At 35.2% G+C, this 144,179-nt stretch overlaps 4 protein-coding genes across 8 annotated transcripts in view; all 4 read right to left on the bottom strand.

Moving 5' to 3' along the window:
- Positions 1–17,296, bottom strand: part of LOC143247677 (dual specificity mitogen-activated protein kinase kinase 7-like) — a 20,243-nt gene extending 2,947 nt beyond the window's left edge. The window contains exons 1-9 of one of the 4 annotated variants that reach the window (XM_076496063.1): positions 17,020–17,296; positions 12,082–12,202; positions 10,900–10,972; positions 10,389–10,502; positions 9,614–9,841; positions 7,673–7,852; positions 6,529–6,609; positions 4,854–4,996; positions 2,227–2,272 (exon numbers count right to left, since the gene is read on the bottom strand). In XM_076496063.1, coding sequence (XP_076352178.1) covers positions 2,227–2,272; positions 4,854–4,996; positions 6,529–6,609; positions 7,673–7,852; positions 9,614–9,841; positions 10,389–10,502; positions 10,900–10,972; positions 12,082–12,202; positions 17,020–17,176 — 1,143 coding nt within the window. In that variant the 5' untranslated portion in view covers positions 17,177–17,296. Of the gene's footprint in view, positions 1–2,226; positions 2,273–4,853; positions 4,997–6,528; positions 6,610–7,672; positions 7,853–9,613; positions 9,842–10,388; positions 10,503–10,899; positions 10,982–12,081; positions 12,203–15,384; positions 15,499–17,019 lie in introns of those variants that run through there. The other 3 variants (XM_076496062.1, XM_076496065.1, XM_076496064.1) reach the window with 3 other exon arrangements.
- Positions 17,297–23,955: 6,659 nt separating this feature from the next.
- Positions 23,956–39,102, bottom strand: LOC143247676 (alpha-aspartyl dipeptidase). Its single transcript, XM_076496061.1, has 8 exons — positions 38,929–39,102; positions 37,237–37,328; positions 36,353–36,427; positions 35,054–35,133; positions 32,887–33,060; positions 30,176–30,235; positions 24,724–24,806; positions 23,956–24,492 (listed from the first exon to the last, which is right to left on the bottom strand). Exons 1-8 carry the CDS (start codon positions 39,027–39,029, stop codon positions 24,420–24,422), a joined length of 738 nt encoding a protein of 245 aa, XP_076352176.1. The 5' UTR covers positions 39,030–39,102; the 3' UTR covers positions 23,956–24,419.
- Positions 39,103–42,766: 3,664 nt separating this feature from the next.
- On the bottom strand, positions 42,767–51,660 carry Polr1H (RNA polymerase I subunit RpI12). The gene is made up of 4 exons (XM_076496060.1): positions 51,360–51,660; positions 50,404–50,507; positions 45,328–45,437; positions 42,767–43,416 (listed from the first exon to the last, which is right to left on the bottom strand). The coding sequence occupies exons 1-4, from the start codon at positions 51,493–51,495 to the stop codon at positions 43,392–43,394; spliced, it is 375 nt and encodes a 124-aa protein (XP_076352175.1). The 5' UTR covers positions 51,496–51,660; the 3' UTR covers positions 42,767–43,391.
- A 16,681-nt stretch (positions 51,661–68,341) lies between these two features.
- Positions 68,342–127,174, bottom strand: LOC143247674 (locomotion-related protein Hikaru genki-like). 2 transcript variants are annotated; one of them, XM_076496058.1, is made up of 9 exons: positions 126,902–127,174; positions 104,393–104,590; positions 94,236–94,493; positions 92,164–92,323; positions 87,499–87,647; positions 80,582–80,758; positions 74,623–74,799; positions 72,610–72,780; positions 68,342–70,345 (listed from the first exon to the last, which is right to left on the bottom strand). In XM_076496058.1, exons 1-9 carry the CDS (start codon positions 126,996–126,998, stop codon positions 70,149–70,151), a joined length of 1,584 nt encoding a protein of 527 aa, XP_076352173.1. In that variant the 5' UTR covers positions 126,999–127,174; the 3' UTR covers positions 68,342–70,148. The 2 variants fall into 2 exon arrangements, with proteins under 2 accessions (XP_076352173.1, XP_076352174.1); XM_076496059.1 differs by lacking the exon at positions 104,393–104,590.
- Positions 127,175–144,179: the final 17,005 nt, after the last annotated feature.

The raw sequence follows: 144,179 nt of genomic DNA, 5'->3' as shown, positions 1-144,179 counted from the left end.
TCAGTATAACACCTTAAAATTTTATAGCCAAGCTATCATTATAAACTGTTGGAATACTCAACACACAGATAATGCCCTGTACCCAGGTGATAACAGTACCCAAAGCAAACTTAAGAATCACTGTTTAACTCTCTCACTATGGCTCAGTCATATCAACAAGTTCATGACTCATATTAATATTTGCACTATACTTTTTAATACATTTTGTCTATCATAAAACTTGCAAACTTTTAGCAGTTAAAAGAGTTGTGTGTAGACAGAAAAAAGGAATTTTCAGTGAAGTATTTTGACTACATTTTTTCCAAGAATATGGTTGTTTGTTTCTGGTTTAAGAACAAAGCCATATAACGTATCTTGCTCTGAAAAATCTTAAATTTCATTTGCATAATCTCCAGAACCCCTTAAATAAATTTGAAACATTTTTTCCAGTAAAACTTTATTTTGTCTACCCAAACTCTATATAAGGTTGGTTAACTTGACCTCATAAGCACAGAATACATCAAAATAAATCAAATTCACCCCGTTTTCTTTCTAGAATGACTTCAAACATGTGTTTATCATATATAGCTTCAGTACAGTATCTGATCACACTTCATTATCTCACTGCTATTTAAACTGTGTCTAATCTGTGCCACATAACCAGTAAATCACATGGTAAACATGCATGTCATGTTACCCGATTGAATTAAATAATGTACAGGCTACTCCCAAGTGTACTCTCAGAACATTTGTTATCCTTTATTTTGTCTAATATAATCTAAAACGTTTATGATTTTTACACTTTAGTCACTCTTCTAATAATTAATAAAGTATACACATGAAAAAAACAAGAACTACCTAAGCCTTTTTTTGTTGTTAACTACTGATGACACTTAACCCTACTTTTCTATTTTATATTAATGGTACTACTGTATTAGTTAACTTTTTTTATTTTTATTTTTAAATTGAACTGTGCACTGAGAAAACAGAATAATAACATGAAAAAAAAGCATAACCGAGTTTTTCTGGCTTTCTAACTGTGCAAAAAGTCTTTAATTAGCCAGCTAGGCTTGGTTATTTCCTATGAGAATGAGGTTTGACCTGGAAGGGAAATTGACAATTCTCTGTACAGTTTGTTTGTTTTTTTATGAATTTCACACAAAGCTACACGAGGGCTATCTCTGCTAGCCATCCCTAGCCAATCCACTGTAAGACTAGAGGGAAGTCAGCTAGTCATCACCACCCATCACCAACTCTTGAGCTACTCTTTTACCAATCAATAGTGGGATTCACTGTTACATTATAATGTCCCCATGGCATGTTTGGTGTGACGAGGATTTGAACCCGCCACCCTTGGATTAAGAGTCGAGTGCCTTAACCATCTGGCAATGCCAGACCTCTCTGTGCAGAAACCAATATAATACTTCATATTACAGATTAAAAGTTTGGCTTTTTATTGGTTATAAATAGTATAGTATTACACATTAGGAGAAACTACGGACCTGACAAATGAACATAAGACGGGGTCTGATTTTCTATTTTATGGATCTGTAATGAAATAAGATTAAAGGCTATAAAAAGTGTGCTTCGTCTGAGTGATGACAACATCATGAGTACATGATTTTCATACTTCTTGGATGAATGGTAAATAAATTGGAGAAGAGAGGATACCTAGAAAGCAAATGTCCCAATTCTCACACTATGGACAATTTAGGATTTAAAAAAAGAAACTTATCATACTAAGAACTTAAAACTTATAGAATGTTAAAATTTTGATTATTAGTTGCATTTTTATGCCAAATTTACACCATATTAATGTAGCTCACATAAACTTTAAATATAAATCATTAACACATGTGCAGGAAAAAATATGTCCGTAACAAAAGTGTCAAACGAAACTAAATTGTGTTTTTAGTTAGTTTTATTGAAGGTTACAAATCTTAACAAGAATACTTTTTAAAATATTTATTTTGACTGATTTGCAAGTTTGTTTGTGGGACGTAATTTGATCTTTTCTATTTTCCACAAAAACAAGATGCTTATAGGTTCTCAGACGAGAGCCTCACACAAAAAGATGCGACACACATGAAAATATATGTTCATTATAAACGTAAAAATATGTTATTTATAAACATGTAAACACAGAAATCTAAGTCCTAATAATTATAGTGATATTCATATATATAATACCACTATATGAAAAAAACAAAGGTTTTGTGTGAAATATAGAATAAAATAAACACTTACTAGAAGCTTGCGATACTTTGGCCTTTTTTCAAAATCCTTGATTAGGCTACAAAAAAAAAGAACAAGTATATTCTGAATAGCACAACTTGTTTTTACCCATTAAATTGTTGTTGTTTTTTTGTTAAAAACACGAATAGCTTTACCCATTGTGGGTGTCAAAACATGACTTTTTTTAGTATCCTGAACCCTCACACTTACCAGTGAGCCACTGGGGTCTCAACTTAAATCAAGACAGTTTACTTCCTCATTAATTAAATTTAAAAAATTAAATACTAGTTTGCTATACATTACAAAAATTAAGTAATGTAGGTTTGACACGATAGAGTTAACTTTTAATTCTTTCAACAAGGAGTTGGTCAATTTGACCGACTCCGTGACCTCTTTATACTCATTTAAAGTCTTTGCAGAATTAACACTTCTTTCAATATAGTGTATATATCGTCAACAAATTTCATATTTGTAGTGAAGTATTTATAATAAAATAAAATAAAAACTTGTCCATAAATATAGATTATTTGTTTTAAAAAATCTGTATGCAAAGTAATTTTCATGTCAAAATTAAAAATATTATTTTTCCTTATCTTAAAATTCCTCTGTGTAGTCCCTAAGAATTCCTAAATACATTTCAAAGTTTTCATGTGCTATTTTTCCTACCATAACTCAAAGTGAGAATAGTAAATCTGACTGACCTTGTAACCTCCACCACCAAAAAAATAAAACCAAGAAATAAAACTTTTGTTAATATTGTAGGTCATGTAGGAATGATCTATGTACAGCAATACCATCTTTATATTATTTTTTGGCACTGCCATTCCAACATAATTTTACCTTTACAAAATATTTTTATAACTTGTTTTGTTACATTTTTACCCTGACTGAAAGTTAGTGTATTTAATGAATGTGTGTACAAGAAAGTAATGTAACATGTACGGAGTTTTTTACTCATTTACTTCAAACGTGATATAAGGTTTGACTGCCCAAAGACCCTTACTGTATGGTGTACAAAGCATTAAGTGTTCTGTGTGTTCAGTAATCTGATATTCACCTATTTTTTGGCAAGTAATTTCTGTATCACCCTGTACTTAAGCTTTTTTCAGAGGAACACCTGATTTCTGTAAGCAAGTTAACTTCAAGGGATAACTATAAAACATGATTCACACTAGAATTATGATTTTGTTTAATTACTACTAGTCATTATGATTAAGTGATGACATCATACACTGCCCACAAACACGCTGAGCAGATTTAGGTTTAAACTGATGTTACTGATTAACTATCTTTAGAGTTATTCAGAGTGAAACGAGAATAAAAAAGATGAACAATTTGGTGGGTTGGTCACTTTATGGTTTCGTTATCTTAATGTTTTTTTTCTTTTCTCACTTGGCTATGTTGGGTAGAGAAACAAATGACAGATAATTCACTACTTCAACATTATATGTGTAATAAGATTAGGTAGGCTCAGTAAACCCTCTGCAAATTAGAGAGTCAGTTTGGGTGTCAAATTTTTTTACACTTACATTCAAAATGTAGTTTGTCATTCATAGTTTTAATTTCAATACAACACACTTGTGATTCTCACCCTTCAGATTTCTGTGTCACGTAAAAAAACACAATCCTAACTGTCCATTTTAACCCTTTTGCAATGGGCTCGGTATAACGTACAAAAGTATTTGCACTATCACCTTTGATACAGCATCTGTATCTTCATAAAACTTGGTAAACTGTTAGTAAATATTACAAGTTTTTTGTACACAGAAAATCATATTTTTTAATGAAATGCTAAAGATTTTGTTACTAGTCTGAGTGCAAAGTGATTTCATGTTATGATTAAAAAACTATACTTTGTTCAAAATATCTCTATTATTAACATATTCTGTAACACCTCCTGAATACATTTCAAACATTTGTTTTCAATAAGATAAGACTTTACATCTTATGTTACTTTGAGGACCCAATCTATGTGGGGTCTGTGACTTGACCAACCTTGTAACCATCAGAAAAACTTAGGATAAAAACATATAAATTATGCTTTTTTAGTTCTAAAATAAAAAAAACATATTACAACACAAAAATACAAATGTTTTGTTTAAGTAGCTTAAGTCTCATAATGCTATACATTTATTATTACATTTGCCTTCCAGTCATGTCTGGCTAACACTAGATAACTTGTATTCACTCAGTGCATGTACACTAGTGTTACACATCCAGTAATATAAAACTCACCATTAGTCCTGTCTTGGCTGTACTTTAGTTGAATAATATTTTGTAATATACAGTCACATTTCAGTTATTGTACGTTATATACACATATATATAGATTATTACTATTTAGAAATATATTATTAAACTTATTTTTGTTAAAATGTAGAACAATAAATCAAGAAATAAACAATTATCTTTTCCCACTACAACCTTTGTACTTTGCTGCTGCTGGACATGGGTTGCTAAGCCTGTTAAACTTTAATTCATGGAGGATATCAAACAACAATTCATAAATAACTACACTGATACCATAGAATTCTAATATAATTTATTAAGCTTATTAACAAAGATTTATTTAGGTTTAAAAAAAATGTAACTCTTAGCAGACTAGTTTTAATGTAGTAAAGTAAGAGAGCTTAACTCACCAATCCCTAACGAAGCTGCAAAAATCTAAGGAGAAATCTCCACCTGGTGGAAGACGAGGTGGATCTTCTTGCAACACCTTACTAAGGACTTCAAAATCATTGTTACATCCTTGATAAGGAAACCTGTTTGTTGCTAGTTCCACCTAAAATGGTAAAGCACCACTCAGAGATTTGTACAACAAACAAATAAAATATTACATGGTATATTAATATTTCTTAGAACATGCAACAACCATATCTATTAGACCAGTTCAAGAAATATATTAAAACATTAGCTCTTACTAATGAAGAACTTTTAAGATATTATATTCATTGAAACCTTTGTCATTTGGATCATATCTTTCATCACATGCTTTGTTTTCTGGAAAAGTTAAAAATTCAACTTTAATTTTCAGAAATCTGAATAATTATGAAAATATTAAGAAACATTTCTCCCATCCCTCAGAGAAATATGTGAAAATAAAATATGAAAATAGACTCTTAATCTTTATTCACTATTTTCCCAAGCTTTACATTTCATGTTTCTCAGAATGACCTAAAATACTCTGACAGCAACAGTCAGTTAGTGTTAACTACCTTTATATATTATCCATTATTTAATGATGTTTGTTTGTTTTTTGGAATTTTATGCATAGCTATACCAAGGTTATCTGTGCTAGCCATCCTTAATTTAACAGTGATAGAGTAAAGAGAAAGCAGCTAGCTAACAACACCCACCACAAACTCTTGGGCTACTTTCTTACCAATAAACAGCGAGATTGACCATCACATTATAATGCCCCAACAGTTGAAAGGGTAAGCACATTCAGTGATGGGGATTTAAACCCACGACCCAATAGATGGAAAGTCAAGCACCCTAACCACCAGGCCATGACACGGCGAAATACACAGTACTCAATGAAATACTTCAAACAAGCACACAGAGACGTTGACTCCAGCCGAGCAAAAGGTGTGCAAGACATCACGTTTCAGAGTTCAAACTTGTGAAAATTTGCTTATTTTGGTAAACTATTTCACAAACAAAACATTCAATAAAATGTGTCATCATACTAGCTGGTGTTGATGATTTCAGAACTTTCATTTTTTAAAACACCATTATTCCCAAGTAACAGGGCCACATAATTCATTTTGGTAATTAGTTTTATATAAGAACAATTTATAGCAGCTGCAAAGTAATGTGGACTCAAACTGCAGGAGACTTATTCCTTGTACTTCATAAAACATCTGATATTACTTAAACTCATTAAGAAAGGGAGCTCAGAATCTGCTTTGAAGATGTCACTTGTTTAATATAAACAAATTTCACTTGACTCAAAACAGTCAAACTGTCACAAAAACCAAGTTTTTTGATAATTATTTTTAACAAATTAAACACAAACTGTCCAGTATTTAACATTTTCTAAAGTTTCAAAATATTACACTGTAAAAATTATTTATTACCTTATAAAAATGTCACAGTATCAGTTGTTACTCCAGTGCAAAACTTCAGAATTACAACAATTAAAAACAATTAATCTGAAATTACTCTTTAAACATTGATCCAATCAAATACAACAAAAGGAGATAAAATCTTCAGACAGAAACGGTCAGTTTGATAATTACCTATAAATACAGAAACGTCTTTAGCCAATTAAACAGTACAAGAAATGTAAAACAACAAATTATTCTAGCTTACCAATGATATACCAAGGCTCCAGACATCTGCTCTAATATCATAGTCTGGCCTGCTGGGATTAGGAGGGTCTATTCGTTCTGGCTACAGAATCAAAGGTACATACTCTGAGACATTGGTGGTTAAATCTCTCTCTCTACCCTTGTTTATTAACATGTCATCTCAGCACTAAGAGTTCATTGATTCATTTTATCATTTGATCTTAGTGTAATGATAAATATAATACGTGTTACTATGCAGGTATGCTTTCTTTTATGTCTAAATAAAATTTATATTTTCTGAAATGGTCACCTTGACCTTTCATTGTGACCCTAATATTCTTCCTTGGTGTTGGGGGAAGTAACCTGAATAGATTCAACAAAATCTGTTCAGAAGTCTTGTTATCACACAGAAAGTAACCATCTACATATTAAGACTACAGATGAATGGATGGATGGATGGATAGATAGATCGACTCAGTGTTAAATGCTTTTGAACCAATATAAACATTTTTACACATTCATAAGTTGCTATTTTTAATGTTATCTTGTAATATGAACATAACTACTACTAAATACAACAGATATTTAAAGTAAGCTTACAAAATTGAGAATATAAACATGTAAGTAATTCACAATATCTTTACTGAAGGATCTGATCTATTTCACATCAAATAATAACTTTAAAAGTCTTGAAACTGAGAGACAAATTTGCTCAGAAACCATAATTTGGCTTGACATTTCTTTAATAAAAATTGGAAAAGTTTTATTCTTATAAAATTTGATTTTTTAATTAAGCTGAGATAACAAAAGCAATTGTCAATAGTTTCCCTTTCTCATGAATAAAACTCTTTTATATTATAATAGTTAATGTTACACACGATCAAATTCACTCTATCACTTCTACCAAATACTGAATAGTGTTTCTAATTACTTAAAACAAATCATAAAGCTACGTGAAATTAACAGGTCAAATACCCGTGACATGATTATCCAAAGATAATTCATTGTTCTCCAAAAAAAAACAACACAAAACTACATTCTAACCTTTAATAAAATGTGGCATAACTGTACTCAAATATATATTAGAAACTTAAGTATAGTTTCAGAATGGAGCTATTTGTTTTTTACAGATGTAACACAACAGAACTACTGATAATTCAACTCACTGCCATGTAAGCAGCACAGCCTGCAGAACGGGTTCTGGCTTTTGAGTCTACTAACCGTCCACTAATTCCGAAATCACACAATTTGATTGCACCTCTCTGATCAAGCAGAATGTTAGAAGGTTTAACATCCCTATGAATAACTCCATGTTTTTCTTTCAGATAATGGAGTGCATTTACAGTCTAGGGAAGAGAAAATAAACACATGTGAAAGTTAGGCACAACACCATATTAAGATAATTTAATTAGTGCACAGCATATAGACCTAACATTCAAAGTAATCATACCTACACTCCTAAAACATCTCAGTTCTAAAGTACGTCCCAAATTCACAAGGTTCCCAAATTCGCATTAACACCATTAAAGAATCTACACAAAGCTTTTAAGAAATATATATCATGTTAGAACTCAGGATGCTTGTTGCTTAGTCAATGTTTATTTCCCGTTTCACAACAGGAAAATTTTCATTACTAGTAAAACATTCTAACTTTCAACAGTGATATTAATTAAATAATTCACACAAATTAATTTATATTAATAAACAACAAACTTGACTTCATTATAAAAGAGTTGATCTGATCATAATATTTCTGGTTTCTATTTTGAATGGAAAAGTTTGTATAACTTTATGATCTTTTTAAAACAAGATAATTGTTGTAAGTAATTAATATTTGATCAAACCAAGCTATTTATTTTAAATAAAGAAAACAACATAGCATAGTTACTTAGTAATGAATACAGCTAGTTAAATATATTTTTTTTACTTATATAGATGGCGCTGTTTCATCACTCTGGTTCCCTTTGCTATTAATACTTTTCAGCCAGAAGCAGTTAATCTGACATAAATTCAGAAAACAAGACAGAATATTGGTTTTCAAAGTATGGTCCATAGGCTGGTCCAAAATACATCTATCATGAGTTTTGATTCGTGATGGCAACAAAAATGGGAAAGGTAGGACCACTAGGTGGTCTGTAGAGGAAAATATGCAAGAACCAATACTGCAGAAGTGTATTTCGTTCATCAAAATACACATTATTTAGGTTAACCTGGCTAATACGTTCAGTCGCTGCAAAGGACAACAAACGCACAATTGTTTGTTATTTTATGAGAAGAATTTATACCCTGATATTGAAAGAAGGATTTTAATTTTAAGTATGGGAAATTTGATATTTTATACTAAATATAACACAACTGTGCCAGATCTAATATTTAAATAAAGACTAGCACTGCCATCTTAATAATAAAAAACATCCTTGATTTTTACATACAGTTATCTAATTTAAACTTATTTTATAAATGAGTTGAATCCAAACATTCAGATACTACAGTGTAAGGGTAATTCACATTCTAAATTCTATCAAACTCAGTGGTTCCAGAAAACATCTAATTAAGAAAGAGGAAGAAAAGAAATATTGTAATTTTTAATTTTCATAAAATTTATTATTTGTCATCAAATAAGAATAAGTGAAAACTGAAACTTCCTTTTTCAGGGATGTGAAACTGAAAAGAACTGAGGAAACCATGTACCCTGTGTCACACATTATAATGGAGAAAAGCTTTCTACCAGCTTTCACAAAACATTTTTTTGAGATTATCTACTTTATCAAATATCATTACTACATGACAAAATTTAACATGAATCATAGCTAAACATGAATTTACCCAACATTGGACTGTACTCCGAACACTTCATTTTTTGTTTTCATGTGAAATACGTGGATTTTCACAAATTTGTAGACTTTTCATATCAGTGCAAAAATAAAATATACTTATAATTTTTGCTTCAAAGCTCTTAAAAAAAGTTTGATTGGGAAACAGTTCCATAAAGACTCGGACACTCCAAATGTCTTGAAAGCCGTTTACGAAGATTCTGCAGGTCCAGGGAGTAAAAACTCTCAGGAACTACAAGAAGTTTTATAGTTAAAAACAAAGAAAGTACTTACTGCAACAGCTATTTTTCCTAGAATCATTTCTGGAATTGGCTTCTTCAGCCGTTTTATGAGCTTGTCCAGACATGTGGACATAAGCTCCATACAGATCCATACATCTGAATCAGTTATGAAATAACCAAAACACTGTACAATGTGTGGACAGTCCTGACAGCTTAACAACACATCTAAATCCATAGTGATCCGTTTATTTTCTTCAGTGTTTCCTGATCGCCTCATTTGCTGGAGGAAGGTGAAAAAAACAAGAAATACATTTTGACACACAAACTACATATTCATGTGAAAAGATTTCAAAAGAAAATATTAAAAAGATTAACAGTGTCTGAAGTTCTACAAAATCTAACACCTATAAAGTTCTATACATTTCTACAAGTCAGGTATCAAGACAGTTTTCACTCTTATTTCGACTCTAAGTCATGCAGACACACCAAAAGCCACAGTATAAAAAAATTAAGTAACAGAGCTACCAAGTTAAAGAGAATAAAATACAAATTAAGAAACTTTAAAATATCGAACTGCACGTAAGTTCAATTTATTTGTTACTGAAGAATGCTTTGGATGCATAACAATATGTTTGAAAAAAGCAACAAATGAAAATAACACTATTCTATATATTGAAGATATAGAGGAAGTCCCAAAATTATTAGTATATTTTTAAAAATATTACTTCTCTAAACAAGACCAAGTACAGAAATCAGACAAATATCTATATCAACACTAAAAGTTGGTAAATCACATAAAAATATAATAATAATAATAATCAGCTAACTTTCACAGCCATGATCTTTCTTGAGGGTTTGTGTTCCATCTTAACCACATGACCACAAGTTCCTGTTCCCAACTCTCCCAGATGAATCATGTCATCAATGGTTGATTGATATGTCTGAAGTTAACATACTTTTATAAACTTGTCTGAATTTATTAGATCATATGCAACTTAAGTTAACAATTCATTTATCATAATAGGACTAATTTCATTCTTTTAAAAACATATAATTTTATTTTTAACAACATTAAAGTAAGTTTTTTTCATTTCTTTGTTGAATCCTATAAGCTATTCAAATGGCATACCATCTAACTAATGAAAATTGTTGTACTAAATTTCAAGTAATTACTTTAGAAACATTATTATGAACAGCTTAAAAAAAACAATACATATTATACAAAATGTGGTATTTAATTTTTATAGCAATTCACTATTACAAATAAATGAATTTTTTTTGGATCAGAGAAAAACTTTATTTGTTAAATAATTACAAACTGAAAGAACCACAGCTTACCTCTCCATCAATTGTTAGTATTCCAGCATACTGATAAATTTTCTTTAACTTTGATTCCATATGACGATTTGTACTGCAAAAACTGATATATTAAAATTTTTACAATAGTATACATAAAAGGATCACCGTAAAACAAATTTAATAACAATATTCACTTAAATGTGCCAGTCCTTCAAGCTTGAGGGGTGTACATAACCCTACCAAACAAATGATCAAATTGTCAAACCTCTTCCCAGTTGGCTGAATTTTCTAGTAATTAATGCCCAATTTTGTGATTTATACTTTAAAACAATGACTTAGCTGTTCAGTTTCAAATATACATGATGTTTATATACAACAACACAGTTTAAAAATGTTTTATTACTTCTTGTGTGACATTGTTAAGTCCAGGCAATAAAGTAACAGAATCATAGCAGCTAATAGGGTCAACACTTGATTGCTTGGTGAATGTCTTGACAAACAATATTAATAACAGAAGTTGATTTTAAAATACTTCTTGGTTAAGAGCATCAGCTTAATAGTGCCCATCAAATGTGAAGGACTGAAAAACACATATCAGTTGGTAATAATTTATGAACATATTTACGATTTTGAACCACAAGAGTGCTGCACAACACAGCTGATTCTAAGCCACAAGAGTGTCGTACAACAGAGCTGATTTTGAGCTACAACAGTGTTGTACAACAGAGCTGATTTTGAGCTACAACAGTGTTGTACAACAGAGCTGATTTTGAGCTACAACAGTGTTGTACAACAGAGCTGATTTTGAGCCATGTTCACACTTTACAGTCCACCTAAATCCTTCTTCACTATTATTCTCTTTAACAAATATTTAATGCAGTAATTCAGAGAAAGAGAAGTTCAAGGTAGCTTTTTATATACTGGTGTTGTGATAAGTACCTTAGGCCAGCTAATATCAATCAATAAACCATTACTATTGTTCAATATTTGTAGCTTCTGCCAGTAAGACAAAATAACAGATATTTACATCTTTAGTGAGGAAAACAAACAAACAAACAAGCCCTTTTTTCCTTACTCACATAATTTACTGAAACAGTGATGACTGGAAAGTTTCCCAGCTAAACCATGATTATTCCTATTGTTTTTTGTCGAAAGTATTCTTTGGACAATGCATTATTTGTACTCTATAAATACATGCACATATATAAGAGAAGTTCTTACCTATCATGGGATTTGGGTGAGTAATTACAAGGAGGAAGCGACAGGGGTAAACAGGCAGACCTTTGACTTGGAGGAAACCTCCCAGATCTTCCAGGAGACCCATGTTCTTGTCCAATTGGAACTGAAAAAAACAAACAATTTTCTTTTTGTGATGAAAACATACTTTCATTCATACAAAATACATATGTATTCCTCAACACTTCAACTCAAGAGAAGTTAATCTAAACACAAAAAATAATAGGCATTTTTCAACCTGAGACTTAAATACTGAATGATCCTACAAATACGAAAGAGCTGTCACTAAGACCATCCAGATGTTTCTAATTAAGAGAAAATACTCTCCATGTTATCAGCTCTTCCTAGGTTCTTGGTATCATTAATAAACTAAGCTTTATGCATTTTACAGCTCAATAAAATATGAAATATAAACAGTTCTCAAAAGATACCTTACCTTAATTTTGCATGTCAAAGATTGATCATTTTCACCCATCTTTTAATTAATTTTTAATCAAAAATGATGGGGCAAGTACTACCACCCCAACACTATATTATACCTTAACCTTGTATTTCATGGTTAACCAAAATAAATAAATTTTGAAAAACCACGCTTTGCCAACAATAAGACAGAAAAGTGCAGTTAAGGAAATCAGTCACTAGTAAGTTCCTTTGTGAGCCAATCAAAATTGAGATCATTCATGAAATCAATTTGTAATGCATTCATACAATAATTTCTAATAAAAATCAATTAACTTCCAATACCAGTGATCCTACATTATAACTTTACTTTAGGTTTGTTATACCAACACTCATCACACTGATAAGGTTTAATGCCAACCCTCTCATGGCTGCCTTCCACCCTGTCACTAAAATCATAACAGGCAAACAGTAACTGAACTGTTATATCTGAATAAATGCATTTTGGCTTTTATATAGGTTAGGTTTTTTAGTAAAGATTTGTCTGTGAATTTATGAAGTCACAGCCTGAGTGTAAAAGTAATAGTTTTCTTTACATCTAACAGTTTTCAAATTTCATTTCCATAACTATTTAATTCTCCTAAATGAATATGAAAAGTTTTCTTTTTTTCAATAAACTTACATTTTATTGTAACACCCTTGGGTCCATTTTACCAAACTTGTGACCACCGTAAAAAAAATAAAAATTTTCCTCTTTCTTTCTAAAATGACTGCAAGTTATAATAGAAGGTTACAATTAATTATCCTAAACAACCTCACATTGAAAATTCACGTTTTTATTTGTTTGATTTCTGAACATGTGCAACAAATCTGAAAACACTTGACAAGCAAATAGCTCAAATTATGGAGACAACAAATTATTGAATTATGTAACTAATTGAGAAGTTTTTATTTGTTTTCCTTATCTAACATTGCAAGTTTCAAAGTTTTACAGTTTAATTACCTTTATGATAACAAATATAAAATTTAAAAAATTAGAATTTCCTTTCGTGTATGAACTCAATAACCTGTTTATTAAATATTCAAGTGTTCCATGTAATTAGGGTCCTGATATTCAACAATAGTTTTTAGATATTGCAATGCTTGGTAATTTATCCAAGTTCTCATGTTTTTTGGTTTGATTTTTTCAATGCCAGATGTTTGTTCTGTCACTCAAACTGAATTAATAACATTTTATTCATAAACTCTTGATGGTCATAACAAGATTTACTGACAAAAAAAAAGTGTAAGAAACCAATTACAAAGCTGACACTTGATTAATAATTCTCAGTTACAGTAGGGTGATTAGTGAGTGATACTTGCTAATCAATTAACTGATGGTCCCATTAACCAAGTTCATTTAATTAATTAATTAGTACAGTGTTCCTCAAATTACAGAAAAGCAAAACAAAAAATTTGATGAATGATACTACCAAACACTTTTCTTTTTTTAAATCGGCAGTTTAAGAAAGAAAAAGGCCCGGCATGGCCAAGCATGTTAAGGCGTTTGACTCATAATCTGAGGGTCACGGGTTCTCATCCCTGTCGTGCCAAACATGCTCGCCCGTTCGGCCGTGGGGGCATTATAATGTGACAGTCAATCCCACTATTTGTTGGTAAAAGAGTAGCCCAAGAGTTGGCGGTGGGTGGTGATGACTAGCTGCCTTCCTTCTGGTCTTACACTGCTAAATTAGGGACGGCTACCACAGATAGCCATCGAGTAGCTTTATGCAAAGTTCAAAAACAATAAAGAAAAAAAAAAAAATCACTTGTTATGGACACTATTACACCTATTACTTTTCCTCCAATAAGTAATTCAAAATTAGCGATACTGAAAAATAGTCTTAACAGCTTTGCCATAACAAAAGAGAGAAGAAAGTTTGGTAACAATAGCAGTCAAATCCAAGACCTTTAGGTCCTGAACCCTACCACTCAACTCCCTATATCACCAAAGCTAACGAAATGTAAAAAAAAGGTCCTTTTAAAGCTAAAATTGGGAAGAAAGTTTATAGCCCATTATGTAGTTTTAGGCTTAACATCAAACAAATAAAAGAGCAATGTTGATAATTGGATAATAATAATTAGAAGCCCTAAGTGTGATTAGTTAATTTTCATGACAGTTGATTCAATCATAATTTCAATTGATCTGTTTGTTGGAATAATTTAAAATAGTAATAACTGGAAACATTAAGTTTGATTATTTTATTAACTATTTTGCTGCATTGTTCAAATGTATCCAAAAAAACATTTATAACTGCTGATGTAAAAAATCTCCAAATCTGCATATGTGCTGCCATCTATGTCCTACAATGTAAAACCTAGATGTTTATGTGCCTTATTACAAAACTATCAACTTTGTAGGAACACATATACAACCTATATAAATACAACTTATATCTTGGATATTGTTACATGAATAACTTGTTTTATGTTTTGTAACAATTTGGGGCTCTTACTGCTTTTGTTCTGTTTATATTTATGTCATTTACTGGACAACACTGTTCTTCTAATTATCCTCAATTATCTGTTTAAATCATTGTTTTTTTTATTACCCAATACAGTTTAAGAACTGTTATCATCATACACAGAAAACACAGCTGCTTTAAATTCTGAAAAAATAATACAAACAGTCAAATACATAAATATATTTTCTGGTGAATAACTGACACCATTCAAGGAATTGGTCTGAAAATAAATCATGCAGTATGTTACTGACAACTCGATTAACTATAATAATATGAAATGATAATTTCTACTAGTAAATCTAATCATAATTTTGATTAATTATTATATTGCTTAGCTCTGTCTCCATTATTAAGGATGTTTTCATGACTTAAAGTTAATACTTACTTAGCTTTCTTAACCGAGTCTCCACATGACTGGATGAGGACATGTTGGATGACGTTACAAACCATAAGGCTCATAAGAAATTAGTGAAAACATTTTGTTAAACAGATAAATAAATGACTTAATGGCATAAAGCATTTACTTACCCAAGAGTTTCTCATGGGCTTATTTTAGACTAGTACTACTTAAATATGTTAACGAGTTAGATAATTTTTTGGTACGAAGCTGCTAATTCTAGATTTGCTAATCATATTAGCATGATAAAAAGACAATTCTTTTCTTAACCAAAGAAACTTTGTAAGGCTCAGTGAACAGAGGTCAGAACATAATAATGAAAAATGACTTTTAATACTGAAAAACATGCACTTACTCACATTTGAGACTATTCACAGTGATACCCGACTTAATTATTTAAACTGTGAGAAAGGCTTTAACGTTCTGCACTATTGTTTTCTAAAGTACAAAACTACAACAACTTAAGTTAATTTAGAAATGATAAAAGGCTTCAATAACCTCCCAGGTTGTCCTTTCTAGAAACGTTTATTAAATTTATATATTTTTTATTACACCAGTGTTCCTAAAATTTTGATCATTATGACCCCATTTATGCCAGTCTTCAAATTCATTCCTTCTCCACTAACATACTATATGTATTACATCAGATACTAAAAAGTAAAAATTAACGTGGAGTAACTTGATTGATGATGTAATTACTGCAATTATATGTTTACGTTAAAATCCCTTATTTTCTCTTTTCTTTTTGCCCTCGAGAAACCAAATGGTGGTACATCATTCTACATCATAACAGAATAATATCTAATTAAAAAATAAAATACCAATGTTGTTTTTATTTCTTTATTAAGAAATATGCTATTGTCATAGAAGTTGGAAATTCTATGCTAAGTGTTAAAGAATATGCTTTATGACATATTACCAACAATTAAATTTTAAACCATCTGTAAAATCACAACGTATGGCTATGCATGTAAAATACGTGTCAAATACATCACTACCAAACGTTTTTTATGCTTACTATTTGGTGTGAACTTTACAAGGCAAAGATAAACTATCTTATAATGCAGATTACCAAAATAAATAATAAATGAACGTCAATGGTTTTTACAAGTTACAATTACACAAAACATCTTAAAACTTCATAACGTTACACAGAATTTACAATTAATTACCTATAGCTGTTTATTTCATCTATCATAATTCAGATGTGGTTTAAAAATACTCATGCAAAGTTATAAATTTAAATTAATAATTACTTAATTTTCAGAATTCATTCAAAAACGGTCCAACGGTTACATCAGTATTGTAATAAATTTAAACTGCTTTTCACTATCAGCGACAGTGAAAAGCAATTTGAATTAGGTGACACAACTTTAGCACTGTCCTAGGCTACAGTCTGCACTATTTAAAACATGATACATACTTTGAGTCTAACGTAGAATTGTAATTTAATTATCATAAATTTACCAAAAATAAATTACACCGTTAAGCCTTTCGTTAGGCTTAAGAGCAAAATACCAATACCAGTTTAGGTCCGTGTTTTAGTATTTACTTTAGGCCTATGCTGCTACCAACAGAAACGAACCTGTAACTACTAAGGCTAACAAAAGATTATACACTTACGTCCTCGTATAGTTGGTCTTGAACTAACCATATCTGTTCTTAAAGCTCTCGATGTTGGTTTTCTGGATTCACTTTCCTGATCATTTTCTGCTTTCAATCTTGCTTCTAACTGAGTTAACCTATTGCGGAAAGAAGTCATGGTAGCCATTTTGTTCATTCTCAAACGAATTCCTGACGATTCTAACCTCTCTCTCTCATTTTTTTCGTCTTACCTACACCTATATATTTTATAAAACAATAAATACTGGCACAACATAAACAAATTTTCGTTTGTTAGTTTATTCCACAAAAATTTGTATTTTTAGAAACTATTAAAGTTTTACTAGATTGATACTATAAAATATTATGGTGCGAAGAGAAATCACACTTATACAAAGAACTTTGACTGGTTTTAAAACTCTTAGAATACGATAAAGATTATTCTCCCAAATAGCATATCTCTCCTTCTAGCTGTCCTCTTTGCGATATAAATACAAGTATATATTGATCAAAATATCCGATTGTCTTTTCCATATATACGATTTCATCGAATGCTTGCTGGAAGTAATAAGTTGTAATCCAAACTAATACGTGAATTCAATGTTAAATATTTATTTTATAGACTAGTTAGATAAATTTGTTTTTAACCAATCTCAGCACCCAAAAGTTGATCCATTTGTTATCCACTTTCTTGATTTATAACATCATTAACGTTTAAAGCTATATATAACACTTTCAAATATCATCTACGAATTTTCTCAAAACACTTTGCAGTTTTCAAGTTAGACTGTTTCCAGGTCTGGCATAATATTCAGTGCACTAAACTCATGGGATCGAAACTTTACTCCGGTATGTTCATGTTTTCAGCTCTGAAGGTATGATACTGTTATGGTCAATCTTACTGTTTTTAAGTCAAAGAGAAGTCCAAAGGTTGTCAGTGGGTGCTGCCAACCGGTTGTATTCCTGTTGGTCGGCACTTTAAAATTAGGAATAACCACAGATAGTGTTACAGTAAATTTGCCATAAACAGTAAACAATTATTTCCATTCAGGTATTTTTGTTGTTGTCGTTGAACTACCTGCTCTCTATTCAAGGATAATATTAAACCTTTTATTTTAGCGTCGTACGTCTATCGGGAGCATATTTATACGAATTAAAGCAAAATGACGTGATCAAATACTCACATTTGCTATGCCACAACTTTGATTTTAGTTTGCATGGTGGTGGATTAAAGAGGGGGAAAACTGGGCTAGTTCCCAGGAGCCTAAAAAAATGTAAGGCTAGGATACTGAATATAAAGATTACTGTTGAAAAAGGAAACATTGTTGGAAAAGAAATTGATTCTTTTATAAATATTTCTTTTTAATTGATAGTAACATTTGAAATTGTGTTACAGTTATAAATAAATATTTTTCGAGCAAGATTTATGTTACTAAAATATAAGTAAGAATTAAAATGATACGTATCTCAGTACGGCTGGTATGGTTATTGACGCTTACTAATAAAGCAGAGAACAACGTTTCGACAGGTCATCGTTAACCTAAAGATGACCTAAGTAAATATTGGCTTCTGTAGTAATCTCCAGCTGTTGCAGAATGGTGTGTTGAGCCATCACCTGTAATCCTTCTGGGGGTTCTGCGTGGTAGTTCAATAGGCATCAGATCTAGGGAAGTTACCTTTTTCTCAGCTTCATCAAATATCTTGTTGTAATTTTCCTCTGTTCGCAATACCCGCAGTTGCTTAACTGTCATTGCAGATGCTTCAATCATGCCAGATACTGTCGCTGATTTTGCTTGGAATGCACGGTTTAGTTCCTCTAATGCAGCTAATGGATGCTGAGCCATCAACAATCCTAAAACTGTCTTTCCTTTGTCAAATCTGTCCAGCAGACCTCGTGCTTTCACTGCTACATCTGATTTTTCATTTGCTAATTCAGACAAAGAATCAACAATGCCCCTGTAGTGATCATTAGCACATATAATTGCAGATAGGCGGCACAACCAGCGTGTTAGACACAGTGGGCGGATGTATTTAACTGGACCATTGTGGCTGTCTGACGATACAATATTTTCAAAGATTGTCTTGTATTTGCCTGACCCCTGAAGCAAGACACCAAGTTAATGTACCTACTGAAAAGAATCTCGAACACATTCGCAAGTTTCAACTGCATGTTGCATTGTTAAATTAGCCTTGTGTGTTCCGCAGTGAAAAAATAAAGCTGACAGTTGCTTCTCTTTTATTTTTGCCTGGCATCCACTGTACGCACCACTCATGTTAGCGGCTCCATCATAAGTTTGTGCTCTTAATCCTGACAGTGGTAAATTGAGTCTAGTCAGTACATCAAGTATAGCCGAGAAAATTGTTTCACTAGTTATATTGGAAACACTGTACAAACCAAGAAATGTCTCATGGACGTCAAAGATCTCATCTACATATCGTACACATATTGCTTCCTGTTCGGCACCTGTAACATCTTGAGTGCCATCAACCATTAATGCAAAGATTTTACTTTGCTATACTTTGTGTGCTATGTTCCTCAGTATTTGATGGCTGAACATCTCCATTATTTCATTCTGAGCGTGGGGTGATGTGAATGTGGTTTTCTTTGACAAGTAGGCCGTCAACTCAGAATCTTCCTCTTCCAGAAGCTTCATTAACTGCAGGAAGTTCCCCTCCGTATCAATATGTCCACGTAATGCTAAACCTTGACGCAGTAAGAAACATAAACTTCTGAATATTTTGGCTAGACTTCTTTTGCATTCTTCCTGCTGCTTCTTGTTTTCCATCATGTAGCTGGACAGTTACTGGAGTTACATCAAGTGAACCTTCCGGAGATAGAGCGAATCTGTGCAGAGGAGGATTGGTGTTCGTTGAATTTCTGTTTTCCCTTTTTCCAGTTTCAAAAACCGGTGGATATGAAGGTATACTCCACTGGCCTCTCCAACTTCCCTGTAAAAAGGCCTCTATTTTCCGCCTTGGCACAATGAAAACATATTACTTTTTGAGTCTGATTGTCGAAGTGCAGCCATGGAAACTCATCAAACCACTTGCCCTGGAAGTTGATATTTTGAGATTTTGCTTTCTGTCGTGATATTAGTTGTGCGTCTGGATGATATGGCTTTCCACATTGTATCTGTGGAGTGTCAGGTTTTTTATTACTGCACAAACTTGTTTCACAACTATCTGGTGATTAATGATGTGCAATAGTTGCACAAGCATTTTCAGACTCGTCCTCTGATGAACAAGGTATTTCCTCTGTATGCATTGTCACTTGTAGTACTAGTAACTGGCTTGCAGAACTGTCTAAAGTTTCAGATGCTTGCTTGTCATAATTGGAATTTGTTTCCCAGATGACTCAACAGGCTAAAATACAGTCTTTATTGAAAAACTCTAACGTACAACGAACGAAGATAGAACAGAGTGGAAGTAGGACTGAACTGTACAATGTATTTAAGTCGAACGCGCGAAACTCACAGTGACTACCGAGCCGACTGACAATAATGTGAACCTTACAGTGACTACCGAGCCGACTGACCGCCTGTTGTGATATAATGTCTGTAAGCACGTCTATTAAATAAAAACACCTAAACAAAAACTAGCAATATAATTCGACTAAAGGCTTCAGGCTGTTGAAATCGATCCTTTTGTGTTCTAATTATACAAGAAAATACATTATTTTTACTATCTATGATAAGAGAACATATTGTTCTTTTACCATAAAGCACCAGCACTTTATTAGAGGGCGGTGATAATCTAAAATTTCATGGATTAATGAGGACCACAAACACAGGTCTAATGAGTCCTGTTGTAAAATCAAGGCTCATACTAAAGGAAGCGGAGGGGGGTGCGTAACGTAGGGCGCGTCTGGATCCGAGCGGCCCGAACCTGTCGTTAACTGTACACTAAACGTACACTATGGTCATCGGATTCGGCAGCTAAGAAGAGTAAGGCGTTCGACAATAAAACCGGCTAGACTTGCATAAGAACAAATGGCGTAGGAAAACCACACAATATACAAATAAGACTGATGCAGCTATAAGCTACAAATGGCCTGCCAGATCTAGATCACAGGAGTTTACACTTGGGAGTAATATTTTCGAATTTCATGCTCTATTCAATCCGTTGTGATGAAAATTTTACTTAATCTTACACTATGTACAAGACGTAGGTAGATTCTGTGATAGTGCTTGCATGTATATTTAGGCCTACTGACTGATATTTACGAACTATCGCTTAGATCGAAAAGCTTAGAAACACGCCTATATTAAAGATGCACATTTCGGCTACTGAAAAAGCCTACATCTAGGCCTAATTATGTAATTCGATTGGTAAGAACACGAGAATCACAAGAACAAACACACAATTTGTAGGCCTGTGATGCAATAAAACAATTCAACAGACAAACTGTAGAGGGGGATGATTGTATGCACCATATCCCCCACCTAAAATGAAAGGGGGATGCATCCCCCATCCCTCCAGGATCTACGCCCCTGCTATGCTGGCCAAAATGACGTCATGTAGGTGTATTAGACAACCAATGCTATGTGAACGAAAGTTACGAGATAACATTGCCAACAAAACAATGAACCGAACTTACCTGTTGAATCAAGGCATGCTTTCTCAGTTAAGTTTTATTTATAATTTTTTAAAAGTTAAACTCATTTTAACTCAATTTAAGATCATCACGTTTAACCAACAGACGTCTGTCTTTAGAGAAAGATTGTTACGTAGCAAGGCACACTTAAGTGGAATTGGCCGAGATTCTGTGTGCACTGTATGGGGTATTTTATCATTTTTTTAATAATATATTGCTTTCACTTTTACCAACTTTATGTCATATCAAATAAAACTTAGTCAAATTTATAAACACAGATAACTCTCCTTGCTTCTTGATCAAATATGTTGTTATTAGATCTGTTTATCTGATACTTGTTGGTAGATCATTGTTTCCTTGAAAATACCAAACATTAACATCCTACGTAAATTTTAAAGAGTTTCATTTAGGAAAACTTGTAGGACAAAGTACTTTTACGAGTCGTATTAAGTGAATCGAAGAGCTTGGCATGGCCAAGCGCGTTAAGGCGTGCGACTCGTAATCTGATAAGCATCCCCGTCGCGCTAAACATGCTCGCCCTTTCAGCCGTGGGGGCGTTATAATGTGACGGTCAATCCCACTATTCTTTGGTAAAAGAGTAGCCCAAGAGTTGGCGATGACTAGCTGCCTTCCCTCTAGTCTTACACTGCTAAATTAGGGAAGGCTAGCACAGATAGCCCTCGAGTAGCTTTGTGCGAAATTCAACAAACAAACAAGTGAGTAGAAGATCGCAGGAATTGTTAAATGCACATTAATAAAATTTTAGATTTCTATATTTGGATAAAAAAATATAGTTTTTTGTGTGGGAAGATTTAATTATAAAAGGAGTGTACAGATGTCAAAGTTAATTAACACGTAAACAATTTTGATGTTAATGAACAGACACGTTTTGAAGGTACATGATAATAAATAAGCCTACCATAATTTTATTTATCATTAAATACAGAAAAATCCTGAACTAAAGTAATTAATAGTTTCTGGTGCATCAAAGTAGTGAAGCACAGTATTGTGAAGAGGATGCTGCTGATTCACCAAAAGATATAAATCATCTAGTGAGTTGGAATAAATGACAGATTGGTTTCAATTATAATAAATGCAAGATAATGCATGTGGTTAATCACAATTGGGATGGAAATAACCTTAACAGCGTTACGGAATAATTGGATCTTGGTGTAATTGTTGGTCAGTCTCTGAAGCCATCCAAGCAGTGTGGTGTTGCTAATGGTAAAGCAAATAGAATTTTATGTTGTATCAAAAGAAATATTGAATTCATGTCTAAAGAGGTTATAATTTCCTTACCTAAGGATTGGTTTGGTTTGTTTTGAATTTCACTCAAAGCTACCCGAGGGTTAACTGTGCTAGCTATCCCTAATTTGGAAGTATAAGACTAGAGGGAAGACACCTAGTCATCACCACCCACTGCCAACTCTTGGGCTACTCTTTTTACCAATGAATAGTGGGATTGACCATCACATTATAATGCCCCCACTGCTAAAAGGGCGAGCATGTTTGGTGTGATGGGGATTCGAACCTGCAACCATAAGATTACAAGTTGAGTGCCTTAACCACCTGGCCATGCTGGACCTTACTTAAAGAAAGACATCAAATTGCTGGAAATAATTCAGAGAAGGGTGCCTAGAATGGAGGCATTGTCATAGTAGGAGAGGTTGAAATCTCTCAAACTGTTTTCTCTTGAAAAAAGTAGAATTAAGGGGGATCTGGTTTAAATACTTGAAATTGTAAAAGGAATCAATACTGTTCATGTGTCATTTTTTTCATATTTAACAGTCAGATAGTAGGACTATGGAACACAAGTATAAAATGTTCACAGGGTAGAAGCAATCTTCAGTTGTTGGCAGGGTAGAAGTCATCTTCAGCTGTTGGCAGGGTAGAAGTCATCTTCAGTTGTTGGCAGGGTAGAAGTCATCTTCAGCTGTTGGCAGGATAGAAGCCATCTTCAGCTGTTGGCAGGATAGAAGTCATCTTCAGCTGTTGGCAGGGTAGAAGCCATCTTCAGCTGTTGGCAGGATAGAAGCCATCTTCAGCTGTTGGCAGGGTAGAAGTCATCTTCAGCTGTTGGCAGGGTAGAAGCCATCTTCATCTGTTGGCAGGATAGAAGTCATCTTCAGCTTCGTTTAATTGTTCTAACAGCAACTGGCTTCTGGATGTTGTAGAGTGCATTTAAGAAATAGCTTGATAAGAGTACGAATGATGAGGGCTAGCTTTAAGATTTTTTGTTTTTAACTATTTTAATTTAGTTTAAAGGATGGAACAGTCGAGATGGACCAACAAGTCCCATGTTGTTCCAAACCAATAGCATCATGTTGGTGAAAAATATTACAAATCCAAAAAATAACCACATATACTTCAACAACAATTTATTTTTCATTCCTGTGATAAACAAATAACCACTTTTTGACTGTCATCTGTAAGATAACCAATAGAAGTAACTACACTGTAAATGTTAAAGTGTATTGAACATGAAATTTTAGAATATTCACAATACTATTTTTCATAGAATCTAGCGATGCATATTTAATATTTTAAAATATATCTTGAATATCAAAACGTCAAAGAATATCATACTTTGAAAATGTTTGTAAGTTAAATTTAACATAAAACAGATTGAGAATTTACTTTGATGACAACAATACAAATTAATGACTATATATACATACACCACTGAATTATAATTAATTCACAAAATGAAAACCCAATTTTTGCATTATTTCTTTTACATTTTTTCATATTAACTTTGTATCACATCATTTCTATATTCCCTAGCTGCAAACTCCTGCAGTCGATATAAGCCTTGTTGCCTCAGGTATTAAACTTCCAAGTCTGACTTCAGAAGGTAGCTAACGTCAGTCCCTATTTCCAGTACCTGCGGTTCCTGACCCCTAAAATAAGAAGTGATTTTTTTGTTAATATTAAAACTGCAATTTTTAAAGATGGCTACCGTCAGTCTTACTTCTGGTACTTAGCACACAAGATGGATAAGCTAATAAAAAAAAAGAAGTCAAAATGTAACAGATAAAAACTGGTTACAAAAACAGGTCGATTCTCTTTACCTTAAGACAAGCACGTGTGCACCTTATTAATAATATTCTTATAGATATGTTTCATCTTACCTAATGAACAACTTTGCCCCTGTACTTCCTTGTAAAATAGCTTTGTCTCCTTCCACTTCCAACATACTGCCTTCTTTTAAACCCTGTTAAGATAATGAATCAAATGTTGGTTTTTGTTAGCCACGGCACAGCACAGCAGCTTATAGCAGGCTCCGAGTTTTTTTTGTTTTTTTTAAGGTACAAACTTTTAGCTTATAGTGCCATCTCTTGACAAATTTGGGAGTTAATTACAACTACAGTTACTGAGGATCCCACCATTTTTTATATCAACATGTTATTGTTTTCAGGTAGTTTGTTTAATTATAGCTGAGCACAAAGGGTTATTTGTGTTCTGCCCACTATATGAATCAAGCTGTATATTTTGAACTTGTATGTTTACATCAGAATGAAGCACACACATTAAAAAGTTCCCACTTCTCAGACATGCACTAAAAATGAAAATGTAATCTACATTTTCACAGATCTAGTTAAGTTTTTGAGTACAGACAAAACATGTGACTACTTTTGGCTGTGGTGAAGAAGAGATTTAAATATTTATAAATTATAAGTCGAAATGAAATAACACTTAATTTATTAATCAAATTACAGACAAGTTTCTTAAAATAAAATTCCTATTATCAGTAATTTGCTACAAACATTAAACAATAGTTTAACATCATAATGAAAAATTAACAAATGTTCTCCAAGTTTAACAAAGAATGTGAGCAAGCAAAATAATCTAAGTGTAACACAAGGATGTACGGTGTTGTTTGATATACGTCAATACTTTGAAAGGATGTACAGTGTTATTGATATATGCCACTTTTAGAAGGATGTATAGTGTTGTTGATATATGTCAGTTTTAGAAGGATGTATGGTGTTATTGATATATGTCAGTTTTAGAAGGATGTATAGTGTTGTTGATATATGTCAGTTTTAGAAGGATGTATAGAGTTGTTGATATATGTCAGTTTTAGAAGGATGTACAGTGTTATTGATATATGCCACTTTTAGAAGGATGTATGGTGTTGTTGATATATGTCAGTTTTAGAAGGATGTATAGTGTTGTTGATTATGCCAGTTTTAGAAGGATGTATAGTGTTGTTGATATATGTTAGTTTTAGAAGGATGTATAGTGTTGTTGATATATGTCAGTTTTATAAGGATGTATAGTGTTGTTGATATATGTCAGTTTTACAAGGACGTATAGTGTTGTTGATATATGTCAGTTTTAGAAGGATGTGTAGTGTTGTTGATATATGCCAGTTTTAGAAGGATGTATAGTGTTGTTGATATATGCCAGTTTTAGAAGGATGTATAGTGTTGTTGATATATGTCAGTTTTAGAAGGATGTATAGTGTTGTTGATATATGTCAGTTTTAGAAGGATGTATAGTGTTGTTGATATATGTTAGTTTTAGAAGAATGTATAGTGTTGTTGATATATGTCAGTTTTAGAAGGATGTATAGAGTTGTTGATATATGTCAGTTTTAGAAGGATGTATAGTGTTGTTGATATATGTCAGTTTTAGAAGGATGTATAGTGTTGTTGATATATGTCAGTTTTAGAAGAATGTATAGTGTTGTTGATATATGCCAGTTTTAGAAGGATGTATAGTGTTGTTGATATATGTCAGTTTTAGAAGGATGTATAATGTTGTTGATTATGTCAGTTTTAGAAGGATGTATAGTGTTGTTGATATATGTCAGTTTTAGAAAGATGTATAGTGTTGTTGATATATGTCAGTTTTAGAAGGATGTACAGTGTTGTTGATATATGTCAGTTTTAGAAGGATGTATAGAGTTGTTGATTATGTCAGTTTTAGAAGGATGTGTAGTGTTGTTGATTATGTCAGTTTTAGGAGGATGTGTAGTGTTGTTGATATATGTCAGTTTTAGAAGGATGTATAGAGTTGTTGATATATGTCAGTTTTAGAAGGATGTATAGTGTTGTTGATATATGTCAGTTTTAGAAGGATGTATAATGTTGTTGATTATGTCAGTTTTAGAAGGATGTATAGAGTTGTTGATATATGCCAGTTTTAGAAGGATGTATAGTGTTGTTGATATATGTCAGTTTTAGAAGGATGTAGTGTTGTTGATATATGTCAGTTTTAGAAGGATGTATAGAGTTGTTGATATATGTCAGTTTTAGAAGGATGTATAGTGTTGTTGATATATGTCAGTTTTAGAAGGATGTATGGTGTTGTTGATATATGTCAGTTTTAGAAGAATGTATAGTGTTGTTGATATATGCCAGTTTTAGAAGGATGTATAGAGTTGTTGATATATGTCAGTTTTAGAAGGATGTATAGTGTTGTTGATATATGTCAGTTTTAGAAGAATGTATAGTGTTGTTGATATATGTCAGTTTTAGAAGGATGTATAGTGTTGTTGATATATGTCAGTTTTAGAAGGATGTACAGTGTTGTTGATATATGTCAGTTTTAGAAGAATGTATAGTGTTGTTGATATATGCCAGTTTTAGAAGGATGTATAGTGTTGTTGATATATGTCAGTTTTAGAAGGATGTATAGTGTTGTTGATATATGTCAGTTTTAGAAGAATGTATAGTGTTGTTGATATATGCCAGTTTTAGAAGGATGTATAGTGTTGTTGATATATGTCAGTTTTAGAAGGATGTATAGAGTTGTTGATATATGTCAGTTTTAGAAGAATGTATAGTGTTGTTGATATATGTCAGTTTTAGAAGGATGTATAGAGTTGTTGATATATGTCAGTTTTAGAAGGATGTACAGTGTTGTTGATATATGTCAGTTTTAGAAGGATGTACAGTGTTGTTGATATATGTCAGTTTTAGAAGGATGTATAGTGTTGTTGATATATGTCAGTTTTAGAAGGATGTATAGAGTTGTTGATATATGTCAGTTTTAGAAGGATGTGTAGTGTTGTTGATATATGTCAGTTTTAGAAGGATGTATAGTGTTGTTGATATATGTCAGTTTTAGAAGGATGTATAGTGTTGTTGATATATGTCAGTTTTAGAAGAATGTATAGTGTTGTTGATATATGTCAGTTTTAGAAGGATGTATAGTGTTGTTGATATATGTCAGTTTTAGAAGGATGTATAGTGTTGTTGATATATGTCAGTTTTAGAAGGATGTACAGTGTTGTTGATATATGTCAGTTTTAGAAGGATGTATAGTGTTGTTGATATATGTCAGTTTTAGAAGGATGTATAGTGTTGTTGATATATGTCAGTTTTAGAAGGATGTATAGTGTTGTTGATATATGTCAGTTTTAGAAGGATGTATAGAGTTGTTGATATATGTCAGTTTTAGAAGGATGTATAGTGTTGTTGATATATGTCAGTTGTAGAAGGATGTATAGTGTTGTTGATATATGTCAGTTTTAGAAGGATGTATAGTGTTGTTGATATATGTCAGTTTTAGAAGGATGTACAGTGTTGTTGATATATGTCAGTTTTAGAAGGATGTATAGTGTTGTTGATATATGTCAGTTTTAGAAGGATGTATAGTGTTGTTGATATATGTCAGTTTTAGAAGAATGTATAGTGTTGTTGATATATGTCAGTTTTAGAAGGATGTGTAGTGTTGTTGATATATGCCAGTTTTAGAAGGATGTATAGTGTTGTTGATATATGTCAGTTTTAGAAGGATGTATAGTGTTGTTGATATATGTCAGTTTTAGAAGGATGTATAGTGTTGTTGATATATGTCAGTTTTAGAAGGATGTGTAGTGTTGTTGATATATGTCAGTTTTAGAAGGATGTACAGTGTTGTTGATATATGTCAGTTTTAGAAGGATGTATAGAGTTGTTGATATATGTCAGTTTTAGAAGGATGTATAGTGTTGTTGATATATGTCAGTTTTAGAAGGATGTATAGTGTTGTTGATATATGTCAGTTTTAGAAGGATGTACAGTGTTGTTGATATATGTCAGTTTTAGAAGGATGTATAGAGTTGTTGATATATGTCAGTTTTAGAAGGATGTATAGTGTTGTTGATATATGTCAGTTTTAGAAGGATGTATAGTGTTGTTGATATATGTCAGTTTTAGAAGAATGTATAGTGTTGTTGATATATGCCAGTTTTAGAAGGATGTATAGTGTTGTTGATATATGTCAGTTTTAGAAGGATGTATAGAGTTGTTGATATATGTCAGTTTTAGAAGGATGTATAGTGTTGTTGATATATGTCAGTTTTAGAAGGATGTATGGTGTTGTTGATATATGTCAGTTTTAGAAGAATGTATAGTGTTGTTGATATATGCCAGTTTTAGAAGGATGTATAGAGTTGTTGATATATGCCAGTTTTAGAAGGATGTATAGAGTTGTTGATATATGTCAGTTTTAGAAGGATGTATAGTGTTGTTGATATATGTCAGTTTTAGAAGGATTTATAGAGTTGTTGATATATGTCAGTTTTAGAAGAATGTATAGTGTTGTTGATATATGTCAGTTTTAGAAGGATGTATAGTGTTGTTGATATATGTCAGTTTTAGAAGGATGTATAGTGTTGTTGATATATGTCAGTTTTAGAAGGATGTATAGTGTTGTTGATATATGTCAGTTTTAGAAGGATGTATAGAGTTGTTGATATATGTCAGTTTTAGAAGGATGTATAGAGTTGTTGATATATGTCAGTTTTAGAAGGATGTACAGTGTTGTTGATATACGTCAGTTTTAGATAGGACGTATAGTGTTGTTGATATATGTCAGTTTTAGAAGGATGTACAGTGTTGTTGATATATGTCAGTTTTAGAAGGATGTATAGTGTTGTTGATATATGTCAGTTTTAGAAGGATGTACAGTGTTATTGATATATGCCAGTTTTAGAAGGATGTATAGTGTTGTTGATATATGTCAGTTTTAGAAGGATGTATAGTGTTGTTGATATATGTCAGTTTTAGAAGGATGTATAGTGTTGTTGATATATGCCAGTTTTAGAAGGATGTATAGAGTTGTTGATATATGTCAGTTTTAGAAGGATGTACAGTGTTGTTGATATATGTCAGTTTTAGAAGGATGTATAGAGTTGTTGATATATGTCAGTTTTAGAAGGATGTACAGTGTTGTTGATATATGTCAGTTTTAGAAGGATGTATAGTGTTGTTGATATATGTCAGTTTTAGAAGGATGTACAGTGTTGTTGATATATGCCAGTTTTAGAAGGATGTATAGTGTTGTTGATATATGTCAGTTTTAGAAGGATGTATGGTGTTATTGATATATGTCAGTTTTAGAAGGATGTATAGTGTTGTTGATATATGTCAGTTTTAGAAGGATGTACAGTGTTGTTGATATATGTCAATTTTTGCCCGCAATATATCGTGACACAGTCCTTTATAATGCAATATACTTCAACACTCAACTCTAGTGTAGCAAGAGGCAATGATTGAACAATGGTTTAATTAACAACGTTGTTTCTAAGAAAATGCACATAAAAATTGGTTATGAGATTCCTCACTCCAAAGTGCTGCTTGTACTCACCAGCACTGGAGGGGTTTTCTCTTCCTCGTGATATTGTTTTATTCGTTCTTCTCTGGTTTCCTTCAGAAACAAAATAATATCTAATTCAAGTAACTAAATGCAGAAAAAAATACTTAAACCCTAAGTTATTAAAAGCAAATAAATGGTAGTATACAACAATCATTACAATAACCAACACTTGATATCCCTGCTAAGTTTCATTGATTCTATACCAAACATTGCGTGTTTGTACGTATATGTAAACACACAAAGTCCTATGCTCAAATTTGAACGTATTTAATTTTCGTTTTTACTTAAATATTTATGGATGATAATGTTACATTTTCTGTTAAATTCCTAAAAAAGATAAAAATCTACATTAAGTATTAGATAACTATAACAGATAAAACTTGTTAGTTGTTACACAGAAAATCATAAATATACTACTAAAATGTGTCAAAATTCAACAAAATATTTTTACAGTTGTGCCATTTCAAGCAATGGTCTTCAACTAAGGGCTGCCAAATTCGAACCGAAAAAAGTTACATATAAATTTTTTTCTGTTAACACTATTTGTATCTTCCAAGATATAAATATTTTTCTGTTAACACTATTTGTATCATCCAAGATATAAATTATTTTCTGTTAACACTATTTGTATCTTCCAAGATATAAATATTTTTCTGTTAACACTATTTGTATCTTCCAAGATATAAATATTTTTCTGTTAACACTATTTGTATCTTCCAAGATATAAATATTTTTCTGTTAACACTATTTGTGTCATTCAAGATATAAATTATTTTCTGTTAAGACTATTTGTATCTTCCAAGATATAAATTATTTTCTGTTAAGACTATTTGTATCTTCCAAGATATAAATATTTTTCTGTTAACACTATTTGTATCTTCCAAGATATAAATATTTTTCTGTTAACACTATTTGTATCTTCCAAGATATAAATATTTTTCTGTTAACACTATTTGTGTCATTCAAGATATAAATTTTTTTCTGTTAACACTATTTGTATCTTCCAAGATATAAATTTTTTTCTGTTAACACTATTTGTATCTTTCAAGATATAAATTTTTTTCTGTTAACACTATTTGTATCTTCCAAGATATAAATTTTTTTCTGTTAACACTATTTGTATCTTCCAAGATATAAATATTTTTCTGTTAACACTATTTGTGTCATTCAAGATATAAATTTTTTTCTGTTAACACTATTTGTATCTTCCAAGATATAAATTTTTTTCTGTTAACACTATTTGTATCTTTCAAGATATAAATTTTTTTCTGTTAACACTATTTGTATCTTCCAAGATATAAATTTTTTTCTGTTAACACTATTTGTATCTTCCAAGATATAAATTTTTTTCTGTTAACACTATTGGTATCTCCAAGATATAAATTTTTTTCTGTTAACACTATTTGTATCTTCCAAGATATAAATTTTTTTCTGTTAACACTATTTGTATCTTCCAAGATATAAATTTTTTTCTGTTAACACTATTTGTATCTTCCAAGATATAAATTTTTTTCTGTTAAGACTATTTGTATCTTCCAAGATATAAATATTTTTCTGTTAACACTATTTGTATCATCCAAGATATAAATTATTTTCTGTTAAGACTATTTGTATCTTCCAAGATATAAATATTTTCTGTTAACACTATTTGTATCTTCCAAGATATAAATATTTTTTCTGTTAACACTATTTGTATCTTCCAAGATATAAATATTTTTCTGTTAACACTATTTGTGTCATTCAAGATATAAATTTTTTTCTGTTAACACTATTTGTATCTTCCAAGATATAAATTTTTTTCTGTTAACACTATTTGTATCTTCCAAGATATAAATATTTTTCTGTTAACACTATTTGTGTCATTCAAGATATAAATTTTTTTCTGTTAACACTATTTTTATCTCCAAGATATAAATTTTTTTCTGTTAACACTATTTGTATCTTCCAAGATATAAATTTTTTTCTGTTAACACTATTTGTATCTTCCAAGATATAAATTTTTTTCTGTTAACACTATTTGTATCTTCCAAGATATAAATTTTTTCTGTTAACACTATTTGTATCTCCAAGATATAAATTTTTTCTGTTAACACTATTTGTATCTTCCAAGATATAAATTTTTTCTGTTAACACTATTTGTATCTTCCAAGATATAAATTTTTTTCTGTTAACACTATTTGTATCTTCCAAGATATAAATTTTTTTCTGTTAACACTATTTGTATCTTCCAAGATATAAATTTTTTTCTGTTAACACTATTGGTATCTCCAAGATATAAATTTTTTTCTGTTAACACTATTTGTATCTTCCAAGATATAAATTTTTTTCTGTTAACACTATTTGTATCTTCCAAGATATAAATTTTTTTCTGTTAACACTATTTGTATCTTCCAAGATATAAATTTTTTTCTGTTAACACTATTTTTATCTTCCAAGATATAAATTTTTAACTTACCAAGTATCTCCACACTACACAGAACAGTGTGGAAGCAAACATTACAAAGAAATTGGCTCACCTAAGTGCAATCCCAATAGGAAAACACGTTTTTTCCAAATTTATTACTCTAACAACCCATTGAAAACTATGACAATTGTAAGCTACTTAACTGGCACATAAGTATTAAAATTCTAATTACTGGGCACAGTCTTCGATCTTAAAAAACCTGTAGTGTATACTACATAAGTAATAATTACAATCTTACCCCCATATGAGTGCTACTTGGGTCTGGTTCAATATAATGTGGGTTAATATTAAATGGCACAAGACCTAAGGCTTTGAATGATGGTGGGAAAACAATAGGCATGTCGTTAGTTGTACAGATGCTGACGGTGGCAACATTGGTTCCAGCACTTGATCCCATATATGGCAAACCACTCTGTGAATAAACAACAGACAAGTTCTCAATATTCGTAATTTATTTTTACAGCAATCATGCTGTACAAAAATATACAAATGAGTGTACATTATTAAAGTGAAAAGTAAAAAACACTGTGAATGTATTAATATAAAATACCTTGATGTACGTCTACCCTGACATACGTCTACCTTGATACACATCAATAATTTTCCACAATAAAATTATTTTTTTTTTATGAAACTTTGTAGAATGGAGGGAAATGCCTGTTGTGAAGACACAAGTGTATGGGGACGATGTTTTAAAAGACTTCCACCTTTTGTCTTCAGGTTAGTGTGTGTCTAGGTGTTGTTGATCTTTTATAGTGTTCTGGTGGATTGTGGAGAGCATGTTATAATTGGTTGGATTATCACTGTTTCTGATTGGAGAGAGACTTCCTGTAGATTCAACCAATGGCAGCCACAGGTTACTCACGTCTAATCTGGAAACTCTGTTTAGTGAAGACCGACAACACCTACACACACACTGACTTGAAGGCGAAAGGTGGGGGACTTCCGAAATGTCATCCTGTCCACTTGTGTCTCCACAAGAAGCAGTTGTCGTCCACTCTACAAAAGTTCATCATGAATATTCTGCTTAAACAATCTATCAAAGAATTTTTTTATGTTACCTCTGAAATGATTTACCTAGTTATATTCACACAGTAAACTGAATTAACTTTTCATAATTCAACTGAAACCAAACTTAAGTATTCAGAAACTATTATGAAAATAAACTAATATTCTTTGTTAGCTGCAGTATATTAACATCCCACAGAATGGTGCAAAGTTATTATTTCAAGTACAAACTTAACTTACAGCTTCATTTCTTGACTGATCTGAGATCTAATTACAGCCATGGCTACTGAGGATTCCCTCTTGTTTTAGGTTGAAGTAATATGAATTAAAATATTCAAAGACGTTTTGAGCATATTTCTACTTTCTACACAGAGTGAATAAATATGGCTTACCATACAAAATATCACCACTAAATCTTCAAGCCTATTCAGTTTAGCATTGGCTAATCACTTTTGGTGAATTCTAAACTATAAAGTATGCATGTTAATCTTTCTACACACACTTAGTGAGAACTGCTTATTTCATTGAAACCTAAGTTGCTGTTTAACTTACTATTCACATTTTTAGTCTAAATATTTTGTGAACAGCACTGACTAGAAAATTTTTTTAGATTAATAACTATTAATTTCAGTAAAATTATACATTTTGACAGAAAAAAATCTAATAGATATGAATTGTAATTCTAGAGAAATGACAAGGGTAATAGGCTGCAGGTGGCTGAGTGACCAACTGAATATTATAGATTCTGAAGGTTCCATTATCTTCCAATTTTTTTAAATAAACATTTAATTTCATGTAAATCATTTAAACATTTTGTGTAGAAGAAAAGCTCCACTTTTTAGGAGTAAGTTAAAAAGTATTTGAAGAGTTTAGATCTGTTTAATATCTATATCTCTGAATGATCAGAGGCCTAATCTAAGCTTTTATTCACTCTTCCCACTGTAGCACTCTAGGTTTGCCAAATGCATGGCTCATTTGGGAAAGTACACTAAAGTACAGTAAAGCCCCTGTATGGAATACAAACAATTTTTTAAGAGTTTGGTATATACTGTTTTACTGGTCTGTATTACTTTGGGTATTTGAACAACATAAGACTACACTGTCACAATAAATTATTCAGCAACCTAAACTGTAAACTGAGTTTTCCTTTCATCACAAAATATATAATTTAAGTAAATAATAAAAAAAAATCAATTAATGAGATAGACAGAAGTCTGATATGTTTTCTGATTTATAACTACTCCCTCAACAGTATGGCAGTTTTATTAAATGCAAGGCTAATTTTCAGCTTAACATCTGGAAAAGATAATTATTCGTTATCCATCATACACCAGAAAATGATAAATCTGATACAAAATCTTTAAATAAAAACATAACACTATAAAAATGACACTTACTCGAAGCACTCTTTCAGTAATTAGTTCGATAACACTGTTGTCGTACAAACTCTTTAGTAACCGAAACGTGTTTCCACCTCCTAAAAAAAGATTACAACTGTTAATTCTCATAAAGTAATTAAAACAAAATAATTTTCTTGAAAGTTCTGAAAAAAGCTAAAATTAGTTTTAAATTTTGTTGTTTACAACAGTCTTAATAGCACCAATAACAACTTCTAATCAACTCCAGTTGAACAGAAGACTACAAACATTTATGACTTACACAATACTATTTCAACAGTCATACTAGTATCATAAGTTCGTTAAACATCTTCATGAACATTATTACTGATTAAATAGCAACAGCAGCTAAACCACTAGCAACTGGATGGTTTAAGTTTTCTTTACAACTAAATCTAAGACAAAGTTATGCCCTTAAAAGGTGTACAGCTTAAAAACTTTCATTTGAAATTTCAAGTTGCTCAACTACAACTGAAAATCAAAGAACACAAAAACTAAATCTTATTTAACATAATAAATAGAAAATTAAAATGTTGAATTAGACTTTCTAAAAAATGTCATTCATCACTGAACCATTATTATTATTGCTTAATTAAATTTCCCTAATTTTTAATATCTAATCTCACCTATGATTTATTTAAATATAAACTAATAAATAAAACATTTATATACAAACAGAATTAATTTTACCTCTATTCATCCTTCCTTGAAAGATATGAATGCAATATGTGAAAAACAACTTAAAAATCTAAAGTTATACCACCCCTATAAGCATATTACTTCACTAAAAATTGGATTATATTTACATAAGTACTGGAAATCAAAATTTGTTTCCGTTGTAATTTGCAAAGACATTTTGGCTAACAGGTGTAGTGCAGGTGTGTAACTACACAAGTTATATTACATAGAACATTTCAAGAATGTTTTTCAATCTGTGGTGCAATGCTACCATTTAACATAGATGTTATGTTTGTAATTTCTTTTACATTTCAAGATGTTTAACCAAAAAACCACTAGTTTTGTAAACCCAGTGATAGCCAAATATTTAAAATCAACTTGTGAAAGCAACAAGTTACAAGCAAAGAAAAAATACAAACAGATAAGACATGAATTTTTAAATCTTTTATTTAATTATTATTTTAACAGATAAACATTTCAGACAATAACAAAATTAATTTTTACTTTCATATAGTGTTACGTACATTTACCTTCCTAAACACAAACATATCTAACACTTGTTTATTAAACCTTTTTTCCATAGGTTCAGTAACAAACAAACTTCAGGAAAGGTGATAATACCTATAAAAATTCCTTGTGCTTCTTTAACTGCTTGTACTGGATCTTCCTTTTCATGAATACTTTCCAGTTCTAATCCTAAAACACAAGAGAGCATATAAAACATTTCAGTGTATACAATATGTTTACGTACGCCACACATTCCGAACCTGCCAGCTGTGTATTTAAAGTTAATTACAACTGGTGAAACATGTACATGCTCAACAAGGTTTTAGAAACTTGGGTTGATTAGGAAACAACTACAAAAATAAAAGATGAGTTAATTTAGTAACTTCCACAAATATTATTTCAGAATAATAATAACACGTGATGATAACATTTTGTATTATTACTCATTATTTATTCTTCAGAATCAGAATTGTAACTACAAAAAACATAAATATAAATAAAAGTTAATTAATAAATACAATTGGAGTAAAGAGATTAATTAACAGAAAGAAATTAATATTGTTTCTAATTGTACCTATAAATATACAGAGGGCGCTTTATACACAGAGGGAGCTTTACACAGGCAACAAACTGCTTGGAAATTATATCCAAAACATCCATGGCTTGAGAGGATACAATTACATAAAAAAAACTTAGTAAAACATAAACTGAATGTTATACTTACAAAGCTATCTTGAGGTAAACAAAATATGTACAAATTACAAGGTCACCCTACTAATATGTATGCTAATGTGACTGTTTTTTTTTGTTTTTTTTTAAAAGGTGGTTCATCCCTAACAATATTTTCTAAAGGAAGGAATAAAGAAACAAACTCAAAAATACTGGTATCGGGATTAGACTTTTATTAAAATAAAGTTTTAATACCCATACCAGCCATCAAGATACATTTTTACTTCAAGTAGGTTTATCGTCCTCACGAAAGAAACAAACTGACAAACCCATATTCTGAAAGGCATTTCTTGCTTTTCTTGTGTAATCATCATAGTCAGAGAGAGCATATGGAACAAACAGGACTTTTGACACTCCATATCTAACAAAAATATAAATATCTAGCTTCACTCACTATAAGGAAAATACAATGTTTCCCAACTGATATAATTATCTTTATCATCTTTTAAAACATAAAATATAACTCATCTCATAAAATCTCATGAAAATCACTCCGAGAAAAGCAAACAAACTTGTATTACAGTTAAAATTAGTAAATAAAGTATATATACAAGGCAGTTTCTCACTTTCTATTTAATCTTCAGTGTTTCATTTGTGAAAGTCTACAGTTAGACTCTTAGTCAAAACACTTACTGAGCTTGGAATAAACAGTAACACTATGGTAAATATATATATTAAAATGACAAAATAACGATATTGAAGTTATTAAACATAATGAAATACATAACTATAAAAAGAAGCAAACCAAGTTAATAACACTAAAAGTGTTAAATGTTTTTAAATAATCTTTCATAATATATCTGGAAGGGTGAAAGTTTGACTCAATCAAATCATGCATTGATTTTGTTTAGTTTAGAAGATAGGACAGCTTGGATGGACCAATAGGTCCCTTGTCCTTAAACATATTTACTTCAAAAAGTGATACACTTTAAACTGTTATCTGTGTAGGGGTGAGCAATATGTACCAATAGGTTCACTCAAGCTTATTGCAGTGAATTACAATGGAACCCTTCATTTTCAGATATTTGGATCATGATCTATAATACCAAAATGATTACTGAATGTTTAGTAGTAGTTATATATTTAATGAATAATTATTTCACACTTTCAACCATCAATTATAAATACCATAACTAGAATTTAAAAATAATAGTTATAACCACATTAAATCTACTTCTGAAATTGTGATCAAGCCTTAACCAATTATAACAATGAAAATCAAAGAATTTTCTTCCATAATTCAGCCACAATATACACTTGCTAATACAGTAACTTTAATTGTATACATGTACCATTTACATAATAATTTGCTACTTCTAGTACGGCCTGTAGCATATCTCCCCAGAAAATTTAATGTTATGGCTATCATATTGTGTCTTTAGTAATATTAACCTATAAAAAAATGGTCAGGGAATAGCCTGACTGCTTCCTATCCACCATCTATATAATCTCCAACTTGGCACCATAACGCATTTCCCATTTCTCCTTAAATTACCTTTAACGACAACAGAGTAAACATAAGCTAATCTGATTTGTATAAACTCATTCAATCTACTTACACAAAATATAGGATGGTTTTGTATAATTCACAAGAACTGTTGTATTTTGTTGTTTGTTTTCGTATTTCGAATTAGTTTCATTCATGTATTGTACAATATTAAACTCACGTAGATATGATTTGGTAGTACACTAGTTGACTTAAAATAATATGATGCAAGCTTTTATTTTTTCATATCAAAAGAATTGAGATTTATCGTTTCTCAATATTTTCAAAGTAGAAGTGTTCTGGAATGTTCTGGATTCAGCCAGTATTTTTAATTTATATCAATTTGCATGGAACTTGGACTTTTTTTCAGACTTTCTAAAACCTAGTTCTTAGTGTAGGAACACTTATAAGACATCATATAATGTACATTACAACTTCAGTTTATATACATATAAATGTAACTTTGTAATCTTACTTTGTAAAGAAAGTCTTGACTTGTTCACTACAGTATTCTAAGAACCCACTACCACACTGTGTAGAATTCGAAATAAGTAAAAGTCGCCTCACACACGACATTTTCAATAGAAAACTGATTCTTACTAACACCCATTTATCTACTACACGTGGCAAAGTTATACGCTCTGTCGGAGAATTGGAAAACAATAATTCAGCCTAGCGGTATAATCCAGGGATTGGAAAAAAATAAAAAAATTGGTCGTTTATTTCTTGTTAACGTAAAACTGCATATTGGACAACCGGTGTTCCACAGGATGACACTTTTGGATTTCTTTAGTGGTTAAAGGGCGACCAATTTTATAGTGCTGCTTTGAAACACGTTTCATGGATCTTATTTTGTAGTACACATGTCGATTGAGAGATGGGTCCCCAGTAGCTCAGCGGTATGTCTGCGGACTTACAATGCCAAAATTCGGGTTTCGATAAACGTGGTGGGCAAAGCACGGATAGCCCATTGTGTAGCTTTGTGCTTAATTCAAAACAACAAGACTAAAAAATGGAATAGCTTCCAGTGATAAAGAAAAGGAGAATTTACGACATATGTGTCGTGTATAAATTTACTTAATTTTACGTTACTTTTTACACAGCTACAGTTTTAAGGACTTATATAAGAGGTCCTAATTTTGTCAGATCAACCGTCTTTTCGACAGATCTGATAGTTTATTAGATCGGCTCTCCATTCATCGTCATGTTATCCATCTTGTTTATATTAAACTTTTGAATTTCATGGACAATCTTTTCCCCCAATAAAATTATTTCACAGAAGTAGCACTAGGCGTAGTAAAAGCTACCACAGGCGAAGTTGTTAAAAACATAACAAAGATAGCTGTAACCAAGTTAACAATTGTTTGTTTCAGAGCTAGGTTTTAGAAATTAGTATGTATTCTAACTGAAACCACTGTCCATCCTGAACATGTTAACCTCTTGTATATTCGTACTTTATGATACACTCATTTTCCATCTCCACACTTTCTCTGGTAAAGTTCGAATTTCCTCATAAAGTTCGCTTTCATTGCAACTGGAAACAATTCTTAAAGGCGATTTCATAACTTCTTTCAAGATGTCGCTAGTTCAGAAGCCACAACTGTACCCTGATTAAGGTGACGTTAGATGATTTAGTCAATCGTTTTGAAAGAAAAACAAATGTGGTAATTTCGATGTTCCTTTTTTAGTAACAAGATGGATTTTCTGGATGATATTTAGCTTACGGCATTAATACAGAGTAACTGACATGACGAGTTTACTTATTTAATTTACATTTAGGTGTGGATAAATTTTACCAACGAACAGTGGGATTCACCGTCACATTGTAACGCCCATACGGTTGAAAGTGCTAGCCTGTTTGGTGTGACGGGATTCAAACCCGTGACCCTCGGATTTCGAATAGAGCGCCTTAACCACGCGGCCATGCCGGGCCTTATATCTTTTAATACAAGTTTTTTAAATATATATTTTAAGAAAAAATAGAATACCAAACTATTCTGTTTTTAAGAGGACTTACAATGGTTTCGAATTTCGCTCAAAGCTACATAAGAACTATCTACGTTAGCCGTCTCTACTTTGTAAGCGAAAGACCAAGCATGTTTAGTGGAACGAGAGTTCGAGCCTGCAACCCTCAGATTACGAGTCAAGCTCCCTAACCGAACCACATTCTATGGTATCTCGACCTCATGCGACAATATTGTCTTAATTACAAGCTTATATACGTATTATACAGCACAACAGCTAACCAACGAGTGTATTCTATAGTACAATTTGACATTTAAATTTTAAAATATGGTTTAAAGCTAAAAATTGATGAGGTGGCTAAAATAATATTTCACTTTTGATTGCTGGTTTTGGAATTTCGCTCAAAGCTACATAAGGGCTATCTGCATTAGCCGTACTAGAAATATGAATTTTAGAAACCAGCCCATCTTTGTTGGAAAAAACAACAACAAACCAGATTTGAAGATTAATTACCTGGTGCGTTCACATTATGCTCGATACTTGGTGTTCGAATAATGTATCAGTTGACGTGTAACAGTCAACAAATTGCTGTTTCTGTGAGCACCATAAACGACTTAGACTTTACTGTTATATATGAATATCTTAAACTTCAACCCAGAAGTCACAGCAGTTAACAAAGTTATGTCTTTGATTACTATAAAAAAAACAAAAAACTTTTCATCTACATTACAAAATTGTCAGTTGTTTTAGAATCAAGTTTTATTAGATCATACACACATGAAATACCGAAGCTTAAATGTGGTTTTGGAAGCCATTGATCATATACAGAGTTTAGGGTATGTACAAAGTCTGTGAAGATAAGTCGTTTAAACTTAGCTTTCCCGCACTTTGCACAAGATATTTTCAATAAAATTACTGTGCTGGCCACTAACGAGTGACAAACACAAGATCTGGAACATGACTGTTGCAAGTTTAAACAGGAACATCATATAACTTAATATTTTTGTTTTTTTATTTCTAGTCCCTGAAATATTTATTCGTTATTGTAATTTACCAAAGACTTTTGTAGCTGAGCTTAGAACTTCTTAGTTGGTGAAGGAAACGTCTTCTGGGTCACCCTCTCTCTTTTGTGAGCTCGAATTGATAATGAATCCAACTGTTTGGAATGTTACTGTCTCAGTTACATTTTGTTTGAACAAATTTTGAATATCCAGTGTTTGAATTGTAGGTCAGACAGTAATTCCTGTTGGTGTAAAAGATTAGTTTTGTAAGGTTATCCTGTTTCTCCATTTTTGCCATTTACTTTGTGACAGTTAAACTACTATTGTTAACTTTTTCAGACTAATAGCTCTCTCACCAGGAGATCTATAGTAAATATATGACAAGACTCATCCTAGTTTTAGAGTTGTTGCTTTGCTAGAAAATGGAAAAGACCCAAGCAGAAGGACGATATAATAACTTATACAAGTTGATATAACAGTTAATCTCTTCTTGGTTGTACATAATAAGAATGGTCAGTAATGTAGGTAGTATAAGATTGTGGGATACTGCACCAGGATTTTGGTCTCTTGTTCCGTGAAGGTGTAATCTTTCTTTTCTCTCCCAGTCACCAGTTTTGAAGAAATAAAGTAGAGGTTGGACACGATTAAAGTAAATATGAAACGGCCCCCTATGACTTCTCAAGCATCACGAAACACTGAGAATGGCTGCTCATTCTTCAACACTTGTGCTCGAGTTGTTTTCATGTTGTTACAGTTAATTTTGTTTCTCACAATAACGTTGCACGCTCAAAACAGGTGACATTTAGTTTTGGTTTATATAAAATTATGTAAGCATATAAGATGCACATCTCAAAATGGAAACTGCCCACTTGTGAAAAATTCTTAACAGAAGCTTTACGATATGAAGACTTATTCAGAAGTAACAAAATGGTAGATACGAAAGTTTCTTACAAAAACATTAAGCAATATTTATCTTATTTTCAATAATTACTTTTGTTTTTCTGTGATATTAGAAGTTTAATAAATATGAATCCTAAGCCTAAACAAGTAATAGCAACATTGTAATAACTTGGCAGGATTAATACTGCATGTCAACCATAATATGAGACTAATATGACATCTAATCCTACCGAGAGAAGAATTTTGAAATATCTTCTTTCTTTTTTTTTAAATCACAAATGTACACATACAGCTATCTGTTTTTAAATAGTTAGAATGAGATATGATTATTGACAATATAACTAAAGTACAAAACATGACAGAAGAATTAGGAATAACCCAAAATTTTTTGTGCTATTTGCATGGTAGCTTTTTTTTTCTTTAATTATAAGGTCTCTGTTTCCATTATTCAGCCCAAATATTTTAATAAAATCACCTAGTGGTCATAATTTGTACTATATAACTCCATCAGCCTGCTATTGATATTACAGGGGTTGCTGAAAGCTTGTACAAAAACTGGCTGAATCTCAAACATTAAAAGTAGTTAAGGTGACAAAATGTGTAAATATGAAACAATGGGTGAAGACCTTTATTAGGATTAGTCTTATGATCTCAGTACTTCAAACATTCAACAAATGTCATACTAACTTTTTTTTTGCTATAGGCAGTAATAAATTTCATATTTTCAATTTATTCTAACACTGTGGTTACCAATTCTTCATAGTTTAGTTCCATATATGCAAAGCTGTATTATTAATAATTTCTTATAAAGTTATTTCACTATTGCATTCATTGACATTATAAACCACAAACAAAGAGCCTGATGTTACTACGTCTAATCACTACAGCAAATTTTCAGTCGACATCTGACAATAAGACACACCATTAAACACAATGCATGCCACGTGGCTGTATACGACAGTAGTCATATTCAAGATTCAGTATTAATTTTCTTCAGTTTAATATATACATCAGTATACTACTGGAAAACTTCACACACATTCATTCTTCAGTTATTTTCTTGTCTACATTATCACGAATTTTCAGTTTCTTGAAACCTGAAATGTACAAAGAAAAATCATCAAAATATAATATCAACATTTATGTGAATCAGTATTTGTTGTTTAGTTTATTTGACTTATGATATGATACGATTTTGTTTGTTTGTAATTAAGCACAAAGCTAGTTTCTAGTGTTGTAGTCAACATTTATGTGTATCAGTATTTGTTGTTTAGTTTATTTGACGATACGATTTTGTTTGTTTGTAATTAAGCACAAAGCTAGTTTCTAGTGTCGTAAGTCCAAAGGGGTACTGTTGTGCTTCAGAAGGGGGGGGTTTCATAATAAGATAGAACATATTAAATATATGTCATCTTTATAAGCATGACAACTACACAGCATAGATTGTACATGACTCATGCAATGTGACAAGATTCAGAGTAAGGAGTTGACTGGTTCAATCAATAAAATTACAAATTTGAAACATCTGTGATAGTTTTCAAACTTTGTATTATCAACAACACTTAAACAGCAGCATCAAAATTACTTTCACAACCAAAGTGGTAATAAAAACTCTAACTCAAGTTTTACAACAAACATACTGAAAATGGTTTAAAGTTCGGTAGAAACAATAACTTAGGATAATTCTCATTCAATGTCAATGTACGTTTTGTTTATGAAAATGAATTTTCTTTTTTGGATTTATTGCAAGGTTACTAAGACTATCATCCCTAGTTTTGAACAACTGACCAGAGAGACAGTGGCTAGTCAACAAAACTTTACTATCCATGCTAAGGGATCGATTGTTAGTTTTATAAACTGACGGGAATATTCTGTGGTATGGTACAGACTTGAATCTAGTATGCCACCTCTGAATTTGTGTCAAGAGGAAAATAAATATTCTTTGGCTTGCTAGCCAGATTACCACTGGAAACTTTGGGAACCTTAGGAACTTGTCCAGAGCAACCATAGAAGGATATGCACAGTTAAGTTGCTGGACTTACTACTAAAGGTCTTATTTAAATATATAAAATTAGTGTATCAATTTTCACACTTATGAAAAGTAAAGAAACTGTCACCAGGATACCAATTCAAATTATAAAACTACAGACATTACAGATGTTGAAGATTGCTGCTCAGAATCTTCAAGACGTGGTTGTTTATCTATGGACTGTTTTTTTCACTATTTTATTTAAGTTTTTATTTGGAGGATCCTTAATAAAAAATGAAATTTTGGTGTCCACTGACCCACCCACGAGCCCGACGAGGGGATGCACTACAATGCCAAACAAGGACACTACAACAATGCTAGGGTTTCGTGAGCACTGTACCCAAACACCAGCATCAGAAACAATGTCCACAACACTTGTTGAGAATATCCAACATTGAAACTTGGTTGACCCTAGCCCAAATGGACCAGCCAATTGACCCAAGGGGGCCACCCCAAGGCTGCCCATCTACAGGAATTCCAGGTCAAAGTGTGTGTTAGGATTGGACCTCTCAACCACCAGGATCCTCTCCTCCCTTACATGGGTCACCAAACACGCGAGTGGATGTTTAGATCTCAGAGGAGGTAAACTGAAAGAACAGAACCTTCCCTGGGAGGTCCCCTCACCACATACAGGAATCCACACCGAGGGGCCAAACAAATTTCTTTTCTCAATTTTTATGATATAGAAATACTGCACTGTCATTGATAATTAGTTGGTTCAATTATTAGTTTGCTACACATATTAAATTTGTTTGCACAAAAGTACATAAAAGCAAAAAAATTCTATGATGGACCATTAATTTACAATTAATGATAAATCAAAGAATGAATAAAAGTGAATGATGGCAGACTGCTTTCTACATGAAAGTGTTAATTTAAAAAGACAAGTTATACAAATGTATATATAAAGGATCATTAATTCCTTATTATATTAGCTATTAAAGTACTAATTAAAACACTTTTTCTAGTGTTCACGTACTTGCATCTTGGGCAGGAATAGAAAACAGTTTGACCTTCATCTGCAGATCTGGTCTGAAGAGTGGCATAGGTCATTCCTTCATGACCACACTTTGAACAGTTTCTATCCACCTACACAAGAGAAAATATGACATTATTTACTGAGAAAATCTTACTTAAACTTTAATAAATTGAATACATAGCAATGCTACAAGAAACATTAACCACAGGTTGAGTACCCTTTATCAAAATGATTTTGGAGCCTCATAACATTGCCACAGTTTATGTTGTTATGTCCTGTTGTCCTATTTTTGATGACCATGCATTTTGTCACTAGTTCCACAGCAAAATGCTCCATTGTAAAAATCTTATCTAAAGCTTACCCTCTTTCACTACATTCTTTCCATAAGCAATTTGGTGTAAGAGGACATCAGCTCCAAGCATCTAATTCAATAGTCTAATTGCATGGAAATCCATAGTTCCTGCATCTAGTGACTTGATACGTGTCCTTTATATGGAACAGTGTAAATATCCAGTTCATTCTCCAGTTGAGCAAATGCATTATGGAAGCAATGTGTGCAGATGTGTTTTGTGCTGCTTTTCCAGGCAGAGATCTATCTTGATTATGTTGGCTGGGATTAAAGTGGATGGCCTATGCTACGTACATTTGGTTTTCCTGGATTATCACCTGCTGTAAGATGTATTATTTTGCTTGTAATGGATGGTGTACTACTTGTTGCATGTCTTTTTCTGGATGGTTTTGATACTCTAAGTTGATCCATATTTTTTTTTCTAATACCACTAAATACAATGGAAATTCTAACTTACTGATCTGAGTGTATGAATATATTTTGTTGGAAAGGGTTGCTACATACTCTTCCAGAAAACAAGTAATATTATGGTGTCATCCCACTATCAATAAAATGTCAAAAAACTGGTTTGTTTGTGATTAAGAACAAAGCTACACAATGCACTATCAGTGCTCTGCCCACAATGGGTATCAAAATTCAGTTTCTAGCATTGTAGGTCCACATACTGGTTTGTTTGTGATTACAGCTGTTCCACTGGGGAATACCAAACAATATAAGAATGTAGTTCTGACACATTCTGTTCCACTGTGACTTTGTATCTGTTGTGATACAACATCGTTGTATAGAACCTAGCTGTTAGCTTTCATAATCAAATTATTATTTTTTGTGAAATCTTTACATTTTAGTAATGTTTTTTTACATTTTACATGTTACATATTTAAAGTTATCACAAGCAAAACATAGGTTTTCCAAATTGCAGGAACCTAGTGATATATTTTTAGGTTATTTTCACAATCAACAGGTTATAAATGTAACTAAGAGTTAAGACAGTAAACATCCAATGAAATGTTTTGGCTTTGGACAGAAGATGTTGTTACAGGATACCTTTCATACCAATAATATTCCAATGGCTCATTGATAATTTTTAGGGCTAAACTTGATCTCTGAAGTGGCACAGCACAGACAGCCCATTGTGGTAGTTGATTATCTTAACCTAATCAATTATTCTTACATGAGGCTTGAATGGTTGGAAGAACTGCAAACACTAATTTTGATGGTTGATTATTTTTACGAGTAGCAACCCTTATCAATTAAATTTAACAAGCTTGAATTAATTGAAAAATACTGAAAAATGACAGTTTGTTTGTTCTGAATTTCACGCAAAGCTACTCAAGGGCTACCTGCACTAGCCGTCCCTAATTTAGCAGTGTAAGACTAGAGGGAAGGCAGCTAGTCATCACTACCCACCTCAAACTCTTGGGCTACTCTTTTATCAACAAATAGTGGGATTGACTGTAACATTTTAATGCCCACATAGCTGAAAGGACGAGCATGTTTGGTGTGATGGGGATTTGAATCCATCACCCTCAGATTATGAGTCGAGTGCCTTAACCACCTGGCCATCCCAGGCCAAAATGACAACAGAAATATTTCAATCATTTGGATGGAAAAACTGCAAGTAATTGATTGTTTCACAACAGTAATCATAACTTAGTTTAATGATTATTCTATGTGACATCTGCAATTTAACCATAACTTAGATTAATGATTATTCTCTGTGACATCTACAGTTTAATTATAATTTATATTAATGATTATTCTATGCAACACTAAATATTTACTATTATATGTTTGTTTCAGTTAAACATATATTTAGAAATATATGCAACTTGTATTGTTAAATGTGTATTGTGAAATTCCTGCCGATTCATTCAAGTTTATGATTTTTAAGGGTAAGAATCAACAATGTACTATGTGTGTCGGTAAATGCTAATGATTGTCAGTACTGTTGCTGTAGCTGAAATTTCTAGAATCTTGCCTGACAAATATTAAAGGTAGCCATTGCAACATGTGGCGTGGTGAGACAGTGTATATTGTTGGGACACTATAAACCTCAGAAGCTGTAACTAATTAATTATTATTAATCAGGAAATTATATATAGCTGACCAGAAACGTTTATAGGTTACAAACCATTTAACTTCAGTGGTGAAAAACTCTCATGTGATCTGTGCAGAGCGAGCTAGCTCCCTGTTAAATGAATTGTGTATACATCAACTCAAAATAATTAACTCAATGTGAACCCTCAATAAGATAAAGGAAGTTCTGTATTGGATAGAAGACTCAATATTGTTTGTAAGTTTGTATATAAATCATTCCTTGTAATAACCATTATTATAAATTGTACTTTTGTTTGTATATTAAAATATATTTGTTTTAAGAAAGTAAACTGTATACATGAATCTTCTTGGCAAACATAATAAATTTGAAATATTTACATTCAATAAACTTCTCAGTTTAAATCACCTTTAACTCAGTTTTAGACTATTTTACACTATAATTCATAACACAATTAATTGGAGGCTCATCCAATGTGAGTTATAATACTTAACAACTGTGACTTAGCTTACTGATCACTTCACGTGACATTATGATTTAACTGATGCTTATATAACTAATCAATCAAGTTAATAATCAAGTTTTAAGAAATTTACATGCAAAATCAAACAAAAACTAATATTTCTAATGAATGAACACAAATATAGGATAGGCTATAAGGGGATGTGTCACATTGTTGGTTTAATAGCATTGACTGCAGGACAAATAGAATGCCTGTAACTATGGTCATACCTTCCAACTACTGAATCAGAACTTTATGGTCATACCTTCCAACTACTGAATCAGAATCTTTATGGTCATACCTTCCAACTACTGATTCAGGAACTTTATGGTCACACCTTCCAACTATTGAATCAGATACTTTATGGTCATACCTTCCAACTACTGAATCAGATGCTTTATGGTCATACCTTTCAACTACTGAATCAGATGCTTTATGGTCACACCTTTCAACTACTGAATCAGATGCTTTATGGTCACACCTTTCAACTACTGAATCAGATACTTTATGGTCACACCTTCCAACTACTGAATCAGAAACTTTATGGTCACACCTTCCAACTACTGAATCAGAAACTTTATGGTCACACCTTCCAACTACTGAATCAGAATCTTTATGGTCATACCTTCCAACTACTGAATCAGAAACTTTATGGTCATACCTTCCAACTACTGAATCAGAAACTTTATGGTCATACCTTCCAACTACTGGATCAGGAACTTTATGGTCATACCTTCCAACTACTGAATCAGAAACTTTATGGTCATATCTTCCAACTACTGGATCAGGAACTTTATGGTCATACCTTCCAACTACTGGATCAGGAACTTTATGGTCATACCTTCCAACTACTGAATCAGAAACTTTATGGTCATACCTTCCAACTACTGAATCAGGAACTTTATGGTCATACCTTCCAACTACTGAATCAGATGCTTTATGGTCATACCTTCCAACTACTGAATCAGATGCTTTATGGTCATACCTTCCAACTACTGAATCAGATACTTTATGGTTATACCTTCCAACTACTGAATCAGGAACTTTATGGTCACACCTTCCAACTACTGAATCAGATACTTTATGGTCATACCTTCCAACTACTGAATCAGGAACTTTATGGTCATACCTTCCAACTACTGAATCAGGAACTTTATGGTCATACCTTCCAACTACTGAATCAGATACTTTATAGTCATACCTTCCAACTACTGAATCAGATACTTTATGGTCATACCTTCCAACTACTGAATCAGGAACTTTATGGTCATACCTTCCAACTACTGGATCGGAAACTTTATGGTCATACCTTCCAACTACTGAATCAGATACTTTATGGTCATACCTTCCAACTACTGAATCAGGAACTTTATTTCATTGTAATTTTGTAAGTTCTATTATGTTATATCTAAAGAAAGTAGATATTGTGTTGACTTCAATTAAAAACAACTAACAAACGGACAAGCATTTTTCTGCAAGTGTTATAAAAACTGTAACTGGATGACATGAAGTATAACATGGAAATTCAAATATATCTTGTTATAATAATGTTAATGAAAACTTTTAAATGACTTACTCATGGTTTATTCATTTTCACAGGAATACTATTAGTATTACCACTTTCATAGAATGTAAACTAAATAAAAACAATAAAGAAATACTGAAATTCAATGCTCACTTTTGCATGCTCCTTGTACATAACGTATGCATGTTAACACTGGAGATGATGTTTTTTTTTATTACGTGTCCTGGTGAAGCAGAATAGAATTACTTTCGTGTTGTTGTTTTAATGTTATTTCTCAACAAAAACAAAACTGAGATCTGCCTGCATTTGCTTTGATCCAACATTGCAAAATCTATACTGTTTCCTTTTGAATTGTATCTGGAAATATTCTGTCCCATTTTATAAATGTTGCCATGCACTTGAATACAACAATCTGTTGTTACTCAGCACCAACTGTCTTCTTATACATGTATTACTCAATAAGGAGGAACTTGTTAAAGGAAAGCATCATGGACAAACCAGTGTAATATAGAAAATTATAAATTCTGATATCTAATGTTGCAGGTAAGGATATAAGAATATCTTTTTTTTTATTTTATTTTTTTTACAAGTGGTTGGAATATTTTTTTTTTTGGTATGAATAATAATAGAAAAAAATTTCTCACAAGTGGACCAGCACTGTCTTCAGCTTTCTTGTTGACATAAACCTTTAACACTTTTTTTCGATCGTTGAAGACTAGACGAGAGGACGTCTTAATGCCATCGAATGCTAAAAAACAGAAAGCTTGTTTTAAATATAATCATCACAATTTAAGAAAGAACTCTAAGTAGATGGTGATTTACATTGTCACTCAATTAAAGATACGTTAAGAATTATGGGTAATCAACTTTTATGTTTTGTAAAATATGAATTAATCCCATCAACACTTCCTAAAACACTGAATATGTTGAATGTTAAAGATTGTTGTGTTTATAATTGACTCAGTGCTTGTTGTATTCAATACAAAATTTCATGTATTATGCATCTAAGTGGAAACATCTCAAAATAAGTCTTCATTTCATAACTGACAAAGTTAAAAAGATTAACTATGTTAATTGTGTAATATACATCAAAAGCAAACAGTTAACTGAGAATATTTTCCTTTTAATAAAATGCAACAGACAGTTTTCTTTTTTTAAATTGTGTACCAGACTGAGATATTTAATTCCCAAGGGGAATTTATTTTCCACACATTTTCTTGGCAAACGGTCTTATATTGTCTTGGAATTTGCACAATATTCGTTTGCTTATTTTGATCTCTGTTTACTCAATCTGTGTGTGACAAAATGCTTGTAAATACCATTTTACACAAACCGAAATAAGCTTCAAATGTTGTTACATTAGTTTTTGGCACTGAACTATTCATTCCTTGCCCAGTAATAAAAAAAAAAAAAAGTGGCTTTTAAGTTCGAAATTTTGATAGCTTATTGTAACTGAATAGCACAATCTATAAGTTTGCTAAGGATACTAACAATGTAAGGAGTTATTATCCAGTTGTGTTTCTCTTTTATTTAAAGAGACCAAGTTTATGAAAATAAGTAACAAAAAAAAAACACTAAAACAAACAAACAGTTTTCTTACTACGGACATCTATGCTAAACTGGCAAACCTTGCAGCATACAACGTCCGAAGAACCAGGTAATGGCAAAATGGCACCACATTCACTGCAAAAGTCCAACTCTCCTAAAAAGTTGCTTTCTTGAGTAGACTTAGACATTTTATTGAAAATGGCACAACAATACAATTATCAAACAGCATAAACGTTTAAGTAGAAGCGTAGCCGCTATTATAATACAATGATTAAAATTAGGCTAAAACACACACCTAAACTTGAATTATATCACATTCATAAAACAAATACAAGACTGGATCACAGCGCCATCTGATTTTTAGAACTGTAAATTTGTAAATTTATCTGTTGGGGAACAGCAGTAACAACCAAGTTAGTTGATCTACTATTAGTTTACCAAACTAGAGTTGTAAAACTTATACAGTACACAGAGAGGAAAAATCAGTTTGTATTGTTATTTCAGCAATTGTATTAGGAAAACAAAGTTATTGTTTTATCATACGATAAATATTGTACAAGAAATTATGCTTTACATTGTTTGCCGTGGGAACGGGAAGAGTGCACCGAACGAGAGAAGGGCCCGGCATGGCCAAGCGTAATCTGAGGGTCGCGGGTTCGCATCCCCATCGCACCAAACATGCTCGCCCTCTCAGCCGTGGGGGCGTTATAATGTCACGGTCAATCCCACTATTCGTTGGTAAAAGAGTAGCCCAAGAGTTGGCAGTGGGTGGTGATGACTAGCTGCCTTCCCTCTAGTCTTACACTGCTATATTAGGGACGGCTAGCACAGATAGCCCTCGAGTAGCTTTGCGCGAAACTCAAAACAAACCAAACAAACTTTACATTGTTATCTAAGAACTGTTAATTTATGCATCACCAAATTTTAATTATTAATTAATTACTGAACAAACACTTTTAAAGTCATTATATGTTATATACTGATCTTTCTTTTTCCGTTTCCAATTTTAATAACACTGATTGTATTTTAAAATAATTTAGGCGTTCAACAGAATCATTATATTCTGACCCTATTTTTCAATGCAGAAACCTAAGGAAGATGAAACGTTTACGACACATCATAGTATTACGCAATATGAAATTGTAAACAAAATTATCATAAGATAAAAATCACCTTTGGCGGAAACTGTACGACAGAGAGACGTACTAAGTTCATTAATAAGTCAATAATATGTTTCAAGATTTCTCCGATTCATATTTAAGAATCGCTTGTAAAAATATAATCTATGCAGATCCATCATAACGAAGGACCCTTGGCAGTTACCTTTGTTGTATTATCTTAAGGTCAGCTTTGCTTATTTCTTTCCTTATCTGAAGACTTTCCATACAAACTCTTCGCGTATTGAAGCAAGTGTGTGTGTACGTCTCTGTATATATGTATGTACATATAAAGAAAGAAAGAATGAAAAATCCGAGCTGGCTGATTAAATTTAATCAGCGTTAGATGTGTCCTAATTAGAGAGAATTTATTGTACACCAATGACGTTTAATGTTTGGCTGTTTCATCTAGGGTAAATTCTGAGCCGTATTAATTTGTTTAGAACAAACGAGCTCCACTAATAATGAGTGAAAAGTGCAGTGAAATAAAAAGAAACGAAACAGTTTTATAATCCTAATACCGTTTCGCACGAGCTAATTATATTGAACGAAGTTTAATAACAAACGCACATACCACCTTGCTCACACACGAATATTATATTTCCTGTATTTCTTTTTCACCCAATTATAAAAGGAAGTTGACAAAGAGCTTACAAGACGATCTTTTCCAGCATGAGTTCAGTACTGTGGAAGTATTTCAATTATAAAAGGAAGTTGACATAGAGCTTACAAGACGATCTTTTCGAACATGAGTTCAATACTGTGGAAGTATTTCAATTTCTACAATTACTTTTGTAGTTTAAGAAATATATTAGTTTGAGACCATCATATCAGTCACCTCAGAAAGTGATAGGGGCGTAGTCAACACCATAATGTCTATGTGTGTGTTTGTGTAGGTGGCCCTTACAGTGAAGAAAAAACATGGAATTATTTTCTATCATAAGTCTAAGTGGTTGAGACGAAAATCAAGTGATTAATTAAGTTTAAAAAAATCGTAATATATTGCAGATTATCCATCCTCCACTATTTATTTTTGTAGACAGTTTAGAAATTATCCATCCTCCACGATTTATTTTTGTAGACAGTTTAGAAATTATCCATCCTCCACTATTTATTTTTGTAGACAGTTTAGAAATTATCCATCCTCCACTATTTATTTTTGTAGACAGTTTAGAAATTATCCATCCTCCACGATTTATTTTTGTAGACAGTTTAGAAATTATCCATCCTCCAATATTTATTTTTGTAGACAGTTTAGAAATTATCCATCCTCCACTATTTATTTTTGTAGACAGTTTAGAAATTATCCATCCTCCACTATTTATTTTTGTAGACAGTTTAGAAATTATCCATCCTCTACTATTTATTTTTGTAGACAGATTAGAAATTATCCATCCTCCACTATTTATTTTTGTAGACACTTTTGAAATTATCCATCCTCCACTATTTATTTTTGTAGACAGTTTAGAAATTATCCATCCTCCACTATTTATTTTTGTAGACGGTTTAGAAATTATCAATCCTCCACTATTTATTTTTGCAGACAGTTTAGAAATAATCCATCCTCCACTATTTATTTTTGTAGACAGTTTAGAAATTATCCATCCTCTACTATTTATTTTTGTAGACAGTTTAGAAATTATCCATCCTCCACTATTTATTTTTGTAGACAGTTTATGGAGTCCGAGGCTATAGACGAGTAAAATTACTTCTGAACGACCAGGTGGCTAGAGGCCGCTTAACTCGCTATCCAAGGGTCGAGGGTTCGAATCTCAGTCGCACCAAACATGCTCGCCCTCTCAAACGTGGAGGCGCTATAATGTGACGGTCAATCCCACTATTCGTTGGTAAAAGAGTAGCCCAAGACTTTGCGGTGGGCGGTGATGACTAGCAGCTTTCCCACTGATCTTACACTGCTAAATTAGGGACGGCTAGCACAGATAGCCCTCGAGTAGCTTTGCGCGAAACTCAAAACAAACCAAACAAACTTTACATTGTTATCTAAGAACTGTTAATTTATCCATCACCAAATTTTAATTATTAATTAATTACTAAACAAACACTTTTAAAGTCATTATATGTTATATACTGATCTTTCTTTTTCCGTTTCCAATTTTTAATAACACTGATTGTATTTTAAAATAATTTAGGCGTTCAACAGAATCATTACATTCTGACCATATTTTTCAATGCAGAAACCTAAGGAAGATGAAACGTTTACGACACATCATAGTGTTACGCAATATAAAATTGTAAACAAAATTATCATAAGATAAAAATCACCTTTGGCGGAAACTGTACGACAGAGAGACGTACTAAGTTCATTAATAAGTCAATAATATGTTTCAAGATTTCTCCGATTCATATTTAAGAATCGCTTGTAAAAATATAATCTATGCAGATCCATCATAACGAAGGACCCTTGGCAGTTACCTTTGTTGTCTTATCTTAAGGTCAGCTTTGCTTATTTCTTTCCTTATCTGAAGACTTTCCATACAAACTCTTCGCGTATTGAAGCAAGTGTGTGTGTACGTCTCTGTATATATGTATGTACATATAAAGAAAGAAAGAATGAAAAATCCGAGCTGGCTGATTAAATTTAATCAGCGTTAGATGTGTCCTAATTAGAGAGAATTTATTGTACACCAATGACGTTTAATGTTTGGCTGTTTCATCTAGGGTAAATTCTGAGCCGTATTAATTTGTTTAGAACAAACGAGTTCCACTAATAATGAGTGAAAAGTGCAGTGAAATAAAAAGAAACGAAACAGTTTTATAATCCTAATACCGTTTCGCACGAGCTAATTATATTGAACGAAGTTTAATAACAAACGCATATACCACCTTGCTCACACACGAATATTATATTTCCTGTATTTCTTTTTCACCCAATTATAAAAGGAAGTTGACAAAGAGCTTACAAGACGATCTTTTCCAGCATGAGTTCAGTACTGTGGAAGTATTTCAATTATAAAAGGAAGTTGACATAGAGCTTACAAGACGATCTTTTCGAACATGAGTTCAATACTGTGGAAGTATTTCAATTTTTACAATTACTTTTGTAGTTTAAGAAATATATTAGTTTGAGACCATCATATCAGTCACCTCAGAAAGTGATAGGGGGCGTAGTCAACACCATAATGTCTATGTGTGTGTTTGTGCAGGTGGCCCTTACAGTGAAGAAAAAACGTGGAATTATTTTCTATCATAAGTCTAAGTGGTTGAGACGAAAATCAAGTGATTAATTAAGTTTAAAAAAATCGTAATATATTGCAGATTATCCATCCTCCACTATTTATTTTTGTAGACAGTTTAGAAATTATCCATTCTCCACTATTTATTTTTGTAGACATTTTAGAAATTATCCATCCTCCACTATTTATTTTTGTAGACAGTTTAGAAATTATCCATCCTCCACGATTTATTTTTGTAGACAGTTTAGAAATTATCCATCCTCCACGATTTATTTTTGTAGACAGTTTAGAAATTATCCATCCTCCACTATTTATTTTTGTAGACAGTTTAGAAATTATCCATCCTCCACTATTTATTTTTGTAGACAGTTTAGAAATTATCCATCCTCTACTATTTATTTTTGTAGACAGTTTAGAAATTATCCATCCTCCACTATTTATTTTTGTAGACAGTTTAGAAATTATCCATCCTCCACTATTTATTTTTGTAGACGGTTTAGAAATTATCAATCCTCCACTATTTATTTTTGTAGACAGTTTAGAAATAATCCATCCTCCACTATTTATTTTTGTAGACAGTTTAGAAATTATCCATCCTCTACTATTTATTTTTGTAGACAGTTTAGAAATTATCCATCCTCCACTATTTATTTTTGTAGACAGTTTATGGAGTCCGAGGCTATAGACGAGTAAAATTACTTCTGAACGACCAGGTGGCTAGAGGCCGCTTAACTCGCTATCCAAGGGTCGAGGGTTCGAATCTCAGTCGCACCAAACATGCTCGCCCTCTCAAACGTGGAGGCGCTATAATGTGACGGTCAATCCCACTATCCGTTGGTAAAAGAGTAGCCCAAGACTTTGCGGTGGGCGGTGATGACTAGCAGCTTTCCCACTGGTCTTACACTGATAAATTAGGGACGGCTAGCGCAGATAGACCTTGAGTAGCTTTGCGTGAAATTCGAAACAAACAAACAAATATTTTTGTGCGCCACCAATACCAATCGTGGAGAGGGCTCACACATTTATTATTCATTAGGATCTATATCAGTCTACTTTCAAACTGAAATTATTCTAAGTAAGATTAGGGTAAATTTATAATCTTAGTTATAATTTCTCATCAATTATTTTGAGATTTGTTTTATTTAAAGATGGGCAATACTTTCTGTTTCATGCATCAGGTTCAAAGAGAAAAATAATTGAATGTAATTTTTAATGCTGATTTAAGAAATTAAAATTTGAAAAAATTGATATATTTTGTTTACGATTGTTTGTCTGTTTTTGAATTTTGCTCACAGCTACACGAGGGCTATCTGCGCTAGCCGGCCCTGATTTTGCAGTGTAAGACTAGATGGAAGGCAGGTATTCGTCACCAGTCACCGCCAACTTTTGTACTACTCTTTTACCAACGAATAGTGGGATTGAACCTCACATTATAACGCTCACATGGCTGAAAGAACGAGCATGTTTGGTGCGACGGGGAATCGAACTCAACCCTCAGATTACAAGTCGAGTGTCTTAACTATCTGGCCGTTTACTTCCGTGCTTTTGTCACGTGATTTACGTTGAAATCAAGAATGAAAATATTTTTAAAAAATTGAACAACACATTGACTGGAAACACTCAACATAACAGATGAACAACACATTGACTGGAAACACTCAAAATAACAGATGAACAACACATTGACTGGAAACACTCAACATAACAGATGAACAACACACTGAACACTCACACAAACACTGAACATCTGGATTGAACACTCAACATAACAGATGAATAACCCAAAACACTGAACATTGAATAACACTGGAAACACTGAACATAACAGATGAACAACACATTGATTGGGAACACTCAACATAACAGATGAACAGCACATTGACTGGAAACACTCAACATAACAACTGAACAACACATTGACTGGAAACACTCAACATAACAAGTGAACAACACATTGACTGGAAACACTGAACATAACAGAAGAACAAAACATTGACTGGAAACACTCAACATAACAGATGAACAATATATTGACTGGAAACACTCAACATAACAGATGAACAACACATTGACTGGAAACACTCAACATAGCAGATGAACAACACATTGACTGGAAACACTCAACATAACAGATGAACAACACACTGTCTGGGAACACTCAACATAACAGATGAATAACCCATTGCCTGGAAACACTGAACATAACAGATGAATAACACATTGATTGGGAACACTCAACATAACAGATGAACAGCACATTGACTGGAAACACTCAACATAACAACTGAACAACACATTGACTGGAAACACTCAACATAACAAGTGAATAACACATTGACTGGAAACACTCAACATAACAGATGAACAACACATTGACTGGAAACACTCAACATAGCAGATGAAAAACACATTGACTGGAAACACTCTACATAACGGATGAACAACACACTATCTGGGAACACTTAACATTAAGATGAATAACACATTGACTGGAAACACTCAACATAACAGATGAATAACACATTGTCTGGAAACACTAAACATAATAGATGAATAAAACATTGACTGGAAACACTGAACATAACAGATGAACAACACATTGACTGTAGACACTGAATATAACAGATGAACAACACATTGACTGCAAACACTCCACATAACAGATGAACAATACATTGACTGGAAACACTCAACATAGCAGATGAACAACACATTGACTGGAAACACTGAACATAACAGATGAACAACACACTGTCTGGGAACACTCAACATAACAGATGAATAACACATTGACTGGAAACACTCAACATAACAGATGAACAACACATTGACTGGGAACACTGAACATAACAGATGAACAACACATTGACTGGAAACACTCAACATAACAAGTAAACAACACATTGACTGGAAACACTCAACAAAAATCAAACATCTGAAGTAATTAGAATAAACCGAAATATCAATTTGGGGAGAGGAACCGTTGTATTGTCTGGTAGTTAGGGGGTTCGACTTGTAATATGAGGCTCGTAATTTCGAACTCCCTCTCACTGAACACGGTGTTAGCTTCTTGCTTTCTTCTAGCATTGCTAAATTCGGGACTGCTGACTCAGACAGACTTCGTACAGCGTTGCGCGAAATTCAAAACAAATCGTACCGTCAGTTGAATATCATTTCGATACTATATTTCGTTGTTCCAGTTTCTCACAATATTCAGTCTACTTTACCATCAAAAAAAACAAAAAAAAACATGAGAATGTTAAACGTTCTTTATGTATCCGAGTGTAGGTAATAATAATTTTCAAAACTTACTTTCAAATATAATGTTTAATTATCTGAACTACGAAGAAAGAGAAAACGTTCGACCAACGCCACCTAGTATAGTTTAGGTTGCTTATTTAAGCGGAAATTTAACTGCAGGGATCGAATTTCGAACTGTAATGTCATAAGCCTCGATTGTTGCTGAATCATCACGGAACTGAAGAACAAGCAGCTAGACATTTGGAGCTTTCTTTACTACAAATGTGAATGCATGACTCCAGCATTCCCAATATTTAAATTTCGGAATTTTGCTTTTTTCCATCTTCTTTTTTTTTTCCAATAAATTTATCTACCCCCCCTGATTACGGCGTAGTGTCCTTGAGATGTTGGTAACATATGGCATCGCTTGCTCAGCGTTCGATCAAACCATAGCTTTTCGTTTGACCCAGCAGCTAACGTTTGGAATAAATTGAACCATTAAAGTTCTTAATTGGACTGAATTAATTAATTTGTATTAATTTCATTCCATAACAAATGCCATAAAATAATTAATAAAATTTATGTGAATCCAAGTAAAACAGATTGCGAGATATAAAATCATAGCTTCTAGCAAATTGTATATATTTGCGCTTTGTGCAATTCAGAGATAACCAGTTACGGTTTATTCCTGTCTTTACTGTTAATAAATTTATTATTGTTATCATTCATTCAAATATATCCTAATTACTTATTTTTAGGAAATCATTGGTAATTCCGAGTACATTCGTTTGACGTACACGTGCAATTTCCGTTGTAGGGTTCAATGATCTTTTGTTTACTGGCACGTGTACGACATTTGAAAGGCAGTTTTACGTTTATGACGCCCGTATTACACGATATGATCTTGTGTTTCAATTATCTGGTATTACTGGCTTACAATACACTGTAAATAACAAAAGCTAATGACTAATTAATGAGCTTTGGAGACATATCCGAAGACAGATAAGTGTTAGCGAAACACGATAATCGATTGTTTATTTAAATAGTTGTCCTTGCGCAATGACGTTTGGGAACTTTCTGTAATGATGCACGTGACCTGGTATGTATCAATAATGATGCGCGTGATCTGTTACGTACCAACGTCCAAAAGGTTATATGGTCACTGGGTTTAACTATGACGGGCCAGGTGGTTAGAGCGCTCGTCTCGTAATCTGACGGTAGCGGGTTCGATTCCCCATCGCATCAAACGTTGTCGTACTTTCAGCATGTGAACGTTATAATGTTACAGTCAATCACACTATTCCTTGGTAAAAGAGTAGCACAATAGTTGGCGGTGGGTGGTGACGACTACTTGCCTTCCCTCTAGTCTTACACTGCAAAATTATGGACGGCTAGCGCAGATAGTCCTCGTGTAGTTTTGCGAAAAATTGAAAATAAACCAGCTATGACGTATCAACCAGTAATTAGTTTTTATAATTGTTGACTTTTAACTGTAACGTATAAACCACTAATTAGTTTTATAAGCACTGATTTCAGTTGTCATTTATCAGCCACGAACTTTTATAATAATCCATTTTAACTGTCAGGGCAGCAAGCACTTAAAAGCTTTTATAATAAGTCACTTGTTCTGTCACTGTCAATAAGTGTTAAGCCTCTTTAGTCATTCATTTCAATAGCAACACGTTAATCAGCAACAGTCCATGTTTGGTCAGGCTCTACTTGACGACCGTGCGTCTTGACGATAGCCTTGTTGTGTAGTTTTCATTGAAAAAGGTCTCGTCGAAAAGACGTCATGCCCTAAACACGCCACACATCCCTAGTTTCTCTACAATGTATTTAGTATATGAGAACCGCCATTTTTTAATGGCGGTTTAAACAGTCCAATCATTCATAAATTCTTCGTTTTTCAATGTCATTAAGAACGAGAGATATTCCCCCTTTGGGAAAATTTAATCCTTACATACCCTTTCTAAAAGTTATCCGTTTTTCAGGATTTGTATTAACTTCGAACGCCAAACATTGTCAAAATGTAGTTCTGATACATTCTGTTTTATCGCGATTTTATATCTTCTGTGGTGGTCACGTGTTTTGTTGATTTTCATATTCAAAAGCGTACTAATGCAACTGAATAACTCTCTGTAGTCTCCTTTCATTTCCATGCGTGTTTTCATGTTCATTGGCATATCTAAACTCGAAACTAATTAATCTATTCACTAACAAATGAGTCTTTAGGCAGTTTGTCCTGGTAATCACCATGTGGTCTCATTCGTTCCTGGAGGAACTCCGGGGAAATCGATGTTATACTTATTTTAATCACGAAGCTGTTCTTTACGGAGAAAACTGAAATGTTTCTTTCTTCGAATTTACCCAAGCAAAGAGACGAGTTTTTAAGATATTTTTTTCTAATTGTCATTTTATTTCTAGTATGTCATAAACTGCTACGAACATATTGATACCTGAATGTCACACACATATATATATATAGAGAGAGGGTTGATTAAGTTATATTAAAACAATTTTGAATTTATAAATTGGCAAGTCATGCGACAACCACAAACGATATAAAGTTGTGGTAAAACGGATTGTATCAAAACTATATTTTAACATTAAAGTTACATAGGGAGTATACTGTGGTTGAAAATTGTTCGCTTTTTGAAGGATACGTTACAGCCTTTTTCGATAAAAAAATTTCATGTACTCATGTTATAAATGTGGTTTCTGGTCAATGATTTAGAATTTTCAAGACTGGAATATCCTTTGTACTTAATGACATTAACAAACTAAGGAATATGGATCAACTTGGGATACCAGAACCTCCCAGAAAGAGACTTGCAGCAAGTCGTATCCCAGTCGCGGTCACGAAGCACAGGTAAGTTAGACAAAGGTAAATAAGAACAACCTCAATGCCACAACATGATTTCATTTTTGTCAGATTAGTTTGCTGACTTTACATCTTGCTTGTTTGGTTTAAACTTCTGATATATAACTTTGGCAGTTTTATGGCCATAACACATTTTGCAAAGTTTTATGTTACCAAATATACAAACATTTATAATAATTGTGTAATTTTTCTGTAAATTCTTGTTATTTGATTATTTTCCCCCAAGTGTGTAATTTCAGTCCATACTTTAGTTATTTTTTTACGTCTTTGTTGATCGGTTGTTTGGAATCTTTTCGCAAAAACAAACTAAACAGTTTATTTTAATGTGTTAATCAGAAAGCATATGATAGTTCTTTGATCATTTATTTAAAACATATTTAAACAAACAAATGAGATTACTAATTAAACGGAATATTGTCGGGTTTGACTTGGACTTTTTGTTTGGAGATTTTTCCAGAATTTGCAAAAGAAAAAACACAAAACAACAACAACTGAGAAGCAGAACGATACTGCGGAAGTTTTCTTTCAAGTTGTATTTATTAAAATGGATTAAAGAGGAAAAATATAATATATTGTTGTTTTTTGTTTACTTTTTCGCTTCACTCACTGTATTTAAATATATCATATAATTTCCCCGAAAGGAGATCGAAAGCTGCCTGAAGGGGTCGCCTGTTTAACCACTCACATACAGTAATGAGTTGTCTGTCAGTCAGTCAGTAGACACTAAAAATTAAATCACATAAGTGATGAATCACATTGCAATTTGTATTGCTGTGACGTATGCAAAACGTGCGAGTGCCACGAATCGCGAAAAGAATATTCTGTGTAAAAAGAAACACCGTGTTCTACTTTAACACTTAAAAGTTAACATGCTAAACCATGTTTTGTCTTTCTCTAGTGACAGTCTTGTGTTAGACGGAACAGTGTGTTCTGTTTTAACACCTACAAGTTAACATGCTAAACCGTATTTTGTCCTTTTTTAGTGCCAGTCGTGTGTTAGAAGGAACAGTGTATTTTATTTTAACGCCTACAAGTGAACACGTTGAATCATGTTATGTCTTTCTCTAGTTCCAGTCTTGTGTTCGACGGAACAGTGTGTTCTGTTTTAACATTTACAAGTTAACCGAATCACGTTTGGTGGTTATGCTGCCACGATGTAGTCAAATTAAACATAGATACCCATATTGGTGTATTTATACACAAGCGGAGAGAACAGTTCGACTCGTAATTAAAAGAGTTTTTATTCTGTAAAATAAGAAAAGCTATGAAACATAATAAGACACAGAACGGTAATTTATATTGAGAAGTACGAATAATTCTGAATCTTTTCAAATGAACGCAGTACGTTCTATCTTGTTGTAATATTGGAAGAGTAAAACAATATCATGAAAGATTCCATGTTGAAGTCCTGAGCTGAATCATGTAGCCCTCAACTTTAATTTTCACAATACTGCTATCAGTCGACTAGCGTATCCAATCATCGTGACGAACTGGATGGATTTTCAAGTGCAGTCAACAGACACGCGAGATTTACCTTATGTTCTATTATCTACTTTAATTTCCTCGTGAGATTATCGGTTCGCATCGCATTCTATCTTTTTTTCTCACTTTAAAACAAGGACATAAGAAAAGGTTAAAAGAAAACAACAGACAAACGTGAAGCAATTCGCTCTTCCGTTGAATATGGTGTTTCAAAATATATTTTTAACTAAAGTTTTTTTATGATTAGCCAACTGGAGGTATATGGCACGAAATGTTTCAGGGCCTGTGTGGGTGTGTGGGTGGATAGTTGAATGGAAGTAATAATAATTACTAATATGCTAAATGTTATATTTAATGAGTCATAATGTACCGGCTAATATTTTATAAGAAAGTAAAGGTTCGCTCCCTGCTAGTACAGCGGTATGTTTACGTACTTACAACGCTAAAATCAGGGTGGGCTCAGCAGATAGCCCAATGTGGCTTTGCTGTAAGAAAACATACATATATAAAGTAAAAGTGAATGATAGGTGAATAACAGTACTGTCTAATAGTCTATACCACCCACTTCCCCAGCACACACACTAAACATATCGGGTCATTGTCGCTCCACACGTATTGTTGTATAGATTGAGAGAACGTGGACGTTCCGGATTCAATCTTGTAGTAAGGTAAAATCCAGCCGGTTTTAGAAATACTGTATTAAATTAATAGATTGTCCCTTTAATGCTTTATAGGGGGCACTGGATAATTCTTGTTTTAAGAACAACAGAGACCACGTTTATGCGCTTTCAAAAGACCATGCCATTTTTGTGACGTAATTAAGTGTGAAGCAAACACGACGAGTTTTACAATATTGATTTCTTTAGCCCTAGCTTCACCCGACCACAGATCAGTCAGTGCCTATCACAACAAAATCAGCTGGAAAAAAACGTTAAGTTAGAGATTTTAATAACGTAACATTGACAGAAGACAAAAAAACATGAATTGAAAGCTCAAACTAAACGTTTGTTCTTCTTATTTCTGAGTTCTTTGAGACGTGTAAATAAACTTGCACATCTTTGAATTATAAGTGAAGAGTAGTTCATCTTTACGAATAAAATAACAGAGCTTTGTACCAGGAGCACATAAAGCAAGCATTCGCATCTACCTTTTGTCTCCAAGAAGTCACTGTCGAAGAGTCCTTCCTATAATACCAAAACTATTCTGAAAACCGGCGAAGCATCGAAAACTTGACCTAAAACGTATGATGCAAATCACGTAAATTGCACAATTTTTCTACGTTCTTTTTCAATGTGGATTCAAAATCAGAGGCGTGTAAAAATCCGAAACTGAAGACTGGAATATACACGTTGTTAGGATATGTTACAAAGTATTTAACAAAGCGTTGCAACAATGCAAACGAAACATTATAACGAGTGGTTAATATTAACTTAGCATCAGGCTGCCCTTTAGATTAGAAGATAAACAGGAATTTGTCCGTCATGACCAGGTGGTTAGATCACTCGACTCGTAATCTGAGGGTTCGAATCCCCGTCACATCAAACATGTTGGCCCTTTCAGCCGTGAGGGCGTTTTAATGTGACGGTCAATCCCATTATTCGTTGGTAAAAGAGTAGCCCAAAAGTTAGCGGTGAGCGGTGATGACTAGCTAAATTATGGACGGCTAGCGCAGATAACTCTCGTGCAGTTTTGCGCGAAATTTAAACCAAACTTATTCAACTTTAAAAGGTCAAAATTGCACCTGACCCTCGCAGGTCCACCCAAACGACCTAAATACCACCGACAATTAGTTAGAAACAGGGAACGTATTAACATCATCAAAAACATAAGAAGTTCAAAAGTGAAGGTTGGTTGAGGTGTTTAACTCGTAATCTGAGGGTCGCGGGTTCGAATCCCAGTCCCACCAAACAAGCTCACCCTCCCAGCCGTGGGGGCGTCATAATGTGAGGGCCTATCCCATTATTCGGTGGTAAAAGAGTAGCCCAAGAATTGGTGATGGGTGGTGATGACTAGCTGTCTTCCCTCTAGTTTTACACTGCTAAATTAGGGACGGCTAGTACAGATAGCCCTCTTGTAGCTTTGCGCGAAATTAAAAAAACGAAACTAATTTGAATTGACGACCATGTCAGCCGTTAGAAACTGAAACCTTAACTCAAACTTTGCAAACTTATTTCCTGGTGTAGGATATAAGTTAATACGCATATTTTTCCTCGTAAAGATATCCAACTTTCTCTATAGTATTTTAGAAGTTTGCACAGACCCACATAATTTATTTCCCTGTTGTAACGGTCCCTAACTGTGAGCTGACAAAACAGGGAGGGGCTAACCAGTAGTGCTTACCACCAATTTTTAGGCTACTATTATCTGAACGAATAGTGTGAGTCGACCAATACTCTTACACTGCACTTACGTTTGCCCCAATATACAAAGCGTGGTTTTCCGGCAACGGGATGCGAACCAAGAATCTTTGGATTGGCAATCCAGACAATCAAACTACCTATCTATATCCGGTTTTAAATATTTCATACAGTGTAATTAATGTTATAAAAGTATTATTCAAATTATTTATACAAGATTCAATATACGAAGCGTTTTGTTTAGGCTTAGCACGCGAAACGATTTTTCCCTTATAAACTATTCCATAAATTCTTGTTTCTGGATCTAAAAAACAATTCTTATTCTAAACGTGCACTTGTTTTACTTCGATTTGAACGTGAAATCGCTCAGACCAGTAACATAACTGATCTTGCTTAAAGCGTGTCTGAATAAGATATTCCCAGATATTTTAATTCAATTGATATCCTCAGTAATAAACTCTGAAATCCATATAAATGGATCTTTCTCCTTTCTGCAACTGTTCCCAAATCGATAAATGTTCATCTTCTGTCTCTCGCGCCAAGTTTCAGCTGCTCATAACGGAGCTACAATAATCATTAAGCTTATGGAGATATAAGCTGTAATTGACGACCATCTTGGCAGCCATCATTCTTATTTGAAGGCTGCATTAACAGTTCCTGAAATACCAGTCAACGACAGTCGAGTCCACAGCCGGAAGAAATCTAGAGAAAACAAAGCCGGTATATCTTGATAGACTCGTTACCCGTGTCGTGAAGATCGCCAGTCCTGCACGATAAATTATGGATTTCCTGACTTTCCAATTTAGTTGTTAGGTCGCTGTAATTCTATTGGATTCTCTAATGATTTTGTCTGAAGTGTGAATGAACCTTCTTTCTGTACCTCTGAACAGAAGTTCCTAACGCTGTTAGAGCACGTGACTTTGAAAAGTTAAGCGATGTCATAGACTGACAATACCACCCTAAGAACAAGTGACGTCACGTCATGAGCTACCGCCACTAAGAGTGCATGCACGCACGTGTATGTATGTATTTACAAAGTTACGTTGTTACTTTAGACTATTTAACGTAAATATTAATGTGCTTAATTAATAGTTAAGCGCATAGCTACACAATGGGTTGTCTGTGTCATGCCCACCACGGGTATCGAAATTCGATGTTTAGGGCCGTAAGCCTGCAGAATTCCCACTCAGCCACTATAGGGCGGGGCTAAATAATCGTACCGCCCCGATAATTGCTACTATACAAATTATTGTATTTTCTAATTTAGGGCAAGGCGATTTATTATAAGTTCAGATGGGCAATGCTTCCCTTTTAGTTGTATTACACTTTTATTAACATTAATTATGTCTAACCAGTCTAATACGTGATGATAAAATAATATGTTGTTAAGAGCTTGGCCCATCCCTTTGCCACCCAATGGCCCTATGTACGTGGGCGCACAAGGCGAGAAATCGGATTTCGATACCCGTGGTGAGAGCCCACTGTGCTTAACTTCAAACAAACAGTCCATACCTTTATTACGTATATGGTGTTTTAAAGTTCCTTTGCTAACCCTAACTAAACGATACTGAGATGCTTGAAATAAAAACAGGACTCAGGTTTGCCCTCTTATATCGCTTTGGATTTCGGGGCTGACCAGCTGGATTCGAATATATCACACATTATTTCTTTGCATTTTAAACGTTGATAGTGCTTTATAAGAGCTGTAGTCAGTCTCTTAGGATGGTGTGTAGTAGGGTGCCAGTGACTTCTGTTATTTTATGACAAAAAGGGGAATTCTTTTTTTTTTTTTTTTGAAAACGCGAGGCCCCAGTAGGGTAATTCAATCGTATAGTTCAGTTACAGATTACACCAAACGTGAGAAGAAAAGAGAAATTTCCTTTAAAAATATATATTTCTGTTTGATAATAGGACAGCGGTAAGTTTACGGATTAAAAATGTTAAAATCAAGGGTTCGATCCCCTTCGGTGGATACTGCACATAAACTGATGCTGTTTTGCTATTTAAACAACAACAACTAAAAACACGCGATATCTGATAAGTCTTAAATTAGTTGACTGACTGTTAGTGTAAGTGATAGTAAAAAACAACAACATTTGTTTATTTCGTATAGCCTTTGTGGTTCTCACATTCTGAAGATGCGTCATAATTAAGCCTGTATTTTATACACGTGTCATAATTTTATTGGTGAACAACAGCTTAGAACAGCAGTTAAGCACGTATGAGTACTCGCAGTTCTGAACGTATCGAGCACGTGCAGTTCTGAACGTATCGAGCACGTGTTGTATGTACTGAAGTTGTTTGTTTTGAATTTCGCGCAAAGCTACTCGAGGGCTATCTGCGCTAGCCGTCCCTAATTTAGCAATGTAAGACTAGAGGAAAGGCAGCTAGTCATCTCCACCAACCGCCAACTCTTGAGCTACTCTTTTACCAAGGAATAGTGGGATTGACTGTCACATAATCACGCCCTCACGGCTTAGAGGGCGAGCACATTTGGTGTGACGGGGGCTCGAACCCGCAACCTTCAGATTACGAGTCGAGTGCTTAACCACCTGGTCATGCTGGGGTTGAAGTGGTTCCACGTGCGTTCTGTTTATTCCTTCTTCATTTCAATCGACTTGAATTTGACGAGGAAATATTTGTCGTCTCTTTGTGTCGTAATCTTAATAACTACACAAAATCGTTATTTTATATTAACATATTTTATTTTGAAACAAACGGTAAAAACAATAGTTTTTCTGCACTTAGGAAAACAAACAAATGAAAACGTAGTGCTAGAAACTGAAACAGAAACCCAGTCAATAAGTCACGTGCATCGAATCGTCACGATTTTGAAGTAACAGCAACCATCTAACTTGAAATACAAGAAGTGAGATCATAAATATTGTTTCATTCGTATCTTACGTTGTCAGGCTATTTCAACGGTCGTTTTAAACATTTGTTTAATTCATCAATTTTGCAAAATGCGTGCTCAGTTTCACGAGACAACTTGTTAATTTCAAAACATATTTAAGGGAACAGAATTTTGAATTGTATAAATTTCTAAATACTCTTCTATGTTGGTGATAGGAGACGTAATAACCACTAACAAATATTTTATCTTCAACTTGTTTGAAACATTTTACAAAACAAAACAAAACACACACACACACAAAACAGCAACAAACATCTACCCAAAAACCCCACCCCTCGGTACATCAGTATGTCTACGGATTTACAACGCGAAAATCAGGGGTTCGATTCCTCTCCGTGGACTCAGCAGATAGTTCGATGTGACTTTGTTATAAAAAACAACACCCACACCTATCTGTAAAGTCAAACATATCGGAATATAACACATAATAATATCCGAACATTAAGTTAATATCGTATTAAAGTACGTATGCAGAATTATATAGACGTTACACCCGTCCTTTTAGGGCTGCAAAGAGTGTAAAATTTAACATTGTTCCATACGAAAGTGCAAGTAATTACAAACAGGCCTAAAATATTAAGGTCACTGAATGGAAGTTCTAGCCACGATGAAGATAACATCAGTTACTGAGACAGAATGTTCTAGATCTGAAAATTATTACACGTTTAATCCGTATCGCAGTTTGAAACGTTACTTGCATATTGAACGGAAGAATTCACAGCAGCCTAATTACGTGCATGTATTCCTACGCACAGGAAAATCGGTATAACAGGTAACAAAAGTATTTCGATTAATAAGATAATAAAGGCGAGGAGTAGACTCGTGTTTAATGCAACGTTTGATTCTATTTGTCTCATAAGACAAGACAACTCTTTAACCAAATAGGTATTTGAACAATGTTTCAGATTACTTCATTGGTTAAGGAGCTGTCAATCATTAGTTCACTTTGTCCTTTCCAATGAAGAACAATCTTTACAGCAGCTAGGGTGGGCGTGGTTCTTTAGGAATTAGTGTGTCGAGATCGTCATCATAGAGTCCAAGGTTTGAAAACGACGTGTCTACAAGACTACTTCATTTGTTATTTTTAAAACATGGAATCACTGTGTTTTGAATTAAACATACTTTTAACATTTCCTTTTCCAAAATAGAGAAATTGGGTAAAATTTTTGCTAGAACAATATCGTTCTGCGCACATAGTTTATTTTCAAGCTAAGCACCTATAACAAACTGTAATTCAATTTAATATTTCTGATCTCATAAGAGCCCCCTCCGCCACCCTGTTTGAGAACGCATGCCTTGGACCAAACCAAATTTAAAATGATTTTGAGAACAAACGGTAATCACACCACAAAAAGCAACTCATGCACGATAATGGAACAAATGAAAATAAAAATACATTTTACTTTATAATTATGAATAAAAGTTCTATATTACTTCATTGTTGTATTTACAACAGATAAGGTTGTATATAAAACTTCGCAATGATGTCCAATCAGAGAATGTTTGGTGAGTTTGTTCGAAAAGTTGTGTAACTTGCGAAACTCAAGATTTATCACAAATTGATTTAACCAATAGCTGGTTGGATCCACAGTAGGGAGGCGGGGCAGACTTTCTCTTCACCTGTTGTAAGGACGACAGTGAGGTAATGGATTTGACCAAAGACCTGTCGGGGTACAACGCAGTTTCATGAAACCAAGTCGACGATAGCCTTTATTGCATAAAACTAAGACAATTTCATTGATATCATAGTGGAACTTTGTCGGGAGTATGTAACCATTAACTGGTTCTCCTGGAAACTCGCAGACTGGTCTACCTGTAAGAGGTGAATACGAAACAATCCCGTGATTCTTTTATGTGAAAAATTACAAGAAGAAAAATTTGACATAGAAAACAACAACAATTAATTAGAATGACTAATTAATGGTTAATCAGCAGTCCAATTTCTTTATAAAAATTGTACTAAACGTTTACGTTTGTTTGTTTCTTTACAACAAAGCCACACTGCTGGGAATTGATTCTATGACTGTCGCGTTGAAGATTCATCCGCTCTCCCCCATAAGGGGTCTAAAATAACAAACCATAAATAACGCCCACGCACACAAACAACAAATGACACCCAAATCCCCTAATGGCTCGCGGTAAATATGCAGACTTACGACGTTAAACATCGGGGTTTGATACCCGTGGTGAGTAGACCACAGCTACCCCATTGTGTGGCTTGGTAGTTAGTAATAACCTGATCAACCAACCAAAAAACAAATGACATATTTTCGATATTACAAACTTTGATACAAAAACGAAGTAGATAGACAGGCCACATAAAGTAATGACTACAGGTATAAGTCTGACTATTTCAGACAGGCGGATAAACCTAAATAAATGAAGTTATTGCTGTGTTTGTTTAAATTAAACATATCTACAAATGGACTGCCTGATGTAACAGCTGATTCATGAAATGGGTCGTTCTAAGACATTGGATGATTTGCCAATAAATAGAGAGACCCGCTCCAGAAAGCAAGATTTTTTTATTGAATAAACAAACACAAAACTAAGGTTATAAGAATGTCGTATTAGTATTTGCCTCCAGTAGCTAAACGGTAAGTGTGTGTGTGTGTGTGTGGGGCAAACTGGGTGATTACAATACACTCAAATTAAAACTTTGTACCTGCGGTTGTGAAATGATTAGTCATAGCGTGTGAAGTGCACTCAGCATGCAAAGCATGATATTGTTAGGGGGGGGATCTAGGGGCATGTTCCCCCCAAAAGTGTTGTTAGAAAAAATGGTTTTGCATAAAATTAAAAATCGAAATCCTTTTGAAGAAAAGAATTAGTTTTGGAGGGGCAAAGTCCCATTGTCCTATGCCTGTGATGGACAGCATATGTGCGACCAACTGATTTGAGCTTCAAAGTTGGAAGGTTTAAAGTTTGACCTCTGTGCTTGTTTTTTGACCATCTAGCTTGAGCTTCAAAGTTTGAAGGTTTTAAGGTGTGACAAATGTTTATGTTTTTCTTATAGTAAAGCCACATCGAACTATCTTCTCTGTCCACCGAGGACAATCGAATCCCTGATTTTAGTGTTACAACTCCGAAGCCTTATCGCTGTTCCAGCGGGGGGGGGGCTAAGAGAGAAAAAAAGAGTGTGACCTTTCATCTTTGGTGGTTTATCACTATGTCAACAAGTTTTAGTTCTTATTAACCAGGCTTGGCCTGGTATTGCCTCGTGATTAGGGTGCTCGATTTGTAATTTGCTGGTTGCGGGTTCAAATTGCTTTGCCGAACATGTTTGCCCAGCATGGCTAGGTGGCTAGGGCACTCGTCTCATAATGTGAGGGTCGCGGGTTCGAATCCCCGTCACACTAAACATGCTTGCACTTTCAGCAGTGGGTACGTTATAATATAACAGTCAATCCCACTATTTGTTGGTAAAAGAGTAGCCCAAGAGTTGGCGGTGGGTGGTGATGACTAACTGACTTCCCTCTAGTCTTACACTGCAAAATTAGAGACGGCTAGCGCAGACAGTTCTCGTGTAGCTTTGCGCGAAATTCAAAGCAAATCAAACAGAACATGTTTACTCTCTCAGCCATAGAGTGTAAGTCTAGGTAGTGGAGACGGCGGGGACAGTGGGCTGTCGCTCATCCCAATTTTCAAAGACCAAGAGGGCGAATGCTTTGACAAGTTCTGTCTGCGCAGACAGAAGATTAATTCGTTCACATAAGATTTCAGCAGGGGGCTAAAAACCGATTAAATTATTTTAAGTATTTAATCGAAAATAAATGTTAAATAAAACTTGTGTTATAAAATATAAATCTTAATATGACATTTATAATTTTATTTTGAAGAAAATCCATTGGGATGTCGCATTTTTTATTACTAGGCATAGATCAAGATGTCCTGATGACGTATATTTTCTCGTTAATCGTTGATCACGTAGTTTGTGTTGTTTCTTAGTCTGTGATGAAGTATAAAGAACTATTGATACGACTTTTGAACGTAACAGCATACGAAAATAAACACGTTTTGTAATCTACACTTTGCTAGAATAAATAATAATAATAAGTAAAATACATTTCTACTTACACGTTGGTGGCGGTTGTGACCATTCACCGACATCGTTACAAACCGCTACTGATTCACCAACTAGTATAAATCCAGTGAGACAAGTATAAGTTACTGTATCTCCCGCTAGGTAGCGTCCTGATTCAAAAACTCGGCCATTAGGAGGTGGTAATGGAGCTACACAGGAAATAGCTAAAAGACACCTAATGAATTAGATGATATTTATTTTATAGACACAATTCTTGGCAAAATAACAAACTAAACCTAAGAAAATATTAATTTATCTTGTAAAGTTATGAATTTTTAAAAAAACGTCTTCTGTTTTTAATTACAATATTAGTTTATTTGCGGTTCTTCATTTTAGTGTTTCAGGAAATTCTAATAACTCTTCTAAATAGAGTTTAACTCACTCGTGGCTCGGCATGGCCAGGTGGATTAAGACGTTCGACAAAAACGCCTTGAGGGCCAAATGCCCTAGCCGCCCCTAATTTAGCAATGTAAGGTTAGATGGAAGGCATCTAGTCATCACCACCCACTCTTGGGTTACTTTTTTACCAACGAAGAGTAGGATTGACCGTAACATTATAACGGCTGAAAGGGTGAGCATGGTTGTGTGAAAGGGATTCGAACCCGTGACCCTCAGATTATACGTCGAGTGTCTTAACCACCTGGCCATGATGGGCCGAAATCAGAGGCTAACGCAGAAGGTAAAGTAACAGCGGCCTTGATTAAGAGGTATGAGATTGTATGTCTAGTATCGGTACTCGCTCTTGTGTTTACATATGCACGTTTTCAATTAACCCACCATCTAACTTAACTTTCAACCGTCCAAAAGAAACAGAAACAAAGATGTCGTGGAACTACAAATGTCATTTATTTATTCAACTTTAATTACTAAAGCCTGATCATTATTAGTTTTCAAATAATTTCAATTTGGACTATCTGCCGTGCCCGGCATGGCCAAGCGTGTTAAGGCTTGCGACTCGTAATCTGAGAGTCGCGGGTTCGAATCCCCGTCACACTAAACAATGCTTGCACTTTCAGCTGTGGAGGCATTATAATGTGACGGTCAATCCCACTATTCATTGGTAAAAGAGTAGCCCACGAGTTGGCGGTGGGTGGTGATGATTAGCTGTCTTCCCTCTAGTCTTACACTGCTAAATGATGGACGGCTAGCACAGATAGCCTTCGAGTAGCTTTGCGCGAAATTCAAAACAAACAAACAATCTTTTTCAGGTATGTTGTGTTGAAACGTTTAGTATGTTACCCAACAAATGACACTTATAAATCACTGTCACTTTAATACTATATTAATTTAATGCACTTCCATACACAAGTATCTGATCTTAAACTGTAAGTCGTATACCGTACTAAGGAATAGCCACAAACTTGCATAATCTCAACCTGTTGACTGCCAAGTATTTCAGCTGCTACAATACAACTCCAATGCTTCTTCATTTTGTAACTTTTATTGTGACGCCATTTTGGATCGAAAGTGAAGCAATTTGTAAGTAGGTCAAATGCATGTATGGTGTTGACATCTAGCGTTGAAGTTAGGTATCATTGAGAACGAATTAACTCGTCCGTGGCACTGTGTTACCGATCGGCTTGGAAGAGTTATTTCGTCTACGGCACTGGACAGGTTAAACTACAAGTCGTATACTGTCCCAAGGACTAACCACAAATTTGCACGGTGTTAAACTGCGAGTCGTATACTGAACCAAGGACCAACCACAGATCTGAAATAAAGGATCTTTACTCTTTGGAACATGATTATGTGCCACTAATTTGTGGGTCTGGCGGGGCCTGATGTCGTGGGTTTGAATACTGTCACCGAAAATGTGGGGGTTATAATGTTACAATCAATTCCATTGGGTGTTGTTGACTACCTGCCTTCCATGTTTAACGTTACTTCTAAATTAAGGACTGCTATGTGGTTTAGCTGTTTGTATAGCTTAGTAAAAACAACAAATATTGAGTGATCACTTATCATTCTGGCCAAGACTTGATTTTAAAGTGATGACGTAGGCTTACCTTCACATATAGGAGGGTCGTCTGACCAGGATTCGTTTTTCAAACACTGTAAAGACGTCACCCCCACAAGTCTGTATCTTGTAGGACACGAGAATGTGACACGCTCACCGTATGTCCGGTTGTGAGTGCTGAGCTTTAGATGCGGAGCGTTTGGGGTCAAAGGTGGACACTGGATGACTATTGGACAGTGAAAACGCATATATATAGAAGTAAATAAAAGAAACACAGATAATAAAAAATACAGAAATCTCTACAGATAGAATAGCGATGGTTTTGGAAAATTGTTTAATTTACAAAGATATTAAGTCTGAGTAAAATATAAACGTAAACATAGTTACATCTATATGAGGACTTAGAGGGTCGACAGGTCCTCTTTTGGAATCGTAAATAATTTAACCTTGCAGTTAATGGCGTCGTTCCAAATTTACACTTCTCGAGTTCTTACACTTCCTTGTAGCAAAATGTTTTTGTGTTGTTGTTTTTTAATTTCGCGCAAAGCTACTCGAGGGCTATCTGTGCAAGCCGTCCCTAATTTAGCAGTGTAAGACTAGAGGGAAGGCAGCTAGTCATCACCACCCACCGCCAACTTTTGGGCTACTCTTTTACCAACGAATAGTGGGATTGACCGTCACATTATAAAGCCCCCACGGCTGAAAAGGCGAGCATGTTTGATGCGAGTGGGATGCGAACTCGCAACCCACAGATTACGAGTCGCACGCCTTAACCCACCTGGCCATGCCGGGCAATGTAGTAAACTGAGCTGAAGCCTTTCTTTTTGGAAACAGTGTGTTGGTTTTACATCATTTAACAACTTTCCTGTAGGAGTAACTTTCCTTTAAAAGTTAGACGTAACATTCCCGAATAGGTCTAGTTGTGGGGACTTTCTACTATCAGATGGTCAGTAATGTACCATGAGGGTGGTAAAAATGTCGTTCTTGATGCGTTGGATTCGCATCTGTGGCGATACACCACTGCGTTAGTATAGCATCTGTGGCGATACATCACTGCGTTAGTATAGCATCTGTGGCGATACATCACTGCGTTAGTATAGCATCTGTGGCGATACACCACTGCGTTAGTATAGCATCTGTGGCGATACACTACTGCGTTAGTATGGCATCTGTGGCGATACACTACTGCGTTAGTATAGCATCTGTGGCGATACATCACTGCGTTAGTATAGCATCTGTGGCGATACACCACTGCGTTAGTATAGCATCTGTGGCGATACACCACTGCGTTAGTATAGCATCTGTGGCGATACACCACTGCGTTAGTATAGCATCTGTGGCGATACATCACCGTGTTAGTATAGCATCTGTGGCGATACACCACTGTGTTAGTATAGCATCTGTGGCGATACATCACCAGTATAGCATCTGTGGCGATACACCACTGCGTTAGTATAGCATCTGTGGCGATACACCACTGCGTTAGTATAGCATCTGTGGCGATACACCACTGCGTTAGTATAGCATCTGTGGCGATACACCACTGCGTTAGTATAGCATCTGTGGCGATACATCACTGCGTTAGTATAGCATCTGTGGCGATACACTACTGCGTTAGTATAGCATCTGTGGCGATACATCACTGCGTTAGTATAGCATCTGTGGCGATACACCACTGCGTTAGTATAGCATCTGTGGCGATACATCACTGCGTTAGTATAGCATCTGTGGCGATACACTACTGCGTTAGTATAGCATCTGTGGCGATACACTACTGCGTTAGTATAGCATCTGTGGCGATACACCACTGCGTTAGTATAGCATCTGTGGCGATACACCACTGCGTTGGTATAGCATCTGTGGCGATACACCACTGCGTTAGTATAGCATCTGTGGCGATACACTACTGCGTTAGTATAGCATCTGTGGCGATACGCCACTGCGTTAGTATAGCATCTGTGGCGATGCACTACTGCGTTAGTATGCATCTGTGGCGATACGCCACTGCGTTAGTATAGCATCTGTGGCGATGCACTACTGCGTTAGTATGCATCTGTGGCGATACGCCACTGCGTTAGTATAGCATCTGTGGCGATACACTACTGCGTTAGTATAGCATCTGTGGCGATACACCACTGCGTTAGTATAGCATCTGTGGCGATACATCACTGCGTTAGTATAGCATCTGTGGCGATACACTACTGCGTTAGTATAGCATCTGTGGCGATACATCACTGCGTTAGTATAGCATCTGTGGCGATACACTACTGCGTTAGTATGCATCTGTGGCGATACGCCACTGCGTTAGTATAGCATCTGTGGCGATGCACTACTGCGTTAGTATGCATCTGTGGCGATACACCACTGCGTTAGTATAGCATCTGTGGCGATACACTACTGCGTTAGTATAGCATCTGTGGCGATACGCCACTGCGTTAGTATAGCATCTGTGGCGATGCACTACTGCGTTAGTATGCATCTGTGGCGATACGCCACTGCGTTAGTATAGCATCTGTGGCGATGCACTACTGCGTTAGTATGCATCTGTGGCGATACGCCACTGCGTTAGTATAGCATCTGTGGCGATACACTACTGCGTTAGTATAGCATCTGTGGCGATACATCACTGCGTTAGTATACACAAATAATTAAATTATTAACCCACGTACTGAACAGTTTGAGTTCATGTTACTTCCACAAAGTCAATTAAATATCCATTGAAATAAAAATTTTTATTCCCTTTTAATTGTTTTTTTTGATAAAATACCACTTGCATGAAATCCACCAAAGAACATCAACCATGTAGCAGAGAACACATCATTTGAGCAACCTATAATCTGGAAGATTGGTCAAATCAATGACCCAGCTATTGTTCTAATCACTGAATGAACATGTACAATGAACATTTAAAACCTAAATAATCTGATGAAAACACAAATTAAAGTTTCCCCTGTAAGTATGGCGCACAAAAACAATGAAAACATCAAAGAATCTAAAACTTTGATGTAATAGTTTATAGTATCTCCAGTTTTGATGTATCAGTCTTTAGTGTCTCCAACTTTGATGTAATAGTTTATAGTATCTCCAGTTTTGATGTATCAGTCTTTAGTGTCTCCAATTTGATGTGATAGTTTATAGTATCTCCAGTTTTGATGTATCAGTCTGTAGTGTCTCCAACTTTGATGTAATAGTTTATAGTATCACGAGTTTTGATGTATCAGTCTTTAGTGTCTCCAATTTGATGTGATAGTTTATAGTATCTCCAGTTTTGATGTATCAGTCTTTAGTGTCTCCAACTTTGATGTAATAGTTTATAGTATCACGAGTTTTGATGTATCAGTCTGTAGTGTCTCCAACTTTGATGTGATAGTTTATAGTGTCACGAGTTTTGATGTATCAGTCTTTAGTGTCTCCAACTTTGATGTGATAGTTTATAGTATCTCCAGTTTTGATGTATCAGTCTTTAGTATCTCCAACTTTGACGTAAAGTTGAAACTTTGTTCTCTGCTTTTTTAGTAAAAGTGTTAACACCTGACGTCCTGAATTATATTTTGACTTGCCTTTTGAGCCACACTACACTTGAAGAACCATATCGGACCACCAGCGGGCTGCGAACCACTGACATAAATCATGGTTAGTTTCATATTTTATTGCAATTATTTAGTTTGATGTTCTGCAATGATGTCCTGCAAATAACCTCCGTTTGTTCTATTACTCATGCGCAGCGCAATGCTTGATTATATGAGATTGTTGAAATCGGTTTTGGTTTTGTTTTTTATGACACGCTCTATACCACTACGGAGTGCATTATGTAGACAATGTTTTCATAGTGACATGGAATTCTCAGTTTTAATGCGTTTTTGTAGTAGAAAAACACACACGCGTGGTTATCAACCCTCGAGCACGGATTAGAAAACGCCACATTGCCTTGATTTGGAAAATCTGGGCTCTGCTCAAGGGAACTGAAAATCGGTGGAATGTTTAAAATGTTGATATTCATTTTAAATCTGAAAACCACAGGACACGGGCTAAACGTGCAGATCAGATACCAATATTTTAGTAGAGCTATTTTAGAGTTAGAACTACTGACCAGAGAAAGGAGAGAGAACGCAGCACTTGCCCCCAACGCAGTAACCTTTAATCAAATGGGAGATAGATTAATATTTGCTTTTATAACGCATCTGTGCTTTTTTTGTCAAGCACAAAGCTATGCAATGAGCTATCTGTGCTGTTCCCACCACTAGTATCACACACCTAGTCGGCCTGGCTTGGCCAGATGAGTTAAGGCGTTCGACTTGTAATCAAACATGATCGCCCTTTCAACCGTAGGGGCGTTGTAATGTTTCGGTCAATCTCACTATTCGTTGGTAAAAGAGTAGCCCAAGAGTTGGCGGTGGGTAGTGATGACTAGCTCCTTTCCCTCTAGTCTTACACTGTTATATTAGGGACGGCTAGTGCAGATAGCCCTCGTCTAGCTTTGCGCGAAATTCAGAAAACAAACAAACAAACAAACCTAGTCTACTCTTCGTAGTAAAAAGGAAAAACAACAACAACTGAATTGTGAAATCAAATACTAAAACTATATTGTTGGAAAGTACAATGGGCAAACAAATTAGTTAATAATATTAAAAAAAACCCTCACGATAATTAACCGTTTATTGCAGACAACTAACATAAGAATCGTATGTTAATGCGAAAGTTAAAATACGTTAATTTCTACTTTGTTATCTCGTGAATCCAAGTTACAGGTTTTTATCCAAAACTTTTTTGTCTGTGTTTTGAATTTTACCCGATTTGTTTGTTTTTTAAACCTTGTTTAGCACAAAGGTGCAAACGGATCCATGTGTGCTTCGTGTGTAGCGGGGATGGAGTCCCGAATTATAGCGTTGTGCCACCGTAGGAGTGTAGTAGGCTTAACGAATTATTTATCTATTTAACTTGGTTTATATTTGCCATCGTTGTACGTTGAGCTAGGTGATACAATGACTTCTAGTTGCTGTCCGTCGTTTAAGCCACAATGTTTTTTTTCTGGTATCTTAGCTTGGAGACCACTTTTCAGGTCAAATTATCATTCGATGAATTGTTAGGCATACAATTCTTGAATTATATCGCGAGTCGTTTAACTTCAAGGAGTTGTTTTGTCATCTTAGAAGGATTACACTGCACAACAAAGTTTTTGCTTCTTGAACACTGCTGGGTGTTCCTTATAGATTTTTTGGCTGCTGATCACGAAAATCACATCCAAATTTGCCCATCACGTACCGTTTCATTAAGGTGAAAGGTTTCACCGGGACATTGCTACAATGGAAAAACGATATCAGGACAACTGGAATCCGTCAATGCTTGCTGACTACTGTTCGACACTGCAACGTGATGCACCGGACACTGAATACAAACGAAAATCAGAAGCAAAACACTTTTAATTATGTTGAACTTAATAGCGTATAAGAAACATTAACGCAATTAAATACGTTATTGCCGGTAAACAGTTAACTGTATTTCTCAGAGTTCCTACGTGATGAAGCAAAACCAAAACTATATTTGTGCATACCCACCAGACACCTGTCACAATCAGCAAAAACTTTTCAGGAAGCAAAACTTTTCCAAAAAATTGTTGTGCAGTGTTATTTTAGATGTTGGTAAGATCGGTTTGTTTGTTCTTAAGCACAAAGAGCTATCCGTGCTGTGCCCATAACGAATATCGAAATCGAAACAGATAGCACGTTGTGTTGCTTTGTGTTTAACAACAAACAAAGAAACAAACAAACCTAGTTACCAAGAACCATATCAGCAAATCCTAAGCCTAATCTAAAATAAAAACAGCAACAACAAAAACGGAATGAATACTTGAAACCTTTTCAAAACAATACAAAATATATCCATTCCAACTGAGTGCATGAAAAATAATTTAAAAATATTGTCTTCGTAAAAACAAAATGTTCATTAAAAACACTGTTCTTCGGGTTTATCAATTATTTTTTAAGTTAATTGTTTTGTATTTAACATACGTTGGCAGGTAGGCGGATCGTCAGACCATTTTCCAGAAGCTGTGCACGTGATGTCTTTGGACCCCTTTAACCTGTATCCTTCCACGCATGCAAAGTGTGCCTTGCTGTGCATCTTGTTTCCTTCAACAGCCATCACACGATGACGGTCCACAGACTGTATAGGTGGACACTCCACATCTGTTAAAAGAAATAAAACAAATGTGCGACTGGATTGTGGATTTTCATAACGCATCCATAGCTCCAAAGCGCGAAGATCTACCTAGCATGGCTCGACTCGTCATCCGAAAGTCGCGGGTTCGAATCCCCGCCACATCAAACATGTTTGCCTTTCAGTCGTGGAGGCGTTATAAGTTACAGTCAATCCCACTATTAGTTGGTAAAAGTGTAGCCCAGTAGTAGGCAGCAGGGCGGGATTATTTCTTAGGTACAATAGGCACAGTGCTTAGGGCCTAAGAAAATTTAAGGGCTAACAAAACTATGGGTCTATGAATTTTTTTTTAAAGTTAATCTTAGATTGCCAAAAAAATAACAATCACAAAAATATTAAACACACATTTTTTACTGTAAAAACTTTATTACATCTTTAAGTTATACAAAATATTTTGTATTAGTTTGTGTACTTACGTTCACATGAATATACAGCTGATATTTAACTACAGTGTATTAACACACATAAACAGCAAGTGTACATTACACGTATATAAATACTTGAATTTCAAACTAGAATTTATGATTTATATATCTATAATTTATCCGACTTTTGGTTTAACTTATACGGCTTGTAGGGCCTACGAACAGAAGGTGCCCAGGCCATACGATCGTCTTGATCCAGCACTGGAACTTGGCTGTGGGTGGTGATGACCAGCTGCCTTCTATCTAGTCTTATACTGCTGAATTAGGGACGGATAGCACAGATAGCCCTGGTGTAATTTTGCGTTAAATAAAAAAACAAACAAACTAAAGTGCGGAAAGCGATTTTTAGGGGTACAGGAGAACATGAACCATGGACCGTTTGATATGTAGTCTGACACACAGAACACAAGGTCACAAGTGGTTTAGAGAATCAAATAAAACAAAAAGTGATCAACTGGTAACTGCTTGTAGTTAGGGAAGGTCGGTAACAAAATATAGAAGGGGAACCATTAGCAACGGCTACTAGGCTAGGCACTGATGTTGGATACACTGCTGGCCAAAATCTTAAGGCCAGTGAGCATGGAGAAAAAATATGCATTTTGCGTTGTTAGACTCAACCACTTATTGAGTAGAGCTTTGAAAGAAAAGGGAAAATAAAAATAAAATCTTTTTTAGCACTTAATAGGGAAAATGTGAACACTACGAAATTAGTCTAAATACTAGCTGGTCAAAAGTTTAAGACCATACTGAAACGAAGCGTTAATCGGTAAACACGTAACGAAATTTAGTCATTTGTGTTCAAGCATTAGCGTTGTCAAATCTCCCACTGACATCTCTTGTGTTACACTGGGTAAAAACATGGCAAAGGCTAAAAAGTTGACAGAGTTTGAACGTGGCAGAATTGCCGAGCTGCAAAAGCAAGATCTCTCTCAACGTGTCATCGTTGGTGAGATTGGGCGAAGTAAAACTGTTGTTGTAAATTTCTTAAAAGACCCTGAGGGATACGGAACGAGAATTTCAAGTGGTCGGCCCAAAAGAATTTCGCCTGCTTTGAGCAGGAGGATTCGACGGGTTGTCCAGCAAGACACCAGCCATTTGTCGAACCAGATTAAGGCCCTTATGGACGCAGAATGCAGCTCAAGAACAATAAGACGGCATCTACGAGAGAAAGGGTTTAAAAACCGTAAACGTCTTCAAAGGTCACGCCTCCTTCCACACCACAAAACAGCTCGGTTAAACTTTGCTGAGAAGCACCAAACATGGGACGAAGGTTTTGTTCTCTGATGAGAAAAAATTTAACCTAGATGGTCCAGACGGCTTCCAACGTTACTGGCACGATAAGGATATCTCACCGGAGGCATTTTCTACACGACACAGTGGAGGAGGTTCCATCATGATCTGGGGTGCTTACTCCTTCCATGGAATAATGGAGCTTCATGTTATATAGGAGTGTCAAACAGCAGCTGGCTACATTTTCATGTTTGAGAGAGCATCCTTATTGACTGAAGGCCCTCGCTTGTGTAAAAATGGCTGGATCTTTCAGCAGGACAACGCAGCAATTCACAATGCCCGCAGAACAAAGGAATTTTTCATGGTGAATAATGTGATTCTTTTGGACCATCCAGCGTATTCGCCCGAGCTGAACCCCATTGAAAATGTTTGGGGTGGATGGCAAGGGAAGTCTATAGAAATGGACGTCAATTCCAAACAGTGCATGATCTTCGTGAAGCCATCTTTACCACTTGGAATAACATTCGAGCCAGCCTTCTGCAAACGCTTATATCGACCATGCCAAAACGAATGTTTAAAGTTATTCGCAATGACGGTCGTGCAACTCACTACTAAGATCTCTTGTTGGGCATTTCCTACCCTGTTTAGGACTTATTTTTGTATGGCCTTAAACTTTTCACCAACTTGTATTTAGGCTAATTTCATAGTGTTCACATTTTCCCTATTAAATCACTATTTTTTAGTGATGTCGAGAAAACCCACTTGTAGAGAAATATATATGGATTTCTGTTTTAAATTGTGTGTCGGTTCTTGTAATTTTGAGATATACGGCATCCTCAAACCTCATAAACCAGATTGTCCATTACGACCAATAATGTACGCATATGAATCGTTTAATAACAATCTTGGTAAATACATAGCATGGGCATTCTCCAAATATGTAACATCAGCCAGCTCATTCATCAAAGACTCTTTTAATTTCAAGTCTAATCTAAATCAACTTAATCATAAAGCCTTAATGGCCAGATTCGATGTTATATCCCTCTTTACAGAAGTTCCAACCACTGAAGCCTGCAAGATAGCCTTAGAACTCTATATCCGAGACCCTAACCCAACTATAGAAATTCCCAGTAACCAGTTAGCAACCCTCATAGAATTCACCACGATAAAGACAAACTTCATGTTCAACAACCACAACTATATACAAACTAATGGCCTAAGCATGGGCAACCCAGTATCACCAGTCCTGGCCAATATTTTTTATGACACAAGTTGAAACACAAGCAATTAACACAGCATTACATCCACCACTATACTGGTACAGATATGTAGATGACACGGTTGCGGGATTCAAATCTACAGAACACATACTTAATTTTTTCAATCACATTAACCCTATACATCCCAACATTAACTTCACATGTGAACAGGAAGACAGCAATCAAATACCATTTCTTAACCTCAAAATTACAAGAACCGACACACAATTCAAAACAGAAATCCACCGAAAAATCACCCATACTGGACTATACACAGGACATGAAACAAAACAAAAACTCAACTTAGTAAGAAACCAAATAAACACAGACATAAAACTATGCTCACCAGATAAAATTAACGATGAATTAGACAAAATAAAACAATACTTCATCAACATCAATAAGTTTCCTCCACAAACCGTAGAAAACATTATACGCACACACCTTGACAGAAAGCAAAATCAACCAACTAAAGTAAATATATCTCACGAATCAAAAAATCACGAAACCATATACTGCTGTATACCATATATTCCTGACATCAGTGGAAAAATAACCAACATTTGGCAAAAACTAGTAACAAAATATGACATTCCAATTAATACCAAATTTATTCAAAAACCAGGCACAAAACTGAGGTCTATAGTATGTAAAAACTACACTGACAAACACCACACCAACATTATTTATAAAATACAATGTGATAACTGCCACGACTTCTATATTGGAGAAACAAGTAGAAAAATGGAAACCAGATTCAAAGAACATAAAAAAGTCACCTTCACATGTTTTCGAACACTGCAAGTCAAATAAACACAGCATAACCATAGAAAACACTCAAATACTAAATAAAGAAACAAACATAAACAAACGCAAAATTAAAGAAGCCTTACTTATACAACAACTTAAACCAAAAATAAACCAATACAAAGGAACACCTTAATACCTATATTAAATATAATAAAATAGATAATATAAAACTATATATTCAAACATCTAACACCGCCCTCTACATTCCGACACTCAGTTAAACAACCCCTTTCAAACATGTGGTCAGCTTCCGGTCAGTTACCTCTTTCTTTCTTTGTGAATCTGACGATGATCGAAGAAGGTCGAAACGTTGTTCGCTCTTCAACCCAAACGAGCCGATTTTATATATATATATATTTTTTTCTTTTCGCTTTTCTTATTTTCATCTTTCGAAGCTCTACTCAAATAAGTGGTTGAGTCTAACAGCGAAAAATTCATATTTTTTTCTTTATGTTCATTGGCCTTAAGATTTTTTCCAGCAGTGTATTTAAAAATAGAACATAAGACAGCTGGAATCACCAAAAAATACGAAGAGGTGCTCGAAGTTCATTAAAAACTACTATTTAAAGCAATAATGAACAAACTCAGTGGCTAATTAATTATTAGCATTAGTAAATGTGCATGTGAAGTTTTGAAGTTTGGATTCACGAAAACGCACCAAATAATTAGTTTCTTTCTTTGGTTCTTTCATGCATAGATACACGATGGCTATGTGCGCTAGCCGTCCCCAATTTAGTAGAGTAAGACTAGAAGGAAGGGAGCTAGTTATCAACACCCATCACCAAATCTTGAGCTACTCTTTTACCAAAGAATAGTCATATCGACTGTTACATTATAACGCCCCCACGGCTGAAAGGTCAAGTATGTTTAGTGCGATGGGGATTTGAACCCGCAAGCCCAGCACCCTGACTATCTAGCCATGCCGGCCCCCTAATTAATTAGCAAAGTTCGTTAGAATCTTTGGAGCAATGAAATAGAGGGCATCTTGATACACCAACAACAATGAGTTGATACTTTACGGTTATAGAATCTTTGGAGCAATGAAATAGAGGACATCTTGATACACCAACAACAATGAGTTGATACTTTACGGTTATAGAATCTTTGGAGCAATGAAATAGAGGACATCTTGATACACCAACAACAATGAGTTGATACTTTACGGTTATAGAATCTTTGGAGCAATGAAATAGAGGACATCTTGATACACCAACAGCCAACAGCCAACAGTCAACAGTCAACAGCCAACAGTGTTGAAAGTTTTGACACGATAATATAACAGACATTTTTGATACAACTACAAGAATTGGGATACAATAAATCAAACCAAAGTACATTAGGATCTACGTAACATTATTAAAGTATAAAAGTCAATAACTTATGAAAACTATCTGTTAACAATTACATTGTTATGTACATAAGGAACGTCATAAAACACTGAAATTTATGTGTAACATATGAAACAATTTAATATATAAAAATACAACAGTGCTCAATATTTATTTTTCAAAATATACACGAAATGATTATTTAAAATATGAGACGTTGTTGTTAAGCCATCGACTGTGTCTACATGCATGACCGTCACAAATATTTACGTTTCATTTCAGTCCTCAATGTCTACTTCATTCTTATGAAATATCCACGACAAATTAAAACGTCTGATTAGCCTTGAAACTGAAACTTGTGACCAAATGTCGAACCTGGTTTCCTTTCAGTATTACGCAAAGCTACACGATGGGGCCCGGCATGGCCTAGCGCGTAAGGCGTGCGACTCGTAATCCGAGGGTCGCGGGTTCGCGCCCGCGTCGCGCTAAACATGCTCGCCCTCCCAGCCGTGGGGGTGTATAATGTGACGGTCAATCCCACTATTCGTTGGTAAAGAGTAGCCCAAGAGTTGGCGGTGGGTGGTGATGACTAGCTGCCTTCCCTCTAGTCTTACACTGCTAAATTAGGGACGGCTAGCACAGATAGCCCTCGAGTAGCTTTGTGCGAAATTTCCAAACAAACAAACAAAAGCTACACGATGGTTATCTGCACGTGCCTTCCTAATTTAGGAGCAGTAGACTAGAGGGAAGGGAACTAATAACCACCCTTTACTCTTTTTACTAAAGAAGAGTGGGATTGTCCGTCACACTATAACGATGGAAAGGATGAGTATGCTCACTGACGGGGCTCGAACACGTAGGTTACGACTCGAGTACTCTAACTAGGCTCCTAGAATACTTCCCAAGGGAGATAAAATAATTTCAAGAGTCGTAAGTGTAAATAACATGCAAGATCATTCAATGTAAATAACATGCAACATTATTCCATGTAAATATATAACATGCAACATTATTCAGTGTAAATATATAACATGCAACATTATTCAGTGTAAATAACATGCTACATTATTCAGTGTAAATATATAACATGCAACATTATTCAGTGTAAATAACATGTTACATTATTCAATGTAAATATATAACATGCAACATTATTCCATGTAAATAACATGCAACATTATTCAATGTAAATAACATGCAACATTATTCCATGGCCATTAGGTTGTGTCAAGTGAACAACAACAACAAAATGGGAAAATATTTTGAACATTCTTATGTCTCAAGTCGTTTTATACAGTACATAGGACTTAATCTCCATCAAGTATGTCTGTGTACATGGTACTGTGTTTTCAGCAATAGGAGTTGGAATTTTCAATCTGAATAACAGCTTAAACAACACGTGGGTTAAATGGGCAGGTCAAAGGTCTGGAGTTCAGGAAAGGTTACTCCTAATTCTGTGCTAATCATCTCTTTTAATTAAAAAGTTAAATTTATTGTCACTTTCAACATACACCCTCACCAGAAACTGCAGAGTTTATTTTGGAACATTACGTCTCGAATCTTAGACACGCTAACTTCTCTGACATGTCAGTTAAAGGCACTGACCATACGTTTAAGTTATAACAAAACTTAGAACGGGTCACTTATGATATATCACCTTTCACAACCACGGTAATGTTGTTGCTCTCGCCCATCGGAGTGGAACAGCTGTAAAACCCACTGTCCTCTTCTTTAGCATAGTAGATGGACAATCGGTATTTCCAGTTTCTTTCATCACTGGACAATGACCACCCGCAAGGGTATTGTCTAGAAAAAACCAAAACCAATATGTAATTCTTCAAGAGAAACAACTGTGTTTGGTTTCATATATGTTAAATGTCTAGAAAGTGTGCAAAGCATGCTTATGTTTAAAACAACAACAACAACAAAACTGTATTATTTTTGTGGGTCCTGAATAGACTGGTGAGTGAACACAGAACTAAAACTTTTATCAAAGACAGAAAGATGGACTGGGTTTATGGAGGTTCCATTTTGGATCTCACGAGAAGTAGGAGCGCTACATTTACAGGAACACACGCTGTTATCTCTGGAAACATTTATCTACTGAGTCAGTATGATTTCATGTTTGTTTATAGCAACACACGCTGTTATCACTGGAAACATTTATCTACTGAGTCAGTGTGATTTCATATTTGTTTATAGCAACACACGCTGTTATCACTGGAAACATTTATCTACTGAGTCAGTGTGATTTCTTGTTTGTTTATAGCAACACACGCTGTTATCTCTGGAAACATTTATCTACTGAGTCAGTGTGATTTCTTGTTTGTTTATAGCAACACACGCTGTTATCTCTGGAAACATTTATCTACTGAGTCAGTGTGATTTCTTGTTTGTTTAGTAAAGTAGACAGAACTGTTGTTTTGGTCTCGTTATTTAAAGAAGAGAGAGTGAGAGACAAGAAAGAGAGAGAATAGAGATACATAGATAGTGAGGGAAGATAAGATATAATGAGACAAAAGATGTAAACATAGATAGTGAGGGAAGATAAGATATAGTGAGACAAAAGATGTAAACATAGATAGTGAGGGAAGATAAGATATAGTGAGACAAAAGATGTAAACATAGATAGTGAGGGAAGATAAGATATAGTGAGACAAAAGATGTAAACATAGATAGTGAGAGAAGATAAGATATAGTGAGACAAAAGATGTAAACATAGATAGTGAAGGAAGATAAGATATAGTGAGACAAAAGATGATAAAGACATAGATAGTGATAGTGAGGAAGATAAGATATAGTGAGACAAAAGATGTAAACATAGATAGTGAGGAAGATAAGATATAATGAAGATAAGATATAATGAGACAAAAGATGTAAACATAGATAGTGAGGAAAAAGATAAGATATAAAGTAGAACAAAAGATGTAAACATAGATAGTGAGAGAAGATAAGATATAGTGAGACAAAAGATGTAAACATAGATAGTGAGGGAAGATAAGATATAGTGAGACAAAAGATGTATACATAGATAGTGAGAAGATAAGATATAGTGAGACAAAAAGATGTAAAACATAGATAGTGAGGGAAGATAAGATATAGTGAGACAAAAGATGTATACATAGATAGTGAGAGAAGACAGTGAGACAAAAGATGTAAACATAGATAGTGAGGGAAGATAAGATATAGTGAGACAAAAGATGTAAACATAGATAGTGAGAAAGATAAGATATAGTGAGACAAAAAAGATGTAAACATAGATAGTGAGGAAAGATAAGATATAGTGAGACAAAAAGATATAAAACATAGATAGTGAGGGAAGAAGATAAGATATAGTGAGACAAAAGACGTATGTAAACATAGATAGTGAGGAAAAGATAAGATAAGATAAGTGAGACAAAAGATGTAAACATAGATAGTGAGGAAAGATAAGATATAGTGAGACAAAAGATGTAAAACATAGATAGTGAGAAAGATAAGATATAGTGAGAAAAGAAAAGATAGAGGGAAGATAAAGTGAGACAAAGATAGTGAGATAGAGAAGATAAGATATAGTGAGACAAAAGATGTATACATAGATAGTGAGAGAAAGATAAGTATAGTGAGACAAAAGATGTAAACATAGATAGTGAGAGAAAGATAAGATATAGTGAGACAAAAGATGCAAAACATAGATAGTGAGGAAAGATAAGATATAGTGAGACAAAAGATGTAAACATAGATAGTGAGAAAGATAAGATATAATGAGACAAAAGATGTAAACATAGATAGTGAGGAAAGATAAGATATAGTGAGACAAAAGATGTAAACATAGATAGTGAGTGAAGATAAGACATAGTAGTGAGACAAAAGATGTAAACATAGATAGTGAGGAAGAAGATAAGATATAGTGAGACAAAAGATGTATACATAGATAGTGAGAGAAAGATAAGATATAGTGAGACAAAAGATGTAAACATAGATAGTGAGGGAAGATAAGATATAGTGAGACAAAAGATGTAAACATAGATAGTGAGGGAAGATAAGATATAGTGAGACAAAAGATGTAAACATAGATAGTGAGGAAGATAAGATATAGTGAGACAAAAGATGTAAACATAGATAGTGAGGGAAGATAAGATATAGTGAGACAAAAGATGTAAACATAGATAGTGAGAGAAGACAGTGAGACAAAAGATGTAAACATAGATAGAGAAAGAACAGAGCCGTTAACTTTTAATTCAAACAAACAAACTTTTAAGACAACATGATTCACTATGGGTCATAAAATACGCTTTGCTGAAAGTCGATTATTAGTTCAGTTTTTTTTTATATAATTTCGCGCAAAGCTACTCGAGGACTATCTGCGCTAACCGTCCCTAATTTAGCAGTGTAAGGCTTGAGGAAAGGCAGCTAGTCATCACCACTCACCGCCAACTTTTGGGCTACTCTTTTACCAACGACCGTCACGTTATAACGCCCCTACGGCTGAAAGAACGAACATGTTTGGTTTAACGGGGATTTGAACCCGCGATCCTCGTATTACGAGTCGAGTGCCTCATCCATCTGGCCATGTCGGGCCTAGCTCAGTTAAATTTACGAATTCGGGGGATCATGGTTTGTAGAAACAATTTCAGTAGCGCTTTACCGCCCACCATCCGCACTAAAGGATTGATTGTTACTACTATAATGCATCCAAAGCTTAAAGTGCGAAGAATATTTTGTGTAAGACGGTTTCGAACTCGGGTCTTCAGTTCTGACGTACTGAGCTCTGCCTTAGAAACAACCAGCGCTCCTGAAAAACAACTCACCCATTAAAACTTTCACCCCCTGAGGTTATCCGCCATTATTGAAAAAATATTTCAGAGTTCTTTGAAAAACGTATTTACTTTCAAAAGTTATCGGTAGCTAACGTATTTTATAAGTATAATTTGATCTGCCTCACAGTGGCACAGCAGTACGTCTGTGGACTTACAACTCCAGAAACCGGGTTTCGATCTCCTTAGGTAACTGAGTGCAGGACCCGGCATAGCCAAGAGTGTTAAGGCGTGCGACTCGTAATCCGCGGGTCACGGGTTCGAATCCCTGTAGCACCAAACATGCTCGCCCTTTCAGCCGTGGGGGCGTTATAATGTGACGGTCAATCTCACTATTCGTTGGTAAAAGAGTAGCCCAAGAGTTGGCGGTGGGTGGTGATGACTAGCTGCCTTCCTCTAGTCTTACACTGCTAAATTAGGGACGGCTAGCACAGATAGCCCTCGAGTAGCTTTGTGCGAAATTCCAAAAAACAAACAAACAAACAAACTGAGTGCATAACTAAAAAAGAAACAAACAAGCGCACCAAACAATTTAATCTGGTTTGTTGAATATTGTTTATCGAATGCACATAACAAAAGGGTTATTCCATCCCAAGTTATAACGATTTTTAGCAAATTTCTTATTAATAGACGTACAAAACGACACTTATAAGTTCCTTATTAGAAATAATGTTCTGATTTTTCTCGTGAGATTGTGAAATGGAAAAAAAAAAAAGATCTGCCTTGGGTTATACGTATCTACAATGAAGTATGGCTAAACGCCATCTGGTGACAGTATTTACAGCGGAAGAACCATTTAATGACGTATACAATACTGTATTTTTTGTAAATCTACCATTCAGTTATCACTGTTTGAATAGTTTTTAATAAAATAAAGGTTTTTGTATACATATTTATTATTATGAAGCTTTTGTTTTTGTAATTACAAGGTTTTTAAAAGAACCGGAGTAAGATACTCGTTTTTACATTTTGGGATTAAAATACACTTTTTTAAAATTAGAAGTTAAAATACACGTTTTTGAATTTAGGGTTGAAATGCACGTTTTATAAAATTAGGGGTTAAAGTACACGTTTTTGAATTTTGGTTAAAAATACACATTTTTAAAAAAAAATTAGGGGTTAAAGTACACGTTTTTGAATTTAGGGTTAAAATACACATTTTTTAAAAATTAGGGGTTAAAGTACACGTTTTTGAATTTAGGGTTAAAATACACATTTTTAAAAAATTAGGGGTTGAAGTACACGTTTTTGAATATTAGGGTTTAAAATACACATTTTTTTTAAATTAGGGGTTAAAGTACACGTTTTTGAATTTAGGGTTAAAATACACATGATTTCACAAACTCTAACACTAAACTTATTTTAATTCATATCTTCGTGGTAAAAATATACATTTTCTTTTCATTTTACTGAAAATACTTTCATCTCGGTTTCTGTATTGTAACTCTAAGTGAAATATAAAAATCAATTTAAAATATATATAATAGTAAAGTTTTACTTAAATCAGAGTTCAAAGGGAGGCTGACCTTTGAGTAGATGACCATGCCCATTCAGGACTTCCATGTTCTCTCTGAAACAAACAGTCTAAGTGAACTATACTGTTTGGTATAATGACCACATCTCCGGTTTCAGAAACGTCAGCATCTCCGGAAATCACGTTGTAGTTGATAGTTGGTGGGGCTTGCACTATCCACCAGAGGGCGATAAGTTAACAACATCCAGTTAAGTGTAACCAAAATATTCCACGCTATCTGCTTTATTTAGTTTCATAACTTGAGACCTTCGTCTGGCTCATTTCTACTTGATACATTTATCTTTTAGCTGATTCTTTGTTTGTTTAATATTTTTTAGTTTAAAACTTGGCAATAATAATGTAAAAATAAAAACAAATAATGTAAAAATAAAAACAAATAAGTTACAAAAATGACAGTATTTTCAGCGTATATTTTCTCCTAACAGAGAATATCTAACCTTTAACCTATAAGTATTATATTCCACACTTCACTTCTTTATCTTTAGAAGAATCGAACTATTACTTAATTTGAATTTTTAAAAAGTAATCAGTTGAATTTTTTACAATTTAAAGTATTAAGAACAGTTTCATTTTCAAATAATGATTAAACCTTGAAACAGATCATCAAGTTCCATCACGTAATTCAAAACTGCCATCCATCAAACGTCGTGACGTCAACGTATCCGTCCAATCAGAAAGATGGTTATGCCTGTCAAGAAACTTTGATTAATCTGCTAGAAAACACGAGTGGAAAAAAAATCAGATGACTTCTGCTCTGTCAGATCGACATGCTTATTTGAGATAAAGCTTTTCAGGACAGACGAGTTCCACACACACACGTACAGAAGACAGAAGTGTTACTTGGAGCAGCACGTGACCTAATCGGTATTTTAAACTTTAATTGGGTTAATATTGTTTCTTTGTTTTGGAATTTCGCGCAAAGCTACATGAGTGATATCTGCGCAAGCCGTTCCTAATTTTGCGGTGTAAAACTAAATAGAAGGCAACTAGTCATCACCACCCACCGCCAACTCTTGGGCTACTCTTTTACCAATGAATAGTGGGATTGACTGTCACATTATAACGCCCTCACGACTGAAAGGGCGAACATGTTTGGTGTGACGGGGATTCGAACCCCGGATTACAAGTCGAGTGCTTATCCATCTGGCCATGCCGGGTCTTGTATGTGTGGGGAGTTCTTGCTTTAAAAGTTAGGGAATCCCTAAAGAAGACAAGAAAAAATATTCTAAAATATAGTTAGATTTTATAGTTAGAGTTAAAAAATAGAACACAAAATGTATGTATATTCTCATGCTCTTATTTCTGTTAATGAAATCAACCTGTTTTGTTTGATGTACCTTTCATGAGAGAGATCTAGTTTATGAAAAAAACACCACCATGTCCGGTGATACACCGATATGCTAGAATCCGGGATTCAATACCCGTAATGGACAGAACACAGATAGCTCATTGTGTAGCTTTGTATTTAACAACGCCCCAACCACTGAGGCATTGGTATTTCTGCGAATTCGCAATGCAAACAGTCAGATTTGTGTAGCTTTGTGTTTATAACAAACAGTCTTTTGGGATAACAGTGAAATGACAAAGACCGAACTTTGATATCCATTCTTATTTGTAAGTATTAAGGCTTCTCACATTCACATATTTAATTTTCAGGAGGGACATGTCCCCTGCAGATTTTCAAAGGTAGAATATCTCTTGTTTTGAGGAAATAACCTCGTGTATACCCCAGATACAGAAGACTGTCTCCATCTACTCTTGAAACCAAATTTTACGTCACTATTTGCACTATAAAACTTAGTCGATAAGTTGTTGGAGCAGATCGAATATGTTTTATAAAATAAGAGTTCTGTTTGGCCTCATTTTAAAATCAATTTCAATCAAAATTTCATGTAAACATTTTAATTTCGATAATACCAAACAGGTTCAGTTTCAGAAGGAATAAATTCTTTTGAGAGGGTGAATAGAGAGTTTTGACTTTAAATATCAAACTACTTGAATTTTTAATTTATTCTAAATCTATGATGTAAGTTCATTGGTGCGCTGAATGATACTGTATCATACCTGAGAAATTTTGCTGCAGAGTTGTGGCCACACACCGGGGAAAAGTGGAACTCCAATGTCCATCAGAGCAAGTTATGGTCTTCTGCCCTACAAACTTGAACATTCCAACTTCGGAACATCTGAAGTTCAGCTTACTAGCGTGAGGAAGGGCAATTTCTTTGTCCATTATTAGTGCCCTTCCCTCGTAACTGACCATCACCTCAGCATCTGTCAGTCGCAAAGAACACTGACGTAGTATGGGTTCAAAACGACCTCCATCTGGTGGTAATAACAAAAGGCAATTATAATTTTTTGTTCTTACTTTCTGAATTTTAGAAATCATAAATATAACTTGAGGAGGTCATAATAGAACAACGTGGCTCTTTGTAAATGTTTTGTAACCATTAATATCATTTGTTTGTACTCTGCTCATGAGGGGGTATCGAAACCAAATATATAGCGTCATAAGCTCTCATATTTGTCACTGAGTTACGGATGGGGGAAAGCTAATAAAAGTTTAACTTTTTGTAAGCAAAGCAACAGCATGGGTCTAATAGATACCCAATGTCGTTACGTTGCTACTCATTATTTTAAACAGAATGTTTCAGTTTATTATCGACATAATAAATCGTTACCAGGTTAAATTTCTCCTTCATATTACTTTGAATTAAAATATAATAAAATTTATTCCGTGTTTATATAAGTTTTATTTTTATTTTTTTAGTCTCAAGGGCGCTTACGACCGTTGGGGCGCCTTAGATGCTAATGCTTCATCGGTAATTCCTGGGCAAACTTACCTGGTGGCTCCTATCTTCTCCCTAATTTATCAGTCAAATATCAAAGTGAAGTTTACTAGTCAACACCAACCGCTAATTCTTAGGCTACTCCTTCACCAACGAATAATTGGATTGACCGTGAGATAAAAACGTCCCTATGGCTTAAAGGGGCCGGCATGGTCAGGTGGGTTAAGGCGTTCGACACGTAATCTGAGGGTCGAGGGTTCGAATACCTGTCATCCCAAACATGCTTGCCCTTTCAGCCGTGGGGGCATTATAATGTTACGGTCAATCCCACTAAAAGAGTAGCCCAAACGTTGGCGGTCGGTGGTGGTGACTAGCTGCCTTTCCTCCAGTCTTACACTGCTAAATTAAGAACAGCTAGCTCAAATAGCCCTCGTGTAGCTTTGCGCGAAATTAAAAAAAAATGGCTGGAAGGGCATGCAGGATTGGCGACAAGGATTCAAAACTGCGACCTGAATACTGCGAGTCGAGCGCCCCCTAACCGTAAGGCCTAAATGTTTTTATTACTGTTGGTATTAAAATAAAAAGAAAGGTTAAGCCTAAAAATACAGCATATCGTACTAAGTGGTGGTATAAGATAAATCTTTCAGTTTATCTTCTGGCAGGTTCATCACATCTGTTTGGGTTATGGTTATTTGAAAAAAAAGTCGTCCTATCACTGTCAAGGTTTTCAGCCAGTCTATAAAGCGAACTGTTTTGGATACTGGAACAAGTGTGGTCTAGTGGTTACTAGTTAGAGAGATAAGCTGTGAATTTGAGGGCCTATGTTTGGCTTCCCTTTGCTGCAAAAAAAGAATACTCTGTTCTTAAAGATGGTGGTTGCGTTTAATAACGGTTGTTAAATTCTATTATTAGACCCGAGTAGCCCAGGAATTGGCAATGGATGCTGTCGACTGTTGGCCTCAGTTCAAGATCAAGGAAGACAAGCTGAGTTGTAGAAGGAAGAAAGCAAACAAACAAATGAATGATAAGTAGAGTATTTGTAGTGTCTGATAGTATTATTATCACAAATATTATCTTATGTTATGAAGTACATGAAACAAGAATGTTTGGTTTCCTTTCGTAGAAGGCCCTAGCATGGCCTGGTGACTAGGTTGCCCGACTCGCAATCTGAGGGTCACTGGTTCGAATCCAGGTCACACTAAACATGTTCGCTCTTTTAGCCATGAGGGTGTTATAAGTTGCGGTAAATTCCACTATTTGTTGGGAAGAGAATAGCTCAAGAGTTGGCGGTGGGTGGTGATGACTACTTACCTTTCCTCTAGTCTTATATTGTTAAATTATGGACGGCTAGCGCAGAAAGCCCTCGTGTAGCTTTGTGCGAAATTCAAAACAAAACCAAATCTTTCGCAGAACTTTCGCACAAAGCGATTTATTTCGGTTTTCAAGAACCATGAATCCTTGCATTAAAATTACAGGCACGCTATTAATTAAGCCACTCCTGATACAATTATGAAAATGTGTAAAACTTTTTTACGGTAAAATGTGTAAGTAAAATCATAATAATTCACTTTTTTTAATAGAATGTTTTAGAGAAGAATATTTGTTTAAGTGAGAGAGTGTGTGTGTTTGTGTGTTTTCATATAGCAAAACCACATCGGGCTATTCGCTGAGTCCACCGACGGGAATCGAACCCCTGATTTTTCGATTTGGCTTTCTGGATTTGCTAGACGGATTTATTCCAGAATTGAATGCTAAAGGTAAAAGGCTCTTAAAATATTTCGAATATACAGTTATTGTTTTCACCGGTTAATTAATTAATTAATTTATGTTTATTCAATAACACAGAAATAAATACGTGCTTGTTCTAAGAGGCAAAACTCACAATTTGATCTTTATACATCACTCGTTGTTTCACTTACAAACAACAACAAAAGTTTGTTATGTGGCTCACTTACTAAGAGTTTGATCTTCAATAAACAATCGCGCATGATTCGACTATCATCTTTCATCTACTCACGTGTTGATTTAGAAGCCTGATAATAAAGTTAGGTAGAAACCACGTGTAGTGGATCTCATTGTGCCATCTAGACAAGCCACGTGGAAGTTAGAATGTTGGGGCTTCAGAAATTTACACCGCTTAAACGCATCATGTCATGCATTAAAGTATTGTGTTCTCTGTTCATCTGATTTTACCCCGCTACCAAGAATGTAAATTTGAGCTCTTATAACGCTAAATATCAAGTTTCGATAGCCGCAGTCAGAACAACACATATAGTCCATTGTAAAGCTTTCTTAATAACAGACAAACACAACGTTCTTTAACAATGTAACTGTTTGTTTTTAAGCTACACAATGAGCCATCAGTAACGTATCTATATAAATATAACAGTAATATCTGTTATGTCTATGTAACTACTACACAGGGTTGGGATGAATCCTCACCAACACTGGTTTGGAGGTTCGTTAGGTCCATGTGGGAGTAAGTACACACTTTTGGTTTCGTGTTTTGAAGTTTTTATGGGCGTGTTTGTGTTTTTACAAGTGCATATAATGAAACGAATTTTTCATATCCTAAGATAACCTTTCATTAATTACAAATTTATATAACTTCCTTTGAGAGGACAAGTACTCCAGATAGGACGTTATAACAAAAATCTAGTGAAAAATAAAACATATCTGTCCATCGACAAAGTTACATACTCTGGATAAGACAAATCAATACATCAGAGAACCAGAAGAATATCACATCAATCTCATTTGTTTTGGATATTCAGATACAGGAATATATACACTAGTGGTTCCTAATTTTGAGCTGATAAACTAGAGATATATAAGGTAACTAATAAATAACACCAATTGGTTATTCTTGGGCTACTCAAACGAGCCCAATCGAATAGTGGGATTTGGCTGTCTTTCTTGTATCGCGCGTGCAGACACAGACTCAATAATTTGTGGCAACGATTTCCAAATGATAAACTCTTGGTTCCCAGTAAGGCAAAATAACCTCGAGCCACGACTGGTTCTTCAGTCAATCAGAAGAAGAGAGCTACATGAGATTCTGTTCTCACACATCTGTTTATTTATACTTATGATAAGTCAGATCATTGTTTACACTACTATGTGTATCTTGGTTCCACTCTGGACGATTCTCAGACTCTGTAGAACTTCGTAGAGTACCTCATCATTAGCTTTTACCAAAACTATAAACAAAATTGTATACTGAACGTACTTTGATGGTTTCTTTTCTTTTGTCAATATTCATAGAGTGAAGATAGGTTTAGAGACTACTAGATAAATACAAACAACAACAACAGAATATTAATGATTTTGTGTAAAGGACAACAATAATATAATATTGATGATTCTCTGACAACAACAACAATAGAATATTAATTATTTTGTGAAAAGGACAACAATAATATAATATTAATGATTCTGTGAAAACAACAACAACAATAGAATATTAATGATTCTGTGAAAACAACAACAATAGAATATTAATGATTCTGTGAAAACAACAACAATAGAATATTAATGATTCTGTGAAAACAACAACAATAGAATATTAATGATTCTGTGAAAACAACAACAACAATAGAATATTAATGATTCTGTGAAAACAACAACAATAGAATATTAATGATTCTGTGAAAACAACAACAACAATAGAATATTAATGATTCTGTGAAAACAACAACAATAGAATATTAATGATTATGTGAAAACAACAACAACAATAGAATATTAATGATTCTGTGAAAACAACAACAACAATAGAATATTAAAGATTCTGTGAAAACAACAACAACAATAGAATATTAAAGATTCTGTGAAAACAACAACAATAGAATATTAATGATTCTGTGAAAACAACAACAATAGAATATTAATGATTATGTGAAAACAACAACAACAATAGAATATTAATGATTCTGTGAAAACAACAACAATAGAATATTAATGATTCTGTGAAAACAACAACAACAATAGAATATTAATGATTCTGTGAAAACAACAACAATCTGTTGTGAAAACAGCAACAATAGAATATTAATGATTCTGTGAAAACAACAACAATAGAATATTAATGATTCTGTGAAAACAACAACAACAATAGAATATTAACGGCCTCTTGCTGATACAGCGGTAAGTCTTCGGATTTACGACGCTAAAATCAGGGGTTCGGTTCCCCTTGTTAGACTCAACAGACAGCCCAATGTAGCTTTGCTATAACAAAACACCCACGCAGAATATTAACAATTTATGAAAAAAAGGCAACAATACAAGATATATATTAATGATTTTGTCAAAAACACCAATAGAACATTAACGATTTTGTGAAAAGGATAACAATAGAATAGTAATGTTAACAAATTCAGATTAACATGAAGGTGACCTGAGAAGGTCGTAACGTTATTCTGTACTTTAGTTTAATTAAAGTGTTAAAAATAAATTTTGACTTCAAGTGGGTTTCTCGTCATCACGAATAAATTCTAGTAAAATATGGATACTGTAAAAGAAATCAGTAAAACAAATAACATTTGTTTGTTTATTTTAAAATTAACCACAAAGTTACGTAAAGCTCTGCCCACGCCACCTATCGAGACTCGGTTTCTAACGAATAATAAAAATTAAATTAATTTTATGGCTCATCAGTAGAGCCCACCCCGTTTCCGCTAGTGGCTAAATGGCATATTTTCTGATTTCAATACCCTTGATGGGCAGAGTACAGATAGCCCAGTGTGTAACTTTGTACTTAACCAAAAACAAACAATTATCAGCACTTAGGAGCTAAATCGTTAAGTTTGTTTTAAATGTAATATAAGTACAGAAATTGCGTGCGCTTATTTCAAACGGCTTGCTTTTAGGGACATACTGTTAGCCAACGCACAGTGGGGGTCACTCTGTGTTGTCGACTGTTGCTTGGCAACGGGATGAATCCAAACTTTAATGTAGAGGTTGTTATATTTATAAAGGGATACTCTCAGTCAATGACATGTATATGTTACAACAGCAACCACAACTCCAAGAACTGCTTGACGAATAATCTAACAAAACACACGTACATCTGTTAACGTAAACCAGTCTGTCTGGTGTTATGAGTCAGAAGCCTTTGTTTGTGCAAAGCTATACATACAATGGAGAACCTGCACTCTGTCTTCTCGGAAAATCGAACCCAGGATTTTACCGTTATAAGTCCGAAAACTTATCGCTGGTTTGATCAGTTTCGAGAAGGTCCTCCACCCTTTCCAAATATCGAGTTTAAATGCATTAGAAACCAGAAAAAAAAGAGTCCTAGTTTGACACCAACTTCAGCTGTAAATAGGTGTAACTGACAAACATGGCCGAAGTGTGTTAAGACGTTCGACTTGTAATCCGAGGGTTGCGGGTTCGAATCCCTGTCGCACCAAACATGCTGGCCCTTTCAGCTGTGGGGGTGTTATAATGTGACGGTAAATACCACTATTCGTTGGTAAAAGAGTAGCCCAAGAGTTGGTGGTAGGTGATGATGACTAGCTGCCTTCCCTCTAGTCTTACACTGCTAAATTAGGGACGGCTAGCGCAGATAGCTTTGCGCGAAATTCAAAACAAACAAAAACTGACAAACGAAGGCTAAGTTTCGTGTTGAGTGTATCACAGGTAGCATTATTACCTTTACTTGTTATATAGATGTCTGGTTGTGAAGCCAACTAACTGAGCGACGCGCGAAGCGAGAGTATTTTTATTGATGTACATAAATATTTTAGATGGTAAATTTTATTTATAAAATTTTAAAAACCTATGAGTGAAAGTCAATGGGAATGTATAAAATGTGTCAAAACATACTATATCTGCTACATCCAGGGCCGAGAAGGACTTTCGCCTAATACCAGGGCTCATCAGACTGGCTGGGATACGTGAAGCATAATAGGGGTTGAAATTCCATTTCTAACATCTAACTCTACGTTCAACGTGAAGTAGACATTTCATTTAAGTAACTTATAAAGAGGCCCCGGCATGGCCAGATGGGTTAAGGCGTTCGAGGGTCGCGGGTTTGAATCCCCATCGCACCAAACATGCTTACCCTTTCACCCGTGGGGACGTTATAATATGACGGTCAATCCCACTATTCATTGATAAAAGAGTAGCCCGAGAGTTGGCGGTGGGTGGTGATGACTAGCTGCCTTCCCTCTAGTTTTACACTACTAAATTATGGACGGCTAGCGCAACAAACCAATCATTCTAGTGTCATGTTCTTTATAAATTGTTTGTTTTAGAATTTCTCGCAAAACTACACGAGGACTGCTTGCGATAGTCGACCATAATTTAACAATGACAGATTGGACCGAAGGCAACTGGTCAATATCACCCACTAGCAACTCGTAGGCTAATTTTTTTACCAACGAATAGAGGGATTGATTCTTTCTTATAACGCCCTCACGGCTGAAGAGCAACCAGTTCGGTAACGGGATTCGAACCCCTGATCTTATATGCGAGCAGATGTCCTAGGTTATTAATAAAGACATATTTCTGATAGGCTGTCTATAGTCAACAGTAAATTTCAACATGAGGACTCTACCCCAGTCCTTTTTGCAGTCAATAAAGTGACTTCGGGTAATAGCCCCCTCCATCAGTTTTTGGGAAGTAATTTGAAGATCTGGGAGGTGAAATAGCGGAATGTTTACGGACTTACAACGTTAGAAACAGGGTTTGAATACCGGTGGTGGGCAGAAAACAGATACAGCACTGTGAAGCTTTGTGCTAAACTTCAAACAAGCAAAACGAATTAGTGTTTTGAGAGAAGTTTGAACACTTAAATTTCTTTTTGAGAAAGTTTAAATATCTAGATTAACTCTTTGGAAGCAGTTCGAATATCTGATATAGTTTTGGGGAAACAGTTTGAACGTCTGAATTAGTTTTTTGGAAGCAGTTTGAAAATTTGTTCATCACCAGACACCTCGTTTTGTTTTTTTTATGGTGAATGAAACATCATAAATTCAACTCTCCACGAAGACTGATTTCAACAATAAAAGCCAGTTTTAATTATATGAAGGTGGTGGTGGGGGTTATCCCCACAGTGTATTAAGGGTAGTGGTGAGGGTTATCCCCACAATGTATTATTGAACATAGCCCATTTATGATATTTTATTCAGGTGAATAAAATTGACTGTGAACGCTATAATTATTGAGGTATGTGGATATAATTATTTAATTGATATACAGCGCCACCTGGATCACCTTGTTTAGTTTGTTGTCTAATGTTCTTTTTTTATTGTGTTTAACTTAATGTTCTTACCAATATTGTTTCTCACCAGACGCAAAACTCATAAATATTACACGGGTGCATCTAACGTAGGGAATTCGTGTACATATGTTAGTGTATTGTCTCCCTTCGGTACAGCGATAAGTCTACGGATTTACAACGCTAAAATCAGGGGTTCGATTCTTCTCGGGGGACTCAGCAGATAGTCCGATGTGGCTTTGCTAAAAAGAAAACACACATATTAGTGAACCAATATCAACAACAAATATTTCTGAGTATTTCTAGCATACGTAACGCCCACTGGAAGTCATCTTATATAAATTATTGTCGAAAATATCTGATTATTGAGCCGTAAAATTTTCCTTTAGGTTATTACCATATTAGACGATATTTTACTGATATAAACAAGTTTTTAAACGATTTATTTACAACAAAGCCAATAATATATTAAGGATGTTTATTTGGATGTAAAAAAGGCTTAAAACAAGATTATATACACCTCCAGACAAGAAGCTAAAATATGTCGTCAAAACTGTAAAAGGAGAAAGACAAAATGGTAAGACTTGTTTTAGTTTGATGGACTATCTGTGTTCCGCTGACCATGGAAATCAAAATCATTTAAATCACTGGGGGACAAAAAGGGAAAAAAGGTAACTTGTTATACACGGACTGTAGGTTTAGTTTGAAGTTTTTGTAAAGCTACACGAGCGCCATCTGCACTAGCCGTCCCTAATATAGCAGTGAAAGACTAGAGGGAAGGCAGTTAGTCATCACTACCCACCGTCAACTCTTGGGCTACTCTTTCACCATCACATGGTGGGATTGACCATCACATTATAACGTTACAACAACTCATAAGACGAGCATGTTTAGTAAGACGGGGATTCGAACCCGTGACTCTCGGATTGCCAGTCAAGCGCCCTCTAACCACTTGGTCACATAGACTGAATAAATTAATGCAAAGTTTAAACCTATCGGATCACTTTATGTTTCATATCCTGAGTGGGTTCAACTATTATATAATTAACTATTTTCGTAGTGAAATATCCATTTGAAAACAAGACTTGTAGTGTTATTTATGCACTTTTATTAAGGCTATAAAACCGATGTTTATAATGTCTTCAAACGAAAATTGAAGTTACGGTTGTTAAACTTGAAAACGAAATTTACATTTGTTTAATCATAGAACGGAAACGAGGCTTAGATTCTTGTAGTCGTGAACCGAAAGTTTGTAATGGTATCGTTTAAATCGATGCTGAATGGCAGCCATATTCTATTTATTTATTTTATGCAACAATTAACGCTGACACCATTAATTAAAGTAATGTGTACTTTTGACTGGAGTTAATGATTTGGTTCGATTACTTATGACAGTCTTCCATTCACAATTAGTTTCTTACGAAATGAAAACGTGTGGGTTTACGATTAATCAGTGGTTCGACATTTCTAGTTGATGGTACGAAGTAAGCCTAAAGTTTCAAGTAAAGGACATCGTCTGGTTTATGGTTCTCGAACGTGACGTAATAATAACGAAATCTTTTTAATGAGTAGCTCAAGGAATGGCCAGTAAAGCTTGATCGCTACGAGTGTTAGTTATGAAAACAACAACCATCTTGCTACACTCTGTCGGGGAACAACTTGTGATAAGACAGAAACTAGTTTACTTAGACTGAAGGTCAATATTCCACTAATTAATGAAAAATATTCGACAATGAACCTCAGTATTTCAGAATAATGCTATTCTTAGTAAGTGTGAATATAAGTTTATTTCGACCTGACATGACCTGGTGGCTCTAGGGCATTCCAACGGTAATCTCGAGTTCGAATTCCGTTACTGAACTTGCTCGCTCTTTCAGCCGTGTGGGCGTTATAATGTTATGCTCAATATCACAGTTCTTTGGTAAAAGTAGCTCAAGAGTTGGTGATGGATGGTGTTAACTAGTTGCCTTCCCTTTAGTCTACCATTTACATATTATGGAAGGCTTGTGCAGACTGCCCTCATGTATCTTTGTGTAAATATTTGGTGAACAAACCTGATATGATAGAGTTATGGCTACTACAGCGATGTTTGGGTACCTAATAAACACTGGATGCTTTATTTTCTGGAAGTTTTAAGCTAAATTTAATAGAAAAGAGGTTCTATAATTTCGTGTTTGTGGCTAGAGATAGAAAAAGATAGTCCTATACTTTACCTTCATCGATTCTACATAGAGGTCCTATCCAAACTCCATTTAAGCACTTGATCTTACACACTTGCTTTTGTCCTAGAGAGCCAATGACTTCAGGAAATCGAACTTCATAAACACCTTTAAAGTTCGTTCCTTGACCAAGCATTTCTGATCCGTTTACAATGAACTCTGGTAGAGTGCAGTTGCTGTGGTGTTCCGTCTCTTGAATATCAGAAATACCATGTAAAAACAAACAATCCAGTTATACATCGTTAAATCATAAAGAATGATATATTAGCACGATGTCTTACTTTTGATTTGGGCCTGACACGACCGGGTGGTGAGGGCGCTCGACTCGCAATCTGAGAATCGCGGGTTTGATTGCCCGTCACACTAAACATCCTCGCACTTTCAGCCGTTTGGGCGTTATAATGTGACGGCCAGTCCCCTATTCGTTGGTAAGAGAGTAGCCCAAGAGTTGGCGGTTGGTAGTAATAACTAGTTGCCTTCCCTCTAGTGTCACACTATTAAATTAGGGATGGCTAGTGCAGATAGCTCTTGTGTAGCTTTGCGCGAAATTAGAAAACAAACAAACTACTATGAGCAATTTATAAGACTTATAATATTTTAAATTATTCAATAATTTCTTTTGTCCTGAATTTATTTTTAATAGATGCCCAGTGAGTACAAAAGGAAGAAAACCAGTAAACTACGAATTACAGATTTTTTTGTTTTGTTTCGAGTTTCGCGCAAAGCTACACGAGGGCTATCTGCGCTAGCCGTCCGTAATTTAGCAGTGTAAAACTAGAGGGAAGGAAGCTGGTCATCACCACCCACCGCCAACTATTAGGCTACTCTTTTACCAACAAATAGTGGGATTAACTGTCACATTATAAAGCCCTCACGGCTGATAGGGCAAACATGTTTGGTGCAACTGGGATTCGAACCCACGACTCTCACATTACGAGTCGAGTGCCTCAGCCACCTGGCCATGCTGGACCTAAATTAGGTTTTGGTTTGGTTTGTTCAGAATTTCACGCAAAGCTACTCGAGGGTTACCTGCGCTAGCCGTCCCTAATTTAGAAGTGTAAAGACAAGAGGAAAGGAAGCTAATCATCACTACCCACCGCCAATTATTGGGCTACTCTTTTACCAACGGCTGAAAGGGCGAGTATGTTAATTGCGACGGGGATTTGAACCCGCGACCCTCGGATTACGAGTCGAGTGCCTCAACCATCTAGCCATGACGGGCCCAGTTTTAACAGAACGGGACACGTACCACGAATAGACAATTTATAGACGGACTTGTTACCTACTGAGCCACGCCCTGTTTTTTCGGTAATCAGAGTTGCGGTAGTAAGAAGATAGAAATATCTATTAAGCTCGTAAATGCACGAAATTAATTAAAGTAATGGGGTTTCGATTTCGTTTGGAGCAAACTCAAGAACCTTTGGTGATGAGAACTTGATAGGTTGGAATATGTTTCCCTACCTATAGACAATAGACGTAAATCGTTTTATAGTAGAGATTTTATTATTAAAACGAATTTGATAAAATATCATTACATCTTGATAAATCTTTAAACTCATGGTAGACTGACCATCATTAACACGAGTCAAACTTACGACACACATATTTTAAAAAACTTTCCAATGCTCCAGTTCAGTCATCTATATCTTTTCCTTTTTTACGTGAGTGTATCATAAGAGTAACAGTCAACGTACCCTCTCTTCGGTCAACTAAGAAGAGCAATCTAAGAGTCGGCGGAGGGTGCTATTAGTGAGCTGTTCTTCCGTCAAAAATTATAGACCTGTAGTTAGCTCCTGGGTGGCTTTTACAGAATTTTTTTTTAAACAGCGAGTACGCCTCTGCAAGTTTTATATATTTGAATGGTCGTTACAATCGTATTGTAAATATTTTCTTCATAAGATATTTAATAAAATGCAGTATTCTGCTACAAATTACCAATTTCGTCATTTTGTTCATCATCAATTGCCTTCTTTTTGCCCCCCGCTAGTACAGCGGTATGTCTCCGGATTTACAACGCTAAAATCAGGGGTTCGATTCCCCTCGGTGGGCTGAGCAGATAGCCTTTGTGGCTTTGCTAAAAGAAAAACACACGCCTTCTTTTTTTGTTATTTTATTGACCGGTCTCCAAAATGTATAAATGGTCTACATTTTCCCTTTAGATAGAACCTGCCGATCCATCAAGAACCCGAAGGTCTTTTAATTTAGAGTTCACTTCTCTTGTTGAGGTCAGCTATAGAATAGTAGATTGATTAAATTCCTCTGACGGTCCACCGATATATATATATATTACTTTAATTTATGACACGTCCAGTTTTCATCCACGTGTAGATGGGAGCCAATCAACAAAGGATAAACTTTGATAAAGGTAAGAAAAGAATGAGTGATGGACCACTCTCGAAATGTCCGTATGTTTCCTTTATGTGTATGTTGTATGTTTTTAAGAGCACACACATTTATACATAAACATACCTACATAAGTTAAAGATTTTTGTTATGACATAATTTTGCATATATTTATAAAGTTCTAATACGTAAGCCACTGGTTGTCAAGTTATCTCCCCCCCATCAAAGTTAGACACGTATCTCCTACAAATAATGAACACACTATTAATTGAGGTAAGGAAGTAGGAACAGGGAGGGACGCACGTGAAAGCATACCGTGAGAGACGCACGAGCACGTGAAAACATACCATGATAAATGAAATGTTCTCCTTTGCTCATGACACTTTTATTTTGATTGTTTAATATGGATGGCTCAGTTGTGCAGTAACACACTAACAGTTTACTCAGAACACGTTGCTGGAAATCTTTTACGGAACACTAGAATAAGCGGTTTCTGCGAAATGTTTAGAATTTCGTGATTATGACATTTATACTGAAAGTTATTTATGTTTAGTCAGAAGTAAAAAAAAATACATTAATAACAAATAAAGAGACGAAACACAACTAAAGAGAAGCAATAAGTATGTTGTTATAAAGAGGTTTTTAATTATTAGTTACAAGGTTTATAACTGACCATCGCAACACATTAAAATGAAATAAGATGGACGTATGGGTTAAATGAGATAGAAGTGTGGTTTCAATGAGATGGACTTATGGTTTACATGAGATAGAAGTGTGGTTTCAATGAGATGGACTTGTGGTTTAAATGAGATAGAAGTGTGGTTTAAATAAGATGGACTTGTGGTTTAAATAAGATGGACTGGTGGTTTAAATGAGATAGAAGTGTGGTTTCAATGAGATGGACTTATGGTTTAAATGAGATAGAAGTGTGGTTTCAATGAGATGGACTTGTGGTTTAAATGAGATGAACATGTGGTTTCAATAAGATGGACTTGTGGTTTAAATGAGATAGAAGTGTGGTTTCAATGAGATGGACTTATGGTTTAAATGAGATAGAAGTGTGGTTTCAATGAGATGGACTTATGGTTTAAATGAGATAGACTTGTGGTTTCAATGAGATGGACTTGTGGTTTAAATGAGATGAACATGTTGTTTCAATGAGATGGACTTGTGGTTTAAATAAGATGAAGTTGTAGTTTCAATGAGATGGACTTGTGGTTTAAATAAGATGAACATGTTGTTTCAATGAGATAGACTTGTGGTTTCAATGAGATGGACTTGTGGTTTCAATGAGATGGACTTGTGGTTTCAAATGAGATAGACTTGTGGTTTCAATAAGATGGACTTGTGGTTTAAATCAGATGGACTTGTGGTTTAAATGAGATGGACTTGTGGTTTAAATGAGATGAACATGTTGTTTCAATGAGATGGACTTGTGGTTTAAATCAGATGGACTTGTGGTTTCAATCAGATGGACTTGTGGTTTAAATAAGATGGACTTGTGGTTTAAATGAGATAGAAGTGTGGTTTCAATGAGATGGACTTGTGGTTTAAATGAGATAGAAGTGTGGTTTCAATGAGATGGACTTATGGTTTAAATGAGATAGAAGTGTGGTTTCAATGAGATGGACTTGTGGTTTAAATGAGATGGACTTGTGGTTTCAATGAAATGGACTTGTGGTTTAAATGAGATAGAAGTGTGGTTTCAATGAGATAGACTTGTGGTTTAAATCAGATGGACTTGTGGTTTAAATCAGATGGACTTGTGGTTTAAATGAGATGAACATGTTGTTTCAATGAGATGGACTTGTGGTTTAAATCAGATGGACTTGTGGTTTAAATCAGATGGACTTGTGGTTTAAATAAGATGGACTTGTGGTTTAAATCAGATGGACTTGTGGTTTAAATGAGATAGAAGTGTGGTTTCAATCAGATGGACTTGTGGTTTAAATAAGATGGACTTGTGGTTTCAATGGCAGTAGACAATTTCAAACATCTTATTTAGTATTAACAGTTAATAAAAAGTTTTCCACAATAAGTCGATAGCTAGATGTTCCAAAGTTATGCTCTAATACACTAGTGTTTATTTGTTCCTAGAGTTTCACGCAAAGCTGCACGAGCTGTTTCTAATTCAAAGAGGTAGACTAGAGGGGAAACATCTAACCAACACCACCTACCGCCAACGTTTGAGCTACTCTTTTTACCAATGAACAGTGGAACTGACCGACATATTTTATACCCTCCCCCCCATGTATGGTTATGGGATTCTAACTCACGACTCCATATTGCTAGTTTAGCGCCCTAAAGTCTACGAGGTCATTCATACAGTAAGTAGTGAAGTTATTTTCTAGGAATTCTAGGAATTGATGGTTGTTAGAAATGTTATATTTTTATTAACTTTAAACTCTGCGCTTCGAGGAGAAGTGGAACTCTTCACATATCGAACGTCTGCTTTCTCTGTATGTATTATGAGAAATAAAATGGGTCTATAAAGTCGCATTTCATCACTTCTTATATGAGTCTGAGACTTCACCATCAGCTCTGCATGTCTCTTCCAACACCATTATTGATTATTGATCCAACAATGATTATTGTATTTATTGTTAATATGAAAACTACACAATAGGCTATATGTGCCGTGACCGCCACGGGTATCGAAACTCGGATTTTAGAGTTATGAGCCTTCATACCCGCCGTTGCGCCGGTGTACTTTACGTAGCTGATCAGAGTGATGTGACTAAACCACGGTGTTGTAGATAGTGGCGGTACGAATGTCACTCGGTTTGATGAATGAATGCACGTGATGCACGGATAATTTCCCGGATTATCATACCTTGGTGCGGACGGCTATAACGAAACGCGATTTTGCAAATGTTTCTATCTCTGAAAGTATAAACTGACATATATCATCGTATTTTTTATAAACTTATATTTTAAGGACCTATTTCAGAAATAATTTACAGATAAAATACAAACACGTTTAAATAATGGTTTCTCCACGTTAGCGGCATCGACTTTTGGAAACAATAGCACATCATAAGATATTATAGGATATATAAATATATAAATTAGAAACAAGCTGAAACAGAAATAAGTTACTTAGTGAAGCGACTTTTTGTTTGACTTATTTTTATTTGGGTTTATTTTTTTAAAGTTATAACAAACTAACATAATTAGTCAGAGGTTTTGATTGGTTGTTTTTAGCGCTGTCCTTCCTTGCTTATTGGTCCTGGCATGGCCAAGCATGTTAAGGCGTGCAACTCGTAATCTGAGGGTCGCGGGTTCGCATCCCGGTCGCGCCAAACATGCTCGCCCTTTCAGTCGTGGGGGCGTTATAATATGACGGCCAATCCCACTATTCGTTGGTAAAAGAGTAGCCCAAGAGTTGGCGGTGGGTGGTGATGTCTAGCTGCCTTCCCTCTAGTCTTACACTACTAAATTAGAGACGGCTAGTGCAGATAACCCTGCGAAATTCAAAAAACAAACAAACAAGCAATCCTTGCTTATTTTGATTATTTAAGTTCATTAAAATATATTCATTTTCACTAATATATATATTTAATTAACTGTTAGAGATTTCTCGTCTGTTTCCAAAATAAAATAAGCATATTCCTGGTATACTTTACTGGTTCTTGCGATAGGTGTATTATTTGCAAAATACGTTTACCGATATCCGGTATCCCTCGGTGGCTTAGCGCTAAGTTTCAGGGATTATAACTCAGATACATCTGGTTTTCGATCCCTGATGCAGCCATACAAATCCCACCTTTATCTGGGTTTTGTCACTAATAATTTGTATTAAGATATCTTCTTTACTATAAACGCCCCCGAACTCAAAGTGCCTTAACAGCATTCTGCAGGTTTACAACAGAGATAGCCCATTGTGTAGCTTTGTGCTTAACAACAACCAAATTAAAAACAAATTATAAAGTGGGTCATTGTGTATATTTATATTGGTATTAAATTCTAGAGGGCGTTGGACTCTATATGCTAAATTTCACCAGTTAACAATAACATACAAAATCGTCTGGCACATTTTACACTGTAGCAGAATCAAAGCTTCATTACATACTGAAAACTAAAAAAACGACCCCTGTAGGATACAAAAAAGGTTGATAAATCCAATTAAAAAACAACAACAAACAAAATAATGATGAAACTCTAGAGCTTTCGTCAAGAGGCCAAGGTTGAATCCTGGGATATTTCCTCACTTGGTATAACCGTAGAGTAGCGCTTAACATTACATCTAATGTTGTAGCGACCTACTCTTTGTGAATCAATCTCTGCTACACCCAAGGATTACTTTGTCATCACTTGAACATTTTTCTTTGCTATATGTGCTTTATCCGTCGAATTTCTTCGAGAAACTGCAACAATCACAAAGAAACCCTTTACAAGAAAGGCTTTATCCCGGTCGGTTTTGCTGAGTTCTAGTGAGATCTATGTTACCGTGAAGAATGGGCTTTGATGTTGCAAAGAGTTTATGTCACAGAATGTCTTTTTTTTTCTTTCTTCTCTCTATCTTTTCTTCTTCAAAGCTTATAACATTTTTATTACTTTCCAAGCTTGCCGAATTCTGTCAACCTCTTCACCAACGTTGGAAAAAATTGCTCTTATACTTTTGAGGAATATGATTTTTTTTGTGTTTTGTTTTTTACCGTTCGGTTTGTAGAATAAAGGTTGACTTAAACGACAACGAAGCTGGATGTTACAATTATTAAAGCAGCATTGTTTGAAAGAAAATGTTACAATTATTTATGTAGATGAACTAATAAATATTTTTCTGTTTTTATGTTCTTGAAACAGAGAAAACAACTGAAAACAAACAAACAAAAAGTCTCGGTGTCTTGTTGGTCAATAAAAAATTCAAACGATAAAAATTGGGATTTGATTCCTGCGTAGGGCACAAAAAAAGCTATTGGTGAAACATTACGCTTGAACAGCTGAGTTTACGTTTAAACACAATGGGTTCTCTGTGTCTACCAAGGGTATCGAAACCCACTTTTTAACTGTAATATCCTTCCGCTGGATGGCGCGCATGAGCAGAACGAGAAGTATCATTAATGTCAGTCACGTGGAAATCTAAGCCTAGAAAGTATAAGAACTTAAATGGCTTTTGAACAGAAGAAATATTTTCAGCACTGTCACCGAAACAATTATTGAATCAGGAGGCCTCATCTCGTTATTTGACAGAATGACACAACATAACTCAGCGAGTCAAGATGTAATGACACATCAATCACTGAATCAGGAAAACGTGTCTCATTGACGCGATAGAATAACATAACGTCAGCTACAGAGTTAACAGAACATATTTTATAATATTGTAGGATGACTCAACTTCAATGACCGATTCAAGAGAACATATTTTATAATATTGTAGGATGACTCAACTTCAATGACCGAGTCAAGAGAACATATTTTATTATATTGTATAATGACTCAATATCAGTGATCGAGTTAAGACACCATATTTTATTATTTGATAAAATAACTCACCTTCAAAGACTGAGTCAAGAGACAGTGTTATGTTACATATATTGAAACATATTTCTATGCCTGGTATTCTCTGTTAAATCTACATTTTATATTAGAATATAAAGTTGGAACAGAAATTTTTAGGGCTTTCAGCGATTTTTTTCCAACAATTACAATATCTACGACAAAGAAATCTGAAATTATATTTAAAAAAATTAAATTATATTTACAACACAAACGATAAATATTCAAAATTTGCATTTATCACCATCATACCGTCACCATCATACCATCACTATCATTCCATCACCATCATACCGTCACCATCATTCCACCATCACCATCATTCCATCACCATCATACCATCACCATCATACCATCACTATCATTCCATCATCATACCATCACCATCATACAATTACCATCATACCGTCACCATCATTCCATCACCATCATACCGTCACCATCATACCATCACCATCATACCGTCACCATCATTCCATCACCATCATACCGTCACCATCATTCCGTCACCATCATACAATTACCATCATACCATCACCATCATTCCATCACCATCACACCGTCACCATCCATCGTATCACTACCATCATCACCATTGCCGTCATTATACGTCACCATCATTCCATCACCATCATTCAATCGCCATCGTTCATCACCATCATACCGTCCCATCATACCGTCACTCATCATTCATACCGTCACCGTCGTTCCATCGCATCATATATCATATCATTTCCATCGCCGTCATACCGTCACCATCCGTCGCCGTCATTGCCGTCACCGTCATACCGTCACCGTCATACTCCATCATATACCATCGCCGTCGTTCCCACACCGTTACCCGTCGTCGTCGTTCCGTCGCCGTCATACCGTCGCCGTCATATCCGTCGCCGTCGCGCATCGTCGTCGCCGTCGTACCCGTCATTACCGTCGCCGTCGTACAGTTGCCGTCATTTACCGTCATTGCGGTCGCCGTCGTTCCGTCGCCGTCGTACCGCATTGCCATAATGCCGTCGCCGTCGTACCAGTTGCCGTCGTACGGGTTCGCCGTCGTTCCGTCGCCGTCATTGTCATACCGTCGTTATCGTCGTTACCATCGCCATCATACCGTCGCCGTCATACCGTCGCCGTCATATACAGTCGCCGTCATGCCAGTCGCCGTCGTTCCGTCGCTATCATTCCGTCACCGTCGTTCCGTCGCCGTCGTTCCGTCACCATCGTACCGTCATTCATGCCGTCACCATCATACCGTCACCATCATACCGTCGCCATCATACCGTCACCATCATTCCATCGCCATCATACCATCACCATCATTCCGTCACCATCATTCCATCACCATCATACCGTCACCATCATACCGTCACCATCATACCGTCACCATCATTCCATCACCATCATACCGTCACCATCATTCCATCACCATCATACCGTCATCATCATTCCATCACCATCATACCGTCACCATCATTCCATCACCATCATACAATTACCATCATACCGTCACCATCATACCATTACCATCATTCCATCACCATTATACCGTCACCATTATACCATCACCATCATACCGTCCAAGTCGTAGATTTGTTTGTCACAACATTCGGGCAAAGTTACACAAAACTGTCTCTAATTTTAAAAGATAGATTAAAAAGAAGCCAGTTAACCGAGAACACCCGACACCAGCTCTCGGGCTACGCTCGTCTAACCGAACAGTTGGGTTTGACAGTCGTTCTTATGACGACCCCGCGACCCCAAAGTGAATAACACGTTTTTACAGTAACGGACCACGAACCGCGAAACTTTGAATTCAAAACCCCAACGTTCCATGTGTAGATAGTTTTTGCTTAGCTTTTCGCGAAGTTTCCAAACAATTATTTTGGTTCATAAGAGTCTTACAATTATGACACTTATCACTACTCTGTAATATTAAGTAGCATTTGAAACGTGAAAAGTTCTAAAGTGGTATTGTGATTGGTGTGCTGGGCTGCGGCTCGTAAATTCCGTCTGATCAGCAGTTCTAAGTTTGAGAAGAGCTTGCTTGAGCCTTGGAGGTGCCTCACCTGGCCGTTTAACCAACATGTTGCATAAGGTACCACTTAATTTCGAATCACTGTCTGTCTTTACTTTAAATGGACATATAACTGATGTCTTAAGAGTGTGCAGTGCCGAAGTTTAGGTGATAAGAAAACTCTAACGCTAAATACATCCATCAGTAGAATGAATATGTGTTTTTCCAGTAAATATCACTCTACCAGGAATAATAGAATAAATAACGCAAGGGATGAACTCGTAATGCCGACCCCTACGTCACTTCTGGAGTGGAGGCTGAGGGCACATGCGAACTACTTTATAGGAAATAATCTGTGTGCTTGCAAAATGTTATTTCGATAGTACAAAGTACAACATATGTGTGTGTATATATACCGATCGTTTGATAAGACGGTCACATATTAAGTAAACGACGTCCCCCAAATTACTGATGAACGAAACAAATTAACACGAGGAGGGAAACTTTACGGGTTGTACAAGCAACACGCGGAAGATTGAGTTTCACAGCACGAAGGGAGTTAATAGTTTATTTTCAGGAGAACTTAGGCTTAGCACGTTACAAGCTAAGTAATTAACAGCAATAAACTTACTCTAGTAGCCTAAAGGTGGTCTGTAGACTTTTGAAGAGCAATCTTCACCAGTTAAAAGCGAAATAAACAATATTTAAGACTGTCTAAACATCTTTTGCAATATTCTGTGCTATAAAAGAGACCGTTAAAGAAGATAAACTCCAGACGAAAAGAGTGTAAGTTATCAGGGCGTGGATAAGAGAGACGTTATGTGTCCGATAATCGAACAGTTCAGCTCATACTTACATGAGATTTTTTATATGTCTACTCTTGACGTATTCTCCCCGTTTTAATATGTTCTTAACACTATATTTACAGTTGTGGCACAAGTACGATTAACGTACGAACTTCCAGTTTTATTTCAGGTTTTAAATCTATATTTTTATGTTTCAGCAGACGATATTATACAAGTAGGCCCGGCATGGTCAGGTGGTTAAGGCATTCGACTCGTAATCTGAGGGTTAAGGGTTCGAATCCCTGTCACACCAAACATGCCCGCCCTTTCAGCCGTGGGGGCATTATAATGTGACGGTCAATCCCACTATTCGTTGGTAAAAGAGTAGCTGAAGAGTTAGCGGTGGGTGGTGATGACTATCTGCTTTCCCTCTAATCTTACATTGCTAAATTAGGGACGGCTAGCGCAGATAGTCCTCGGGTAGCTTTGCCCGAAATTCAAAACAAACAAACAAATCATAGAAATATGAACAAACATACAGATTTCAACCTGTTTTAGCAACGCAACCGAAAAACTCCATTTCATAAATATAAAATAGCTCTATTTTCAAAATTCGATTACGTTAAAACATTGACTAATTCCTGAACGAAACCTTTCCATTGTTAATTTCAGTGTGCCATGCTCTGAGGTTTAATTCTGATTGTGAGTTTGTTTGAAAAACATTGCGTTGGTTGAGTACCGATATCCTGGTGTGTTCTACACAAAGTTTATTTGTTTTCAGGAATTAGTCGTTGAGCTACTCAATGTTTTTATGCTCACAGCCTTTTCCTAGTCTTGAACTGATAGATTAGGGGGATTTGACTGTTACTTCTAAAGCGCATCAACAACCCTAAAGTGTGAAGTGCTTTTTTCCTTCGTCAGCGAGTTGCGAGCAATAAACTTTCGAATTCCTAGTCCGATCATTCTAATTAGTAAGCCATGCACAGTTTCCTCACACAGAGAGACGGAGATGTTGATACGAAAATCGAACGTCTTTTTTTTAATATTTTCAATTCGGATTTAAATTTCACTAGCGACCATACATCTCAAAGCGTCAGAAATTTCGTCCACCTGCAAAGGAACTGTTGTGAAACTCGAATTTACACAATTGTCTGTTTGTGCCGTGCTTACTATGGTTATCGAAGCCCATATAGGGAGAAGAAATGGACGGATATAATGAATAAATTGAGCAGAATTGAAATCATGCTAACGGACATAGTTTGTTTTAACCTTAGAACATATGATTACCAGCAAAGAAGTCCACCTGGAAATTCACAATATGCACTGATTTATGTATTTTGTGGACCTTTTCAGTTTGTTTTACAGAACGGGTTTTGTTATTCGTAAGTTATTTTTAAGTTCTGATTTATTGCGTAAATACACTTTTGATCAGACCCTGTGAATAAAACCTTGAAAACGTAGTATTATAAATAACCCATCTATAAAACGATGCATTCAAATGGAAACGAAAAATAAATCCAAAACTCGATATTTCTGAACTTGTAAAACGATTTAACAACATAACAAAGTGAAATCTAAAAATAAACATTGTTTTTAGCTTAGTCTTTTGAAGGTATAAAACATTTGAAACGAGACATTTGTCCCGAAAGAAACATTCCTTGAGTTATGGTTTTGTAAAGCGGGCTTCTTGTCATGTAAAACAGCTATGCAGGAGAAACAGTTATACAGGGATTATTTTCCGTGTGTGGGTTTTATGGGACAGTAACGACGACATGCGTCCAAAAGATACATGTCAATCATTTCATGAATTTGTATTGGAAAAGAAACTCAATATTTGCTAACGTTCTAAGGAAGTTATTTGTATTTTAAACAGTGTCATGGTTACGTGGTTAAGGTATACAGAAACGTATAAAATGATAGTAATAAAATGCGAATGTTTCCAATATATATTTTTAATGAATAGCACTATGTAACACAAGTTGTGTTCCTGGATAGTATGTGTTATTTCTTAATTGCTTATGTTGTAAAAGTACAAAAATGACCATTATTCTCTTCAAACTTTGCTTTTGTGACCTGGATAATGAAATTTAGAAATTAACCTATTTTCTATGTAAAAACAGACAAATTTGCACATTTTCATTTACATAAGGTCTGAATAAAACAACATATGAATCAAGATTTACATGTATTTATACTAAAGTTATACAAAAATGTTTAGAAGTGAGCAGTTTTTCGAGATTTTCGACTGTAATGTTACTCACTTTCACGTATCAGCACCCAAATATAGTCTCCCATCATGTTTTCTTTATACGCTCCCAGGTCACAAAAGCAAAGTTTGAAGAGAATAATAGGTCTTTTCGATTTACTTTGGGCATAAGAAAATAAGAATAACACTTTCTGTCCAGGAACAAGATAAATTAAAAATTTGTTACACAGTATTATTAAACGTATACCGAATTATATTAAGATTAAAACTCATTTTACTAAGTTATATTATGATTAACTCTAATATTACCGACTTGTTTTAAGATTAGCTCTCAATTTACTAAACTATATTAAGGTAACCTTCAAATGACCGAATTATTTTAAGATTGGCTCTTAATTTACCAAACTATATTAAGATAATCCTCAAATGACTGACGTATTTTAAGGTCTACTTATCTTGGGCTACTCTTTTACCAACGAATAGAGAGATTGTCCGTTACATTATAACGCCTCTACGGCTGAAAGGGCGAGCATGTTTGGTGCGACAAAAATGCGAACCCGCGACCCTTAGATTACGAGTCGCACGTCTTAACACGCTTAGCCATGTCGGGCCCCACACGAAAAAAACTGAAAATTATATTTTCTCGATCTAGACAAACCTTTTTCAAAACGCGTGTAATCGTCTTTATGACATATCGAAACATATAAAAAGACTAGAGGGACGAAAGCCAATGACACTTGATTTATTCCATTTTGTAAACGTTTTGATGAATAGCTTATTTTACTGATTGCCTTTGTCAAATTAAGCCTTTTCGTAAAGGCTTTTCTATCTCTGTTTCAATGGTAGTAATAATTAAAACTGTCTTGTAAATATATTCCTCTTTCTCGAACTAATTTATTTTATCACGTTCTAGTTTAATTACGGTAGATGTCACAAGCATCACTTCGTGTTGGATCGGCTAGAGATAGTTTGTTGGTTCCTTTCTATTGTTTTGGATGTAGCTAGTTCCCACGCGGGCAACACCACACGCAACAGGCACAGGCAGGATACATAATCACGTGTCAAGAGGCGGCATTAGTAGACAATTAGTTATGGGTCTTGAAACAACGTTATCGTATGACTAGTTTTGTGTCTTGGGACGACGTTTGCTGTGAGTTATGAATAACACAAACTTGCCTTTTGGTTACATTAGCGACGACTCGTTGTCTTTATTTAAAACGAGTGCTGTAAGTTTCGTCCAATTACCGTTTGCTGTTTCGAACATTTTAATCTACAACTACAAATTCACTAAACTGTTTTAGAGGGTGCGTTTCTTTAAATACTCAAAATATAGTTAAAACAGAGAAGATCGAAATATAGCAGCTATTAACTGATGTTACTTAACAACTATTCTAGCTCGTTGTAAAAATACACAACACAAATATAGTTTGTACCAGTCTTTCTGTGCCTCAATTATAAAAATAACACTTTCTTTCCTAGCTCAAGCGATGCCAACTGTTTACACTTTCGGGCTCTGGCATGGTCAGATGGTTAAGACACTCGACTCGTTATCTGAGGGCCGGAGACTCGAATTTCCGTTACACTAAACATGCTCGCCCTTTCAGCCGTGTAGAGGTTACAATGTTTCAGTCAATCCCATTATTCGTTGGTAAAAGAGTAGCCCAAGAGTTGGCGGTGGGTGGTGATGACTAGCTTCCTTCCCTCTAGTCTTACACTGCTAAATTATGGACGGGTAGATAGCCCTCGAGTAGCTTTGTGTGAAATTCAAAACAAACCAAACCGAGCCACACTTTCAGATGGCATTTACCATAATGTTAACACCCCCCCCCAAAAAGAAAATTATATTTAGATAAACAAAGAACATTTTCTATATTACATTTTGCTCGTTTCTGATACAAATAAGGGAAAGTGTTAATAAAAAAAATACTGTCTTCTCTGTGGGTGGCAATTTGTTCTTTTGAATAATGAAAAACAAAACAAGACATTTCTTCTACCGTAATCCATTTCACATTTTTCTTAGATCCAAGCAACTTCTAGGAAATGGCCACTAAGAACAGTCAAAAGCCTTTCAAGTCTGTTTCTTGTGGTTGGTCGTCTTTGGTCTGAGGAAGGATAATGGAAGCATTTTTCCGTCCATTTCCATCCTTTGTTGCTGCTTCCAGTTCTATTGAATGGAGGTCTTTCATTGTGATGAACGAACAACATTCTTTGGACCATCATGTCCAGTCGTCTTGTGTATAAATTATATCTATATCTTCTATGGAGCCAAAAGAACAATAAAAGTTGTCCACATGGTACGCGCGCTTCGATAGAATGATTTTCTTTGAACGCAATTGATCCAGGTCTTCAAATTAAAAAATATATATATATATCAAAATTATCTATTATTTCTACAACGTTTTTATCTCTGTTTAAATTTAATATATAAAATATCAGAATTTTAGAATCGCTGTTTAGGGTAAAACTGGAACTTTTTTCTTGCATCGTATGGTGAAATTTTATTCAGGTTGATCAAATACATTCCATATAATTTTTTTTCCCACGTGAAGTAAACATCTGTGCACCAGCTAATTATAATTCAAATTGCAGCAAAAATTAAAAGTTTACACTCACTACCTTTGTTTTAAAAGCTGAAAGCTTTGAACTTTGATATCATTGCGTAATTCATTGCTCAAATATCAACAAACACCAGCAGTCAGGAGCTAAAATAAACGTTTCTGAATAATTATAGCTGATTTAAAGACAGATCAGCTGCTTTTAGTTTGTATTTTAACTCTGAGATAGAAAAAGGAATGATTAGACAGCCACTAAAGACTCAACTAAGAACAGCCTGGAATTATCCAGAATGTCATTATGTACAGCCGTTAATGTGATTTAGTGTGTTTTTTACTCCTAGTCCCAAGCTCGTTTCTGTGCATCAAAACTTAAATATAAATTACAGAACCTATTTTCTTGGCATTTAAGAATATCCCTAAGGAATGGTTGTAATTACCAAGTTGCCTTTAGTTTGTAAAGTAGTTCAAAAGTAGTTCAAAAGAATTTAATCACGCATTAAATCTTTAATTGAAAGCTATGACTCTTAATACTGCGTTATTTTTAGGTTTCTGAAACAAACGTTATACAGTTTCAAGAAAATTTGAAATATTTAATTGAGAGTTATGAGTGAATATAAGACATTCATAGTCACTGAAAGACTTGTGTTATATTCTTCGCTCATTTGGATTTGTTTGAAATTTCGCGCAAAGCTACATGAGGGCTATCTGCGCTAGCCGTCCCCAATTTAGCAGTGTAAGACGAGAGGAAAAGCAGCAATTCATTACCACCCACCGCCAACTCTTGGGCTAATCTTTTACCAATAAATAGTGGGATTGACTATCACATTATAACGCCCCTAGGATTGAAAGGGCGGGCATGTTTGGTGTGACGGGAATTCGAGCCCGTGACCCTAAAATCGCGAGTCAAGCGCCCTCTAACCACTTCGCTATGCTGGGACAAACTATATAGTTCCGTAGGGTATAGTGACAATGTTATGTTCAACTTTTATTATTTTAATATAAGAAAATTCGAAAACAACACCTATAATATTTTTAAGCGTAAATTTCGACACCTAATTTTGATGACTGTAGTCGGGTAACATTTTAAGGGGCGTTATGGTTAGATCCCAATCTGTGTATCAAATTTGAATCCCCTCACAGAATGTGCTCACCCTTTCAGTCGTGGGGGCATTATATATGATGGTAAACGTCACTATTCGTTGTTAAATAATCGTCCAAGAGTTGACGGTGGGGAGGTGACTAGATGCTTCCTTCTTGTCTATGGCTTTTAAATTAAGAACGACTATCGCATGTGGTCCTTAAGTTGCTTTCCGTGAAATTTCAAAAACAAACAAACAAAAACAATTTGAAGAAAGTTAATTTTGTATTAACAAAATCTGATTTTTACGGATAAAATAGAGGGCTCTGAACAGAAAGATAATTTACATTTCATAAAATAGAGGGCTCTAAACAGAAAGATAATTTACATTTCAAAAAATAGAGGGCTCTGAATAGAAAGATAATTTACATTTCATAAAATAGAGGGCTCTGAATAGAAAGATAATTTACATTTCATAAAATAGAGGGCGCTGAATAGAAAGATAATTTACATTTCAGGACATTCTCAAACGAAAACCGTCTAGGTGATCGTAAAGTGTCAAACCTATCAGAACTGTCAGCAAATTATTGTGTGTTGCACGATTTATTTAGGAATTCTATGGTCATGTTTTCGGACATACATCGAATTTTTTCTCTCGACATTTTTGTGTTTTACTGTCGTCTCAGTATGAAATTATTTATCTTTATTCCGAGATCTACCCCCAAAAGAGTAGAGAAGAATTCTGACAACAAAAATCACAAAAAAATAATTTGTTTGAGACTAATGAAATAATGGGGGACACATCCCCTATCGTTACATTGTTTAGGAACAAAATCTGCACTTTATTATTATAATACTCAGTCGTCATTTTATTTCCAGTGAAATAAAAAACAGATTTGTGATGAAACAAATGAAATAATGGGGAACACACCCCCTTTCGATACGTTCTTTATGAATAAAATCTGTTTTTTTTCCTGCTGTGATAAACAGTCCTCAAATCATTTACCAGCAAAGTCAAAATATTATATTTATGCTGAAATAAATGAACTAGCGACATCCGCTATAGATACGTTTTTCATAAACAAAACCTGTACTTTTTTATTATGATGAACAGTCGTCAGGTCATTTCTAGTTAAGTTTATGTCACCAAAGAAATTTACATACTGTGAATTCGAAAACATTAAATTTATGTTGTTGTTTGTTTTCTACTTGGTTTGTTTTGAATTTCGCGCAAAGCTAAATACACGAAGGCTATCAGCTCTAGCCGTCCCTAATTTTGCAGTGTAAGACTAGAGGGAAGGCAACTAGTCATCACCACCCACCGCCAAATCCCACTACTCTTTTACTGACGAATAGTGGGATTGACCGACACATTATAACACCCCCACGACTGAAAAGGCGAGCATGTTTGGTGCAACAGGTATTCGAACCCGCGATCCTCAGATTACGAATCGAATGCCTTAACCACCTTCCGGGCCTCTACTTGTTTTATTGGACGAAACAACATCACCAAGGTAATAATTGAAACATGTGTAATTAAAAAGTCAAATTCGGCCAAGTCATTACTCACGTTATTTGCTAATTAAAGCAGTATTTTTAAATTGAATTATATGACCTAACTGAAGTAATTTTACAACAGTAACGACAAAGATAAAATGTAACTACATTTGTTTTATGGATATTATTTTGAAGATGAGATTGAAGACGGATCTCACTCAGATATTTTGTGCTGGTTTTATCCACTTGATAAGTATTATTTAATTTTTTAAATTGGCAAATTAAAACCAGAAAGGCATAATAATTTTCTCATTTTCAGAAATCATGTATAACTGTTATTCCAGTTTAAGGTGTTAAAATTTCACCTGTGAAATTAATAATTTGCACCCTAAGATAACACTTTGTCTTCATACAAGGGAAGCTAAACTTATCCGGCATGGCCAGGTGGTTAAGGCACTCGACTCGTAAGCGGAGGGTCGCGGGTTCAAATCCCCCTTACCTCAAACATGCTCGCCGTGGAGTCGTTTTATGTGACGGTCAATCCCCATGTCGTTTGTGAAAGAATACCGCAAGAGGTGGCGGTGGGTGGTGATGACTAGCTGCCTTTCCTCTAGTCTTACACTGCAAAATTAGGGACGGCTAGCGCAGATAGCCCGCGTGAAGCTTTGCGCGTAATTGAAAACAAACCAAACTTACGTCACCTGGTAACTATTTTTTTTTTATTTGCAGTTAAGCACAAATCTCCTCAATAGGCTATCTCTGTGCTGCCCATCACGTTGAAAATCCGCAGACATAGCGCTATGTTACTGGGGACTATGACATAAATTCCCAGTTTTGGTAAATATATAACATAAATTATTAATAGATTTAAAGTTGACCATATGATAATGGAATATTTTTGGTGAAAGATTTATTGATTTATTTGTAATGTATTTTCTATAATTAAACTCTATGTTATTTCTACCGAAATTAATAAAAATTAGAAATTGGCTTTATTTTTCAGAGCCATTAGAGACGGCTATGAAATTAGGGCTTGTGTTTCGTTAAGTTGTTAAAAGTCATCTTCTCGCGAAATATTCGTATGTCAGCCTGTCATTCGAACATGGGACATCACGTGTGTGAAAGATTGCATTGCATGCAGTGCGCGTGAAGACATGATTCGTAACGTTGACGTGGTTCAGCTATATGCTGAAAAACCGAACTAGAATATATAAAAGCAAATTTTGAAATGTTAAGCAGCTCGTAGAGATGAGGAGAAATGTGAATCCTGCAGTAAAATTCTTACAAAAAAGAGCTTTTAATAAGTCGTACAGGTGCGACCCTACATCTGCAGCGACTTAAAAAAAAAGAAAAAAAAGGCTTAAGTGTATCATTATATGTCCTACTTATCGGAAGTCCTGTTGACAACAAGCAATCTCAAGTCTAAGAAATCTTTCATTCATTCATTGATTGGATCGTATCACACATTGAACTAAAACTTCCTGAAGACAAAACCCAAACTCTATACATTGGTATGGCGTTGCAGTATTTCCCATTATGTACGCTTGAGGGTAAGGCTTATGACCCGTAAACTCGCGAGTTCGATCCCTGTAGAGGATTCAGCATGGTTTGTTTGTTCACAAGAGCTCTTAATTTCGTTTGGTGTTATGTAACAATGTTATATTGTGTAAGGCAAGGTGTTAGCTCTCTTAGTTTTAAAGCCAACGTTGTCTATAAAGTTTTAAAAAAACTTCCATAGCTAAAAAGAATCTCCGTTGAACGATAGACAGATAGATTTAATTTGAAAAATTACCGAGTTTTCAGGTATGCTCAAAGTAGGCCGTGTACAGAGACGTACAATGTCGCTATACACAAAAGGCCGTGTACAGAGACGTACAATATCGCTATACACAAAAGGCCGTGTACAGAGACGTACAATGTCGCTATACACAAAATTCATATTTAAAGCGATTGTATCTCAAAATCATCTATCAGAGATGAACTGTAGAAATACTGAACATGACAAAACAAGTGATAAGTATATTGTTCTACATACTGCATTCAGTTTTGTTCAAAGTAGCATTGCTTTTATTTGCTCACGGCGAGTCTGGTTCCAGTCTATGCTAGACTATAAAATATTTCTACGCTAAAAGCTGTGGGTGCATTATAAAGGTGACGGCTAATCCATTAGCGTCGATAGTGGGAGATATAGTGCTACAATATGGCTGCCTTTCTACAGAATTAGAAACAGCGGCACACAGCTTTATCGTAAATATAATACAAATGCCATACTTTATTTTTCTTGCTCTCAATAGCGCGAGGTTTGTGATTTTAAATAAACCACGTGTTAGCGTGCAGGATGCTGCGAGAATCAGTGGACACTGACCAGAAATGATGTAGCCACATTTAGGGTTAGTACTTGACATATTGAAATAGCTCGGAAATTATCTTACAGTTTTCTGAGCACATCTTATCACAGTGAAACTTATTATGGTAAATGTACTTCTGAAGATGTTTAGTTTCGGTTGAGGATGTAATTATTTTAAATACGACGTGAAGTTTAGTTTCTGTAGGATATGTCAGTTGAGGATGTAATTATTTTAAATACGACGTGAAGTTTAGTTTCTGTAGGATATGTCAGTTGAGGATGTAATTATTTGAAATACGACGTGAAGTTTAGTTTCTGTAGGATATGTCAGTTGAGGATGTAATTATTTGAAATACGACGTGAAGTTTAGTTTCTGTAGGATATGTCAGTTGAGGATGTAATTATTTTAAATACGACGTGAAGTTTAGTTTCTGTAGGATATGTCAGTTGAGGATGTAATTATTTTAAATACGACGTGAAGTTTAGTTTCTGTAGGATATGTCAGTTGAGGATGTAATTATTTTAAATACGACGTGAAGTTTAGTTTCTGTAGGATATGTCAGTTGAGGATGTAATTATTTTAAATCCGGGTTTTCTCATTATTTAGTTGTTCTATGTATATGTGAAGGATTTGGAACTAAGTCGTGCGAATAAGCGGAAAGACAAGTGTGTGTGTGTGTTTTCTTAGAGCAAAGCCACATCGGGCTATCTGCTGAGCCCACCGAGGGGAATCGAACCCCTGATTTTAGCGTTGTAAGAGAAAGACAAAAGTAGGTCTTATTTGAGTAAGTTCGTCATGCTTCGCCGTATTTGGTTAGATTATAGTGGTAAGGTTCACAAAATTTTAACACATAAAAATATTGTGAAACCAACGTTACAGATGTTTGTTTGTTTTGTTTCTTTGATTTCGCACAAAGCTACTCGAGGGCTATCTGCGCTAGCCGTCCCTAATTTAGTAGTGTAAGACTAGAGGAAAGGCAGCTAGTCATCACCACCCACCGCCAACTCTTAGGCTACTCTTTTACCAACTAATAGTGGGATTGACCGTTACATTATAACGTCCCCACGGCTGAAAGGGTGAGCATGTTTGGCGCGACGGGGATGCAAACCCGCGACCCTCAGATTACGAGTCGCACGTCTTAACACGCTTGGCCTTGCCGGGCCTAACAGATGTTTAATGTTCTATACGAAAATGTAAAGTACCACAAGTGTGTCTATATTTAGTTTATATGTAACAAAAATAAATCATGTACCTTTTCTGATACATGTATATACTTTTGATAGTTTTGATTTCCCAGGGTTCATTGTTTCGCTACTTGTGTTTAAACGTGAAGAATGCTGATTGGTTGGATTTATTAGTCATCGAATTATACCTATCACATAAAGATCGAATCCTTGTCACACCAAACATGCTCGTCCTCATAACCGACGGGGCGGTTATAAATGTGACAATCAATCCCACTATTCGTTGGTAAAATAGTAACCCAAGAATTGGCGGAGGGTGTTGATGACTAGCTGCCTTTCCTCTAGTCTTACATTGCTAAATTAGAGAGGGCTAGTGCAGATAGCGTAGCTTTGCGCGAAATTCAGAACAAATCAAACCAAACAAAATCACTTTAAAACGTGAGGCGTCCAACGAAGATCGTTTGTATGAAACAGAACAGATCTTCAATATTACACAAGTAGGAGAAATATGGCAAGTCTAAGGCCTTACAACGCTAAAATCCAAGGTTCGATTCCCCGCTGTAGACATTGCAGGTAACCCAACGTGTTTTTTCCATACGACAAAAGATGTTCGTCATACCAGAGACGTTGTTGAACGCATTTAGATACACATCAATTTGGACGTAACATAAACCATGTTGGACGTAACATAAACCATGTAACCCTCATCATATGTGTGCAGCGTCGAAACGGGCTTTAGATTCGTTTTTAACGCAAATCTACACAAAAGACTTACCCGCATACAACATCCATAAGTGATATACTAGAGGGAGGGCACCACCCGACGCCAACTCTTGTGGTACTCTTTTACCAACGAACAGTGGGATAGACCGTACATTATAACGCTTCCTCGGTTAAATGTGCGTGCAATTTCGACGAAGAGGGGCTATGTAGTTTCGAAAAGCACAATTGAAACTGAAAACCATCTTAGCTGGAAATAAATAAATTGGTTTACCTTTTGAGTCCATTAGCGTGAACTGTCCTATTTCAAAGAACGTAGAGAAAAGAACGAAACAGACAGTTTTTAAGACGTTAAGCCTGCAAGAACACATGTCTTCAGTCGGGAGCTTCCAGTTTCAGGCAATTAACTGTAAAATGGGATAATGTATAATTTCAACTACTCGACCAATGGAACTTCGGTGATAAAGTCCAAAACCTTTTCTTCTTCGCTTGAATGACTTCCTGGTCTCTCTCTGCTCACGAGTCATACGGACCGTTGTATTTTGCGGTGAGCTTTCCTTATTTTCAGTTGCCAAAGCAATCGATACGTCAAGTCTGAGTTCACCAATGAACAAAACGGCGTAGCAGTTTCCAGAGGGCGCTGCTGTTAACCAGACCGCGGCTGCTGGAAGTTTCCCGAGAGATTTCATGGTCTTAACATGAGAGTAAAATGTTACTAACGGGCAACCTCTACGGCTCTTAACACCGAAGAAGTTAAACCAATAAAATCGGAACTTCTGTTTTCAAATCAAAACTCGTTCTTCTTGTTTCACAATAACTTTGTGATTGTTTTAATTCTGCGCATGTCCTATATCCTACAGCCAATAAAATATTGTTTCCTCCACAAGTGTAAGAGAGGTTTAAATGATTTGGTTTATTTGGAATTTCGCGCAAAGTTACACGAGGGCTCTCCTTCCTAGCCGTCCCCGAATTTGAAGTGATGAACTAGAAGGAAGACAGTTAGTTAACTACACCCACCTACAACTTCTGGACTATTATTGTTAGACATAATATTGGGATTTGATCACCACAATCCCAAAGTCCAAGAACCGCAGTATGCTCACCTATAAGCCACGCTTGATCCGATAACATTTCCATAGATTTATTTTCATCTTAAAGCAATATAAAAAATTTTGGTACCCAAGGGCAATAAAGGCAATACACGAAAACTGTGATTATATCTTAATGTAATAACGGACATGTGTTACTAAAAAAAACAAAAACATTACGGCCTGGCATGGCCAGGTGATTAAGGCGCTCGACTCGTAATCTGAGGGTCACGGGTTCGAATTTCCGTCACACCAAACATGCTCGCCTTTTCAGCTGTGGGGGCGTTATAATGGTACGGTTAATCCAACTATTCTTTGGTAAAAGAGTAGCCCCAGAGTTGGAGGTGGGTAGTGATAACTAGCTGCCTTCCCTCTAGTCTTACACTGCTAAATTAGGGTTAGCTAGGGCTATCTGTTGTAATTTTCGTTTAGCATTGCGCGAAACTAAAAACAACAAAAAAAAATATTAAGCAGAAATAAGAAAGTGTAGAAGAAAATTAAATATATTTGTTTTCTGTCAGAATCTGTAAGCGTCTTACGAAACCTATTAGAATAATATATAAGACTTTTAAATCTGCGAGCAGGTGCGGGGCGTTATCTGAGCAATAAAATGGAGGACTTATAACGTTAGAATTTAAGGTTTGATCTCTGAGAAAAAAACATCACTCTGCAGCTTCTCGCTAAAACAAGCGAGTAAACAAAATGGCGACCGAAGGCTCCATAAATTTGGGTTGTTTGTTGTTTGGTTGTTCTCGCGCAAAGCTATACAGGAGCTATCTGCGATAGTCATCCATAAATTTAGATAGCAGCTACCTCTTGGGGTACTGGAGTCAAATAATGGTGTGATTTGACTGTCACCCTTATCACGCACCCATATATATATATCGGAAAGGGCGGAAAGTTGTTTTGTGGCATGTTGCGATTCACCAGTTTGGCACATCAACTTTACATGCCATATCCAGTCCCTGACAAAAGGACGTGTGTTATAAATATTTCATATTCGAACCCAAATATCATATTTACTTAACGTCATATGACGTTCGAATTCCCTCGATGAAGACAGCATATAGCCCAATGTGGCTTTGCTCTAAAAAACAAACTTAGTACAACTGGTAGTGCATTATGCATGTCAAATTGATTTATTTTATTCGATGTTTTTACCTTTAATTCAAACATACAATAGGCCTAGCAATGTCTGGTGGATAGGGCGCGTAATTTGTAGTCTCTGGGTCATAGGTACGAATTTCCTTTACCAAAATGCTTGCCCTTTCAGTTGTAAGGGGTTACAAAGTTACGGTCAATCCGACTATTCGTTGGTAAAGAGTAGCCCAAGAGTTGGCGGTGGGTGGTAATGACTAGCTTTCTTTCTTCTAGTCTTACGCCGCTAAATTAGAGACGACTATTGTAGATAGCTCTAGTGTAGCTTTGGGCGAAATTTGAAACATACCAAACACGCGCGAGCGCGATCACAAATATATTTAAAGAAAACCTAGTTTGGGATCTCACGGAAGCACAGTATAATATAATTACATTTTACATCTTCAATGATTTTGGATGATAGTTTCAACACTATACGGATAGAAGTCCTACTACTAATGTGTGAAACTCATATCTGGCTCGAGGCAAAGAGATGCTCATAAGAAACTTTTCCAATATGAACACATATCGTATTTACTTAGCGTCATGTCCCTCGCTGAAGGAGGGATGGCAACAACAACAACAAAAAAAAAATCGTGCTGTGGGTGACCACAAGCAATCTTTGTACTGGACTTAGATGTGATTAGTTTGATTGAAAATTCGTTTTGTTTTTATTGTTTTTGCAATTGGATTAGGCAGGGAGAGATAAGAAATCACGTTGTAATAGATTTTACTCCAGCTTCGTTTACCAATTTACCTATGCAACCGTTTTACGACAGCCACAAGATAAAAGCCTCAAATCCGGAACTATGAATACGGAAGGGAATAGCTCGCGCGCCTCGCGTTATCTTCTAACCTGAAAGCAAAGTCTCATGAAAGCGATTTTTACACGATTGCCTATCCATCCAATAGGCTACAGAGCTGACAGTAAGTGCTACTAGTGCTGCTACGTGCACATGCATATCAGTTCTTGTATAGAACAATTCGTGTATCTTGTTAGTTATGGGTCTTCATTATAAGAAACTTAACGTGTTGCGTAGCAGTACGCTATCTTGCATAGAACAACTCGTATATCTTGTTAATTATGTGTCTTCATTATAAGAAACTCAACGTGTTGCGTATCAGTACGCTATCTTGTGTAGAACAATTCGTGTATCTTGTTAGCTATGTGTCTTCATTATAAGAAATTCAACGTGTTGCGTATCAGTACGCTATCTTGTGTAGAACAATTCGTGTATCTTGTTAGCTATGTGTCTTCATTATAAGAAATTCAACGTGTTGCGTATCAGTACGCTATCTTGTATAGAACAATTCGTGTATCTTGTTAGTTATATGACTTCATTATAAGAAACTCAACGCGTTGCGTATCAGTACGCTATCTTGCATAGAACAGTTCGTATATCTTGTTAATTATGTGTTTTTATTATAAGAAACCCGACGTGTTGCGTATCAGTACGCTATCTTGTATAGAACAATTCGTATATCTTGTTAATTATGTGTCTTTATTATAAGAAATTCAACGTGTTGCGTATCAGTACGCTATCTTGCATATAACAGTTTGTATATCTTGTTAATTATGTGTCTTCATTATAAGAAACTCAACGTGTTGCGTATCAGTACGCTATCTTGTATAGAACAATTCGTATATCTTGGTAGTTATGTGACTTCATTATAAGTAACTCAACGTGTTGCGTAATCATTTGTACGATTGTCTGGAATAAAACAATCTGGCGCTCATTTGTAAATCATTTCTTTTTCCTGTTTCTCAGTAACTTATATAGTGAAGGTGATAAAGGCATGACCGTTTCTCAATCTCTGGCTCTGCAATGGCTTAATGGCAAGTCTAAAGGCTTGAAACGTCAAGCAAAACAAACGGAGTTTAAATATATCCACGACAGGTATACTACATATAGTTCTTGTACAGCTTTGTGCTTAACATAAAATAAACACAAGTTCTTTAGCTCTACCTAAAAAAGGATATCTGTTTATATTTATATTTTATCTGTATATCTGTATATACATTTAATAAGAACTGTATTTTAGGTCCCTGTCTTTTACACTGACTCTCCCATTTCTGTCATTCATCTTCCTCAGTCTGATGGTCGTGATTACGCACTAGTGTCTAACACCATAATACCCATGGTAACAGGCCCGACATGGCCAGGTGGTTAAGGCACTCGACTCGTAATATGAAATTGGCGGGTTCGAATCCCCGTCGCACCAAATATGCTCGCCCTTTCAGCCGTGGGGGCTTTATAATGTGACGGTCAATCCCACTATTCGTTGGTAAAAGAGTAGCCCAAGTGTTGGTGGTGGGTGGTGATGACTAGTTGCCTTTTCTCTTGTCTTACACTGCTAAATTAGGGACGGCTAGCGCAGATAGTCCTCGAATAGCTTTATGTGTGATTCAAAACAAACCAAACCATGGTCACATGATCCTGTGAAGAACGGCGTGGTCAGCCTTAGATCATCAGAATGTGTGATATTAGGTTTGACTTTCAAAAGTTTTCTAGAGGAGGTCCTCACCCCAGGTTCCCCCTCTCTGATTCATCACATACTAATAACCTGTATATGTACTGTAACACAAACCGTTGAAACTCATTAATCATTTTTAATTTAACTGTTATTAAAATGGCCTAGAAACCGTTCGTTGTCATTGTTACACTGAAGACATCTTGGTCCTAATTTAACACTCTTCTAGAATATTGGGGTGACTCTTACCTGTTCAGTGCCGTAGACGAGATAACTCGTCCAAGCCGATCAGTAACACAGTGCCACGGACGAGTTAATTCGTTCTTAATAATACTTAACTTCAACGCTAGATGTCAGCTCCATCATGCATTTGACCTACTTACAAACTGTTTCACTTTCGATCCAAAATGGCGTCACGAAAAAGAGTTACAAAATGAAGAAGCATTACAGTTGTTTTGTAGCAGCTGAAATACTTGGCAGTTAACAAGTTAAACTTCATATTAGGAGCCTACATTCTACTTGTGAAAGTTTATCTGTGGAAAACCGGCACGATATAGCTCTTTTGACGTAATACATTTAGAAACAACTAATTATTTGTTGCTAAGGAAACATTACTGAACAACTTTAGAACAGTTAAAACTTAGTAACAGCCATGTTGCCATGACAACCGAAGTTTTACCACAAACTAGCTGTAAGAACAGTTTCGATAAGTTTAAATCTGCTACAAAAACTCCATCCTTAAGTAGGCCTAAGTTTCGTTTTCCGTTGAGGTTTTAACAATATTACATATTTTAACCAATTCTTACAATATTAGTCATTTTACACAATACCTGAATATTTTTTAAAGTTAATCAACTTAAAACATTAAAATGAAGAGAAAACAAAGACCTTACGTCTCATGGAGGTATCAGCTTCACTTCACACCGTTTCATTGACGAGTAACCCTAACCCAAGCTTGAAATGTATATCAAAATTATGGTAATTTTACCCCAGCCTTTAGTGTGACAGCTGATTAACAGCTTAGTATTCGTAAAAAAGTAGACATAGAAAAAAATATTATCTGACAGAAATGTACACACACACACACACACATATATATATATAACTCTACGATGTCTTACACCCCTCAGATACTTGGTGGTAAGTCGTCAGGCTAAAAGCATTAAAATTCGGAGTTCGATAATACGATTAGTCCATCATGTACTTTTGTTTTTAAGAGCAAACAAACAGTACCTTTAACATGCAAGACTTTTCACTTTAGTTTTTAACTATAGCAAGAGCTACAAGTATAAGTTTGTTACCCGGTTTACCAAGAAATACACTTTGACAAACGATTCTATCTTTCCGAGAAATTGAAACATGTTTTCACAAATAATTTTATCTTTCAAAGAAATGGATTTATATATAATTTGAAACGCGATCGATGTTAAAGTCATAACTGATCTCTCGAGCATGCGCAGTGTTGTTTATGTATCACATAAGAAACAGTTTAAGACTTTCTTCTGCATCGTTCTTTGATATTCCAGTTATACCAGTTCTCCTGATGTTAATCTCTCATTTCCAGGTTACAATAACACCAAAGAGCATGAAATGTGAAATGATAAATATTTATTTTCAAACAAATTTTTTGCTGACGATGAAATTTGGCAAAGTATCTCATAGTTAATATAAATAACACCACAGTATCGACACCACTATACATAACACTACACTGTTACAACACAAGTAACACCACAGTATCAACACCACCATACAAACACTACACTGTTACAACACAAGTAACACCACAGTATCAACACCCCAATAGTAAAAATACTACACTGTTACAACACAAGTCACACCACAGTATCAACACCACCATACAAACACTACACTGTTACAAGACAAGTTACACCACAGTATCAACACCACCATACATAACACTACACTGTTACAACACAAGTAACACCACAGTATCAACACCACCATACATAACACTACACTGTTACAACACAAGTAACACCACAGCATCAACACCACAATACATAACACTACACTGTTACAACACAAGTAACACCACAGTATCAACACCACTATACATAACACTACACTGTTACAACACAAGTAACACCACAGTATCAACACCCAATAGTAAAAACACTACACTGTTACAACACAAGTAACACCACAGTATCAACACCCCAATAGTAAAACACTACACTGTTACAACACAAGTAACACCACAGTATCAACACCACCATACAAACACTACACTGTTACAACACAAGTAACACCACAGTATCAACACCACCATACAAACACCACACTGTTACAATAGAAGTAACACCACAGTATCAACACCACCATACATAACACTACACTGTTACAACACAAGTAACACCAAAGTATAGATAACACTATACATAACATTACACTGTTACAACACAAATAACACTACAGCATATATATTTAGACACATAACAATAGACTGTTACAGCACAAAGAACATTGCAGTACAGATACCAAGATACATAACATCACACTATTACAATACAAATAACACCACCGTATAAACACCAATATACACAACATCAGACTTCAGAATTAATATTTCTTTTTTTCTTCTGTTATAGAATGTGAATTTGATGTTTAGTTCTATCTCATTTTCACAACCTTGAAACTGACATATAGTTTGGTTCCATTTTCACACTTTGGAACTGAGATCTAGTAGTTTGTTCTTTTCACATTTTGGAACTGAGATCTAGTAGTTTGTTCTTTTCACACTTTGGAACTGAGATCTAGTAGTTTGTTCTCTTCACACTTTGGAACTGAGATGTGGAGGTTTGTTCTTTTCACACTTTGGAACTGAGATCTAGTAGTTTGTTCTTTTCACACTTTGGAACTGAGATGTAGTAGTTTGTTCTTTTCACACTTTGGAACTGAGATGTAGTAGTTTGTTCTTTTCACACTTTGGAACTGAGATGTAGTAGTTTGTTCTTTTCACACTTTGGAACTGAGATCTAGTTGCCTTTTCTTTTCACACTATGGAACTGAGATCTAATAGTTTGTTCTTTTCAAACTATGGAACTGAGATCTAGTTGCCTTTTCTTTTCACACATTGGAACTGAGATCTAATAGTTTGTTCTTTTCACACTTTGGAACTGAGATCTAGTTGCCTTTTCTTTTCACACTTTGGAACTGAGATCTAGCAGTTTGTTCTTTTCAAATTTTGGAACTGAGATCTATTAGTTTGTTCTTTTCACACTATGGAACTGAGATCTAGTTGCCTTTTCTTTTCACACATTGGAACTGAGATCTAATAGTTTGTTCTTTTCACACTTTGGAACTGAGATGTAGTAGTTTGTTCTTTTCACACTTTGGAACTGAGATGTAGTAGTTTGTTCTTTTCACACTTTCGAACTGAGATCTAGTTGCCTTTTCTTTTCACACTTTGGAACTGAGATGTATTAGTTTGTTCTTTTCACACTTTGGAACTGAGATGTAGTAGTTTGTTCTTTTCACACTTTGGAACTGAGATGTAGTTGCCTTTTCTTTTCACACTTTGGAACTGAGATCTAGTAGTTTTTTTTCACACTTTGGAACTGAGATGTAGTAGTTTGTTCTTTTCACACTTTGGAACTGAGATCTAGTTGCCTTTTCTTTTCACACTATGGAACTGAGATCTAGTAGTTTGTTCTCTTCACACTTTGGAACTAAGATGTGGAGGTTTGTTCTTTTCACACTTTGGAACTGAGATGTAGTAGTTTGTTCTTTTCACACTTTGGAACTGAGATCTAGTAGTTTGTTCTTTTCACACTATGGAACTGAGATCTAGTAGTCTGTTCTTTTCACATTTTGGAACTGAGATCTAGTAGTTTGTTCTTTTCACACTTTGGAACTGAGATGTAGTAGTTTGTTCTTTTCACACTTTGGAACTGAGATCTAGTTGCCTTTTCTTATCACACTTTGGAAATGAGATCTAGTTGTTTGTTCTTTTCACGCTATGGAACTGAGATCTAGCAGTTTGTTCTTTTCAAACTTTGGAACTGAGATCTATTAGTTTGTTCTTTTCACACTATGGAACTGAGATCTAGTTGCCTTTTCTTTTCACACATTGGAACTGAGATCTAATAGTTTGTTCTTTTCACACTTTGGAACTGAGATCTAGTTGCCTTTTCTTTTCACACTTTGGAACTGAGATCTAGCAGTTTGTTCTTTTCAGACTTTGGAACTGAGATGTAGTAGTTTGTTCTTTTCACACTTTGGAACTGAGATGTAGTAGTTTGTTCTCTTCACACTTTGGAACTGAGATCTAGTTGCCTTTTCTTATCACACTTTGGAACTGAGATCTAGTAGTTTGTTCTTTTCACATTTTGGAACTGAGATGTAGTAGTTTGTTCTTTTCACACTTTGGAACTGAGATGTAGTAGTTTGTTCTTTTCACACTTTGGAACTGAGATGTAGTAGTTTGTTCTTTTCACACTTTGGAACTGAGATCTAGTTGCCTTTTCTTTTCACACTTTGGAACTGAGATCTAGTTGCCTTTTCTTTTCACACTTTGGAACTGAGATCTAGTAGTCTGTTCTTTTCACATTTTGGAACTGAGATCTAGTAGTTTGTTTCTTTCACACTTTGGGACTCAGATCTAGTAGTTTGTTCTTTTCACACTTTGGAACTGAGATGTAGTAGTTTGTTCTTTTCACACTTTGGAACTGAGATCTAGTTGCCTTTTCTTATCACACTTTGGAACTGAGATCTAGTTGTTTGTTCTTTTCACGCTATGGAACTGAGATCTAACAGTTTGTTCTTTTCAAACTTTGGAACTGAGATCTATTAGTTTGTTCTTTTCACACTATGGAACTGAGATCTAGTTGCCTTTTCTTTTCACACATTGGAACTGAGATCTAATAGTTTGTTCTTTTTACACTATGGAACTGAGATCTAATAGTTTGTTCTTTTCACACTTTGGAACTGAGATCTAATAGTTTGTTCTTTTCACACTTTGGAACTGAGATCTAATAGTTTGTTCTTTTTACACTATGGAACTGAGATCTAATAGTTTGTTCTTTTCACACTTTGGAACTGAGATCTAATAGTTTGTTCTTTTCACACTTTGGAACTGAGATCCAGTTGCCTTTTCTTTTCACCCTACTGATGCATACTCATTTTTCTCACCCACCGGTGGCAAAGCGATACGCCAAAGGAGGCTTACACCGCTAAAAACAAGGTTTCCTGACTCATGGTGGGCAAAGCATAGATGGTTTTGTGCTTGACCTCAAGCAACCAAATAAAGAAACTTAAAACATCTTGGAACTGGGATATATTTTTGTTTCCTTTTCACACCGGGTAACTGAGATTCAGTTTTACTGCATTCGCCCATATTACACACTTATTTACGAAATGCTTACATTTAAATTCATTATTTTCGTTTTTAGGGTTAAAAATAATTGATTTGAAATTATTTAAACAAAGGTATTTCAGTTATTATCAATAAAAAATGTAATTGTCTATTTTCTGATATATATATATATTAGGGTGCGTCAGCGGATAAAGAATAAAAATTAAAATGTCCCAATTTTTTTGCTCAGTTGCTCAGTTGTGTCACTGCATGAGAAAAGAACATAGATTTGTTTGTTTGTTTTGGAATTTCGCACAAAGCTACTCGAGGGCTATCTGTGCTGGCCGTCCCTAATTTAGTAGTGTAAGATTAGAGGGAAGGCAGCTAAAGAACATAGACAAAGTTTCATTTTAATCGCGAAGTATTTAGGGGACGCGCATCCCTCGCAAAGTTCACTATTTTCCTTAAATTTACCCTACATTACATTGTTAATGGTAATTAAATTATTTAAAGAAATTATTTAATATTTATTGATTATACAATTAGCAAAAACATAAAAACTTGAAAGAAAAATTTATTTCATTGAAGTTTTATCTTTCCTGCCCCCTTCTCTGCCCCCTTCGCATTATGTTCGCCGATGTTCTTCTGTCACCTGAATCATATACTGAAATTGATCTTCGTTCTTGGTGCGGCCCTTTGATGTAAACTGTTGAATTAAAGCTACTCCTCTTTCAGCTGCGTCACTTGTCACAAAAAGTTTCTTTACTCTGTCCGTTCCTTGTTTGCACTCTTCGGAGGCGCTCCACTCTTTCGGTGGTAATGATAAAATGCGCTACTAATATCCAGATGGTAGAAAATTTTCTTCGTTGCCGAGGTAAACAAATCTGGAAGTTTTCTGGAAACAGCATTGCTTGCAGCATCAACTGTTAAACGTGGAGTTGGCCTAGGAGATCCTTTCACGGTATTCATATTTGAGACCATCTTGAGTTTGTCGCTATTCGTTACACCGTCATCAAAGAGCGCAAGCCCAACTGCAACCTCAGATAAATACCATAAATGCCGATTCATTGCCTTTGTACCAACTTCCTTAATCATATGATTTTCATGCAATGCAAGTTCCTTGAGTAGTGTAAGGTCCCTTCGAGCTGCCACGGAAGCATCCTTTGCTGTAAACCATGAGAGCAAGTAATGTTTAGTTATAAAGACACACAAATCGCCAAGTTTGCTGCAGAATTGTGCGTCAAATGAAACACGAGATGAAGCAGGCCGTGGTTGCAGTCTACCAAACTCCTCTTGGAACATCCAAATTTGTAGAGAATATATTGCTCGAGCCATCCATCGTGCACGATGTACAGCACCAGAAGTACGGAAAGAAATTGAAGAACGTCCGTGTGGAAGAGATCCAAGAAAAATGACAGCTAATTCCAAGAGCTCTTTATAATCGTCCCGTGGTTGATGAGATTGAAGGAGGTTCTGACAAAATTGAATAATATCATTCTTCCAAGGCTGTATTCGGAGTGGCGTTGCTTCTACTGCTGTTATGTACTTAGTTTTATTAATTTTAGGCCAACAATCTCTAAAGTTTAAAATCAAAGTAATATCTGGACTTTTTGATGTCTCTATCATGAGAGTAGAGAATACAGCGCTCAGAAGAATCTTCAAAATGTGATGTCTACAGGCAAGATGCAAGAGCTCACGTTCAAGTAACATTTCAATCCTCAGACAGACGCCAGATTTGGATCCTGTATTGGTCGCCGTGGTGTCAAAGCAAAGCGATTTAATTCTGTCTTTTACATTCCATTCTTCTAAAACTGATCCGATCTCAGAAGCTACTGAATTTGCATCCCCACTATCAATCTTGGGCACTGAAAGAATCTTCTCTACACCTTCACCTGAAACTAAAATTGCCAAACGTTCGATCTTCTCTCTGCCAACCAAGTCAGGCATCAGCTTACCATCCCAATGTAATGTTAAAGGAACGTTTGGAGAAAAACTTTCCTTCAATTCAGCTGCTAGAAGAGTACGGTTAGTAATTCGTTTCCTCCTTATGGAACTTGGGCTAATGGCAAGATCTTCGATATTATGTCCAATATGACCTGCAAAAGGAAGCAAAATTTGCGCGGCTTTTCGGTCACTGATCTGGGTTCTGTCTAAAGCCGAAGCTAGCCTTTCACTAATGCCAACTTTTCGTTTGGTTCCGGAAGCACGTTGTTATTTTGTGCGCATTGCGCAACCCCTAAATATTAATGTATTTGATTGATTTTTACGCTAGCATATTTTTTTCATTGAATGGAATCATATTATAAGCGAGCGACTGAGTGTCACAACTTTTTTGTTTTTTGACGCACCCTAATATATTTAGTAGATGGAAAAGACCGAACTTTCATCAAAATATCTGAAAAAAAAACTCATTATATAAGTTAGGTCTAGTTAATAACTTAGACTTTATATTGATAATATTTATATACATAACACGCGCCAGGCATGGCCAGGTGGTTAAGACACTCGACTCGTAAGCTGAGGGTCACGGGTTCGAATCCCCGTCACACTAAACATGCTCGCCCCTTTCAGCTGTGGGGACATCATAATTTGATGGCCAATCCCACTATTCGTTGGTAAAAGAATAGCTCAAGAGTTAGCGTGATGACTATCTGCATTGTCTCTAGTCTTACACTGCTAAACTGAGGACGATTAGCGCAGATAGCACACGTGTAGCTTCGCATGAAATTCAAAACCAAACCACACAACTCGTACTTTTGGACATATGCAATTCTGAATTACATACAGTTACGACAGAAAGTGTTTGTACCCCTGCGTCGTGAGTGGTTTTTTCCTCATAACTTAAAAAGTATCACGATTAGAATAATGAAAGTAAAGTATATTATAAATATTATACTAACACACATCTACATAAATTTTTATGTAAATTGAACGACAAATAAACTGTTTATAAACAAATAACCAAACATGGGAGGGGCAGAAAGTGTTCGTGCATCTACTTTAATGGTCAGTTGTGTAGCCTATCAGATGAATTACTTGGTTCAATCTCTCCTCACATCCCTCCATGATCATGACAGTACTCGACTGGTATTTTCTTCCATTCTTCTTTACAGAAGGCCTCCAACTTTTGCAAGTTTTTCGGATGACGCTGATGAACCCGGGTTTTCAACTCATGCCAAACGTTTTCAATTCGGTTCAGATCGAGCGACTGCGATGGCCATTCCAGAACGCTTATATGGTTCCTCTGCAACCAGGATTGCACATATTTCGATGTGTGCTTAGGGTCATTGTCGTGCTGGAAGATCCAACGACGCCCAAGCCGCAAGTTTCGAGCATCATTCTTGATATAAGTGCCTAATGTATCAACGTACTCTTCTTTTTTCATGATTCCGTTGACGCGGTGAAAGTTGCCTACACCAGAAGAGCTGAAGAAACCCCATAGCATGATCGAGTTACCTCTGTGTTTAACTGTAGAGACAGTGTTCTTTGAAAAATTTCGTTCCCCCTTCTTATGGAAAATATTGTGAACATCATTGTGGTCGAAAAGCTCGATTTTAGTCTCGTCTGACCAAAGAATACTCTTTCAATAGGTAAAGGGTTTATCTACACCCTTGTGCAAATTAATTGAAACAAGACGGAAAATTACGATTTTTTTCAATTTTTTACGTTTTATTTCTGAGAATCCAAAAATTACTCACAAATTAATACATGATATGACCGCCTTTATTTTTCAGAAGATCATTAATCCGCTTTGGCATCGAGTCCACGAGTTGACTGTAATCTTTACTAATTTTTGGATCGCTGTACCACACCTTAATTATGGCCTCAATTAGCTTATCTTTCGTAGTACAGTCTCTTCCCGAAGTCTTTCTTTACAAATCGCCCAAAGATTTTCAATAGGATTTAAGTCCAGAGAGTTTCCAGGCCAGTCCAGCACCTTTATTCGCGTTGTAGTAATAAAATTCTTCACAAGTTTTGATGTGTGGCACGAAGCCAGATCTTGCTAAAAAATGCCAGATCCATCTGGAAATTTCTTTTTCAATTCTGGAACGACTCTTTTCTGCAAAAGTTTGATGTACTGTGTTCCCCATATCATACCTTCTACGATATGTAAGCCTCCGACGCCATAGTAGCTGAAAAAGCCCCAAAACATTTTCTTTAAGGGATGCTTTACGAACTGATTGATGTGAGATTCTCGAAGTTTCTCACCTGGAGATCTGCGAACATGCAGACTTCTTTGACCCTGTACGAAGAAATGAGTCTCATCACTGAATAACACCTTCCTCCATTTTTTTTTTTTGCGTTCAGTTCTTGTATTTCAGATCCCATTGATTCCGTTTTTTCTTCATTAAGTTGGTAAGAAGTTGTTTTTTGACTGGTCTCCTTGCCCTTCTAACGCAATTTCGAATGACGTAATATTTCTCAACATTTCGTCATATATCCCAAAAATAGATCGACCGTACTGCAAAACACAGCTAATGACGCAGTCTGTGTGAAAAAATGACTATTAAAGGAAATCAGCGAGTCTGAACCAACCGTCATGCTGAAAATATTGTAAAATGACCGTTTGTTTCAATTAATTTGCACAAGGGTGTACATGCTTTCTTGCATATTTCAATCGTGCTTCTAAATGAACAGGCTTTAAATATGGAGTTCTACGAGGACGCCTTGCTTTGAACCCAAAAGAACGCAACATGCTCGTAACTGAATAGATGCTTACTTCAACCCCAGTTTCCTTACCAGTTACTTCATTACGTGATAAACGAGGGTTCCTACTAGCTTCTCTGAGAGCCTTTCTCTGGAATTTTGGTGAGGCATCTGGAACGAGGGAGGTTAGCAGTTGATCCTGTAAGCTTAAACTTGGCAATTATGCTTTGAACAGTAGATTTTGGCACATTAAGTTGTGTAGCAATACCGGAAAGAGACACACGAGACTTGTATTTTACAATAATTCGGCTTTTTAAACTGGACAGTTGTTTCCTGTTCGCCATGATAATGACGGAGACGGCGCTAAATTGTCGAAAGTACATTTTCTGCTGGCTAAATTCTGATAATTATGAACCCAGTGTCTAGTTATGGAATGGTATAATGTAGTTTATTCTCCAAACTAAACAAAATTTTTACAGGAACACCAGTTTTTTCACACGTTCTGAACTGTACGAACACTTTCTGCTCCTCCTATTTTTGGTTATTTGTTTATAAACAGTTTATTTGTCGCTTAATTTACATAAAAGTTTATGTAGATGTGTGTTAGTATAATATTTATAATATAGTGTAAGTCTATTGGCCTAATCGTGATACTTTTTAAGTTATGAGCAAAAAACTACTTGGGACGTAGGGGGTACGAACACTTTCTGTCGTAACAGTGTGTACAGGTTAAATCACATCCTACAGTCAGCCTTACCCTGGTAAGAGAATAAAAAATGACGGATTTGAAACAGTGTCGATATGACATTGTATTCAAAGTTTATTTGTTTGTGTTAAAGTTAAGCACAAAGGAACACAATGAGCTATCTGTGCTCTGTCCACCACGGGTATCGAAACCCGGATTCTAGCGTTGTAAGTCCGCAGACACACCGCTGTACCACTTGGAAGAGAGTCTTAAAAGCTGATAGATGGCCTTGCAACTATTCGATTGGGAAAGACGGAAAATTGAGCAGGATAATATAGTCCTAAGTCCTACGCAATGATATAATAATTAAAATGATAAGAAGTCCCATGTTATAATTCATCTTTTATTACTACAGTTTTGATTTATGAGGTGGGTTTTAGCTTGAATGAGCAATTATTTTAATTAATTTAACGATTTAACGTCAGCGGTTTTAATCTGATTGTAGATCTTCTAACTTTCAGAACTCATGGTCAAGTGGTTAGGGGGCGCTCGACTCGCAGTGTCAGGATCACGAGTTCGAATCCCCGTCCCACCAAACATACTCGTACTTTCAGCCGTGGGTTGTTATAATGTGATGACCAATCCTTGACAAAAAATAGCAGCCCAAGAGTTGTCAGTGAGTGATGACGACTTGCTGTCCTCACTCTAGTTTTAGAGACAGCTACCGCAGGCAGCCCTCCTCGCGTAGCTTTCACAAAATTCAAAACCAAATATTTTCCTAACTATTTCTTTCGCTGTGATCCAGTAATTTTTTACATAAAATCAGTTACGTTAATTCACACCAGAGAGGCCTCGGTATGGCCAGGTGGTTAAGGCACTCGACTCGTAATCTGAGGGTCAAGGGTTTAAATTCCCGTCACACTAAACATGCTCGCCCTTTCAGCCGTGGGGACGTTATAATGATCGGCAAATCCCACTATTCTTTGGTAAAAGAGTAGCCCAAGAGTTGGCGGTAGGTGATGATGACTAGCTGCCTTCCCTCTAGTCTTACACTGCTAAATTAGGGACGGCAAGTGCAGATAGCTCTCGAGTAGCTTCGCGCGAAATTCAAAACAAACAAACATGCCAGAGAGAACGAAATATCACGATTTTAAACCAAACAACTACGACTTAACTAGACAACTACGACTTAGAATATAGTGCTACCTTACGAGTTGTTTTCTAATACGAAAATGCCAGTTTCCCTGGTGGTTCAGTGGTAAACTTAAGGCTTATAAAGCTAAAAGTCGAGGGTGGAGCCCCCCTCCAGAAGCCCAGATAAGCTATTGATTAAACTACAACTATTATCAACACCATATAACTGTTTACTTTATTTCTTTTCCTAGATAAAGATCATGTCAACTTTTTGTTTGCGAAACATAGGTGAAAAACAAAGAGACAAAAGGGAATGATGGTTCACTTTCGTATGTTTTCCAAAATACAAGTCGAATTTTGTTTGGTAAATACATGCGTAGGTGTGGTTCACGAGCTCTCGCGCGTGTTTAATTATTTGTTCCAAGTCTACATTCTGCTCATCTTTCACTCCGTAAAGTTCTTCTTGTTGTCATGGTGACATCCCGGATAGAATCAGCTCTCTGATTAACTACACTTATGATCCATTCTAGGGTTCAAGAAACCTTAGATCCCGATATAACCTGATACGATATTTTCCAAACATTTGTTTTCGCTTTGCATTTCTACCATTAACTTAAATCTGGGGATGGTTATCTCATTTAATTATACCAGAGCGTTTGTTCGTGGTCCCAGCCATAGATTTCTCAGGTACTATGTCTTGTGACACAAATAATGTTTTTTCTCAAAGATGGAAACACGTTCGCAAAGTTTGTTCAAAATATTTTTGTTACTTTTCATGTTCAGAGTTTCGCCTTTTCCTTTCGTCGTTTCTTTGTTGCATTTTTTTTATTATTTCTCCAGCTATTCGCTATTTGTTTTTAATTTCACACAAACCCACACGAGGGCTGTTTGTTCTAACCGTTCCTAATTTAGCAATGATAGACTAGAGGGAAAGCAGCTAGTCAACACCACCTACCGTCATATCTTGGGCTACTTTTTTTTTCAACCAACGATTAGTGGGATTAGCCATAATGGTTAAAAGGACGAGCATGTATGACACGAGGAGAATTCGAACCCGCAATTGGTAGATTGC

This window comes from Tachypleus tridentatus, chromosome 3 (assembly GCF_004210375.1).
Source record: "Tachypleus tridentatus isolate NWPU-2018 chromosome 3, ASM421037v1, whole genome shotgun sequence".
In the NCBI taxonomy this organism is placed as follows: domain Eukaryota; kingdom Metazoa; phylum Arthropoda; class Merostomata; order Xiphosura; family Limulidae; genus Tachypleus; species Tachypleus tridentatus.
The sequence above is the reverse complement of the archived record's forward strand: the minus strand, read 5'-3'. Positions and strand labels throughout refer to the sequence as shown.

What these genes read in the sequence shown, in the direction of transcription:
- LOC143247676 (XM_076496061.1), bottom strand. Translation starts at nt 39,029, where the DNA reads ATGTCGTGTGTGAGGCGACTTTTACTTATTTCGAATTCTACACAGTGT. An exon ending in TTACTGAAAGAGTGCTTCGA is followed by an intron (nt 33,061 to 35,053) that starts GTAAGTGTCATT and finishes GTTTATTCACAG; the next exon opens with AGTGGTTTGCCATATATGGG. An exon ending in AGAAAACCCCTCCAGTGCTG is followed by an intron (nt 24,807 to 30,175) that starts GTGAGTACAAGC and finishes TTATCTTAACAG; the next exon opens with GGTTTAAAAGAAGGCAGTAT.
- LOC143247674 (XM_076496058.1), bottom strand. Translation starts at nt 126,998, where the DNA reads ATGTGTTCTTGCAGGCTTAACGTCTTAAAAACTGTCTGTTTCGTTCTT. An exon ending in CACGCTAATGGACTCAAAAG is followed by an intron (nt 104,591 to 126,901) that starts GTAAACCAATTT and finishes CTGATATTCAAG; the next exon opens with AGACGGAACACCACAGCAAC. An exon ending in CGACCCTCCTATATGTGAAG is followed by an intron (nt 72,781 to 74,622) that starts GTAAGCCTACGT and finishes GGTGTCTTTTAG; the next exon opens with CTATTTCCTGTGTAGCTCCA.
- Polr1H (XM_076496060.1), bottom strand. Translation starts at nt 51,495, where the DNA reads ATGTCTAAGTCTACTCAAGAAAGCAACTTTTTAGGAGAGTTGGACTTT. An exon ending in AAGACAGTGCTGGTCCACTT is followed by an intron (nt 45,438 to 50,403) that starts GTGAGAAATTTT and finishes TCTCTTGTGTAG; the next exon opens with GTGGATAGAAACTGTTCAAA. An exon ending in TATTCCTGCCCAAGATGCAA is followed by an intron (nt 43,417 to 45,327) that starts GTACGTGAACAC and finishes TGTACATTTCAG; the next exon opens with GTTTCAAGAAACTGAAAATT.